This window comes from Sebastes fasciatus, chromosome 4 (genome assembly GCF_043250625.1).
Source record: "Sebastes fasciatus isolate fSebFas1 chromosome 4, fSebFas1.pri, whole genome shotgun sequence".
Classification (NCBI taxonomy): domain Eukaryota; kingdom Metazoa; phylum Chordata; class Actinopteri; order Perciformes; family Sebastidae; genus Sebastes; species Sebastes fasciatus.
The window spans coordinates 31,020,339-31,164,517 of NC_133798.1; the positions used below are offsets into that span (position 1 = coordinate 31,020,339).

Sequence of the window (144,179 nt, forward strand, 5' to 3'; positions counted from 1 at the left end):
GTTTCCCGTCATTCTTCTTCATAAAACTGCTCAAACTTTCAGCTTGAGAACATGTCCAGCCACAACGATTGAGATCTGGACTCCCGACTGAGCCTCTCCACGACATTAGCTTTGGCTTTCATGCCGGAAAACAAGGTTTCTTGCGGCAGACTGCATCAGGTTTTCTTCCAGGATGTTCCTGTTTTTTGAGGTATTCATTTGAACTTCACAGGCCTTCCAGAGTCTGCTGCAGAGCTGCCAGCACCAAGCTTTCACGCAGGAGATAGTATGTGTATGATGATGAACTTTAGCCAAGATGTAATGGGAGTTTTCCTTTAAGGGTGGCTTTCTCTTTGCTGGAACTGGTGAAAAGAAGCCCTCGTAACAGATGAGATCAGATATCCAGTTGAACCACTGCTCCTTCCAAGTTGAAGCAGATTAGCAGCTGATCCGCACTTCTCCTGGACGCCTCCCTTTAGAGATAAATCTACAGCTGTCGTGCAGTTTTATTTGTGTTGTTTTCTTCTTGTTTCCTCATTCTTCTTGTCTTTATAAATTCATTGGTTACCTGGTTGGCAGTGTGTTTTGTAAGGAGGAAGAGAAAGTGATTGTGTCAGGAGTACCACAGACAAGCCAATCATCAACAAGGAGCCGGCTGCAGACCACAATAGTGCATTTCCATCCACCTTTTTTTATGCACAATTTTCAATTTGCACATTAAAACATCGAAATAAAGTTTTTACGCTCCGCTGAGGTGTATAAAAGGAAAACACAACAAAGGGCAACGGGAACAGACTTAGAGAATTAATCATGACGTACATGAAGCATTCGACTTAAACGTCCACTGAAGAGCTGAAAACATCAGATCTGTGTGGAGCGATGAGGAGACTGTAACCTTCCTCACATACATGAAACAAACAGAAATGTCATATTGTCATTTACATCATGTTTTCCACCATTTGGCGTTTGACTACCGCTCGTTACACCTTTTGCTTCTCTCCAGTGTTTTAATGCCACCCGACTGGAGAAGTAGCTCCGCCAACTGAACCAACTCCTAATAATCCAGCCCGCTCTTATTCCCAGAGCGTCAAATACCGACGCTTTGTAACATCCGTTTGCGTTTGATACCGTCGCACAAGGCACCCTTTAAAGATTTAGAGGTGGATGGGTCCAACAAACACAAGTCTTTCATCCAGGAGACCGCTGTTTAGTCCTGTGCATCACATTACAATCAGCTGTTCATTCATGTCCCGTGTTCACAACGTTAAGTTTCATTTCCACTTTACAAACGTAGTAGTTTTAAGCCCAACCATGTTGTTCTTTCCTAAACCTAACTACGTGGAGTTGATACCAAAACATAAAGTGACGCCGAGTGGCAGTATGTGACGAGTTGGGATGACAACGTGTTGAATATTCACCCAACAGTTGTGGGTAGAAACGCACATTAATCTGCACTATATTTGGTATATTTTCTGGAATTTTTGTTAAAATTGACGCTAAATTTGACAGGCATGTCCTGTGACGAGCACACGTGTTTGAGGATCCCAGTGTAAGACAGTAGCTGGACCTGGACGAGCAGCAGGAACCGGATGGATGTGTGATTAAGTCTGTAGCTGCTGTTGGTGTTCCAGTATCCCTGCAGGTCCAGTTTTCTCAGACCTGTATCTTGTGAATACCTGTGAATATTTTGCTGATGACTCAACATTTTCCTCTAATTAGCAGCAGATATTTTGGGCGTCCTGAGCTCGTCGTCCGGCTCAGCCACACACACACACACACACACGCACGCACACACACACACACACACACAGACTCTCTGGGGGTTAAAATGTCTTTGAAGTTGGTTGATAATTATCCAAGCATGCAGGGGGTAATTATAACAGTGTCCAGCTCATAAATAAACACATTTCTTCTGCACACACACTATTTATGCAGCAGACGCCGCTGGAACAAAGTCTATCTTCTGCAAAAAAAAAATCTAAAAACCAGCTGGAGAAGACGGTAGTCGGCTCGGTTCAGATCAGTATAGTCAACAAGAATGTACAAACAATGAGAAATCCTACGTTGATTACAACGGCTGACAAAGCGGTTTCCCCCCTGAATGCACCCAGTAATGTTTGCATACAAGAAACCCGTCTATTTTGTCATGTTGCAAGCTTAACTGATACTGACATTATCAGTTAGTTAAATCCAAATAAACAGATTTTTAAAAAATTAAAATGAAAAATAAAATCACTTGACATACTCTTCACCACAGTTACTGCTGAAACCTGCAACCTGTGTGTGTGTGTGTGTGTGTGTGTGTGTGTGTGTTGCTCCTCTATTTAGTCAAGCCGTTATTTTAATTGCAGCCATAACGAGCTGGAAGAGAAGAAGTTTCAGGCTTCATTAGAAACACTCTCACCTTTTAACTGCTGTGAGAGCGAGCTGCTGGAGGGGGCTGATTGACAACACGCTAATTAACCAATCAAGGAGCGCGTGGCGAGCAGGCACCTGTGTGGTCACTCCGAGTGCAATTACCTTCTGCCTGCTCCCCTGCTTCCTGTTCAGCCAATCTGTCGGCCTCTGAGAGCCTAATGACCCGCTAATAAGACAAGCGCTACGGAGTCCATCTTAATGAAAATCAGCCGACCCCCTCCCTCTCCTCGCTCTCCTCTCGACGTCGCCGTGGATCATGAAGCCGGCCCTCGACCTTTCGTCACCTCGGCGCGCTGAGAAGCCACGCGGTGTTGGAGATTATTAAAAAGGAGAGATGATTTCCTGAAGAGGCCATTGGACTTAATTCTCGCCTCTGAAAGAGAAATGAGTCGTCGGCGGAGGACGGCGGCATCTCAGCACGAAATGAAAAACCTGCTCTTTTCCCCTCTCATCTCTCGATCCCCAGGTCATTATCGGACGTGATTGGATGAAGCTGCCGGGTCCACCTGTCTATCCCGCTGCCTGGAGACGGCTTCACACCGGGGGAAACCTCATCGCTCCAAAACGTCCAAATCTGGACCGTTCAGTTGGAAATTAGTGAAGATCTGGACTGTTTCAGCTTTCTATAAAACATCTGCTGTAAATTTTGAATGTGTTATCACTTCTGCTGGAGGATAAAAAAAAGCTCTAATACTGTTTGAGAAGTGTGGTAAAATTCAACATATTTCTGATCGTCAACAAGCCACATGCGTAGACGCAAACAACAAGTATTGTGTGTGTATAAAAGCCTGATATCTCTTCTTCCTCTGTGCCATAGAGCTCCATTAAAACACATCAGTGAGCCTCACTGTTGCACTGGGTAACATGTTCCTTCATTATCATAGACAAATACAGTTTATCTTTACTCAATCCTATATACTCCGTCCTGCTGCCACATATACTCACTGTAGAGCAAATGTGGATTAATCCGCCACTGAAAATAGTCCAACAAATTCACCATTTCCTCCTGTTTGTTTGACAAAAACTACAGTTAAACAGCTGGTTTAAGGAATTACGGACTTTTTTAAAAATGAAAGTTGACAAAAAGTTCATGCTCTACAATATTAGAGTATTAAACTGAAACAAATTCATTTTGACTAAATAGTCAGTTTTTAGAAAAAAAGTCTTATTACAAGAAAAATGAGAAAAAAATACATAATATTTCATACTTTTTAAAAAATAAGTTTACATGACAAGAAAAATATTTTTGAGAAAAAGTTATGCTACGAGAACAAAAGTCGTATAAGGAGAAAAAGGTTGCTTTATGTGATAAATGGGGTTCTGTCGTTGAGAACGGAACAGGAACCCTGAATTAACTTCTCACACTTCACAACTCTATTTAGCATGAGCTGTTTTTACTATTTATTCAACACGTTCTCATCCCAACCCGTCACATACCGCCGCTTTGTCACGCTCATGGTGTCATTTCAGGTTTAGGCAACAAAACCACTTACGTTTAGGAAAAAAACTAAATGATTGGGCTTAAAATTACAACGTTTGTAAAGTGAAAATGAAACTGAACGTTGTGAACACGGGACACGAACGAACAGCCGATTGTAATGTGAAAGTGAAACCACAGTCACTCTTGGCGCATTTTCCCTGAGCGTTTACTGCTGCCGCGGATAGGTTTACATTGTAGTTAATGGAAAGCCCGGTGCATCTCATACAGGCGCTAAAGCTAAACGGCCGTGATAAAGCCTCGGCTGGCTGAGGAAGACCATGTGATGTGATCGAAAGCTCCAGAACAGAAATCAAGAATGATATTTGAATCAAAATCCCTTTTTTTTTTTAATAAGGAATGCATATTTATAACATGAACCCTTCAAACTGCTGAGTTCAGAGGAACAATTTCAGAGACTTTTCTACCTGAAACACAAGAAAATAAAGATTGAACAACACCTGGAGCATCATGGGTAATGAATCGCCTTATTGCTGCAAGTCACACAGTGAGACGCTGCAGTGTTTTTAGGTGACAGTGATCAACGGGCAGTTACGGTCGTACAACCTGCTATTTTATCTAATGGGATATTGGACAATTGCGTGTGTGTGTGTGTGTGTGTGTGTGTGTGTGTGTGTGTGTGTGTGTGTGTGTGTGTGTGTGTTGCTGGGAAAGTGACAGTATATTTTGCAGAGGTATGAATATTTTATGGAGTGAACTCATTAGACGCTTGGCCTCTCGGGAGCTCAGAGGAGAGTTTGTTTTGTTCCAGATTATTTGCGTGATGAATTATACATCTCTGGGATTCAACAATATGAAAACAACACAGCTACAATTAGATGGAGGGTGGAGGGCTATATTTACACTCCACACATCAAAAATGTGCCTGGCCCACTTTACTGTCCGCCAGCTCGCTTCCTGTCTGTGAAGGACACTTCTAAATAATAGTAATTATTAGTATAATAAATAATATCTGGAATGAAAATCATTTGAGAACCATTTGTACAAAGTGATATATATTTAAGTGAATCATTTTTAGATGAAGTTTTCTGTTGGTTATTCACAGCAGATCCAATCTGTTAAATCCACGCTGACCGCTTTTAAAGGAATAGTTCAACCTTTTGGGAATACTCCTTTTGCGAGTGAGATGAGAAGATGAATAACAATCTTGTGTGTTAAAGTACAACTGAAATTATATCGTTTTTTGTCTGCTACAGCAGCTGGTGGGCCTCAGAGCGCCATGTAGTGGGCTGTGGAGGTACTGACAAATGGTTTGATTAAATTCAAAGAAATATTCTCTTGGTAATTTACAAAGCAAAGCTAGTTATTTTTATACCTACATGTGCTCAAGACGACAATCACCACATCAATCACCACACATCAACAGGTAGACAAACGTGTTTTGCCACTAGATAGCCAACGTTCTCAGATGCAATGACACAAAATGGATCGGTTTTTGAAACATGTGCTTAAAAGTGATGTGGGACACAACCGCCATTAAACGCTCCAAAGCGACCCTGAATACAATAAATTTGGATTCATAATGTCAGGAAGTGATGGTTGAGGGTAAGCAGACTATTTATTTTGGTCATTACAGCTTCCTTCTTATCTAACTTAAAAACATGAACACACGTCTGTCCTGCCCTTTAGCTTGTTGAACGAGCCACCAAACAAACATTCACTGCTAACATCAGATTGAAGGCTAGATAACAAATTAGCTGTTCAGCTGCAGCACATTAAACAGCATGTAAACATACCTGCAAATGTCACTTCAATCCTGTTAGATGCTGCTGTGGTCCTTACTCTTTAATGCCACCAACAACACGCCGTCTGTCCATGACTCATTTGTGTATTTGTCTCTCGTTCCCCTGCCGGAGCTCAGCCTGCCAGCTTCTATCAATCAAACACAGACAAACAAACACTCAGAGGCTGAAAAGGAACATTTCTGATATTTCGACTTTTTTTGTTTTAATGAGAAATAATATTAACAATAAATCTTAAAATCACTTTTCTGACTTACTTCTCAAAGGAGAAGTGATTTACAGAGCAGATGTTTATGCTGTAGGAGACAAAAATAATGTCATTTCAGTTCGACTTCATCAGATAAACACCTGAAGTAAAGCTTGAACACTGTAAGCAACACAAACTGTTCACTTTTCACTAGTTTTTCTGTCTTTATGGTTGACTGTACCTTTAACGCTGTGATGGGGGTGGGGAGGGGGGTTTGTCTCCAATCTCCGCCGGCTCCATTAGAGTGCTGACAGGGCTGTGAATGGGCTGGAGGCCTCGTGGCCTCGGAGCAATCACCACGGCCATTTCACACCCTGCTGATCCCCTCATCTGCTGCAGAGACGAGAGAGGGGCTCTGAGGGCCCCGGAGACCCCTGATGAAGTCCTGACCTCACTCTCCAGAACCCACGGGATTAAAAAAAATACTCCTCCTCCTCAAAGTGAAGACGGCTGCTCAAGTTAGTCGCCGGACAAATTGGAAAGTTTTATTGCAAGATGACAAAACTGACTCTGGAGTCACTGGACCTCACGAAATGAGTAGAAACTTATAATACATGCATTTATATCCTACATGCTTTATGTCATGGAAATACTCAAAGAAAAGAAAATTTTCTGTCAAGTTTTCTTCTCTACATGTTAACCTGGGAAGTTCACACATTAAGGTCCAAAATTTGATTCTTAAAGTGTACCAATAAACTTATAACGCTAAACATACACAGCCTCCGGCTTTAAATGTCCACTAGAAACGTTAAAGAGAGCGTCTTTTCTTCAGCAGACACATTTTAGAGCTGTTTTGCTGACATTTCTTTGTGTTTCACAAACATAAATAGACTTCCAAAGGAAGACTTTCAAATTAGTGAACAGTCTGGATTTAACTTGTTTCTGTCTCTCGTCAGGTCAGCATGATCAATGCTTGTCCTCATTGGTTATCTTGATTCAGTAACACTTGAAAAACTCCTCTAAAATGCCTCAATGTGTTCACCTGAGATAAAAAAATAAATAAATAAAACCCTCAAACTTTGTGCAAGTGGACGAGGAACAACCATCGCTCTGCAAAAGCAAAAGTGGTTAATAAATAATCACATTTTGAGATTTAACTATAAACATGAATCCTGCCTCAAACACTGATATTCATATATTAACGTGCACATAAGTAAATGGGTAAAAAAGGGATGTATGAGTTTGAACTTTTTTAGAAACCGATGATTTTTCAGGACACCTACTTCACGCGTCCATATCTCCTACCGATAGTTAACACCGGCTTGTTTTAATCATGAGCATGGCTTCTAGCTTGTTTGGTTTTGCCCACAAAGAATGATGGCTGGTTCAGACTACACAATATCAGCCCGATTATAGCCCGACACGGCTGTCGTAGGGTGTCGGCTCGGATCGGGAACGTCGCCCATGACCATTGATCGTTTTATCCTGTGTAGTGCGTCATAGTAGACGACAACCGATGCCATGTCTGGGAGGCCTCACGACGTCCCGATAGAAAGTCTAGCATGTTTGATATTTGTTTTTTTCCTTCCACGACGTGTTCCACACGACTGTAAACAAGCAAAAGAGGAACGATGTTGGTGCTGTGAGGTGGAATTGTGAAATGGAGGAACGATTTGTGGAGCTATGGCAACAACAGCCCAGCCTTTTTGATGTTTCAGAGTGGAAAAGTGGAGAGAGAGTGGCGCTTCAGCAACCCGGTGAGTATGCTACTGCCATTAGCATCAAGCTTCCTTCCTGATGACATCACGCATGTCGTGAAAGACGACCAGTGACGATTGGTCGGGGACCGACGTGTAGTCTGTCATGATGCTCGACCAAGTCACGACAACAATTTATAACTCTCAATCGCCTAATCTGACATAGTGACCATCGTAACAGACAAAAATACTGTGTATTCTGAACCAAGCATAAGAAGACCTTTTATCTGTGAGTGAAACTGTTTTAACCATGACTACCATTCTTCCATAACCATAACCAGTCTTTTAGCTTGTCGACAGTGAATTTCATCCTCGTGTCCTTGTGAAATATTTGATTTGGCAAGCTGATTTGGCTCTCCGTTCCCTCAAAGGTCAGCGCTGTCAAGGCGGTTTGTTATCGATCAGCAGCTCAAATTGGCAAGTCAGAGTTCACCGAAGTTGAACTTGATGTGTATAAATTCACAAATTTGCAGATGTATTTCGGCCCTGCAAGCGAATCCACTGATCACAGTGATGCCATAGAAGTTTTCCTGTTTTAAATGCTGGTGTGACCGGGCATTTATGTTGTTATTAACCTTAGTTTTTATCTTTATAGTCTCTTAGTTGTAGCTCTGTCTGGTTTCTTTGTATTCGTAGATCTTATTATATGATGCTAATAAAGTTAATTGATAAAATGTTCAGCCTGACAGATTTCTGTGGAAACTTTGGGAATTCACTAGAATTTGAGGTTCTGTGTGTTTTTCTAAAACAACATTGGCGTGTAAAGCCGGATCCAGCAGAGTCACGGTTTCATCATGTTCTGCAGGTTCAATAGGTAAGTTGATGAACAGCATTAACAGCAGCCTGAACATGCAGATGCAGACTTTAATGAATCTCTATCTGTGGCGTGGGTTCGAGATAACCAGCAGGCCTCTTTGCTGTGAGCAGAAACAGGGAAACAGCGGAGGAAAAACACGCAATCAGAGCAGTAAATGACAATCTGCTGCCCGACAAAACCAGAAATGAGCTGGAAGAAGAAAAAAAAAAGAAGAAATGCCACATTCAGGGGCCGACGCAGTCCCACTCATGTAATGATCTCGTATCAGAGGCCACTAAAAGGACAATTTTCCTCCCCAGGCTTTAATGTGTGATACTCATCAGCCTCTCTGCCTCAAATAGAAACTGATGTGCCGGGTCTCTGCCTGTTTCTGGGGAAAGTGAGAATTTCAATTACCTCGCCTCAGCGGCGGCCAATCTTAATAACTTCGTTCTTAATTCGTGTTCACGTCGGCGTCGAGGCGTTGCATCCAGGCGTTTCCCCTCACAACGGGCTGCCGAATACGAGACTGGCACCACTTAGCTCCATCAGGACCCCCCTCCCATCCCTGCTAACCGCTCAGCTCCTGTGGAATAAAGGTCAAGTAATCAGGCATCTGGAAGGACAGCTCATTTGTCATCCCTTGATAAATGCGTCAGCGGCTAATCTGTAGAGCAGGACCCCGCCGCGCCGCCCCGAACAGAAAGGTTAACTGATTCAAAACAGGAAGCGATGGAGGACGATGGCAAAAAAAAGAGAAAAGAATAAAACTTCATTTTGATTCAATTGTTTGGTGGCTATTTCTGGACCAGTGGATTGTGGGAAGGCTCCGACAATAACCTCCACCCCGCCGCTAAATGACAGCAGACTGCAGCGAACATTAACTGTGACAAGACATTAGCAGCGATGAGGCGATACGTTTCACTGCAGGAAGGAAAAGCTGCTGCCTCCATCTCCCCTCTCACATTCACTTCTTCTCATGCCTCCCAACAGATTCCCGTCTGCTGAAAGTCAACTTGACAACGCTGGAAAAAAGTGGTTTCACTGTTTTCACTGACGAGGAATCCAGCAGAGATTTGATTTGAAAAAAATAGTGGAAACACAAAAAGAATTTCGTACCAAAGACTGACAAGGTCAACCCGGTCCAACTCCCTACTCGTTAAATACCACTGATTGGGCCGCCCCTTTGGGATCGGAAACCGACGTAGGGAGGCACCCTTTAGCGACAGTAGGTGATGAACCGGGCTTTCAACTAACTCCAATGTAAACCCACCCGAGGCATTATTCGACGGTCGAGCAAGTGACGTAATGAGAGTCCGTTCAGGGCGGGCGGGCGGGCCGGAGGGGTGGTGGATGGGTCAAACAAACACAAGACTTTCAACCAGGAGACTGCTGTTCATGTCCCGTGTGAAACTAAAAGTAACGTTGACTTATTTTGTCACGTCAGTCGTTAGTCACGTGACTCATCGGCATCGTCAGTCCAGTGAGTCATGTGAGCCGCTAGTCAGTGAAGTTAACGTCAACCACGATCTTTTCCTAACCCTACCTAAGTGGTTGTGTGGCCTAAACCCAGCTTCCTGTGAAAACGGGAGTTTATTTTGAAAGGACACTATGCACGTAACAAGTGTATTGACACGCCGTCACTGACACATCCAAAAGTACCCCGTGTGTTGCTCTCCGATGCCGAGGGGTACTGACCAAGTGGCGACCCTGTGTTTGTTGTCAAACTGCGTTCACGTGGGTCAAGTGCAAGTTAACTTGTCACCGTCTTTGCTACGCTACGCCCAACGGAGAAAATTGAGAGTCACCGCAAAGTCCCAAGCTCTGCAGATTTAGGCGGAATATGATGGAAACTACCAGAAAGAAAAGGAAGAGCAACTGCAACAAAGACTCTGAAACTACTTATAAGTATTTATAAGCCGGTTGAGGTGATTCTCAAGAGTTTTTTGTGAAATTTGCCAGTTATTTTTTTATTTCACACAGGGGGAATACGTCATGAAGTCACGACACAGTTCCTGTGAGTCTCACAAGAAACAAAAAGAGTTGTGTGCCGATCTATGGATGTATTCAGGAAAAGCATAGAGATGTTGCAAGATAAGGGGCAGAATAGAAACGTTTATTATTTCATTTAGATAGACATTATATCTAAATAGCTCTCAGCCTTGGTAACGTGTCCCACATTGTCCCACAAAAACATACTCTTTGTCCCACATTTAGTTTGTTGGAATCTGGTCTAATGCTGCATTCCTCTGATTTCATGTACCATCTTAAATCCTTCATGTTTAATGTTTCTGTGTAAATTGAAATATGGCTGAACACGCCTGTGTTGTCCTCTTTGTTTACCTTTTTTTTTTTTTAACGCCTCCGGGCTTCCCCTGGTAACCGTGGTAACCCTGTGTTTAACATCACAACGCTATGAATTGTGGGTAATTACCTCAGGCAAAGTCTGCAGAAATGCAGACTTACAGAAAGTGTTCATAAAGGGCTCAAAATGTCTGCGAGAGAGCCCTCAAAGACTTGACGATATGACAGTGGGACAGCCCTTAACCCTCATGGACTTTGTGGGAACGCGCCTCAAAGTCTGTGAGTGTGGACGTTAGGATTGGGCCTTTAGCGAGCGACACAAATGTGAAAATTCTTCTTCTGCAGCTTTGATAAAGTGCATTTGCACGCAGTACATGAGACAGTCCTAAACTACGGTTTACTATCATGTAATCTGCACTGGCTGCTTTTTTAGTTTGAACTGAATTATATTTACTAATTGGAAATGTTTTTAAAGATATAGTGTGTAGGATTTGGTGGCATCTAGTGGTGTGGTTGCAGATTGCAACCAACTGAGTACCCCTCCGCTCACACCTCCCCTTCCAAGACGGCGAGTGCAAAACTGTGGTAACGCCGTTCGCCTCACTCAGAGGCCATCCTTAACACAATAACACTACTTTAGGAGCAACGGAAGTCCAACAGCGGCTGGCAGTACCACGGTTTTGCACTCTGCAGTTCACGTTACGGCAGTTTCACAAGCGTGTGGGAGAACTACGGTGGCCTTCAGATAACGTAAAAATGCTAAAGATTCTCTCTAGAGTCAGTGTTTGGTTGTCCGTTCTTGGCTACTGTAGAAACATGATGGTGCAACATGGCGGACTCCGTGAAGAGGACCCGCTACCTATGTAGGGCTCATTCTAAGGTAACGAAAACACAACTATTCTTAGTTTCAGGTGATTATACACTAAAGAAAACATTGTTATGAATATTATAATCCATTTATGCCACTAGATCCCCCTAAATGTTACACACTGGCCCTTTAAATTAACTTTTTGTTGTTGTTTGGTTGTTGCAAGTTGTACAGTCAATCTATCTCTTGTAGTTCTTCCCTCACCTGTAGAGGTGTTCAGGACACGTACGAGTTCAGTGATGCGTTCACACTACGGAAGTTCATTTGACCAGCGATCGCGTAGCTTAGAAAAAAAGTGAAGAAACGGCGCAGTCAGTGACATCTTTGAACTAAACAAAACCATAAATTGAATAAATTAACAAAATTCTCCACACCTGCAGTGATGGGAGAGACATCGTGATGGTGAATTTGGTGATGTCACCTCATGATGTCACGTCTGAACAGAGCATGCTCAGACTCTCGTTTGGCTTGCGAACTTTCTGAAGTGTTTCCAGACGAGCTGAGAGTCAGCGAGGGTATTTCTTTATTATCTGTTAACTGAATCACCTCGAAGCCCCTCACATCGATGATTTATGAGAGGAGATTTGCATCATCAGTGGGCACGCAGGGACATATTTCCTGGAGAAACACCAGCCGTATTATTATCCCCACAACAATCATCTCCCGGCTCATTTATGATGAGAAAAACACAGCGGCATAATTAAATTAGTCTTTATAAAATTTTGATTGGATGGAATTATTTTCTCCCGTCTGCGAAGTTCTTTTCCCCCAAAGAAGAGTGACTCAATGTGACAAATGTTCTCACCTCAAAAGGTCCACTTTTAGATTGATTTTTCTTATCTTTAAACTGCATTTCATGTCTTCCTCTCTTAAAAAAGAAGAATAAAATGAGCCCTGAAACTCTAAAAAAGTTAGTTAGTGGACCTTAAGTTAAGTCCACTTCCAAACTAAAGAATAAAACTAAAACTGAACACAAACTGAAGCCAAAGAGAAAACATTCACTCAAAGTTAAGAGTTCACTCAGTTAAAATAAGCACAATAAACATCTACAGCAGTAAAATGCAACATACACATTAATGCAGCAGTAATATTAATCCAGAAACATCAGATATAATAGTAAAACACTGACAGGAAACATTTTACTGCTCAATCAATACTTTTACTTTAAATACTCCATGTATATTTGGCTGTAAGTAAGTGTTTTGAATGCAGGACTTTTACTTGTAGTGGAGGAAATAAAGGATCAGGGGTCTCATTTATAACCGTTGCGTACGCACAAAACGGGGCCTGAAATGTGCGTACGCCACTTCCCACGCAACAGTTGTGATCTATAAAAACAAACTTGACGGGAGAATGTGCGCACCGGTACGGAAACTTTGACCCGTGCGTACGCACATTATGGAGGCACCGAGGTAGAGGAAACTGGAGACGCAGATGGTGAGGTGGTGAATTGAAGCCAGACTGTGGACATTAAATCTCATTATACGTATAATGATGCCTCACACATTTAACTTCACTTCATACTTATATCCACTTTATCATAAACATTTAAAACAGCAGTGTTCTTTGTGCTAATGAGCCATGACTAATCCATAAGCACCTTACAAATATAAAAGATCAACTCAAATCTCAAAGCAAATTCTGCTCAATATCTCATCAGCGCTGTCTCACCATCACAGTCCCTCCACCTCCGGAGCTCAGAGGAGAGGATCGGACTGCCGACACTCAGTCAGCTGTGGAGCAGCTGTTGAAATCCTCATCATCGGTTGTAGAAATCCAAGATTATATCAAATAGCATTAAAGAATGGCAGAACAGAGCGCCAATAGTTTTAATAAGATCTTCTAATAGTGTGCAGATATCACCAAGTACCATATTAGTTTTCATAAAGTTGTGTAAAATCGCTGCAGTGAACATGACGTGACTTATTAATTAATTTATGGTTTATTAGATAAGGACAGATACAGTATACATATAGACAAAATGCAAACAGCTATCCGATGCAACTATCAGACTGTCTCCAGTGCGCCACCGCGCTGCACCACTCTGCCTCCTCCAGTCACCTCCACCCGGCACATCTTCTCCAGTCACCTCCACCCGGCACATCTTCTCCAGTCACCTCCACCCGGCACATCTTCTCCAGTCACCTCCACCCGGCACATCTTCACCAGTATGGAGAGTGTAAATTAACAAAGTGTGTAAATGAAGCCAGTGACAGCTCTCACACAATCGTTACACTCCATATCGTCATTATCATTATCAGTCCTAATCATAATGCAGGACAAGTTCATCATAAAAACTTAAATAAATAAATAGTGTACACCTGTCAAACTTCCTTTTTCTAATTATATACAGGTGAGGGATATTACTGATTGTCTTGATCAATTTAAGTGAATGGATCAGTCTGATTGCTGTAAAGATATAAACACAGCGGTGAGACTCGGAACATGCTGCATGGTGCTGGTGGATATACCGTCACTGTGAGGACTACGTGACGTGAATGAGAGAATCAGGAGGGAACGAGTGTTCAGAGACCTCCTCACCTACAAACACCTCCATCTCTGTATCAGAAAACTCCTTTTCTCTGTCTTCCTCTCGGGAGTCGCCGTGATTCACCGTAAAGATCCACTGATCAACAGGCTCATTCACATGCAGAAACATTCATGAGGTGCTTTGAATTGACCATTTATGGTTGAATGTGGGCGTGTAATGGGCGGGATATGAGGCGGATCAACGTGCGCACATTTCCAGGTGGACTGGGATTTATAAAGGGAACATTGCGTGCAGGCGTGCGTACGCACAGTTTTATAAGTCAGATTTTTTTTAGGCGCACGCCATTTTCGGCTTTTGTGCGCACGCACATTTTTAGTATGGATCCTACGCACTGTTTTATAAATGAGACCCCAGGTCTGAATACTTCCTCCACCACTCCCTGTTGGCGACGGGCCACTGCGAGGTGGAGCAACACTGAAAGAGGAGAGCTTCAGCGTCACATTTCCTGGTATGAAAGTGAAAGTTTGTCTGAGCGACAGCAGAGCTTCAAATTTTTACACATTTAGCAAGTTTCAGGACTTTGTAGTTTGACACTGCCAGATGACAGAGTTTGGAAGACGGCCCGCACATTCTCACGACTGGTCTAGAGTTTGCGGCACGGTCCACACATTTTCACGTCACGTTGATTTTTATACATCCCGGCGTGAGCGTGAAACACAGCGTACGCAACATTTTAGTACGTACGCACCGTTTATACATGAGGCCCCAGGTCTGCATACTTCCTCCACCACTCCCTGTTGGCGACGGGCTACTGAGAGGTGGAGCAACACTGAAAGAGGAGAGCTTCAGCGTCACATTTCCTGGTATGAAATTGAAAGTTTGTCTGAGCGACAGCAGAGCTGCAGTCGAGACGAGTCTCTCTGTTTCTCTCTAAAGAAACATTCAACTGAATCCAGCAGGTTTTTATCAACAACACAGCAGAATCTCTGCCAAACAGTGGTGAGTACACTGACCTACAGAGACTAAATGCACTAACTAAATATAGTTCAAACCAGAATCTGACTGTTTTACATCTGTTTAAAGAATAGATCAAAAAAACCTGGAAATGTGGCCAGAAATACTAAACAGAGGTAAACCACAGTGACTGAACTCCGGTTAGTTAAGGTTAGACAGAATACAGTCACAGCTAGCATTAGCTTGAGCTAATTCACAGACCTGTTTCCTGTCTGAACTCCAAACCTCAGCTCTACTCAGACAGGAAGTTCCCCTCAGGGCACATGTTTCACTGAGGTCCATCGGTGGCCGTGGGGGTTGTGGAGAGAAATGATATTATATATATAATGTCCTGCAGTCCAGAGCAGTAGCTTCCATCTTTTCTTCTGCACATCGAATGTGTCCGATTCTCTGCTCTCTGTATCTTCATCCTCTCTCTGATCCTCCTCTTCCTCCTCTTTGTCCAAGCTGACTCTCTGACTCTAACGTTCTTTGGACAGAGAAGGAGATTTTTATTTTGCTCTGCTCCCTCAGACGCTTCAATAAAGTAAATTACTGGATAAATATATCACAGTAAATTGCAATAAATGTGCTAAGTTCAATATTCAAAATATATATTTTTAATATTTTCACTCAATAACAATATAAGATGCAGGGTAGCAGTAGTATTATATTATTTAATGTGTGATGTGTCACTAATGGAGGGATCACATTGTTTTTTTTGGGGTTTAAAATTAAATTTTATTCTGATTTTACAGGTTTAAATTATGATATTAACAAGAACCAAAAGGCTTGGGGCGTTATCACTGCAATGCTTAAGACATCAGATCAGTTTATTGTAGTTTTATTATTATATTTATTATTATTTGAATAACAAGCAGCTAATAGCCATGACCCTTCCTCCACATTAAATAATCACACTTTATTATATTCTCACTAAAGGTAGGTAGCATTGGAGAAAATAAAAAGTAAAAGTTGTCCTTTTCCAACCATTATATTTAAAAGCAAAGCTTGACTCTTAAACCTTGGCCCTCTAACCACCCTTCCCTCGTCGGGTAAAAAAAAGCCAACTACCAGCCCAACTTACTGTGTGTGTTTGATTTTATTAAAAAAATAAACAAAAGATATGTTATTACTTTTTTGTCCTCAGAGTGTAGATATGTCTGCTGCCAGCTGTCTGCTGACTGAACATCAGTTTCTGTGCTCCATCTGTCTGGATGTGTTCACTGATCCAGTCAGCACACCTTGTGGACACAACTTCTGTAAAACCTGCATCACTCAACACTGGGTTGCTAAGGTCCCGTTTCAGTGTCCCAACTGTAAAGAGCTTTTCTACACCAGACCTGAGTTGCAGGTCAATACTTTCATCTCTGAGATGGCTGCTCAGTTCAGACAGTCAGCTCAACAGAAAGCCAGCAGCAGCAGCTCAGAGCAACAAGCTGCCAAACCAGGAGAAGTTTCCTGTGACGACTGCACTGGAACCAAACTGAAGGCCCAGAAGTCCTGCCTGGTGTGTCTGGAATCCTACTGTGAGACTCACCTGGAGCCTCATCTGACAAGGTCAGCTCTGAAAAGACATCAGCTGATCGACCCTGTGGAGAACCTGGAAGGCAGGATGTGTACGAAGCACGATAAACTGCTGGAGCTGTTGTGCAAGACCGACCAGATGTGTGTCTGCATGCTCTGCACTGTTTTAGACCACAAGACACATGATTTTGTTCCTCTGAAAGAAGAATATGAAGGGAAGAAGGCCGAGCTGGGGAAGACAGAGGCTGAAATCCAACAGATGATCCAGAAGAGACGACTGAAAATTCAGGAGATGAAACATTCAGTGGGGCTCAGTAAGGAAGATGCAGACAGAGAGATAGCAGATGGTGTTCAGGTCTTCACCGCTCTGAAGGAGTCTGTTGAGAGAAGCCAGACCGAGCTCATCGACACGATCAAAGAGAAGCAGAGAAAGACAGAGAAACAGGCTGAAGGCTTCATCAAAGAGCTGGAACAGGAAATCTCTGAGCTGAAGAAGAGAAGCACTGAGGTGGTGCAGCTCTCACGCTCTGAAGACCACCTCCACGTCCTCCAAAGCTTCACGTCCCTGAACGCTGCTCCTCCCACCAAGGACTGGACAGAAGTCAGCATCCGTCCACCTTCATATGACGGGACTGTGGTGAGAGCTGTGAATCAGCTGGAGGAGACGCTCAGTAAACAGATGAAGAAGCTGTTTGAAGCCGAGCTGAAGAGGGTCCAACAGTCTGCAGTGGATGTGACACTTGATCCTGATACAGCACAGCCCAACCTCATCCTGTCTGATGATGGTAAGCAGGTTAAACATGGTGATGTAAAGAAGAATCTCCCAGACAACCCAGAGAGATTTGATAGAGGTGCTTGTGTCTTAGCAAAGCAGAATTTCTCTTCAGGAAGGTTTTACAACGAGGTTCAGGTTAAAGGGAAGACTAAGTGGGATTTAGGAGTGGTCAGAGAGTCGATCAACAGGAAGGGATTATTCACACTGACTCCTCAGAATGGTTACTGGACGATATGTTTGAGGAATGAAAATGAGTACTACGCTTTTGCAGGCCCTCCAGTCCGTCTCTCTCTGAAGTCTCAGCCTGAGAAGGTGGGGGTGTTTGTGGATTATGAGGAGGGTCTGGTCTCCTTTTATGATGTTGATGCTGCAGCTCTTATCTACTCCTTTACTGGCTGCTCCTTCACTGAGAAACTCTACCCATACTTTGGTCCCTGTCCTAACTTTGGTGGTAAAAACTCTGCCCCTCTGATCATCTCGCCTGTCAATCACACCGAGTAGAACAACCATTTGATTTTCCACAGAAATATTCTCTATCATTTAATGTAATGAATGTATATTAATGGTGATTTAGGGTGTATACATTGTTGAGTCATCAGATTCTGATAAATTAGTTTTTTGCTTTTATTCTATAGATGTTTTTCCCTGATGCTACTTACTACTACAACACAGATTTTACAGCACTGATTGATATTATCTAATGTAGTCTGATTTATTCTAATAACTGCAAAACTGTTAACTCATCAGAAAACAATGAGCCTCATTCACCAACCGTTCTTAAGAAGAATTCTTTAAGTAATTTATACTTATAATTTATAATTCCTTAATAAGGAATAAGCTTTAAAACAATATCTGTATACATGTAGACAGGGCCTAAGAACATGTTGTGAATCTGACGTAGACTTTTCTTAGGACCTTTGTTAAGAACAAATTTAAGAAAAAACTTAGATATTGGTGAATGAGGCCCAACTTTCCTCATATACAAGAAGCATTTACTCGATCCTTAAATGTCTGTGTGCCAAATTAGGAACTTTTTATATGTGTGATCATTGTATATATATATATATAAGGTGTTGCATATTGGCACAAATTACTGGTGAAGTCACGACACCTTATTATAATTTTTTATACAGAGTATTTTTTTTAAATAAGGTGTTTTAAGGGTTTTAGTTTTTACCATTTTCATTTCATATTGTCCACCTCTCTGCAGACTGTTTGTACAACCTGAACAAAGTGAACAAATCCTCAACGGAATAAAAACAGAGAAAGTTTCCACTGGATTTGTCTTTGTTTTTATCAACATTTACTCAAGTACTGAACTTAAGTAAAGTAAAAGTACCTCAAAATACTTGAGTATTTCCACTTCATGCTACTTCTACTCCGCTACATCTCAGAGGTAAATATTGTACTTTTTACTCCACTTCATTTGTCTGACAGCTTTAGTTACTTTTCAGATTACAGCTATTCATCCCCTTCCTGTCCAGTGAAAACCATGTATCTCCAGATGTGATAATGTTGAATGTTTGTGATAAACTGAAGGATGAATTGTTCCTTTATGTGTTGAGAAAATCCTTCTAAAGCTAAATAAAGTCTTTACAAAGCGTCTTGGAACAGATGGAAAATGCATTCTCAAAAAGCTGAAAACAGGCTGTTTTTTCTGACATTTTAGAGATACGTGGTTCTCACAGGACAGCGACGCTACAAACACATGATGATTTTATAGACCATGATGCATTGCTGTAGATTAAACTACACAACAGTATATAAAGGAGGTGAAATGCAACATACAGATTAATACAGCAGTAATATTAATCCAGAAACATCAGATATAATAGTAAAACACTGACAGGGAACATTTTACTGCTTAATCAATACTTTTACTTTAAGTACTTCAAGTACATTTGACTGATAATACTTAAATGCTTTTACTTCAGTAAGGGTTTTGAATGCAGGACTTTAGTAGAGTATTTTCACAGTGTGGTATTAGTACTTTTACTTCAGTAAAGGGTCTGAATACTTCCTCCACCACTCCCTGTTGGCGACGGGCCACCGAGAGGTGGAGCAACACTGAAAGAGGAGAGCTTCAGCGTCACATTTCCTGGTATGAAAGTGAAAGTTTGTCTGAGCGACAGCAGAGCTGCAGTCGAGACGAGTCTCTCTGTTTCTCTCTAAAGAAACATTCAACTGAATCCAGCAGCTTTTTATCAACAACACAGCAGAATCTCTGCCAAACACTGGTGAGTACACTGACCTACAGAGACTAAATGCACTAACTAAATATAGTTCAAACCAGAATCTGACTGTTTTACAACTGTTTAAAGAATAGATCAAAACAACCTGTAAATGTTGCCAGAAATACTAAACAGAGGTAAACCACAGTGACTGAACTCCGGCTAGTTAAGGTTAGACAGAATACAGTCACAGCTAGCATTAGTTTGAGCTAATTCACAGACCTGTTTCCTGTCTGAACTCCAAACCTCAGCTCTACTCAGACAGGAAGTTCCCCTCAGGGCAAATGTTTCACTGAGGTCCATCGGTGGCCGTGGGGGTTGTGGAGAGAAATTATATTATATATATAATGTCCTGCAGTCCAGAGCAGTAGCTTCCATCTTTTCTTCTGCACATTGAATGTGTCTGATTCTCTGCTCTCTGTATCTTCATCCTCTCTCTCTGATCCTCCTCTTCCTCCTCTTTGTCCAAGCTGACTCTCTGACTCTAACGCTCTTTAGACAGAGGTGATTTTTATTTTGCTCTGTCCCTCAGACGCTTCAATAAAACAATTAATAAAATAAATTTCTGAATAAATATGTCAGAGTAAATTGTAATAGATTTATTAATTTTGTTTTTATTTTGACTCAATAACAATATAAGCAGCAGGGTAGCAGTAGTACTATATTATTTAATGCGTTATGTGGCAGTATTGGAGGGATCACACTTTGTTTTTTGTGGTTTAAAATTTAATTCTATTATTATTTTACAGATTTAAATTATGATATTTACAAAACCAGAGGGCTTGGGATGTGATCACTGCAATGCTTAAGACATCAGATCAGTTTATTGTAGTTTTATTATTAAACTACCAGCCAATTTAATATGTGTGTTTTTTTTTATTAAACAAATAATCGAAAGATATGTAATTACAGTTTTGTTTTTTGTCCTCAGAGTGTAGATATGTCTGCTGCCAGCTGTCTGCTAACTGAAGATCAGTTTCTGTGCTCCATCTGTCTGAAAGTGTTCACTGATCCAGTCAGCACACCATGTGGACACAACTTCTGTAAAACCTGCATCACTCAACACTGGGATGTTAATGTCCTGTTTCAGTGTCCCAACTGTAAAGAGGTTTTCAACACTAAACCTGAGCTGCAGGTCAATACTTTCATCTCTGAGATGGCTGCTCAGTTCAGACAGTCGGCTCAACAGAAAGCCAGCAGCAGCAGCTCAGAGCAACAAGCTGCCAAACCAGGAGAAGTTCCCTGTGACGTCTGCACTGGAACCAAACTGAAGGCCCTGAAGTCCTGCCTGGTGTGTCTGGTCTCCTACTGTGAGACTCACCTGGAGCCTCATCTGACAAGGCCAGGCCTGAAAAGACATCAGCTGAACGACCCTGTGGAGAACCTGGAAGGCAGGATGTGTACGAATCACGATAAACTGCTGGAGCTGTTCTGTAAGACCGACCAGATGTGTGTTTGCATGCTCTGCACTGTTTTAGACCACAAGACACATGATGTTGTTCCTCTGAAAGAAGAATATGAAGGAAAAAAGGCCGAGCTGGGGAAGACAGAGGCTGAAATTCAGCAGATGATCCAGAAGAGACAACTGAAGATTCAGGAGATGAAACACTCAGTGGGGCTCAGTAAGGAAGATGCAGACAGAGAAATAGCAGATGGTGTTCAGGTCTTCACCGCTCTGAAGGAGTCTGTTGAGAGAAGCCAGGCCGAGCTCATCGACACGATCCAAGAGAAGCAGAGAAAGACAGAGAAACAGGCTGAAGGCTTCATCAAAGAGCTGGAACAGGAAATCTCTGAGCTGAAGAAGAGAAGCACTGAGGTGGTGCAGCTCTCACGCTCTGAAGACCACCTCCACCTCCTCCAAAGCTTCACGGCCCTGAATGCTGCTCCACCCACCAAGGACTGGACAGAAGTCAGCGTCCGTCCACCTTCATATGAGGGGATTGTGGTGAAAGCTGTGAATCAGCTGGAGGAGACGTTCAGTAAACAGATGAAGAAGCTGTTTGAGGCCGAGCTGAAGAGGGTCCAGCAGTCTGCAGTGGAAGTGACACTTGATCCTGATACAGCACAGCCCAACCTCATCCTGTCTGATGATGGAAAACAAGTTAAACATGGTGATGTAAAGAAGAATCTCCCAGACAACCCAGAGTGATTTGATCGTTGGGTTAATGTCTTAGCAAAGCAGAGTTTCTCTTCAGGAATGTTTTACTACGAGGTTCAGGTTAAAGGGAAGACTCGCTGGGATTTAGGAGTGGCCAGAGAGTTAATCAACAGGAAGGGAGAAATCACCCTGTCTCCTCAGAATGGTTGCTGGACGATAGGGTTGAGGAATGAAAATGAGTACTACGCTTTTGCTGACCCTAGAGTATGTCTCTCTCTGAAGTCTCAGCCTGAGAAGGTGGGGGTGTTTGTGGATTATGAGAAGGGTCTGTTCTCCTTTTATGATGTTGATGCTGCAGCTCTTATCTACTCCTTTACTGGCTGCTGCTTCACTGAGAAACTCTACCCATACTTTAGTCCCGGTTCTAACTATGGTGGTAAAAACTCTGCCCCTCTGATCATCTCTCCTGTCAATCACACTGAGTAGAACAACCATTTGATTTTCTACAGAAATATTTTCTATCATTTAATGTAATGAATGTATATTATTGGAGATTTAGGGTGTATACATTTTTGAGTCATCAGATTCTGATCAATGAGTTTTTTGCTTTTTTTCTATAATGTTTTTCCCTGAGGCTATTTACTACTACAACACACCAATTTTACAGCACTGATTGATATTATCTAATGTAGTTTGATTTATTCTAATAACTGCATTACTGCAAAACTGTTAAATCATCAGAAAACAATGAGCCTCATTCACCAACCGTTCTTAAGAAGAATCTTTTAAGTAATTTATATTTACAATTTATAATTCCTTGATAAGGAATAAGCTTTAAAACAATATCTGTATTCATGTAGATCGGGCCTAAGAACACGTCATGAATCTAACGTAGACTTTTTAGGACCTTTAAGAACAAATATATGAAAAAACGTAAAGATATTGGTGAGTGAGGCCCAACTTTTCTCATATGGAAGAAGCATTTGCTCAATCCTTAAATGTCTGAGTGCCAAATTAAGAACTTTTTATTTGTGTGATCACTGTATATATATATATAATAAGTGTTGCATATTGGCACAAATTACTGGGGAAAGTCACGACACCTTATTATTTTTTATTGAGAGTATTTTTTCAAATAAGGTGTTTTAAGGGTTTTAGTTTTTACCATTTCAAATTAATGTACACATAAGGGATCTCTGTCTGGTTCGTTTTCAGGGGTAAATTAAGGATTAACGCTTGATTCATATATTTACAAAATTAATCAATGAAATGTGATCATAAAACATTCAGCTGCAGTGGTTTTACACACCAGAGAAAAATAAATGTTTTGTCTCAACCGTCTGTTGCATTTTCATTTCATATTGTCCACCTCTCTGCAGACTGTTTGTATAACCTGATCAAAGTGAACAAATCCTCAACGGAATAAAAACAAAGAAGGTTTCCACTGGATTTGTCTTTTTTTATCAACATTTACTCAAGTACTGAACTTAAGTAAAGTAAAAGTACCTCAATTCTTGAGCATTTCCATACTACTTCATATTTATACTCTACTCCATCTCAGAGGTAAATACTGTACTTTTAACTTTGTCTGACAGCTTTAGTTACTTTTCAGATTACAGTTTTTCATCCCTTTCCTGTCCAGTGAAAACCACGTATCTCCAGATGTGTTGAATGTTTGTGATAAACTGAAGGAGGAAGTGTTCCTTTATGTGTTGAGAAAATCTTTCTAAAGCTAAATAAACTCTTTAGAAAAGCCTCTTGGATCAACTGGAAAATACATCGTCACAAAGCTGAAAACAGGCTGTTTTTCTGACTTTTTAGAGATACGTGGTTCTCACAGGACGGCGATGTTACAAACATATGATCTTATAGACCATGATGCATTGCTGTAGATTAAACTACCCAACAGTATATAAAGGATTTAAAATGCAACATACACATTAATGCAGCAGTAATATTAATCCAGAAACATCATATATGATAGTTAAACACTGACAGGGAACATTTTACTGCTTAATCAATACTCTTACTTTAAGTACTTCAAGTACATTTGACTGATAATACTTAAATGCTTTTACTTCAGTAAGGGTTTTGAATGCATGACTTTAGTGGAGTATCTTCACAGTGTGGTATTAGTACTTTTACTCCAGTAAAGGGTCTGAATACTTCCTCCACCACTCCCTGTTGGCGACGGGCCACTGAGAGGTGGAGCAACACTGGAAGAGGAGAGTTTCAGCGTCACATTTCCTGGTATGAAAGTGAACGTTTGTCTGAGCGATAGCAGAGCTGCAGTCGAGACGAGTCTCTCCATTTCTCTCTAAAGAAACATTCAACTGAATCCAGCAGCTTTTTATCAACAACACAGCAGAATCTCTGCCAAACTCTGGTGAGTACACTGACCTACAGAGACTAAATGCACTAACTAAATATAGTTCAAACCAGAATCTGACTGTTTTACATCTGTTTTATCATATAGAGAATATTCTACCATAGAAATGTGTAATTTTAGATGAACAAATTTGTAAATTCAGCCAGAAATACAAAACAGAGCTAAAAACCAAACCACAGTGACTGAACTCCAGCGAGTTTAGGTTCGATAGAATACAGTCACAGCTAGCATTAGCTTCAGCTAATTTACAATTTCTTTCCAACCCATTTCTTTTTATTGAAAAATCAACTTTGATGCTCCAATATTTTAATGATAATTATTTGACTACATACATATATGAAGAAGTAGCCAAATCTTAGATGATCTTTGGATTGTCCAAAGTACAGAGTAGAGCTTCTTTTATTGTCTATAAAGGCATAAAATCAACGCTTTACAACTTAACTGTTAAACACTTTGGTAAGTAGCCTTGAACTTTAAACCCTTTTTTCTCTACCTCACTGTTTCTGCAGTTTCATCTGTCCAATAAAGGCAAACACGCCAAAACAAGTAAGGCAGGGATTATTATTGTTTTTCTGGATCTAAAATTGAATTCTATTATGATTTTACAGATTTAAATTATGATATTAAAAAGCAGAGGACTCTGGATGTTAGCACTTCAATGCTTTAAGCCACAGACACACCAACCCGACAGAGAACTAGCGGCGACCAAGGCCGCCTTTTGCGTCGCCTCACGTCGCCTATGTTTCGGCCGACAAGTTATTCTCGAACACACCTCAAAGACTACAGCCGACGGCCAACTACCACATACATTTTGTGCCTGGATGAGATGAAATAACTCTCCACACCAGCAGGCGGCGGTAGTCTGTATTCATCATTCAAAAAGGGAAACCAGAAGACCAAGGAAGGTGGATATCAAAGCCTTTGTTATGATACGTACATGAAACAAAGCAGCTTTTACCGACCATTTTCACACCACTCTCCGTCACCACTCAGCTTCACTCCAGATGGCCATGTCGCTGTGAAAATATCCGTGTGTTGGAATGATCAGATGAGATGAAGATGAAAAATGAGAAGATCCTTCTGTGTTTTTCCTCTTGACTTTACTCTTTGGATTGCTTTCCTCCCTTCCGTTTCTCTTCTCGTGCACTGACTAGTTTATGCTGAACACACAACCAGAGTGATTTCTGGATGCCGCTGCTGATTCAACATGCTGAATCGGCAGAAAAACCTCCAACACGGGCAGACTAGAGCCGACGGTGCAGGACACACCGCAAAAACTAGGCCGACGGACGCTCACCGATGTCCCCAAACTGTCCGACGGCCGACTGTCGGCTTTGTGCGTCAGGGCTTTAAAACACCAGATTAGTTTATAAGTGTTTTGTTATTATTTTTACTATTATTTGAATATCTAACAAGCAACTAATTACCAAATTTTACAGTCGTATAAGTGACTAGCAGCAGGCAGCGATCAGCCAGAGGCAGCCTTCAGAAATTATGTAAAACCACAGAGAAAAAAAAGCAGACTGATCCACCTCCACTTGATAATCTCAATAATCCACCAATGCAACAAACTCAGTCTGATCTTTGGGAAAGAGTCTCAAACCATGGCACTCTGTTGTGAAGTAACATTTTATAATGAAGATCTACAGTACATGTTATCACTTATCTTCTGAGCTTGATGATCTCATAGAAATACCACTGAACTGCTCATCTGAGCTCTCCTACACTCGCAAAATTCAGGATGACCCTCCTTATATTCCATTAATCATAGTTTTTATTTATTTATTTATATGTAATGTTTTTTGTCCTCAGAGTGTAGATATGTCTGCTGCCAGCCGTTTGCTGACTGAAGATCAGCTTCTGTGCTCCATCTGTCTGGATGTGTTCACCGATCCAGTCAGCACACCATGTGGACACAACTTCTGTAAAACCTGCATCACTCAACACTGGGATATTAAGGTCCCGTTTCAGTGTCCCAACTGTAAAGAGCTTTTCTACACCAGACCTGAGCTGCGGGTCAATACTTTCATCTCTGAGATGGCTGCTCAGTTTAGACAGTCAGCTCAACAGAAAGCCAGCAGCAGCAGCTCAGAGCAACAAGCTGCCAAACCAGGAGAAGTTCCCTGTGACGTCTGCACTGGAACCAAACTGAAGGCCCTGAAGTCCTGCGTGGTGTGTCTGGACTCCTACTGTGAGACTCACCTGGAGCCTCATCTGACAAGGTCAGGCCTGAAAAGACATCAGCTGATTGACCCTGTGGAGAACCTGGAAGGCAGGATGTGTACGAAGCACGATAAACTGATGGAGCTGTTCTGTAAGATCGACCAGATCTGTGTCTGCATGCTCTGCACTGTTTTAGACCACAAGACACATGATGTTGTTCCTCTGAAAGAAGAATATGAAGGAAAGAAGGCCGAGCTGGGGAAGACAGAGGCTGAAATTCAGCAGATGATCCAGAAGAGACGACTGAAGATTCAGGAGATGAAACACTCAGTGGGGCTCAGTAAGGAAGATGCAGACAGAGAGATAGCAGATGGTGTTCAGGTCTTCACCGCTCTGAAGGAGTCTGTTGAGAGAAGCCAGGCCGAGCTCATCGACACGATCAAAGAGAAGCAGAGAAAGATAGAGAAGCAGGCTGAAGGCTTCATCAAAGAGCTGGAACAGGAAATCTCTGAGCTGAAGAAGAGAAGCACTGAGGTGGTGCAGCTCTCACGCTCTGAAGACCACCTCCACCTCCTCCAAAGCTTCACGTCCCTGACCGCTGCTCCACCCACCAAGGACTGGACAGAAGTCAGCGTACGTCCACCTTCATATGAGGGGACTGTGGTGAGAGCTGTGAATCAGCTGGAGGAGACGCTCAGCAAACTGATGAAGAAGCTGTTTGAAGCCGAGCTGAAGAGGGTCCAGCAGTCTGCAGTAGATGTGACACTTGATCCTGATACAGCACATCCTGAACTCATCATGTCTGATGATGGAAAACAAGTACATGATAGTGATGTAAAGAAGAATCTCCCAGACAACCCAGACAGATTTGATACTGGTGCTTGTGTCTTAGCAAAGCAGAGTTTCTCTTCAGGAAGGTTTTACTACGAGGTTCAGGTTAAAGGGAAGACTAAGTGGACTTTAGGAGTGGCCAGAGAGTCGATCAACAGGAAGAGACAAATCACACCGACTCCTCAGAATGGTTACTGGTTGATATGGTTGAGGAATGAAAATGAGTACAAAGCTCTTGCTGACCCTTCAGTCTATCTCTCTCTGAAGTCTCAGCCTGAGAAGGTGGGGGTGTTTGTGGATTATGAGGAGGGTCTGGTCTCCTTTTATAATGTTGATGCTGCAGCTCTTATCTACTCCTTTACTGGCTGCTGCTTCACTGAGAAACTCTACCCATACTTTAATCCCTGTCCTAATGTTGGTGGTAAAAACTCTGCCCCTCTGATCATCTCTCCTGTCAATCACACTGAGTAGAACAACCATTTGATTTTCTACAGAAATATTCTCTATCATTTAATAAAATGAAAGTATATTATTGGTGATTTAGGGTGTATACATTGTTAATTCATCAGATTCTGATCAATGAGTTTTTTTGCTTTTTTTTGTAACACCCACCACAAGTGCTGGCTAAGGAATGACACTCAGGGAGTATCTTAAAAGAGTAGAAGTTTTAATTACGGAAATATAACTTTACAATTCATATCCCACTGTAACATACTCACTGTTAAAACCCCAGCTACACTAACAGGGCAGGGCTGAATTACACACTGGTATATATTTTACGCTAAGTGAATTCACACATTTATAAGTCACACGTGATTGATTTCACTGCAAATGATTTGCCTGAGTGAGGTTATACACTGGGGAAGCAGGCAGATTGACGACCAAAACAAACAAAAAAAACAACAAAAATAAAGAAAAGAAACTAGTCTGCCCCAAGTGTAATACCCATATCTTTTTGCCCGCTGCTGGCTCACTTGCCAGGGCGGACTAGACAGCAAATAAACCCTAAAGCAAAACAAACGCAAACAAAAACAGTTCCACGGCAAGAGCAGCTAATGGCCGACTGATGCTCTGGTACGTCGATCTACTTTCCTACCGACTACCAGCCGCGTTCAAAGCAGCGGGGAAACAGGTCCGTTGTTCCTGCTCTCTCATTCCCTGCCTGCCACACGGAATGAGGTGTGCACCTGCCTCACTCCACCGGCCTGAACCAATGCCACAATCAACGATACTCCTGCAAGTAGCCCTATATCGGCAACCCTCCCTCATGGTTGCCCCTCCCCTTTCCCGGTCTGTGTCACCTGCCACATTTTCTTTAAATATTTTTCTCTGATGTGTCACATTGCTACTTACTACTACAACACACAGATTTTACAGCACTGATTGATATTATCTAATGAAGTTGAATTTATTCTAATAACTGCAAGACTCTTAAATCATCAGAAAACAATGAGCCTCATTCACCAACCGTTCTAAAGAAGAAATGTCTTCTTCAAACCCTCTTACGCAGTTTTCACTAAGTTTCTGACATTCACTGATGTTTTTCTTAATTTAGATTTGTTCTCGAGCAGAATCTAAGCAAAAAGGAGGCTCACGCACATTTGAGCGATGACATGTCTGTGCAAAATAGTTGGTTATTGCATTTTCTTCAATTTTACAGTTGCATAACAGGTTTCAAATTACAATAAAAATTTTTATAATTTTTAATTATTATTTTCATTATTTTACGAAGCATTATGGTCTTTTAAAATCAGCAAACCCTAAACTAACACTTCAACACTGAACAAATAATAGCATCAAATGCATATTTTTGCCGTTATTTTATATCCACGACTGACCTGATGCTACTAAATATGACCTATATTATATTCCTACAGAAGTACCTCCACTTCAGAACTATTGAAAAAACGTTGTCGGATGTGTTTAGTAGTAGTAGGAGAAGTCGTAGTAGAAGTAGTAGTAGTAGTAGTGGTCGTAATAGTAATTATTTATTTAGGTTCTTATTGACAATTTTCACAAAAAGAGTGCACATAAAAATAAACACATAACAATAAGACGTTAAATTAAGGGAAAACAAAACTACTAACTGAAAAGGTGAAAGATGAAGCTTATTATACCGACCTAGTCGGCCTTTACCCTTTCACTACTAGGTTTACAGAAACTAAAACAAAGTTTGAAACATTTCACATCGGCTCTCTAATTTCTAACAACCTCTGAATACAGTCAGGAAGCAGATTATGTTGTGCTTTGTACATTATCTCTTCAGTGTTAAGATCAACTATGTCACAAACCTTTAAAGCTTGTAAGTTAATGAATAGCGCGTTGGTTGGTTCGTTATAATCAGATCGATTTACAATTATTACAGCTCTCTTCTGTAGCGTGAACATTGGATTAGTGTTGGTTTTGTATGTGTTTCCACAAACCTCCACACATTAGGTAATATATGGAACTCTGGGAGAAAAATACATTATATATAGTGAGCTCTGACTCAACATACTGTATATTTAGTTTTATATAATATTGCAATGGTTTTAGATATGTATGTTTTTGAAATTGAAATGGGTTTCATAATTATAAGAATACAGGTACGAACAATTCTGCAGTTTAAGGTCCTGTCTACACGTACACAGATATTCCTAAAAACAGATATTGTCCTCTACGTTTTGGCCTCTCGTCCACACACAAACAGAGTTTTGGGACACAAAAATGGATATTTATGAAAATGTCTTCTTAGGTTTAGATTTGTAAAAACTCTGGTTTCTTTGTATCTGTGTGGACATGTAAAACGGAATATTTGTGAAACGATTACGTTTGTTTGCACTGCTCAGACTAATTACTACTTTACATTTGAAACATGTTCCAGTCACAGGAGGCCAAAGCAGAAACACATTAAACATGTGGAGGCTGAATGGTGATTGAATGAGCTTTTGGGCGATTGAAGGCGAGGTTTGGAGCACTCAGAAGGGCGATGGACATAAACCTGAATGACTCCCTTTCCTCATTGATTTATGTAAAGAGACAGTTGATGACAGCAGAGTGATGACAGGAAACCCAGCGACCCCCCACCAACAATAACTGTTATCCAATTGACTGTAATGAAGCCGAAGGAAAGAGAGAGAGAGAAGGGTGGTAACAGAATTACTTGACCCTTAACTTGTGATCTCACTTGTGGTGACATGTAAATATTACGGCCAGCGTTTGGAGTCGTTTTTTGCGTTCGAGTGTGAACGGAGATATTTTGTAAAACGAAGGTCGTGTGGACAGATTACGTTTTTTGAAACGGAGGGGAAAATATCAGTTTTTAAAAATATCTGTACACATTTAGACAGGACATTTCTTAAGATACAAATTTAAGGAAAAACTGAGGAAGAAAATGTCTGGGTGCCAAAGTATAACTTTTTATTTTCTGATCATTGTATATATAATAAGTGTTGCATATTGGCACAAATTACTGGGTAAAGTAAAGCAACCATTATTATTTTTTATTAAGAGTCTTTTCAAAATAAGTGGTTTTATGGGTTTTATTTTTTACCATTTCAAATTAATGTACACAAGGGATCTCTGTCTGGTATGTTTTCAGGGGTAAATTAAGGATTAATTCTTGATTAATATTTGTACAAAATGAATCAATGAAATGTGATCATTAAACATTCAGCTGCAGTGGTTTTACACACCAGAGAAAAATAAATGTTTTGTCTCAACCGTCTGTTGCATTGTCATTTCATATTGTCCACCTCTCTGCAGACTGTTTGTACAACCTGAACAAAGTGAACAAATCCTCAACGGAATAAAAACAAAGAAAGTTTCCACTGTATTTGTCTTTTTTTATCAACATTTACTCAAGTACTGAACTTAAGTAAAGTAAAAGTACCTCAATTCTTGAGCATTTCCATACTACTTCATATTTATACTCTACTCCATCTCAGAGGTAAATACTGTACTTTTAACTTTGTCTGACAGCTTTAGTTACTTTTCAGATTACAGTTTTTCATCCCTTTCCTGTCCAGTGAAAACCACGTATCTCCAGATGTGTTGAATGTTTGTGATAAACTGAAGGAGGAAGTGTTCCTTTATGTGTTGAGAAAATCTTTCTAAAGCTAAATAAACTCTTTAGAAAAGCCTCTTGGATCAGCTGGAAAATACATCGTCACAAAGCTGAAAACAGGCTGTTTTTCTGACTTTTTAGAGATACGTGGTTCTCACAGGACAGCGATGTTACAAACATATGATGATCTTATAGACCATGATGCATTGCTGTAGATTAAACTACCCAACAGTATATAAAAGATTTAAAATGCAACATACACATTAATGCAGCAGTAATATTAATCCAGAAACATCAGATATGATAGTTAAACACTGACAGGGAACATTTTACTGCTTAATCAATACTTTAACTTTAAGTACTTCAAGTACATTTGACTGATAATACTTAAATGCTTTTACTTCAGTGAGGGATTTGAATGCAGGACTTCAGTTGAGTATTTCCACAGTGTGGTATTAGTACTTTTACTCCAGTAAAGGGTCTGAATACTTCCTCCACCACTCCCTGTTGACGACGGGCCACTGAGAGGTGGAGCAACACTGGAAGAGAAGAGCTTCAGCGTCACATTTCCTGGTATGAAATTGAAAGTTTGTCTGAGCGACAGCAGAGCTGCAGTCGAGACGAGTCTCTCTGTTTCTCTCTAAAGAAACATTCAACTGAATCCAGCAGGTTTTTATCAACAACACAGCAGAATCTCTGCCAAACACTGGTGAGTACACTGACCTACAGAGACTAAATGCACTAACTAAATATAGTTCAAACCAGAATCTGACTGTTTTTTATCTGTTTAAAGAATAGATCAAAACAAGCTGTAAATGTTGCCAGAAATACTAAACAGAGGTAAACCACAGTGACTGAACTCCGGTTAGTTAAGGTTAGACAGAATACAGTCACAGCTAGCATTAGTTTGAGCTAAATCACAGACCTGTTTCCTGTCTGAACTCCAAACCTCAGCTCTACTCAGACAGGAAGTTCCCCTCAGGGCACATGTTTCACTGAGGTCCATCGGAGGCCGTGGGGGTTGTGGAGAGAAATGATATTATATATATAATGTCCTGCAGTCCAGAGCAGTAGCTTCCATCTCTACTTCTGCACATTGAATGTGTCTGATTCTCTGCTCTCTGTATCTTCATCCTCTCTCTCCGATCCTCCTCTTCCTCCTCTTTGTCCGAGCTGACTCTCTCTGACTCTAACGCTCTTTAGACAGAGAAGGAGATTTTTATTTTGCTCTGCTCTCTCAGATGTTTCAATAAAACAAATAATAAAGTAAATTCCTGGATAAATATATTACAGTAAATTGTAATAAATGTAGTAAGTTCAATATTAAAAAAATATTTTTTCACATTTTCACTCGATAACAATATAAGCAGCAGGGTAGCAGTAGTATTATATTATTTTATGTATTATGTGGCAGTAATGGAGGGATCACATCGTGTTTTTTTTGGTTTAAAATTGAATTTTGTTATGATTTTACAGATTTAAATTATGATATTAACAAGAACCAGAGGGCTTGGGATGTGATCACTGCAATGCTTAAGACATCAGATCAGTTTATTGTAGTGTTATTATTATATTGACTATTATTTGAATAACTTACAGGCAGCTAATAGCCATGACCCTACCTCCACATTAAATAATCATACTTTATTATATTCTCACTAAAGGTAGGTGGCATTGGAGAAAATAAAAAGCAAAGGCTGACCTTTTCCAACCATTACATTTAAAAGCAAACCGTGACTCTTAAACCTTGGCCCTCTGTCCCCCCCTCCCTCATCTAGAAAAAAAACCCAAAACTACCAGCCCAACTTACTGTGTGTGTTTGATTTTATAAAAAAAATAAACAAAAGATATGTAATTACAGTTTTGTTTTTTGTCCTCAGAGTGGAGATATGTCTGCTGCCAGCTGTCTGCTGACTGAAGATCAGTTTCTGTGCTCCATCTGTCTGGATGTGTTCACTGATCCAGTCAGCACACCATGTGGACACAACTTCTGTAAAACCTGCATCACTCAACACTGGGATATTAATGTCCCGTTTCAGTGTCCCAACTGTAAAAAGATTTTCTCCATAAGACCTGAGCTGCAGGTCAACACTTTCATCTCTGAGATGGCTGCTCAGTTCAGACAGTCAGCTCAACAGAAAGCCAGCAGCAGCAGCTCAGAGCAACAAGCTGCCAAATCAGGAGAAGTTCCCTGTGACGTCTGCACTGGAACCAAACTGAAGGCCCTGAAGTCCTGCCTGGTGTGTCTGGTCTCCTACTGTGAGACTCACCTGGAGCCTCATCTGACAACTTCAGGTCTAAAAAGACATCAGCTGATCGACCCTGTGGAGAACCTGGAAGGCAGGATGTGTATGAAGCACGATAAACTGCTGGAGCTGTTCTGTAAGACCGACCAGATGTGTGACTGCATGCTCTGCACTGTTTTAGACCACAAGACACATGATGTTGTTCCTCTGAAAGAAGAATATGAAGGAAAGAAGGCCGAGCTGGGGAAGACAGAGGCTGAAATTCAGCAGATGATCCAGAAGAGAGGACTGAAGATTCAGGAGATGAAACACTCAGTGGGGCTCAGTAAGGTAGATGCAGACAGAGAGATAGCAGATGGTGTTCAGGTCTTCACCGCTCTGAAGGAGTCTGTTGAGAGAAGCCAGGCCGAGCTCATCGATACGATCAAAGAGAAGCAGAGAAAGATAGAGAAACAGGCTGAAGGCTTCATCAAAGAGCTGGAACAGGAAATCTCTGAGCTGAAGAAGAGAAGCACTGAGGTGGTGAAGCTCTCACGCTCTGAAGACCACCTCCACCTCCTCCAAAGCTTCACGTCCCTGAACGCTGCTCCACCCACCAAGGATTGTACAAGAGTCAGCATCCGTCCACCTTCATATGAGGGGATTGTGGTGAGAGCTGTGAATCAGCTGGAGAAGACGCTCAGCAAACAGATGAAGAAGCTGTTTGAAGCCGAGCTGAAGAGGGTCCAGCAGTCTGCAGTCGATGTGACACTTGATCCTGATACAGCAAATCCCAAACTCATCCTGTCTGATGATGGAAAACAAGTTAAACATGGTGATGTAAAGAAGAATCTCCCAGACAACCCAGAGAGATTTGATTATTGTGTTTGTGTCTTAGCAAAGCAGAGTTTCTCTTCAGGAAGGTTTTACTACGAGGTTCAGGTTAAAGGGAAGACTCAGTGGGATTTAGGAGTGGTCAGAGAGTGGATCAACAGGAAGGGACAAATCACAGCGTCTCCTCAGAATGGTTACTGGTCGATATGGTTGAGGAATGAAAATGAGTACAAAGCTCTTGCTGACCCTAGAGTATGTCTCTCTCTGAAGTCTCAGCCTGAGAAGGTGGGGGTGTTTGTGGATTATGAGGAGGGTCTGGTCTCATTTTATGATGTTGATGCTGCAGCTCTTATCTACTCCTTTACTGGCTGCTCCTTCACTGAGAAACTCTACCCATTCTTTAGTACCAGTTCTAACTATGGAGGTAAAAACTCTGCCCCTCTGATCATCTCTCCTGTCAATCACACTGAGTAGAACAACCATTTGATTTTCTACAGAAATATTCTCTATCATTTAATATAATGGATGTATATTATTGGTGATTTAGGGTGTTGACATTGTTAATTCATCAGTTTCTGATCAATGAGTGTTTTTCTTTTTTTCTATAGATGTTTTTCCCTGAGGCTATTTACTACTACAACACACAGATTTCACAGCACTGATTGATATTATCTAATGTAGTCTGATTTATTCTAATAACTGCATTACTGCAAAACTGTTAAATCATCAGAAAACAATGAGCCTCATTCACCAACCGTTCTTAAGAAGTATTTTTTAAGTAATTTATATTTACAATTTATAATTCCTTGATAAGGAATAAGCTTTAAAACAATATCTGTATTCATGTAGATCGGGCCTAAGAACACATCGTGAATGTAACGTAGACTTTTTTAGGACCTTTAAGAACAAATTTATGAAAAAACTTAAATATATTGGTGAGTGAGGCCCAACTTTCCATACAAGAAGCACTTGCTGAATCCTTAAATGTCTGTGTGCCAAATTAAGAACTTTTTATTGTCTTATTGTATATATTTAATAAGTGTTGCATATTGGCACAAATTACTGGAGAAAGTCACGACACTTATGTTTTAAAATAAGGTGTTTTAAGGGTTATAGTTTTTACCATTTCAAATTAATGTACACATAAGGGATCTCTGTCTGGTTCGTTTTCAGGGGTAAATTAAGGATTAACTCTTGATTCATATTTGTACAAAATGAATCAATGAAATCTGATCATAAAACATTCAGCTGCAGTGGTTTTACACACCAGAGAAAAAAAAAAGTTTTGTCTCAACTGTCTGTTGCATTTTCATTTCATATTGTCCACCTCTCTGCAGACTGTTTGTATAACCTGAACAAAGTGAACAAATCCTCAACAGAATAAAAACAAATAAGGTTTCCACTGGATTTGTCTTTTTTTTGGTCAACATTTAATCAAGTACCGAACTTAAGGAAAGAAAAAGTACCTCAGAATACTTGAGCATTTCCACTTCATGCTTCTTTACATACTTTACTTTACTTCTCTACATCTCAGAGGTAAATATTGTACTTTTTACTCCACTACATTTGTCTGACAGCTTTAGTTACTTTTCAGATTACAGCTTTTCATCCCCTACCTTTCCAGTGAAAACCAGGTATCTCCAGATGTGTTGATGTTGAATGTTTGTGATAAACTGAAGGATGAAGTGTTCCTTTATGAGCTGAGAAAATCCTTCTAAAGCTAAATAAACTGCTTAAAAAGCCCCTTGGATCAGCTGGAAAATGCATCGTCACAAAGCTGGAAACAGGCTGTTTTTCTGACTTTTTAGAGATACGTGGTTCTCACAGGACAGCGACTCTACAAACACATGATGATCTTATAGACCATGATGCATTGCTGTAGATTTAACTAGCCAACAGTTCTTTAAAAGGAGTTAAAATGCAACATACACATTAATGCTGCAGTAATATTAATCCAGAAACATCAGATTTAATCGTAAAACACTGACAGGGAACATTTTACTGCTCAATCAATACTTTTACTATCAGTACTTCATGCATATTGGGCTCTAAGTAAGGGTTTTGAATGCAGGACTTTTACTTATAGTGAAGAAAATAAAGGATCAGGTCTGAATACTTCCTCCACCACTCCCTGTTGGCGACGGGCCACTGAGAGGTGGAGCAACTCTGAAAGAGGAGAGATTCAGCGTCACATTTCCTGTTAGTAAAGTGAAAGTTTGTCTGAGCGACAGCAGAGTTGCAGTCAAGACGAGTCTCTCCGTTTCTCTCTAAAGAAACATTCAACTGAATCCAGCAGGTTTTTATCAACAACACAGCAGAATCTCTGCCAAACACTGGTGAGTACACTGACCTACAGAGACTAAATGCACTAACTAAATACAGTTCAAACCAGAATCTGACTGTTTTACATCTTTTTAAAGAATAGATCAAAACAAGCTGGAAATGTTGCCAGAAATACTAAACAGAGGTAAACCACAGTGACTGAACTCCGGCTAGTTAAAGTTAGACAGAATACAGTCACAGCTAGCATTAGTTTGAGCTAATTCACAGACCTGTTTCCTGTCTGAACTCCAAACCTCAGCTCTACTCAGACAGGAAGTTCCCCTCAGGGCAAATGTTTCACTGAGGTCCATCGGTGGCCGTGGGGGTTGTGGAGAGAAATGATATTATATTTATAATGTCCTGCAGTCCAGAGCAGTAGCTTCCATCTTTTCTTCTGCACATCGAATGTGTCTGATTCTCTGCTCTCTGTATCTTCATCCTCTCTCTCTGATCCTCCTCTTCCTCCTCTTTGTCCAAGCTGACTCTCTGACTCTAACGCTCTTTAGACAAGAGAAGGTGATTTTTATTCTGCTCTGCTCCCTCAGACGCTTCAATAAAACAATTAATAAAGTAAATTACTGTATAACTGTCACAGTAAATTGTAATAAATATGTTAAGTACAATATTAAAAATATATTTGTTTTTATATTTTCACTCAATAACAATATAAGCAGCAGGGTAGTACTATTATTATATTATTTAATGTGTGATGTGGCAGTAATGGAGGGATCACATTGTATTTTTTGGGGTTTAAAGTTAAATTCTATTATTATTTTACTTATTTAAATTATGATATTAACAAGAACCAGAGGGCTTGGGATGTGATCACTGCAATGCTTAAGACATCAGATCAGTTTATTGTGGTATTATTATATTGACTATTATTTGAATAACTTACAAGCAGCTAATATCCATGACCCTCCCTTCATATAAAATAATCATACTTTATTATATTCTCACTAAAGGTAGGTAGCATTGGAGAAAATAAAAAGTAAAGGCTGACCTTTTCCAACCATTACTTTTAAAAGCAAAGCTTGTCACTTAAACCTTGGCCGTCTGACGCTCCTTCCCTCGTCGTGGAAAAAAAACAAACTACCAGCCCAACTTACTGTGTGTGTTTGATTTTATTAAACAAATATTCAAAAGATATGTAATTACTGTTTTATTTTTTGTCCTCAGAGTGTAGATATGTCTGCTGCCAGCTGTGTGCTGAATGAAGATCAGTTTCTTTGCTCTATCTGTCTGGATGTGTTCACTGATCCAGTCACCATACCATGTGGACACAACTTCTGCAAAACCTGCATCACTCAACACTGGGATATTAAAGTCCCGTTTCAGTGTCCCAACTGTCAGAAGGTTTTCTACTCCAGACCTGAGCTGCAGATCAATACTTTCATCTCTGAGATGGCTGCTCAGTCCAGACAGTCAGCTCTACAGAAAGACAGCAGCAGCAGCTCACAGCAACAAGCTGCCAAACCAGGAGAAGTTCCCTGTGACGTCTGCACTGGAACCAAACTGAAGGCACTGAAGTCCTGCCTGGTGTGTCTGGAATCCTACTGTGAGACTCACCTGGAGCCTCATCTGACAATGTCAGGCCTGAAAAGACATCAGCTGATCGACCCTGTGGAGAACCTGGAAGGCAGGATGTGTACAAAGCACGATAAACTGCTGGAGCTGTTCTGTAAGACCGACCAGATGTGTGTCTGCATGCTCTGCACTGTTTTAGACCACAAGACACATGATGTTGTTCCTCTGAAAGAAGAATATGAAGGAAAGAAGGCCGAGCTGGGGAAGACAGAGGCTGAAATTCAGCAGATGATCCAGAAAAGACGACTGAAGATTGAGGAGATGGAACACTCAGTGGGGCTCAGTAAGGAAGATGCAGACAGAGAGATAGCAGATGGTATTCAGGTCTTCACCGCTCTGAAGGAGTCTGTTGAGAGAAGCCAGGCCGAGCTCATCGACACGATCAAAGAGAAGCAGAGAAAGATAGAGAAACAGACTGAAGGCTTCATCAAAGAGCTGGAACAGGAAATCTCTGAGCTGAAGAAGAGAAGCACTGAGGTGGTGCAGCTCTCACGCTCTGAAGACCACCTCCACCTCCTCCAAAGCTTCACGTCCCTGAACGCTGTTCCACCCACCAAGGACTGGACAGGAGTCAGCGTCCGTCCACCTTCATATGAGGAGACTGTGGTGAGAGCTGTGAATCAGCTGGAGGAGACGCTCAGTAAACAGATGAAGAAGCTATTTGAAGCCGAGCTGAAGAGGGTCAAGCAGTCTGCAGTGGATGTGACACTTGATCCTGATACAGCACATCCCAAACTCATCCTGTCTGATGATGGAAAACAAGTTAAACATGGTGATGTAAAGAAGAATCTCCCAGACAACCCAGAGAGATTTGATACTAATGTTTGTGTTTTAGCAAAGCAGAGTTTCTCTTCAGGAAGGTTTTACTACGAGGTTCAGGTTAAAGGGAAGACTAAGTGGGATTTAGGAGTGGTCAGAGAGTCGATCAACAGGAAGGGAATAATCACACCGACTCCTCAGGATGGTTACTGGTCGATATGTTTGAGGAATGAAAATGAGTACAAAGCTTGTACTAACCCTTCAGTCCGTCTCTCTCTGAAGTCTCAGCCTGAGAAGGTGGGGGTCTTTGTGGATTATGAGGAGGGTCTGGTCTCCTTTTATGATGTTGATGTTGCTGCTCTTATCTACTCCTTTACTGACTGCTCCTTCACTGAGAAACTCTACCCATACTTGTGTCCTTGTAATAATGATGGAGGTAAAAACTCTGCCCCTCTGATCATCTCTCCTGTCAATCACACTTAGTAGAACAACTATTTGATTTTCTACAGAAATATTCTCTATCATTTAATGTAATGAATGTATATTATTGGTGATTTAGGGTGTATACATTGTTGAGTCATCAGATTCTGATTAATGAGTGTTTTTGCTTTTTTTGTGTAAATAGTTTTCTCTGATGTGTCACATTGCTACTTACTACTACAACACACAGATTTTACAGCACTGATTGATATTATCTAATGTAGTTGAATTTATTATAATAACTGCAGTACTGCAAAACTGTTAAATCATCAGAAAACAATGAGTCTCATTCACCAACTGTTCTTTAGAAGAATTTTTTTCTTAAAACCCTCTAACGCAGTTTTCATGAAGTTTCTGACATTCCCCGATGTTTTCTTATTTTGGATTTGTTCTCGAGCAGAATTTACTCAAAGAGCAAACTCATGCACATTTGACTGCTGACATATTTGTTCAAAATAGTTGATTATTAAATTTTCTTCAATTCTACAGTTGTATAACACAGGATTAAATTCAAAATATATTTTTTATAATTTTTAATAATTATTTCCATTATTTTACAAAGCATTATGGTCTTTTAAAATCAATTAACCCTAAACTAACACTGAACAAGTAACAGCATCAAATGCATATTTTTGCTGTTATTTTATGTCCACAACTGACCCAATTTTACTAAATATGACCTATATTATATTCCTACAGAAGTACCTCCACTTCAGAACTATTGAAAAAACTTTGTCTTAAGTTTGTAGTATTACTAGTAATCAATCCATCCATCCATCCATCTTCAACCGCTTATTCGGGATCGGGTTGCGGGGGCAACAGCTCCAGCAGGGGAACCCAAACTTCCCTTTCCCGGCCACATTAACCAGCTCTGACTGGGGGATCCCGAGGCGTTCCTAGGCCAGAGTAGAGATATAATCTCTCCACCTAGTCCTGGGTCTTCCCCGTGGTCTCCTCCCAGTTGGTCGTGCCTGGAACACCTCCCAAGAGAGGCGCCCAGGGGGCATCCGTGCTAGATGCCCGAACCACCTCAACTGGCTCCTTTCGACGCAAAGGAGCAGCGACTCTACTCCGAGTTCCTCACGGATGACTGAGCTTCTCACCCTATCTCTCAGGGAAACGCCAGCCACCCTCCTGAGGAAACCCATTTCGGCCGCTTGTACCCGCAATCTCGTTCTTTCGGTCATGACCCAACCCTCATGACCATAGGTGAGAGTAGGAACGAAGATTGACCGGTAGATTGAGAACTTTGCCTTCCGGCTCAGCTCTCTTTTCGTCACAACGGTGCGGTAAAGCGAATGCAATACCGCCCCCGCTGCTCCGATTCTCCGACCAATCTCACGCTCCATAGTCCCCTCACTCTCGAACAAGACCCCGAGGTACTTGAACTCCTTCACTTGGGGTACTAGTAATCATAGTAGTAATTATTTATTTTGGTTCTTATTGACATTTACCAAAAATAATTTCCATAAACATGAATAAACAAATAACAATAAGACGTTAAATTAAGGGAAAACAAAAAACTACTGCCTGAAAAGGTGTAGGATGAAGCTTATTATACCGACTGTTACGGTCTACGTTCGTTATTGTTTATATTGTTGTATGTTGCTGTGCTGCGCTCTCCCTGTGCTCTTTTCTGCTGTCCCTTCGCGCCAAGATGACGTCATGTCTAAGGGATCCCCTTCAGGGCCACGCCTCCGGACCGCCCTCAGGTGGATGCCCTTAGTCTCCCGCCGTTTGTGGTCCTGCCTCTGATACGTCACACGTGATTATCCAATCACCAGCCGGCTGTGCCGCGTGGGAAGATTTAAAGGCCAGCTGTGACTAAAACCAAGGCGGGCAGTGATTACTATTGATTTGTCCCCGTGCCTCTCGATTGTTGAAGAATTGTTAACCAGAATGTTGTGTATAAGTCCCACTGGAGTCAGTGGACTTTAGATTGATAGTGAATGTTAACTAGTTGAGGTACTCGTTTTTGTTTATATTTCATTGTGCATAGAGCAGTTGTGTAATTTGTCTGGTTGTTAGGATTATTCAGGGCTAGGGTGTGTGCCTTTGTTGTCTCCTTTTCGGCCACCCGAAACCCTCGTTCTTAGTTCTTATAATTCAAACTATTGTATGTTTTATTTTGCTTTAATTTCAATCACAACAAATAAACAAGTGATTGCCTGATAACATCGGCTATATGTTATTTCCTTTACCCTACACCAACTCCGGGTTGTAACACCGACCTAGTCGGCCTTAACCCTTTCACTACTAGGTTTACAGAAAGTAAAACAAAGTTTCAACCATTTCACATCGGCTCTCTCTAATTTCTAACAACCTCTGAATACAGTCAGGAAGCAGATTATTTTGTGCTTTGTACATTATCTCTGCAGTGTTAAGATCAACGAGGTCACAAACCTTTAAAGCTTGTAAGTTAATGAATAGTGCGTTGGTTGGTTTGTTATAATCTGATCAATTTACAATTATTACAGCTCTCTTCTGTAGCGTGAACATTGGATTAGTGTTGGTTTTGTATGTGTTTCCACAAACCTCCACACAGCAGGTAATATATGGAACTGTGAGAGAACAATACATTATATATAGTGATTTCTGATTTAACATGTCTTTAGTTTTATATAATACTGCAGTGTTTTTAGACATGTATGTTTTGGAAATTGAAATGGGATTCATCGTTATAAGAACACAGGTACGAACAATTCTGAAGTTTAAGGTCCTGTCTACACGTATACAGATATTCTTAAAAACAGATATTGTCCTCTACGTTTTGGCCTCTCGTCCACACACAAACAGAGTTTTGGTACACAAAAAAGGGATATTGATGAAAATGTCTTCTAAGGTGCAGATTTGTAAAAACTCTGGTTTCTTTGGATCTGTTTGGACGTGTATGGGAAACAATTTGGAACAATCACGTTTGTTAGCACTGCTCGGACTAATTACTACTTTACATTTGAAACATGTTCCAGTCACAGGAGGCCAAAGCAGGAACACATTAAACATGTGGAGGCTGAATGGTGATTGAATGAGCTTTTGGGCGATTGAAGGCGAGGTTGGGAGCACTCAGAAGGACGATGGACATAAACCTGAATGACCTCCCTTTCCTCATTGATGCATGTAAAGAGACAGTTGATGACAGGAATCCCAGCCCCCCCCCACCAAAAATAACTGTTATCCAACTGACTGTAATGAAGCCGGAGGAAAGAGAGAGAGAAGGCTGGTAACAGAATTACTTCACCCTTAACTTGTGATCTCACTTGTGGTGACATGTAAATATTACGGCCAGCGTTTGGAGTCGTTTTTGCACTCGAGTGTGGACGGAGATATTTTGTAAAACGAAGGTCGTCTGAAATGATTATTTTTTATGAAACAGAAAAGAAATATCAGTTTTTAAAATATCTGTACACATTTAGACAGGATATTTCTTCAGATACAAATTTAAGGAAAAACTGAGGAAGAAAATGTCTGGGTGCCAAATTAGAACTTTTTATTTTCTGATCATTGTATATATAATAAGTGTTGCATATTGGCACAAATTACTGGGGAAAGTAAAGCAACCCTTATTATTTTTTATTAAGAGTCTTTTCAAAATAAGGTGTTTTAAGGGTTTTTGTTTTTACATTTTAAAATTAATGTACACAAGGGATCTCTGTCTGGTTCGTTTTTTCGTAAATTAAGGATTAACTCTTGATTCATAGTTGTAGAAAATGAATCAATGAAATGTGATCATAAAACATTCAGCTGCAGTTGTTTTACACACCAGAGAAAAATAAATGTTTTGTCTCAACCGTATGTTGCATTTTCATTTCATATTGTCCACCTCTCTGCAGACTGTCTGTATAACCTGAACAAAGTGAAAAAATCCTCAACGGAATAAAAACAAAGAAAATTTCCACTGGATTTGTCTTTTTTTTGGTCAACATTTACTAAAGTAGTGAACTTAAGTAAAGTAAAAGTACCTCAAAATTCTTGAGCATTTCCATACTACTTTATATTTGTACTCCACTACATCTCAGATGTAAATATTGTACTTTTTACTCAACTACATTTGTCTGACAGCTTTCGTTACTTTTCAGATTACAGTTTTCATCCCCTTCCTGTCCAGTGAAAACCACTTATATACAGATGTGTTGATGTTGAATGTTTGTGATAAATTGAAGGATGAAGTGTTCCTTTATGTGTTGAGAAAATCCTTCTTTAAGATTAATAAAGTCTTTAAAAAGCCTCTTATATCAGCTGGAAAATGCATCCTCACAAAGCTGAAAACAGGCTGTTTTTCTGACTTTTTAGAGAAATGTGGTTCTCACAGGACAGCAACGCTACAAACACATGATGATCTTATAGACCATGATGCATTGCTGTAGATTTAACTAGCTAACAGTGTGTAAAAGAGTTAAAATGCAACATACATATTAATGCAGCAGTAATATTAATCCAGAAACATCAGATATAATAGTAAAACACACAGGGAATATTTTACTGCTCAATCAATACTTTTACTTTAAGTACTTCAAGTACATTTGACTGATAATACTTAAACGCTTTTACTTCAGTAAGGGTTTTGAATGCAGGACTTTAGTGGAGTATTTTCACAGTGTGGTATTAGTACTTTTACTTCAGTAAAGGGTCTGAATACTTCCTCCACCACTCCCTGTTGGCGACGGCCCACAGAGGTGAAGCAACACTGAAAGAGGAGAGATTCAGAGTCACATTTCCTGGTATGAAATTGAAAGTTTGTCTGAGTGACAGCAAAGCTGCAGTTGAGACGAGTCTCTCTGTTTCTCTCTAAAGAAACATTCAACTGAATCCAGCAGCTTTTTATCAACAACACAGCAGAATCTCTGCCAAACACTGGTGAGTACACTGACCTACAGAGACTAAATGCACTAACTAAATATAGTTCAAACCAGAATCTGACTGTTTTACATCTGTTTAAAGAATAGATCAAAACAACCTGGAAATGTTGCCAGAAATACTAAACAGAGGTAAACCACAGTGACTGAACTCCAGCTAGTTAAGGTTAGACAGAATACAGTCACAGCTAGCATTAGCTTGAGCTAATTCACAGACCTGTTTCCTGTCTGAACTCCAAACCTCAGCTCTACTCAGACAGGAAGTTCCCCTCAGGGCAAATGTTTCACTGAGGTCCATCGGTGGCCGTGGGGGTTGTGGAGAGAAATGATATTATATATATAATGTCCTGCAGTCCAGAGCAGTAGCTTCCATCTTTTCTTCTGCACATCGAATGTGTCTGATTCTCTGCTCTCTGTATCTTCATCCTCTCTCTCTGATCCTCCTCTTCCTCCTCTTTGTCCAAGCTGACTCTCTGACTCTAACGCTCTTTAGACAAGAGAAGGTGATCTTTATTTTGCTCTGTCCCTCAGACGCCCTCAGTAAATTGTAATAGATTTATTAATTTTGTTTTTATTTTGACTCAATAACAATATAAGCAGCAGGGTAACAGTAGTACCATATTATTTAATGCATTATGTGGCAGTATTGGAGGGATCACATTTTGTTTTTTGTGGTTTAGAATTGAATTCTATTATAATTTTACTCATTTAAATTATGATATTTACAAAACCAGAGGGCTCAGGTTCAGGTTCAGGTGACTTTATTTGTACCCGTAGGTAGATTTGTTTTGCAGCAAAAAAAAGATGACATCCGTATCGACAATGAGGTAGAGCACAGACAAGAGACAGACATACCAAAAACATGACAAGGGGTACTCAAGGGCTTACTGGAAACAGGACCCAGCAAAAAGAGAAGGCCACAACAACAGTATAAAACACTACTGAAATATCAGGACAGAAAAGACATAATAAAATGAGAAAAGGGATAAACTTCCATAAATAAGTATGTGCAAAAACTGCTATGACTTATTTAAGTGAACTATTGCAGCTGGAACAAAACTGTTCCTGTAGCGCTTTGTTCTGCACTTTGGGACCCTAAACCTCCGACCAGATGGGAGAAGCTGGAATTCACCCGACAGAGGATGGGAGTCATCTTGTGAAATGTAGCTGGCTATCCGCTGTAACTGTCTGGTATACAGAGACTCTAAACTCAGCTGTGACTCGCCAATCAGCCGACTGGACCATTTAATAATCTGACTCAGCTTATTTTTGTCCTTCAGAGGCAGAGTACCAAACCATGACACTAGTGTAAAGGATAAAACAGACTCAATAAAAGCACGATAAAATAGCGTCATTATGTTTTTTTCAATGTGAAAGTGGGACAGCTTCCTCAAGCAGAACAGGCGCTGGTGCCCCTTCTTGCATACGGCTTCACAATTTGCCTCAAAGTTCAGTTTAGTGTCAATGACGGTCCCAAGGTATTTGTATGACTGCACATGTTCGACAGTTTGACCCTTGATAATTGTGATTTCAGGTTTACAAGCATGTCTTCTGAAATCAATGACCATATCTTTGGTTTTAGAAGTGTTTAGTTGCAGATGTGATTCTTCACACCATTTGACGAAGTCATCAACTACAGGGCCATGGCTGCTCTCATTGCCCTGAAGAAGACTGACAATAACAGAGTCATCCGCATACTTTAAAATAGTTTGATTTTTAAAAGTGCTCTGACACATATTAGTGTAAAGAATAAAAAGCAAGGGTGAGAGCACACACCCTTGTGGGGATCCAGTTGAAGAGCCCACTTTGTTTGATAAAAACCCATTGACTCTGACTCTCTGTTCTGTTGGTTAAAAAGTCTAAAATCCAGCCCACAAGGTTGTTACTTAAGTTAAAATGTTCTAACAGCCTGTGGGTTAAAATGTGTGGTTGAATTGTGTTAAAAGCAGAGGAGAAGTCAATGAATAAAAGCCGGGCATGACACCCATTTCCCTCCAGGTGTTTAAAAAGCAGGTTAAGCAGAGTGAGTGTGGCGTCCTCCACTCCTCTGTTAGGCCGATATGCAAACTGCAGCGGATCAAGTGCGTGTGCGGTGATGTTTAAAATTTCTGACCTTACCAGTTTTTCAAGAGTTTTCATTACGATGGAGGTCAGGGCAATTGGTCTAAAATCATTTAAAATTTTGGGACATTTTGATTTAGGAACCGGGACAACAGCATCCTTCCAGACTTTGGGGACGTGCTGTGTTTCTAAAGATCGATTAAAAATATAATTAAAAACTGGGCTCAATTCTTTTGCACAAGACTTCAGTAAACGGCCGCAGATATTATCTGGTCCAGGGCTCTTGTTTACTTTTGTGCGGAAGAAAGCTTTTTCAACATCCTTTTGGTTTATAGGAAAGTGCTGATTGTCCTGTAGTCTGAGGCTCAGTTCCTGAATCTCTTTCCCAAAATCAAACACATCAAAACGATTATAAAAACAATTACGAGAATTAGCAAATTCAGTATCTGAATCAAAGCTATTTAAAGTGACGTTTGTGCTATTTTTGCTTGGGATGTGATCACTGCAATGCTTAAGACATCAGATCAGTTTATTGTAGTTTTATTATTAAACTACCAGCCAATTTAATATATGTGTTTGTTTTTATTAAACAAATAATCGAAAGACATGTAATTACAGTTTTGTTTTTTGTCCTCAGAGTGTAGATATGTCTGCTGCCAGCTGTCTGCCAACTGAAGATCAGTTTCAGAAGAGAAGCACTGAGGTGGTGAAGCTCTCACGCTCTGAAGACCACCTCCACCTCATCCAAAGCTTCACGGCCCTGAGCGCTGCTCCACCCACCAAGGACTGGACAGAAGTCAACATCCGTCCACCTTCATATGAGGGGACTGTGAGGAGAGCTGTGAATCAGCTGGAGGAGACGCTCACTAAACAGATGAAGAAGCTGTTTGAAGCCGAGCTGAAGAGAGTCCAGCAGTCTGCAGTGGATGTGACACTTGATCCTGATACAGCATATCCCAACCTCATCCTGTCTGATGATGGAAAACAAGTTAAACATGGTGATGTAAAGAAGAATCTCCCAGACAACCCAGAGAGATTCGATCAGTGTGCTTGTGTCTTAGCAAAGCAGTTTCTCTTCAGGAAGGTTTTACTACGAGGTTCAGGTTAAAGGGAAGACTGATTGGGATTTAGGAGTGGCCAGAGAGTCGATCAACAGGAAGGGACAAATCTCATCGACTCCTCAGAATGGTTACTGGTCGATATGGTTGAGGAATGAAAAGGAGTACAACGTTTGGACTAACTCTCCAGTCTGTCTCTCTCTGAAGTCTCAGCCTGAGAAGGTGGGGGTGTTTGTGGATTATGAGGAGGGTCTGGTCTCCTTTTATGATGTTGATGCTGCAGCTCTTATCTACTCCTTTACTGGCTGCTCCTTCACTGAGAAACTCTACCCCTACTTTAGTCCTTGTAATAATGATGGAGGTAAAAACTCTGCCCCTCTGATCATCTCTCCTGTCAATCACACTGAGTAGAACAACCATTTGATTTTCTACAGAAATATTCTCTATCATGTAATGTAAAGAATGTATATTATTGGTGATTTAGGGTGTATACATTGTTGATTCATCAGATTCTGATCATTACGTTTGTTTTTGCTTTTTTTCTGTAAATATTTTTCTCTGATGTGTCATATTGCTACTTACTACTACAACACACAGATTTTACAGCACTGATTGATATAATCTTATGTAGTCTGATTTATTCTAATATCTGCATCACTGCAAGACTGTTAAATCATCAGAAAACAATGAGCCTCATTCACCAACCGTCATTAAGGAGAAATTTCTTCTTAAGACCCTCTTACGCAGTTTTCAAAGTTTCTGACATTCACTGATGTTTTCTAATTTGGGATTTGTTCTCGAGCAGAATCTACACAAAGAGCACGCTCACGCACATCTGAGTGCTGCCATGTTTGTTCAAAATAGTTGCTAATTACGTTTTCTTCAATTCTACAGTTGTATAACACAGGATTCAAATTACATTAATATTTTTTTATACTTTAATAATTATTTTCATTTACAAAGCATTATATTGTTTTAAAATCAGTAAATCCTACACTCACACTTCAACACTGAACAAGTAACAGCATCTGAAGCGTCCTTTTGTGATATTTTATATCCACTACTGAACTGATGTTACTAAATATGAACTATATTATATTCCTACAGAAGTACCTCCACTTCAGAACTATTGAAAAAACGTTGTCTGAAGTTTGTAGTAGTAGTAGTAGTTATTGTAGTAGTTGTAGTAATAACTCATTTAGTTTTTTTATTGACAATTTTCCAAAAAGAATGCACATAAAAATAAACAAATAGCAATAAGATGTTAAATTAAGGGAAAACAAAAAACTACTAACTGAAAAGGTGAAGGATGAAGCTTATTATACCTACCTTGTCACCCTAACCCTTTCACTACTAGGTTTACAGAAACTAAAACAAAGTTTGAAACATTTCACATCGGCTCTCTAATTTCTAACAACCTCTGAATACAGTCAGGAAGCAGATTATTTTGTGCTTTGTACATTATCTCTGCAGTGTTAAGATCAACTATGTCACAAACTGTTAAAGCTTGTAAGTTATTGAATAGTGCGTTGGTTTGTTCGTTATAATCAGATCGATTTACAATTATTACAGCTCTCTTCTGTAGCGTGAACATTGGATTAGTGTTGGTTTTGTATGTGTTTCCACAAACCTCCACACAGCAGGTAATATATGGAACTGTGAGAGAACAATACATTATATGTAGTGAGCTCTGATTCAACATGTCTTTAGTTTTATATAATACTGCAGTGTTTTTAGACATGTATGTTTTGGAAATTGAAATGGGATTCACCTTTATAAGAACACATGTACGAACAATTCTGAAGTTTAAGGTCCTGTCTACACGTATACAGATATTCTTAAAAACAGATATTGTCCTCTACGTTTTGGCCTCTCGTCCACACACACAGAGTTTTGGAACACAAAAACGGATATTTATGAAAATGTCTTCTAAGGTGCAGATTCTTAAAAACTCTGGTTTCTTTGTGTCTGTGTGGACATGTAAAACGTAGTGTTTGGGAAACGATTACGTTTATTAGCGCTTCTCGGACTAATTACTACTTTACATTTGAAACATGTTCCAGTCACAGGAGGCCAAAGCAGGAACACATTAAACATGTGGAGGCTGAATGGTGATTGAATGAGCTTTTGGGCGATTGAAGGCGAGGTTTGGAGCACTCAGAAGGGCGATGGACTTAAACCTGAATGGTAAATGGTAAATGGACTTGGACTTATATAGCGCTTTTCTAGTCTTCCGACCACTCAAAGCGCTTTACACTACATGTCAGTATTCACCCATTCACACACACATTCATACACTGATGGCAGAGGCTACTAAGGTGCCAACTTTGCCCATCAGGATTTAATCTAAATACTCATTCACACACCGATGGCTATGCCTCCGGGAGCAATTTGGGGTTAAGTGTCTTGCTCAAGGACTCATCGACATGTGACCCGGAGCAGCCGGGGATCGAACCACCGACCTTCCGATTGGTGGACAACCTGCTCTACCCTCTGAGCCACAGACGCCCGAATGACTCCCTTTCCTCATTGATGCATGTAAAGAGACAGTTGATGACAACAGAGTGATGACAGGAATACCAGCCCCCCCACCCCCCAACAATAACTGTTATCCAACTGACTGTAATGAAGCCGAAGGAAAGAGAGAGAAGGGTGGTAACATAATTACTTAACCTGTAACTTGTGATCTCACTTGTGGTGACATGTAAATATGACGGCAAGCGTTTGGAGTCGTTTTTGCACTCGAGTGTGGACGGAGATATTTTGTAAAACGAAGGTCGTCTGAAATGATTATTTTTTATGAAACGGAGGGGAAAATATCAGTTTTTAAAAATATCTGTACACATGTAGACAGGGTTAGGATGGACTGGCGACCTGTCCAGGGTGTACCCTGCCTTCGCCCAATGTCGGCTGGGATCGGCTCCAGCCCCCCCGCGACCCCTAGCGGGATAAGCGGTTGCAGATGGATGGATGGATGGATGTAGACAGGGTATTTATTAAGAAACACATAAAGGAAAAACTGAGGAAGAAAATGTCGGGGTGCCAAATTAGAACTTTTTATTTTCTGGTCATTGTATATATAATAAATGTTGCATATTGGCACAAATTACTGGGTAAAGTAAAGCAAACCTTATTATTATTTATTAAGAGTTTTTTCAAAATTAGGTGTTTTAAGGGTTTTAGTTTTTACTGTTTCAAATTAATGTACACTTAAGGAATCCTTGTCTGGTTCGTTTTCAGGGGTAAATAAAGGATTAATTCTTGATTCATATTGGTAGAAAATTAATCAATGAAATCTGATCATAAAACATTCAGCTGCAGTGGTTTTACACACCAGAGAAAAATAAATGTTTTGTCTCAACCGTCTGTTGCATTTTCATTTCATATTGTCCACCTCTCTGCAGACTGTTTGTATAACCTGAACAAAGTGAACAAATCCTCAACGGAATAAAAACAAAGAAAGTTTCCACTGGATTTGTCTTTTTTTTGGTCAACATTTACTCAAGTACTGAACTTAAGTAAAGTAAAAGTACCTCAATTCTTGAGCATTTCCATATTACTTTATATTTATACTCTACTACATCTCAAAGGTAAATATAGCACTTTTTACTCCACTACATTTGTCTGACAGCTTTAGTTACTTTTCAGATTACAGTTTTCCATCTCCTTCCTGTCCAGTGAAAACCAGGTATCTCCAGATGTGTTGATGTTGAATGTTTGTGATAGAGCAGAGAAAATGCTTCTTTAAGCTAAATAAAGTCTTTAAAAAGCCTCTTGGATCAGCTGGAAAATGCATCCTCAAAAAGCTGAAAACAGGCTGTTTTTCTGAGTTTTTAGAGATACGTGGTTCTCACAGGACAGCGACGCTACAAACAAATGATGATCTTATAGACCATGATGCATTGCTGTAGATTAAACTACCCAACAGTATATAAAGGATTTAAAATGCAACATACACATTAATGCAGCAGTAATATTAATCCAGAAACATCAGATATAATAGTAAAACACTGACAGGGAACATTTTACTGTTCAATCAATACTTTTACTTTAAGTACTTGAAGTACATTTGACTGATAATACTTAAATGCTTTTACTTCAATAAGGGTTTTGAATGCAGGACTTTAGTGGAGTATTTTCACAGTGTGGTATTAGTACTTTTACTTCAGTAAAGGGTCTGAATACTTCCTCCACCACTCCCTGTTGGCGACGGGCCACTGAGAGGTGGAGCAACACTGAAAGAGGAGAGCTTCAGCGTCACATTTCCTGGTATGAAATTGAAAGTTTGTCTGAGCGACAGCAGAGCTGCAGTCGAGACGAGTCTCTCTGTTTCTCTCTAAAGAAACATTCAACTGAATCCAGCAGGTTTTTATCAACAACACAGCAGAATCTCTGCCAAACACTGGTGAGTACACTGACCTACAGAGACTAAATGCACTAACTAAATATAGTTCAAACCAGAATCTGTCTGTTTTACATCTGTTTAAAGAATAGATCAAAACAACCTGTAAATGTTGCCAGAAATACTAAACAGAGGTAAACCACAGTGACTGAACTCCGGCTAGTTAAGGTTAAACAGAATACAGTCACAGCTAGCATTAGTTTGAGCTAATTCACAGACCTGTTTCCTGTCTGAACTCCAAACCTCAGCTCTACTCAGACAGGAAGTTCCCCTCAGGGCAAATGTTTCACTGAGGTCCATCGGTGGCCGTGGGGGTTGTGGAGAGAAATGATATTATATATATAATGTCCTGCAGTCCAGAGCAGTAGCTTCCATCTTTTCTTCTGCACATCGAATGCGTCTGATTCTCTGCTCTCTGTATCTTCATCCTCTCTCTCTGATCCTCCTCTTCCTCCTCTTTGTCCAAGCTGACTCTCTGACTCTAACGCTCTTTAGACAGAGAAGGTGATTTTTATTTTGCTCTGTCCCTCAGACGCTTCAACAAAACAATTAATAAAATAAATTTCTGAATAAATATGTCAGAGTAAATTGTAATAGATTTATTAATTTTGTTTTTATTTTGACTCAATAACAATATAAGCAGCAGGGTAGCGGTAGTACTATATTATTTAATGCGTTATGTGGCAGTATTGGAGGGATCACATTGTTTTTTGTGGTTTAAAATTGAATTCTATTATTATTTTACAGATTTAAATTATGATATTTACAAAACCAGAGGGCTTGGGATGTGATCACTGCAATACTTAAGACATCAGATCAGTTTATCGTAGTTTTATTATTAAACTACCAGCCAATTTAATATGTGTGTTTTTTTTTATTAAACAAATAATCGAAAGATATGTAATTACAGTTTTGTTTTTTGTCCTCAGAGTGTAGATATGTCTGCTGCCAGCTGTCTGCTAACTGAAGATCAGTTTCTGTGCTCCATCTGTCTGGATGTGTTCACTGATCCAGTCAGCACACCATGTGGACACAACTTCTGTAAAACCTGCATCACTCAACACTGGGATGTTAATGTCCTGTTTCAGTGTCCCAACTGTCAGAAGATCTTCTACACTAAACCTGAGCTGCAGGTCAATACTTTCATCTCTGAGATGGCTGCTCAGTTCAGACAGTCGGCTCAACAGAAAGCCAGCAGCAGCAGCTCAGAGCAACAAGCTGCCAAACCAGGAGAAGTTCCCTGTGACGTCTGCACTGGAACCAAACTGAAGGCCCTGAAGTCCTGCCTGGTGTGTCTGGTCTCCTACTGTGAAACTCACCTGGAGCCTCATCTGACAAGGCCAGGCCTGAAAAGACATCAGCTGAACGACCCTGTGGAGAACCTGGAAGGCAGGATGTGTACGAATCACGATAAACTGCTGGAGCTGTTCTGTAAGACCGACCAGATGTGTGTCTGCATGCTCTGCACTGTTTTAGACCACAAGACACATGATGTTGTTCCTCTGAAAGAAGAATATGAAGGAAAGAAGGCCGAGCTGGGGAAGACAGAGGCTGAAATTCAGCAGATGATCCAGAAGAGACAACTGAAGATTCAGGAGATGAAACACTCAGTGGGGCTCAGTAAGGAAGATGCAGACAGAGAAATAGCAGATGGTGTTCAGGTCTTCACCGCTCTGAAGGAGTCTGTTGAGAGAAGCCAGGCCGAGCTCATCGACACGATCCAAGAGAAGCAGAGAAAGACAGAGAAACAGGCTGAAGGCTTCATCAAAGAGCTGGAACAGGAAATCTCTGAGCTGAAGAAGAGAAGCACTGAGGTGGTGCAGCTCTCACGCTCTGAAGACCACCTCCACCTCCTCCAAAGCTTCACGGCCCTGAGCGCTGCTCCACCCACCAAGGACTGGACAGAAGTCAGCGTCCGTCCACCTTCATATGAGGGGATTGTGGTGAGAGCTGTGAATCAGCTGGAGGAGACGTTCAGTAAACAGATGAAGAAGCTGTTTGAGGCCGAGCTGAAGAGGGTCCAGCAGTCTGCAGTAGAAGTGACACTTGATCCTGATACAGCACATCCTAACCTCATCCTGTCTGATGATGGTAAGCAGGTTAAACATGGTGATGTAAAGAAGAATCTCCCAGACAACCCAGAGAGATTTGATCATTGGGTTAATGTCTTAGCAAAGCAGAGTTTCTCTTCAGGAATGTTTTACTACGAGGTTCAGGTTAAAGGGAAGACTCGCTGGGATTTAGGAGTGGCCAGAGAGTTAATCAACAGGAAGGGAGAAATCACCCTGTCTCCTCAGAATGGTTACTGGATGATAGGGTTGAGGAATGAAAATGAGTACTACGCTTTTGCTGACCCTAGAGTATGTCTCTCTCTGAAGTCTCAGCCTGAGAAGGTGGGGGTGTTTGTGGATTATGAGGAGGGTCTGGTCTCCTTTTATGATGTTGATGCTGCAGCTCTTATCTACTCCTTTACTGGCTGCTGCTTCACCGAGAAACTCTACCCATACTTTAGTCCCGGTTCTAACTATGGTGGTAAAAACTCTGCCCCTCTGATCATCTCTCCTGTCAATCACACTGAGTAGAACAACCATTTGATTTTCTACAGAAATATTCTCTATCATTTAATGTAATGAATGTATATTATTGGAGATTTAGGGTGTATACATTGTTGAGTCATCAGATTCTGATCAATGAGTTTTTTGCTTTTTTTCTATAATGTTTTTCCCTGAGGCTATTTACTACTACAACACACAAATTTTACAGCACTGATTGATATTATCTAATCTAGTATGATTTATTCTAATAACTGCATTACTGCAAAACTGTTAAATCATCAGAAAACAATGAGCCTCATTCACCAACCGTTCTTAAGAAGAATCTTTTAAGTAATTTATATTTACAATTTATAATTCCTTGATAAGGAATAAGCTTTAAAACAATATCTGTATTCATGTAGATCGGGCCTAAGAACACGTAATGAATCTAACGTAGACTTTTTTAGGACCTTTAAGAACAAATATATGAAAAAACGTAAAGATATTGGTGAGTGAGGCCCAACTTTCCTCATATGCAAGAAGCATTTGCTCAATCCTTAAATGTCTGAGTGCCAAATTAAGAACTTCTTATTTGTGTGATCACTGTATATATATATATATATATATATATATATATATATATATATATATATATATATATATATATATATATATAATACTTGTTGCATATTGGCACAAATTACTGGGGAAAGTCACGACACCTTATTATTATTTTTTATTGAGAGTATTTTTTCAAATAAGGTGTTTTAAGGGTTTTAGTTTTTACCATTTCAAATTAATGTACACATAAGGGATCTCTGTCTGGTTCGTTTTCAGGGGTAAATAAAGGATTAACTCTTAATTAATATTTGTACAAAATTAATCAATGAAATGTGATCATAAATCAATCAGCTGCAGTGGTTTTACACACCAGAGAAAAATAAATGTTTTGTCTCAACTCTCTGTTGCATTTTCATTTCATATTGTCCACCTCTCTGCAGACTGTTTGTATAACCTGATCAAAGTGAACAAATCCTCAACGGAATAAAAACAAAGAAAGTTTCCACTGTATTTGTCTTTTTTTATCAACATTTACTCAAGTACTGAACTTAAGTAAAGTAAAAGTACCTCAATTCTTGAGCATTTCCATACTACTTCATATTTATACTCTACTACATCTCAGAGGTAAATACTGTACTTTTAACTTTGTCTGACAGCTTTAGTTACTTTTCAGATTAGTTTTTCATCCCTTTCCTGTCCAGTGAAAACCACGTATCTCCAGATGTGTTGAATGTTTGTGATAAACTGAAGGAGGAAGTGTTCCTTTATGTGTTGAGAAAATCTTTCTAAAGCTAAATAAACTCTTTAGAAAAGCCTCTTGGATCAGCTGGAAAATGCATCGTCACAAAGCTGAAAACAGGCTGTTTTTCTGACTTTTTAGAGATACGTGGTTCTCACAGGACAGCGATGTTACAAACATATGATGATCTTATAGACCATGATGCATTGCTGTAGATTAAACTACCCAACAGTATATAAAAGATTTAAAATGCAACATACACATTAATGCAGCAGTAATATTAATCCAGAAACATCATATATGATAGTTAAACACTGACAGGCAACATTTCACTGCTTAATCAATACTTTAACTTTAAGTACTTCAAGTACATTTGACTGATAATACTTAAATGCTTTTACGTCAGTAAGGGATTTGAATGCAGGACTTCAGTTGAGTATTTCCACAGTGTGGTATTAGTACTTTTACTTCAGTAAAGGGTCTGAATACTTCCTCCACCACTCCCTGTTGACGACGGGCCACTGAGAGGTGGAGCAACACTGAAAGAGGAGAGCTTCAGCGTCACATTTCCTGGTATGAAATTGAAAGTTTGTCTGAGCGACAGCAGAGTTACAGTCAAGACGAGTCTCTCTGTTTCTCTCTAAAGAAACATTCAACTGAATCCAGCAGTTTTTTATCAACAACACAGCAGAATCTCTGCCAAACACTGGTGAGTACACTGACCTACAGAGACTAAATGCACTAACTAAATATAGTTCAAACCAGAATCTGACTGTTTTACATCTGTTTAAAGAATGGATCAAAACAACCTGTAAATGTTGCCAGAAATACTAAACAGAGGTAAACCACAGTGACTGAACTCCGGCTAGTTAAGGTTAAACAGAATACAGTCATAGCTAACATTAGTTTGAGCTAATTCACAGACCTATTTCCTGTCTGAACTCCAAACCTCAGCTCTACTCAGACAGGAAGTTCCCCTCAGGGCAAATGTTTCACTGAGGTCCATCGGTGGCCGTGGGGGCTGTGGAGAGAAATGATATTATATATATATAATGTCCTGCAGTCCAGAGCAGTAGCTTCCATCTTTTCTTCTGCACATCGGATGCGTCTGATTCTCTGCTCTCTGCATCTTCATCCTCTCTCTGATCCTCCTCTTCCTCCTCTTTGTCCAAGCTGACTCTCTGACTCTAACGCTCTTTAGACAGAGAAGGTGATTTTTATTCTGCTCTGCTCTCAGATGTTTCAATAAAACAAATAAAGTAAATTACTGGATAAATATGTCACAGTAAATTGTAATAAATGTGTTAAGTTAAATATTAAAAATGTTTTTAAATATTTTCACTCTGATAACAAGCAGCAGGGTAGTAGTATTATATTATTTAATGTGTGATGTGGCAGTAATGGAGGGATCACATTGTGTTTTTTTGTGGTTTAAAATGTAATTATATCATGATTTGACAGGTTTAAATTATGATATTAACAAGAACCAAAAGGCTTATCACTGCAATACTTAAAACATCAGATCAGTTTATTGTAGTTTATTATTATTTTGACCATTATTTGAATAACTAACAAGCAGCTAATAGCCATGATGCTCCCTCCACCATAAATAATGATATTACATTATATTTTCACTAAAGGGAGGTAGCATTGGAGAAAATAAAAGTTAAAGGCTGACCTTTTCCAACCATTAAATTTAAAAGCAAAGCTTGACTCTTAAACCTTGGCCCTCCGACGCTCCTTCACTCGTCGAGGATAAAAGCAAACTACCAGCCCAAATGACTGTGTGTGTTTGTTTTTATTAAACAAATAATCGAAAGACATGTGATTACAGTTTTGTTTTTTGTCCTCAGAGTGTAGATATGTCTGCTGCCAGCTGTTTGCTGACTGAAGATCAGTTCCTGTGCTCCATCTGTCTGGATGTGTTCACTGATCCAGTCAGCACACCATGTGGACACAACTTCTGTAAAACCTGCATCACTCAACACTGGGATGTTAAGGTCCCGTTTCAGTGTCCCAACTGTCAGGAGATCTTCTACTCTAGACCTGAGCTGCAGGTCAATACTTTCATCTCTGAGATGGCTGCTCATTTCAGACAGTCAGCTCAACAGAAAGCCAGCAGCAGCAACAGCTCAGAGCAACAAGCTCCCAAACCAGGAGAAGTTCCCTGTGACGTCTGCACTGGAACCAAACTGAAGGCCCTGAAGTCCTGCCTGGTGTGTCTAGACTCCTACTGTGAGACTCACCTGGAGCCTCATCTGATAGTGTCAGGTCTGAAAAGACATCAGCTGATCGACCCTGTGGAGAACTTGGAAGGCAGGATGTGTACGAATCACGATAAACTGCTGGAGCTGTTCTGTAAGACCGACCAGATGTGTGTCTGCATGCTCTGCACTGTTTTAGACCACAAGACACATGATGTTGTTCCTCTGAAAGAAGAATATGAAGGAAAGAAGGCCGAGCTGGGGAAGACAGAGGCTGAAATTCAGCAGATGATCCAGAAGAGACAACTGAAGATTCAGGAGATGAAACACTCAGTGGGGCTCAGTAAGGAAGATGCAGACAGAGAGATAGCAGATGGTGTTCAGGTCTTCACCGCTCTGAAGGAGTATGTTGAGAGAAGCCAGGCCGAGCTCATCGACACGATCAAAGAGAAGCAGAGAAAGACAGAGAAACAGGCTGAAGGCTTCATTAAAGAGCTGGAACAGGAAATCTCTGAGCTGAAGAAGAGAAGCACTGAGGTGGTGCAGCTCTCGCGCTCTGAAGACCACCTCCACCTCCTCCAAAGCTTCACATCCCTGAATGCTGCTCCACCCACCAAGGACTGGACAGAAGTCAGCATCCATCGACCTTCATATGAGGGGACTGTGAGGAGAGTTGTGAATCAGCTGGAGGAGACACTCAGTAAACAGATGAAGAAGTTGCTCGCTGAGGCGAAGCTGAAGAGGGTCCAGCAGTCTGCAGTGGATGTGACACTTGATCCTGATACAGCACATCCCAAACTCATCCTGTCTGATGATGGAAAACAAGTAAACTGTGGTGATGTAAAGAAGAATCTCCCAGACAACCCAGAGAGATTTGATAGAGGTGCTTGTGTCTTAGCAAAGCAGAGTTTCTCTTCAGGAAGGTTTTACTACGAGGTTCAGGTTAAAGGGAAGACTAAGTGGGATTTAGGAGTGGCCAGAGAGTCGATCAACAGGAAGGGATTATTCACACTGACTCCTCAGGATGGTTACTGGACAATATGGTTGAGGAGTAAAAATGAGTACAAAGCTCTTACTGACCCTCTAGTCCGTCTCTCTCTGGAGTCTCAGCCTGAGAAGGTGGGGGTCTTTGTGGATTATGAGGAGGGTCTGGTCTCCTTTTATGATGTTGATGCTGCAGCTCTTATCTACTCCTTTACTGGCTGCTCCTTCACTGAGAAACTCCACCCATACTTTAGTCCCAGTCTTAACGATGGTGGTAAAAACTCTGCCCCTCTGATCATCTCTCCTGTCAATCACACTGAGTAGAACAACCATTTGATTTTCTACAGAAATATTCTCCATCATTTAATGTAATGAATGTATATTATTGGTGGTTTAGGGTGAATACATTGTTGATTCATCAGATTCTGATCAATGATTTTTTTTTGATGTGTCACATTGCTACTTACAACTACTACACACAGACTATACATCACTGATTGATATTATCTAATGTAGTTGAATTTATTTTAATAACTGCATTACTGCAAGACTTAAATCATCAGAAAACAATGAGCCTCTTTCCACAACCGTTGTTGAGAAGAAATTTCTTCTTAAAACCCTCATGCAGTTTTCACAAAGTTTCTGACATTCACCGATGTTTTCTTGTTTTGGATTTGTTGTAGAGCAGAATCTACGCAAAGAGCACGCTCACACACATTTGAGTGCTGACATGTTTGTGCAAAATAATTAGTTATTGCGTTTTCTTCAATTCTACAGTTGCATAACAGGTTTCAAATTACATTATTTGTTTTTATAATTTTTAATAATTATTTTCATTATTTTACAAAGCATTATGGTCTTTTAAAATCAGTAAATCCTAAACCAATAATTCAACACTGAACACGTAACTGCATAAAATGCATAATCTTGTTGATATTTTTTTATCCACATCTGACCTGATGCGACTAAATATGACCTATATTTTATTCCTACAGAAGTACCTCCACTTCAGAGCTATTGAAAAATATTTTTTAAAGTTTGTTTTAGTTGTCTTAATAGTAGTGGTCGTAGTAGTAATTATTTATTTTGGTTCTTATTGACAATTTTCCAAAAAAAGTGCACATAAAAATAAACGAATAGCAATAATACATTAAATTAAGGGAAAACAAAAAACTACTAACTGTCGGCCTTAACCCTTTCACTACTAGGTTTACAGAAACTAAAACAAAGTTTGAAACATTTCACATCGGCTCTCTCTAATTTCTAACAACCTCTGAATACAACCAGGAGGCAGATTATTTTGTGCTTTGTACATTATCTCTGCAGTGTTAAGATCAACGAGATCACAAACCTTTAAAGCTTGTAAGTTAATGAATAGTGCGTTGGTTGGTTCGTTATAATCAGATCGATTTACAATTATTACAGCTCTCTTCTGTAGCGTGAACATTGGATTAGTGTTGGTTTTGTATGTGTTTACACAAACCTCCACACAGCAGGTAATATATGGAACTGTTAGAGAACATACATTATATATAGTGAGTTCTGATTCAACATATCTTTAGTTTTATATAATACTGCAGTGTTTTTAGACATGTATGTTTTGGAAATTGAAATGGGATTCACCTTTATAAGAACACATGTACGAACAATTCTGAAGTTTAAGGTCCTGTCTACACGTATACAGATATTCTTAAAAACAGATATTGTCCTCTACGTTTTGGCCTCTCGTCCACACACACAGAGTTTTGGAACACAAAAACGGATATTTATGAAAATGTCTTCTAAGGTGCAGATTCTTAAAAACTCTGGTTTCTTTGTGTCTGTGTGGACATGTAAAACGTAGTGTTTGGGAAACGATTACGTTTATTAGCGCTTCTCGGACTAATTACTACTTTACATTTGAAACATGTTCCAGTCACAGGAGGCCAAAGCAGGAACACATTAAACATGTGGAGGCTGAATGGTGATTGGATGAGCTTTTGAAGGCGAGGTTTGGAGCACTCAGAAGGGCGATGGACTTAAACCTGAATTACTCCCTTTCCTCATTGATGCATGTAAAGAGACAGTTGATGACAGCAGAGTGATGACAGGAATCCCAGTCCCCCCACCCCCCAACAATAACTGTTATCCAACTGACTGTAATGAAGCCGAAGGAAAGAGAGAGAGAAGGGTGGTAACATAATTACTTAACCCGTAACTTGTGATCTCACTTGTGGTGACATGTAAATATGACGGCAAGCGTTTGGAGTCGTTTTTGCTCTCGAGTGTGGACGGAGATATTTTGTAAAACGAAGGTCGTCTGAAATGATTATTTTTTATGAAACGGAGGGGAAAATATCAGTTTTTAAAAATATCTGTACACATTTAGACAGGGTATTTATTAAGAAACACATTAAGGAAAAACTGAGGAAGAAAATGTCTGGGTGCCAAATGAAGAACTTTTTATTTTCTGATCATTGTATATATAATAAGTGTTGCATATTGGCACAAATTACTGGGTAAAGTAAAGCAAACCTTATTATTATTTATTAAGAGTTTTTTCAAAATAAGGTGTTTTAAGGGTTTTAGTTTTTACTGTTTCAAATTAATGTACACTTAAGGGATCCTTGTCTGGTTCGTTTTCAGGGGTAAATAAAGGATTAATTCTTGATTCATATTGGTAGAAAATTAATCAATGAAATCTGATCATAAAACATTCAGCTGCAGTGGTTTTACACACCAGAGAAAAAGAAATGTTTTGTCTCAACCGTCTGTTGCATTTTCATTTCATATTGTCCACCTCTCTGCAGACTGTTTGTATAACCTGAACAAAGTGAACAAATCCTCAACAGAATAAAAACAAAGAAAGTTTCCACTGGATTTGTCTTTTTTGTCAACATTTACTCAAGTACTGAATTTAAGTAAAGTATAAGTACCTCAAAATACTTGAGCATTTCCATACTACTTTATACTTCTACTCCGGTACATCTCAGAGGTAAATATTGTACTTTTTACTCCACTACATTTGTCTGACAGCTTTAGTTACTTTTCAGAATATAGTTTTCCATCTCCTTCCTGTCCAGTGAAAACCAGGTATCTCCGGATATGTTGATGTTGAAGGTTCGTGATAAACTGAAGAATGAATTGTTCCTTTATGTGTTGAGAAAATCCTCTTTAAGATAGATAGTCTTTAAAAAGCCCTTTGGATCAGCTGGAAAATGCATCGTCACAAAGCTGAAAACAGGCTGTTTTTTCTGACTTTTTAGAGATGCGTGGTTCTCACAGGACAGCAACGCTACAACCGTATGATGATCTTATTGACCATGATGCATTGCTGTAGATTAAACTAGCCAACAGTTCTTTAAAGGAGTTAAAATGCAACATACACATTAATGCAGCAGTAATATTAATCCAGAAACATCAGATATGATAGTTAAACACTGACAAGGAACATTTTACTGCTCAATCAATACTTTTACTATCAGTACTTCATGCATATTGGGCTCTAAGTAAGGGTTTTGAATGCAGGACTTTTACTTATAGTGGAGAAAATAAAGGATCAGGTCTGAATACTTCCTCCACCACTCCCTGTTGGCGACGGGCCACTGAGAGGTGGAGCAACACTGAAAGAGGAGAGCTTCAGCGTCACATTTCCTGGTAGGAAAGTGAAAGTTTGTCTGAGCGACAGCAGAGCTGCAGTCGAGACGAGTCTCTCCGTTTCTCTCTAAAGAAACATTCAACTGAATCCAGCAGCTTTTTATCAACAACACAGCAGAATCTCTGCCAAACACTGGTGAGTACACTGACCTACAGAGACTAAATGCACTAACTAAATATAGTTCAAACCAGAATCTGACTGTTTTACATCTGTTTAAAGAATAGATCAAAACAAGCTGGAAATGTTGCCAGAAATACTAAACAGAGGTAAACCACAGTGACTGAACTCTGGCTAGTTAAGGTTAGACAGAATACAGTCACAGCTAGCATTAGTTTGAGCTAATTCACAGACCTGTTTCCTGTCTGAACTCCAAACCTCAGCTCTACTCAGACAGGAAGTTCCCCTCAGGGCAAATGTTTCACTGAGGTCCATCGGTGGCCGTGGGGGTTGTGGAGAGAAATGATATTATATATATAATGTCCTGCAGTCCAGAGCAGTAGCTTCCATCTTTTCTTCTGCACATCGAATGTGTCTGATTCTCTGCTCTCTGTATCTTCCTCCTCTTTGTCAAAACTGACTCTCTGACTCTAACGCTCTTTGGACAGAGAAGGCGATTTTTATTCCGCTCTGCTCCGTCAGACGCTTCAATAAAACAAATAATAAAGTAAATTAATGTATAACTATGTCACAGTAAATTGTAATAAATATGTTAAGTTCAATATTAAAAATATATATGTTTTTATATTTTCACTCAGTAACAATATAAGCAGCACGGTAGCAGTAGTACTATATTATTTAATGTGTTATGTGGCAGTATTGGAGGGATCACATTTTATTTTTTGGGGTTTAAAATTGAATTATATATGATTTCACTCATTTAAATTATGATATTAACAAGAACCAGAGGGCTTAGGATGTGATCACTGCAATGCATAAGACATAAGATCAGTTTATTTTAGTTTTATCATTATTTTGACTATTATTTGAATAACTAACAAGCAGCTAATAGCCATGATGCTCCCTCCTCCATAAATAATGATATTACATTATATTTTCATTAAAGGTAGGTAGCATTGGAGAAAATAAAAAGTAAAGGCCGACCTTTTCCAACCATTAAATTTAAAAGCAAACTGTGACTCTTAAACCTTGGCCCTCTGACACCCCTTCACTCGTCGGGGGAAAAAAGCAAACTACCAGCCAATTTACTATGTGTGTTTGATTTTATTAAACAATAATCAATAGATATGTAATTACAGTTTTGTTTTTTGTCCTCAGATTGTAAATATGTCTGCTGCCAGCTGTCTGCTAACTGAAGATCAGTTTCTGTGCTCCATCTGTCTGGATGTGTTCACTGATCCAGTCACCATACCATGTGGACACAACTTCTGTAAAACCTGCATCACTCAACACTGGGATATTAAGGTCCCGTTTCAGTGTCCCAACTGTAAAGAGCTTTTCTACACCAGACCTGAGCTGCAGGTCAATACTTTCATCTCTGAGATGGCTGCTCAGTTCAGACAGTCAGCTCAACAGAAAGCCAGCAGCAGCAGCTCAGAGCAACAGGCTGCCAAACCACGAGAAGTTCCCTGTGATGTCTGCACTGGAAACAAACTGAAGGCCCTGAAGTCCTGCCTGGTATGTCTGGAATCCTACTGTGAGAATCATCTGGAGCCTCATCTGACGAGGTCAGGCCTGAAAAGACATCAGCTGATCGACCCTGTGGAGAACCTGGAAGGCAGGATGTGTACGAAGCACGATAAAGTGCTGGAGCTGTTCTGTAAGACAGACCAGATGTGTGTCTGCATGCTCTGCGTTTAGTCAGACCACAAGACACATGATGTTGTTCCTCTGAAAGAAGAATATGAAAGAAAGAAGGCCAATCTGGGTAAGACAGAGGCTGAAATTCAGCAGATGATCCAGAAGAGACGACTGAAGATTCAGGAGATGAAACGCTCAGTGGGGCTCAGTAAGGAAGATGCAGACAGAGAGATAGCAGATGGTGTTCAGGTCTTCACTGCTCTGAAGGAGTCTGTTGAGAAAAGCCAGGCCGAGCTCATCAACACGATCCAAGAGAAGCAGAGAAAGACAGAGAAACAGGCTGAAGGCTTCATCAAAGAGCTGGAACAGGAAATCTCTGAGCTGAAGAAGAGAAGCACTGAGGTGGTGCAGCTCTCACGCTCTGAAGACCACCTCCACCTCCTCCAAAGCTTCACGTCCCTGAACGCTGCTCCACCCACCGAGAACTGGACAGAAGTCAGCGTCTGTCCACCTTCATATGAGGGGACTGTGGTGAGAGCTGTGAATCAGCTGGAGGAGATGCTCAGTAAACAGATGAAGAAGCTGTTTGAGGCCAAGCTGAAGAGGGTCCAGCAGTCTGCAGTGGAAGTGACACTTGATCCTTTTACAGCACATCCTGCTCTCATCCTGTCTGATGATGGAAAACAGGTGAACTGTGGTGATGTAAAGAAGAATCTCCCAGACAATCCAGACAGATTTGATTATTATCCCTGTGTCTTAGCAAAGCAGAGTTTCTCTTCAGGAAGGTTTTGTTACGAGGTTCAGGTTAAAGGGAAGACTGACTGGGATTTAGGAGTGGTCAGAGAGTCGATCAACAGGAAGGGAATAATCACACTTACTCCTCAGGATGGTTACTGGAGGATATGTTTGAAGAATGAAAATGAGTACTACGCTTGTGCAGGCCCTTCAGTCCATCTCTATCTTGAGTCTCAGCCTGAGAAGGTGGGGGTGTTTGTGGATTATCAGGAGGGTATGGTCTCCTTTTATGATGTTGATGCTGCAGCTCTTATCTACTCCTTTACTGGCTGCTGCTTCACTGAGAAACTCTACCCATACTTTAGCCCCGGTCCTAACTATGGAGGTAAAAACTCTGCCCCTCTGATCATCTCTCCTGTCAATCACACTAAGTAGAACAACCATTTGATTTTCTACAGAAATATTCTCTATCATTTAATGTAATGAATGTATATTATTGGTGATTTAGGGTGTATACATTGTTGAGTCATCAGATTCTGATCAATGAGTTTTTTGCTTTTTTTGCTACTTACTACTACAACACACAGATTTTACAGCACTGATTGATATTATCTAATGTAGTCTGATTTATTCTAATAACTGCATTACTGCAAAACTGTTGAATCATCAGAATACAATGAGGATCATTCACCAACCGTTCTTAAGAATAATTTTTAAGTAATTTATATTCAGAATTTATAATTCCTTAATAAGGAATAAGCTTGTGATGTAGATCGGGCCTGAGAACACGTTGTGAATCTGACGTAGACTTTTCTTAGGACCTTTGTTAAGAACAAATTTAAGAAAAAACTTAAAGATATTGGTGAATGAGGCCCAACTTTCCTCATATACAAGAAGCACTTGCTCGTTCCTTAAATGTCTGTGTGCCAAATTAAGAACTTTTTATTGTCTGATCATTGTATATATTTAATAAGTGTTGCATATTGGCACAAATTACTGGGGAAAGTCACGACACCTTATTATTATTTTTTATTAAGAGTATTTTTTTAAATAAAGGTGTTTTAAGGGTTATAGTTTTTACCATTTCAAATTAATGTGCACATAAGGGATCTCTGTCTGGTATGTTTTTTGGGGTAAATTAAGGATTAACTCTTGATTCATATTTGTAGAAAATTAATCAATGAAATCTGATCATGAAACATTCAGCTGCAGTGGTTTTACACACCAGAGAAAATGAAATTTTTTGTCTCAACCGTCTGTTGCATTTTCATTTCATATTGTCCACCTCTCTGCAGACTGTTTGTATAACCTGAACAAAGTGAACAAATCCTCAACGGAATAAAAACAAAGAAAGTTTCCACTGGATTTGTTTTTTTTTTGGTCAACATTTACTCAAGTACCGAACTTAAGGAAAGAAAAAGTACCTCAAAATACGTGAGTATTTCCACTTCATGCTTCTTTACATACTTTACTTTACTTCTACTCCGCTACATCTCAGAGGTAAATACTGTACTTTTTACTTTGTTTGACAGCTTTAGTTACTTTTCAGATTACAGTTTTCCATCTCCTTCCTGTCCAGTGAAAACCACTTATCTCCAGATGTGTTGATGTTGAATGTTTGTGATAAACTGAAGGATGAAGTGTTCCTTTATGTGTTGAGAAAATCCTTCTAAAGCTAAATAAAGTCTTTAAAAAGCCTCTTGGATCAGCTGGAAAATGCATCGCCACAAAGCTGAAAACGGGCTGTTTTTCTGACTTTTTAGAGATACGTGGTTCTCACAGGACAGCGACGCTACAAACACATGATCTTATAGACCATGATGCATTGCTGTAGATTAAACAAGCCAATGGTATATAAAGGAGTTAAAATGCAACATACACATTAATGCAGCAGTAATATTAATCCAGAAACATCAGATATAATAGTAAAACACTGACAGGGAACATTTTACTGCTCAATCAATACTTTTACCTCAACTACATTTGACTGATAATACTTAAATCCTTTTACTTCAGTAAGGATTTTGAATGCAGGACTTTAGTGGAGTATTTTCACAGTGTGGTATTAGTACTTTTACTTCAGTAAAGGGTCTGAATACTTCCTCCACCACTCCGTCGGCGACGGGCCACTGAGAGGTGGAGCAACACTGAAAGAGGAAGTCTTCAGCGTCACATTTCCTGGTATGAAAGTGAAATTTTGTCTGAGCGACGGCAGAGCTGCAGTCGAGACGAGTCTCTCCGTTTCTCTCTAAAGAAACATTCAACTGAATCCAGCAGGTTTTTATCAACAACACAGCAGAATCTCTGCCAAACACTGGTGAGTACACTGACCTACAGAGACTAAATGCACTAACTAAATATAGTTCAAACCAGAATCTGACTGTTTTACATCTGTCTAAAGAATAGATCAAAACAAGCTGTAAATGTTGCCAGAAATACTAAACAGAGGTAAACCACAGTGACTGAACTCCAGCTAGTTAAGGTTAGACAGAATACAGTCACAGCTAGCATTAGTTTGAGCTAATTCACAGACCTGTTTCCTGTCTGAACTCCAAACCTCAGCTCTACTCAGACAGGAAGCTCCCCTCAGGGCAAATGTTTCACGGAGGTCCATCGGTGGCCGTGGGGGTTGTGGAGAGAAATGATATTATATATACAGTGGAGGAAATAAGTATTTGATCCCTTGCCAATTTTGTAAGTGTGCCCACTTACAAAGAAAGGAACGGTCTATAATTTTAATGGTAGGTTTATTTTAACAGTGAGAGACAGAATATATACAGAAAATCACATCATATAAAAGTTATAAATTAATTTGTATTTTATTGTGGGAAATAAGTATTTGATCCCCTAGCAACCAACAAGAATTCTGGCCCCCACAGACCGGTTAGATTAGTCCTCTCGCTTTAAGAAAGTACTCCGAATCTCAACTTGTGACCTGTATAAAAGACAACTGTCAACTCATTACTTGTATAAAAGACACCTGTCCACAATCAGATTCCAACCTCTCCACCATGGGCAAGACCAAAGGGCTGTCTAAGGACGTCAGGGACAAGATTGTAGACCTGCATAAGACTGGAATGGGCTACAAGACCATCAGCAAGTAGCTTTGTGAGAAGGAGACAACTGTTGGTGCCATTATTCGGAAATGGAAGAAACACAAAATGACCATCAATCGCCCTCGGTCTGGGGCTCCACGCAAGATCTCGTCTCGTGGGGTAGGTAGGGTGAGGGATCAGCCCAGAAATACACGGGAGGAACTTCTTAATGATCGCAAGACAGCTGGGACCACAATCACCAAGAAAACCATTGGTAACACACTACACCGTAATGGTTTAAAATCCTGCAGCGCCCGCAATGTCCCCCTCCTCAAGAAGGCACATGTACAGGCCTGTCTGTTTGCCAATGAACACCTGAATGATTCAGAGAAGGCTTGGGAGAAGGTGATGTGGTCAGATGAGACCAAAATCGAGCTCTTTGGCATCAACTCGACTCGCCGTGTTTGGAGGAAGAGAAATGCTGACTATAACCCCAAGAACACCATCCCCACCGTCAAGCATGGAGGTGGAAACATTACGTTTTGGGGGTGTTTCTCTGCTACGGGGACAGGACGACTTCACCGCATCGAAGGGAGGATGGACGGGACCATGTACCGTGAAATGTTGGGCGACAACCTCCTTCCCTCAGCCAGGACACTGAAAATGGGTCATGGATGGGTCTTTCAGCACGACAATGACCCAAAACATAGGGCCAAGGCAACAAAGGAGTGGCTCAAAAAGAAGCACATTAAGGTCATGGAGCGGCCTAGCCAGTCTCCGGACCTTAATTCCATAGAAAATCTGTGGAGGGAGCTGAAGCTTTGAGTTGCCAAGCGACAGCCTCGAAACCTTAAAGATTTGGAGATGATCTGCAAAGAAGAGTCGACCAAAATCCCCCGAGATGTACGCAAACCTGGTGACCATCTACAAGAAACGTCTGACCTCTGTGCTTGCCAACAACGTTTCTCCACCAAGTACTGAGTCATGTTTTGATAGGGGATCAAATACTTATTTCCCACAATAAAATACAAATTAATTTATAACTTTTATATGATGTGATTTTCTGTATATATTCTGTCTCTCACTGTTAAAATAAACCTACCATTAAAATTATAGACCGTTCCTTTCTTTGTAAGTGGGCAAACTTACAAAATCGGCAAGGGATCAAATACTTATTTCCTCCACTGTATAATGTCCTGCAGTCCAGAGCAGTAGCTTCCATCTTTTCTTCTGCACATCGAATGTGTCTGATTCTCTGCTCTCTGTATCTTCATCCTCTCTCTCTGATCCTCCTCTTCCTCCTCTTTGTCCAAGCTGACTCTCTGACTCTAACGCTCTTTAGACAGAGAAAGGGATTTTTATTTTGCTCTGCTCCCTCAGACGCTTCAATAAGACATTTAATAAAGTAAATTACTCTATAAATATATCAGAGTAAATTGTAATGAATGTGTTAAGTTCAATATTAAAAATATATATTTTAACTCAATAACAATATTAGCAGCACGGTAGCAGTAGTACCATATTATTTAATGCATTATGTGGAGGTGATGGAGGGATCGCATTTAGTTTTTTGTGTTTCAAATTGAATTCTATTATTATTTTACAGATTTAACTTATGATATTAACAAAAGCAGAGGGCTTGGGATGTGATCACTGCAATGCTTAAGAAATCAGATGAGTTTATTTTACTTTTATTATTATTATTTTGACCATTATTTGAATAACTAACAAGCAGCTAATAGCCATGATGCTCCCTCCACCATAAATAATTATATTATATAAAATTTTCACTAAAGGTAGGTAGCATTGGAGAAAATAAAAAGTAAAGGCTGACCTTTTCCAACCATTACATTTAAAAACAAACTGATTCTTAAACCTTGGCCCTCTGACACCCCTTCCCTCATTGGGGAAAAAAAGCCAACTACCAGCCCAACTTACTGTGTGTGTTTGATTTTATTAAACAAATAATCAAAAGATATGTAATACAGTTTTGTTTTTTGTCCTCAGAGTGTAGATATGTCTGCTGCCAGCTGTCTGCTGACTAAAGATCAGTTTCTGTGCTCCATCTGTCTGGATGTGTTCACTGATCCAGTCAGCACACCATGTGGACACAATTTCTGTAAAGCCTGCATTACTCAACACTGGGATATTAAGTTCCCGTTTCAGTGTCCCAACTGTCAGAAGGTTTTCTACACAAGACCTGAGCTGCAGGTCAATACTTTCATCTATGAGATGGCTGCTCAGTTCAGACAGTCAGCTCAACAGAAAGCCAGCAGCAGCAGCTCAGAGCAACAAGCTGCCAAACCACGAGAAGTTCCCTGTGACGTCTGCACTGGAACCAAACTGAAGGCCCTGAAGTTCTGCCTGGTGTGTCTGGAATCCTACTGTGAGACTCACCTGGAGCCTCATCTGACAAGGCCAGGTCTGAAAAGACATCAGCTGTTCGACCCTGTGGAGAACCTGGAAGGCAGGATGTGTACGAAGCACAATAAACTGCTGGAGCTGTTCTGTAAGACGGACCAGATGTGTGTCTGTATGCTCTGCACTGTTTTAGACCACAAGACACATGATGTTGTTCCTCTGAAAGAAGAATATGAAGGACAGAAGGCCGAGCTGGGGAAGACAGAGGCTGAAATTCAGCAGATGATCCAGAAGAGACGACTGAAGATTCAGGAGATGAAACACTCAGTGGGGCTCAGTAAGGAAGATGCAGACAGAGAGATAGCAGATGGTGTTCAGGTCTTCACCGCTCTGAAGGAGTCTGTTGAGAGAAGCCAGGCCGAGCTCATCGACACGATCAAAGAGAAGCAGACAAAGACAGAGAAACAGGCTGAAGGCTTCATCAAAGAGCTGGAACAGGAAATCTCTGAACTGAAGAAGAGAAGCACTGAGGTGGTGCAGCTCTCACGCTCTGAAGACCACCTCCACCTCCTCCAAAGCCTCACGTCCCTGAACGCTGCTCCACCTATCAAGGACTGGACAGAAGTCCGCGTCCGTCCACCTTCTTATAAGGGGACTGTGGGGAGAGCTGTGAATCAGCTTGAGGAGACGCTCACTAAACAGATGAAGAAGCTGTTTGAGGCTGACCTGAAGAGGGTCCATCAGTCTGCAGTTGATGTGACACTTGATCCTAATACAGCACATCCTTACCTTATCCTGTCTGATGATGGAAAACAAGTGAAGCATGGAGATGTAAAGAATAATGTCCCATACAATGCAGAGAGATTTGATACTAATGTTTGTGTCTTAGCAAAGCAGAGTTTCTCTTCAGGAAGGTTTTACTATGAGGTTCAGGTTAAAGGGAAGACTGATTGGTTTTTAGGAGTGGCCAGAGAGTCGATCAACAGGAAGGGACAAATCACACGGACTCCTCAGAATGGCTACTGGTCGATATGGTTGAGGAATGAAAATGAGTACAAAGCTCTTGCTGACCCTAGAGTCCGTCTCTCTCTGAAGTCTCAGCCTGAGAAGGTTGGGGTGTTTGTGGATTATGAGGAGGGTCTGGTCTCCTTCTATGATGTTGATGCTGCAGCTCTTATCTACTCCTTTACTGGCTGCTCCTTCACTGAGAAACTCTACCCATTCTTTGGTGCCTGTATTAACAATGATGGTAAAAACTCTGCCCCTCTGATCATCTCTCCTGTCAATCACACTGAGTAGAACAACCATTTGATTTTCTACAGAAATATTCTCCATCATTTAATGTAATGAATGTATATTATTGGGGATTTAGGGTGTATACATTGTTGAGTCATCAGATTCTGATCAATGAGTTGTTTTAACTTTTTTTCTGTAAATATTTTTCCCTGATGCTACCTACTACTACAACACACAGATTTTACAGCACTGATTGATATTATCTAATCTAGTATGATTTATTCTAATAACTGCATTACTGCAAGACTGTTAAATCATCAGAAAACAATGAGCCTCATTCACCAACCGTTCTTAAGAAGAACTTTTTAAGTAATTTATAATTCCTTAATAAGGAATAAGCTTTAAAACAATATCTGTATACATGTAGATCAGGCCTAAGAACACGTTGTGAATCTGACGTGGACTTTTCTTAGGACCTTTGTTAAGAACAAATAAAAAAAAAATTAAAGATATTGGTGAATGAGGCCCAACTTTCCTCATATACAAGAAGCATTTGCTCATTCCTAAAATGTCTGTGTGCAACCTTAAGAACTTTTTATTGTCTGATCATTGTATATATATATAATAAGTGTTGCATATTGGCAGAAATTACTGGGGAAAGTCATGACACCTTATTATTTTTTAAAATAAGGTGTTTTAAGGGTTATAGTTTTTACCATTCGTTTTCAGAGGTAAATTAAGGATTAAGTCTTGATTCATATATTTACAAAATTAATCAATGAAATGTGATCATGAAACATTCAGCTGCAGTGGTTTTACACACCAGAGAAAAATAAATGTTTTGTCTCAACCGTCTGTTGCATTGTCATTTCATATTGTCCACCTCTCTGCAGACTGTTTGTATGACCTGAACAAAGTGAACAAATCCACAACGGAATAAAAACAGAGAAAGTTTCCACTGGATTTGTCTTTGTTTTTATCAACATTTACTCAAGTACTGAACTTAAGTAAAGTAAAAGTACCTCAAAATACTTGAGTATTTCCACTTCATGCTACTTCTACTCCGCTACATCTCAGAGGTAAATATTGTACTTTTTACTCCACTTCATTTGTCTGACAGCTTTAGTTACTTTTCAGATTACAGCTATTCATCCCCTTCCTGTCCAGTGAAAACCAGGTATCTCCAGATGTGTTAATGTTGAATGTTTGTGATAAACTGAAGGATGAATTGTTCCTTTATGTGTTGAGAAAATCCTTCTAAAGCTAAATAAAGTCTTTACAAAGCCTCTTGGAACAGATGGAAAATGCATTCTCAAAAAGCTGAAAACAGGCTGTTTTTTCTGACATTTTAGAGATACGTGGTTCTCACAGGACAGCGACGCTACAAACACATGATGATCTTATAGACCATGATGCATTGCTGTAGATTAAACTACCCAACAGTATATAAAGGAGTTAAAATGCAACATACACATTAATGCAGCAGTAATATTAATCCAGGAACATCAGATATGATAGTTAAACACTGACAGGGAACATTTTACTGCTCAGTGAATACTTTTACTTTAAGTATTTATAGTACATTTGACTGATAATACTTAAATGTTTTTACTTCAGTAAGGGTTTTGAATGCAGGACTTTAGTGGAGTATTTTCACAGTGTGGTATTAGTACTTTTACTTCAGTAAAGGGTCTGAATACTTCCTCCACCACTCCCTGTTGGCGACGGGCCACTGAGAGGTGGAGCAACTCTGAAAGAGGAGAGTTTCAGCGTCACATTTCCTGGTATGAAAGTGAAAGTTTGTCTGAGCGACAGCACAGCTGCAGTCGAGACGAGTCTCTCTGTTTCTCTCTAAAGAAACATTCAACTGAATCCAGCAGGTTTTTATCAACAACACAGCAGAATCTCTGCCAAACACTGGTGAGTACACTGACCTACAGAGACTAAATGCACTAACTAAATATAGTTCAAACCAGAATCTGACTGTTTTACATCTGTTTAAGGAATAGATCAAAACAAGCTGGAAATGTTGCCAGAAATACTAAACAGAGGTAAACCACAGTGACTGAACTCCGGCTAGTTAAGGTTAGACAGAATACAGTCACAGCTAGCATTAGCTTGAGCTAATTCACAGACCTGTTTCCTGTCTGAACTCCAAACCTCAGCTCTACTCAGACAGGAAGTTCCCCTCAGGGCAAATGTTTCACTGAGGTCCATCGGTGGCCGTGGAGAGAAATTATATTATATATATAATGTCCTGCAGTCCAGAGCAGTAGCTTCCATCTTTTCTTCTGCACATCGAATGTGTCTGATTCTCTGCTCTCTGTATCTTCATCCTCTCTCTCTGATCCTCCTCTTCCTCCCTCTTTGTTCGAGCTGACTCTCTCTGACTCTAACGCTCTTTAGACAGAGAAGGAGATTTTTATTTTGCTCTGCTCCCTCAAACGCTTCAATAAAACAAATAATAAAGTAAATTGATGGATAAATATATTACAGTAAATTGTAATACATGTTGTAAATTCAATATTAAAAATTTATTTTTTCATATTTTCACTCAATAACAATATAAGCAGCAGGGTAGCAGTAGTATTATATTATTTAATGTGTGATGTGACAGTAATGGAGGGATCACATTGTGTTTTTCAATACTTAAGACACCAGATCAGTTTATTGTAGTTTTATTATTATTTTGACTATTATTTGAATAACTAACAAGCAGCTAATAGCCATGACCCCCCCTCCGCCATAAATAATGATATAATATTATATTCTCACTAAAGGTAGGTAGCATTGGAGAAAATAAAAAGCAAAGGCTGACCTTTTCCAACCATTACATTTAAAAGCAAACCGTGACTCTTAAACCTTAGCCCTCTGACCCCACCTCCCTCATCTAAAAAAAAAGAAGCAAACTACCAGCCCAACTGACTGTGTGTGTTTGATTTTATTAAACAAATAATCAAAAGATATGTAATTACAGTTTTGTTTTTTGTCCTCAGAGTGTAGATATGTCTGCTGCCAGCTGTCTGCTGACTGAAGATCAGTTTCTGTGCTCCATCTGTCTGGATGTGTTCACTGATCCAGTCAGCACACCATGTGGACACAACTTCTGTAAAACCTGCATCACTCAACACTGGGATGTTAATGTCCCGTTTCAGTGTCCCAACTGTAAAAAGCTTTTCTACACCAGACCTGAGCTGAAGGTCAATACTTTCATCTCCGAGATGGCTGCTCAGTTCAGACAGTCAGCTCAACAGAAAGCCAGCAGCAGCAGCTCAGAGCAACAAGCTGCCAAACCAGGAGAAGTTCCCTGTGACGTCTGCACAGGAACCAAACTGAAGGCCCTGAAGTCCTGCCTGGTGTGTCTGGACTCCTACTGTGAGACTCACCTGGAGCCTCATCTGACAAGGTCAGGCCTGAAAAGACATCAGCTGATCGACCCTGTGGAGAACCTGGAAGGCAGGATGTGTACGAAGCACGATAAACTGCTTGAGCTGTTCTGTAAGACCGACCAGATGTGTGTTTGCATGCTCTGCACTGTTTTAGACCACAAGTCACATGATGTCGTTCCTCTGAAAGAAGGATATGAAGGAAAGAAAGCCGAGCTAGGGAAGACAGAGGCTGAAATTCAGCAGATGATCCAGAAGAGACGACTGAAGATTCAGGAGATGAAACACTCAGTGGGGCTCAGTAAGGAAGATGCAGACAGAGAGATAGCAGATGGTGTTCAGGTCTTCACCGCTCTAAAGGAGTCTGTTGAGAGAAGCCAGGCCGAGCTCATCGACACGATCAAAGAGAAGCAGAGAAATACAGAGAAACAGGCTGAAGGCTTCATCAAAGAGCTGGAACAGGAAATCTCTGAGCTGAAGAAGAGAAGCACTGAGGTGGTGCAGCTCTCACACTCTGAAGACCACCTCAACCTCCTCCAAAGCTTCACGTCCCTGAACGCTGCTCCACCCGCCAAGGACTGGACAGGAGTCAGCGTCCGTCCACCTTCATATGAGGGGACTGTGGTGAGAGCTGTGAATCAGCTGGAGGAGACGCTCAATAAACAGATGAAGAAGCTGTTTGAAGTCGAGCTGAAGAAGGTCCAGCAGTATTCAGTGGATGTGACACTTGATCCTAATACAGCAAATTCTGACCTCATCCTGTCTGATGATGGAAAACAAGTTAAACATGGTGATGTAAAGAAGAATCTCCCAGACAACCCAGAGAGATTTGATACTGGTGCTTGTGTCTTAGCAAAGCAGAGTTTCTCTTCAGGAAGGTTTTACTACGAGGTTCAGGTTAAAGCAAAGACTGACTGGGATTTAGGAGTGGCCAGAGAGTCGATCAACAGGAAGGGAAACATCACAGCGGCTCCTCAGAATGGTTACTGGACGATGTGTTTGAGGAATGAAAAGGACTACTACGCTTTTGCTGGCCCTTCAGTCCGTCTCTCTCTGAAGTCTCAGCCTGAGAAGGTGGGGCTGTTTGTGGATTATAAGAAGGGTCTGGTCTCCTTTTATGATGTTGATGCTGCAGCTCTTATCTACTCCTTTACTGGCTGCTCCTTCACTGAGAAACTCTACCCATACTTTGGTCCCGGTCTTAACTATGGTGGTAAAAACTCTGCCCCCCTGATCATCTCTCCTGTCAATCACACTGAGTAGAACAACCATTTGATTTTACACTGAAATATTCTCTATCATTTAATGTAATGAATGCATATTATTGATGATTTAGGGTGTATACATTGTTGATTCATCAGATTCAGATCAATTAGTTTTTTTGCTTTTTTTCTGTAAATGTTTTTCTCTGATGCATCACATTGCTACTTACTACTACAACGCACAGATTTTACAGCAATGATTGATATTATCTAATGTAGTCAAATTTATTCTAATAACTGCAGTACTGCAAGATTGTTAAATCCTCTCTGTATCTCTCTGCAGACTGTTTGTATAACCTGAACAAAGTGAACAAATCCTCAACGGAATAAAAACAAAAAGTTTCCACTGGATTTGTCTTTTTTTAGGTCAACATTTACTCAAGTACTGAACTTAAGTAGTGTAAAATTACCTCAAAATACTTGAGTATTTCACCATGAAAAAAAGTTGACTTTTTAGAGATATGTGGTTCTCACAGGACAGCGATGCTACAAACACATGATGATCTTATAGTGCTTATACAGCAAATGTGCCAAAAGGCTAATTTCCTGTAGTAGTCCCTCTGCCAGATGTCACATTAAAGTAACAATAAAGCAAACAACATGTACAATCATTAAAGGAGAAGGATGGGGAAATGTGAAGCAGCCATTAAAAGCTTAAAAGACTAAAATTAGGGCTGTCAATCTATTAAAATATTTAATTGCAATTAATCACAAATTAACAGCACGTTTGTATCTGGTCAAAATGTACCTTAAAAAGGGAGATTATTCAAGTATTTAATACTCTTATCAACATAGCAGTGGGCAAATATGCTGCGTTATGCAAATATATTTATATATGTATTATTGTAATTCAATTAAAAACACAAAACAAATAACATATATTGTCCAGAAACCCTCACAGGTACTGCATTTAGCATAAACAATATGCTCAAATCACAACATGACAAACTGCAGCCCAACAGGCAACAACAGCTGTCAGTGTGTCAGTGTGTTGACTTGACTATGACTTGCTCCAAACTGCATGTGATTATCATAAAGTGGGTATGTCTGTAAAGGGGAGACTCGTGGGTACCCATAGAACCCATTTTCATTCACATATCTTAAGGTCAGAGGTCAAGGGACCCCTTTGAAAATGGCCATTCCGGTTTTTCCTTGCCAAAATGTAATGCAAGTTTGGCGCATTATTTATCCTCTTTCCTAACAAGCTAGTATGACATGGTTGGTACCGATGGATTCCTTAGGTTTTATAGTTTCATATGATACCAGTATCTTCACTCTAGCTTTAAAACCTAAAGATCGATTGCGATAATGCGTTAAAGAAATTAGTGGCGTTAAAACAGCGTTAAATTATCACGTTAACTTTGACAGCCTGCTAAAAGTGATGAACAGAGCAGGAAATGATGCAAGCAATTAATACAAAACAAACATCTTAAGAAGACAATCAGCAGTTATAGTAACACATAATCACATTACAGCTCAGAAGACAGAGGTAAAGACGATACTATGTAAAGGACAAAGGACAATGAGGAAAGATACTATAATTAATATAAAAGTCTTATCCTGATTCATCTCTGAACCAGAGAACCAAGACTGTGTTCTGCTCTGTCAAACTTCTGAGTGAACTTTCTTTAGGGACAAAACCGGTCGGGTTTCTCAGCTCAGACGCTCCGGTTTCGTTCCGCCTCTAAAGTGCAAATGAATCACTTGTTCAAACTTTTGATGCCCCATTCATCTTCCTCCAGCCAGTGGATGCTAGGGTCGATTGGTGCCAATATCACCGAATCACAGAGCCACACAAAACGTCTTAATAAGCACGGTCAGCGCTGGAGACAGTTGCGGCATCAATATAGATAAGACAGCTGAGAGTAAGAGCTGCAAGGCTTCTCTTAGCAGTGGTGGAATGTAACCAAGTACATTTACTCAAGTACTGAACTGAAGTGTAAACTTGAGGTACTTGTACTTTACTTGAATCTTTTCTTCTCATGCCACTTCCTACTTCTACTCCACTACATCTCAGAGGCACTTTTTTTCTGCACTACATTTATTTGACAACTTTAGTTACTTTGCAGATTCAGATTATTAATACAAAATATAATTAACAAATACTTGTGATTTGTGTTATGGATAAATATAAGACTTGACTGCTACCCAGCTGTATATATAGTGAGAAAACAATATTTACTAGCTTCAACTTTAAAGTGATGAACACATTAGTGCATCAATAATTATAATTCAATGATATAGATCATTCTGAAATGGGCCATTTTGCACAATGAGTACTTTTACTTTTGGTACTTTAAGGATATTTTGATGTTAATATTTTGAATGCATGACTTTTACTTGTGTATTTCTACACTGTGGTATTACTACTTTTACTTAAAGCTTCAGTAGGCAGAATTTTTTTTTGGCATCATTTGGCAACAATTCCATAATAACCTTTCAGTATATTGTAATTCAAGTGTTCTGAGATAAAACTAGACTTCTACACCTCCTCATGGCTCTGTTTTTAGACAGGAGACTTTGACCAATCACAGGTCATTTCAGAGAGAGAGAGCGTTCCTATTGGCTGTTCATTCAACGGAGGCAGCTGTCAATCACTCGCAAACGCCGATCAAATGGTCAATCTAGACTGTGATCAAATATGAATCAATAATGCCTATTTCTCTCCTAAATGTTTTTTAGAAACATCTTGTAGTACCACAGAATAAGACATGTACGGCAGCCTGGATGTACCAAACCATGGAGAGAGTTTGTCAACAGACATGTTTTCAGTGTTCTTAAGTATCTTCCAAAAAAGTTATTCCTCCTTTTTCATTCGTTTTCCTACAAATGTCCAGTAAAACGTGTAAATTTCCAAAATAAACTTCCATCTTCACAAGAAACAACTTCCTTAGGTTTAGGCAACAAAACTACTTAGTAGGGTTTAGGAAAAGATCGACTTAGTTATGTTTAGGTAACAAAACTACTTGGTGAGAATTAGGAAACAATCGTGGTTTGGCTTAAAATAACTCCGGAGGTGGCCTTACCTAAGTACGTAGGTTACGAGTTTACAAAAACATGTTCAATGTCCAAAAATGTGTGATCTTTTAAAAAAAAAAAAAAAAGGTATTCACTTTTAAAAACTGTCAATTTTTTTTAAAAAATACTTACAATAATGTCTTTACTTTGAAAAAAAAGTTGTTTTCCAAAAATATTCTTACTTTCTTCTTGGCGTTCGCCGCTCTTTATATTTCCTGGTTAACAATTATGTGAATTACACACAAATTGATTTCATGGGATAAACACGAATTACAGTGCATTACTTTTTGTAGATATAACTACAAACAGTGTATGAGACCAGCCTGTCAGTGTGCAGGTGGTACGTGGGCTTAAAGACCTGTCAATCAATCAAACAGCAGGATCCAATCAGGATTCAGTGCCTCTTTACCTGTACTGTAGGTAGGTCAGTTTTTGTTAAAGCCAAAGTCATCTGTTAACGGTACTGTCAATCACACACACACACACACACGCAGCATGGAGACAAATGACTTATCGATCAGCTGATTCATAAACACAGCAGGAAAATATTCAGCTGTTCCACATTTGCATGATGGAATGAACATTGAATATCTGTCAGCCTCCACACACTCATTAGCATATTTCACGCCTTCAATTAGCTCTGACACAATTGGCTACTGAGTTTGCAAAAAATAAATCTTTGTACAAGGTTACTGGCTGCGTGTGTGTGTGTGTGTGTGTGTGTTTACAAACTGCAGTCTAAGCAGGTAACATGCAAAGCAGCTGATTCAATGAGAAAATGACAAACAGCGAGTCAAGCCCAGTAGTGAAGGTGTTTTTTTTTCATCATTTTAAACTTTTTAATTAGATAAACTTTTAAGAGATGACAGGAAATGAGGAGAGAGAGAGAGAGAGACAGAGAGACAGAGAGAGAGAGAGAGAGAGAGAGAGAGAGAGAGAGAGATGAGGACTGACATGCAACAAAGGTCTCGAAAGGTTCACTCTTGACTTTGAAAATAGGAGTTTGCAGTGATGTCTGATTGTAATGACAAGATGTTTTTAAAAAGGCTCTTCTCACCTTGAGATGCAAGAGGCTGCATAATAAAATCTAATATGCACTATGATATGAACTTATAAGATGAACTGCTGTAATACTGTTAATACGCAAGTTTGAAGCTGTAAGACATGAGCAGCTTTGAGCAGTGCGTGTGAGGCTATGTCCATATTTCATATCGTCTATGGTTCAAACTAGACTATCACAGGGTTTTAATGTAGTAAATTAAAGTGGCAGTAGGAAGTATATTTTTGACATCATTAGGCAAAAATTCCATAATAACCTTTCAGCATATTGTAATTCAAGTGTTCTGAGAGATAACTAGACTTCTGCACCTCCTCATGGCTCCGTTTTCAGGCTTTAGAAAATCTAGCCTGTGACGGGAGACTTTGACCAATCATAGGTCATTTCAGAGAGAGAGCATTCCTATTGGCCGTGCTCCAGCTGGTGGGCGGTGCTTGGTATTTCCTCAACTGATCTCAACATGGCTCCAGTTGGCTCTGATTGGTTGCTTTTCTCCGGTCTGTGAAATCTTGCAGATGCCATTAGGAGCACCGGAGGACACAGAGGCACATGATTTTTTTCAGATTACTGGTCTCATGCAAAATCATATTTGCTCCATTTCTACCCACAACAGCTTTAAATCTGCATGCAACCTTCCCCGGTTCTGGGGGCGGCTTAAAGCGGGAAAAAGCGAAAACTGAGAGGACGAAGAATGAAAGAAAAGAAAACTAATTAAAAAAAAACAAACTAGACAAATAAATGGCTACAATAAGTGCAAAGCCTAGAGACCACTGCTCGTATCCCCGTGCATTACGTTTCACTTTCACTTTAAAATCAGCTGTTATTTCGTGTCCACAACGTCAAGTCACATTTGCACTGAAAAAACTTTGTAATTTTGTAACCATGTTGTTTTTGCTTAATTCACAACATTAAGCACATATTTACCGCGACTGAAAGTGACACCGAGGTGTTGTTAAGCACGTGTTTACTGCGACGGAAAAAGTGATGCTGAGTTGGGATGAAACTGTGTTAGTTTAAGAAAACAAACAACATCGTACACAACAACACCCGTCTGCGTGACGGACGGCTGTGTTGTGATTTAACAGCCGGCGCAGAGAAACTCATCCCAGCAGCCACAAATGGAGCTGTCGACAGCCTGATAACCACCCTCAACGGTCCGATAATATGACTTGACACCTATGGGTGACACATGCACTGCAAGGCTATAAGTGTAATAGCATCTCCACCTCGCCGACGGAGCTCTGAGGCGAGATGTTATGCTGTGGAGGCTGTTTATTGTTGACAGGTGAGTGACACAATCAGGATGAGGAGGAGGTGACGGACTGTATGGCAGGTAGTCAATAAAAACACCAATGGGTACGACTCAGATATAAACTTTACGTAACAGAATCGAGGTATGTAACATGTTCTAGTAGCAGCATGAGGTGTAATAACACGTTACTAGCCTACCATTACTTTAAAAGCATACGATATCCCCACTTAAACAAAATAATCCTATAAAGTAGTAAATATGAAATGTTATAACTGAATTTACTTACATGGCATCATTAAATGCACACAGAGGACTTCACCACACAAAACAGCACTTTCTAAACAGGCACAAACTGCTCTGAGGCTGGAGATTGATGCAGGTTTAAAGCACAATTAAGAGTAATGTCCAATCTGCCTTCGCCTTAAGCAACAAGGTCACTCTGCTTTTCCTTCCCATCACAGGGACAGATTCTGACCAGACTAGACTTGTGAGGACTCTCACCGACAATATACCCTCAGACAATTCAAACTTTAAGTTCTTCATTTAACCCTGAAACCAAGTTTTAACCCTCAAACTGCCTTTTGAAGAATTAAGAACTGCACAAAATGTCCCAACTTTCCAAAAATGTCCTCATAAATATCCTCGCTATCAAACAAAACCTCTCTTTCCAGAAAATGTCTGAAGAAAATGTCTAAAAATGTTTTCCTGTTCTTCAAAATGTTTCCATTTTGCACAACTGTTCAACATATTCTCATACTATGGTTCGCATGATATCTTACGAAAAAATGATTCTTCCTTTTTCGTTCAATAACCTACGAATGTCCAGTAACACGTGTCAAATTCCGCTCGTTACATGCATACAGTTTTTCAAAATAAACATCCGTCTTCACAGGAAACAACTTCTTGTTTGTCTCAAAACTATTTAGTTAAGTTTAGGCAAAAAAGCTACTTAGTTAGTTTAAGGAAAAGATTGTGGTTTGGCTTAAAAAAAACTCAGGAAGTGATGTGACTTAAGTACGGAAGTTACGGTACAAATAAATCAATGTTGACTTCTGGTTTCACACAGGACACGAACGTCGGTCTCCTTGGCGATAAGTCCGGTATTTTTGGACCCATCCATCCACCCGACCTCCTCCCTACGCGTTGTTCAACACTCTTTATATTTCCCGGTTCGTGATTACACACAAATTGATTTTGTTGGATATACACAAATTACAGTGCATTACTTTTTGTAGGTATAACTATGAACAGTGTATGAGACCAGCCTGGAAAGTTTGATGTTTTAAAAAAATATATTCACTTTCAAAAAATGTCTGACCCTTAAAAGAAGCAAATCATTCCCAAAATATTATAACTTTGCAAAAATGTCTTCATTTTCTATAAATGTCTAAAGTGTGAACATTTTCCCCAAAAAATTCAAATTTTCCCAAACATATATTCCCAAAAAAATCTTTGCAAAAAATTTCCAAAAATCTTAGAACTTTTCAAAAATGTCATTTCTTTCAAAAAAGTTATTGCTTTCCAAAAATAACACTTTCCACAAGTGTATAAATTTGCAAATTTGTAAGGAATTTGTAAAAAATATTCAGATTTCCCAAAAATATATACACTTATCCAAATGTCCAAATTTTACAAAAATGTTTTTATTTTCCAAAAGAGTTTGAATTTTCTAAAAAATATATGTTCTCTTTCCAAAGATGCCCTCACGGTCCAAATATGTCTGATCTTAAAAAAAAAGATTGATTTTTACATTTTTTTTTAACATTTTCCCAAAACTTCTAGACTTTCCAAAAATGTCAATTTTTCACAAATATGAGCTTTTCAAAAATTTCTTTACTTTCAAAAAATTTTGTTTTCCAGAAATGTCCATACTTTACTTGTACACTTTTTCAAAATTTCCCAATTTTTCAAACAATTCTGGAGCACATGCTCAATTCCCAAACGTTCAAGAAACACTGCATGGATGAACTACCTGCAGCAAAGCTGCTGCTCTGATCAGGATGGTCTCATTAAATTAATGCAGTGTTGTCATGAGGAGACTCTGAACTGTGAATCTCTTCATAACGTTCCTGTTAGACCACCTTCTCTCCCGTCTGTTATTGACTTGCTGACGTTGTGGCGATAAACTAATGATGTCGTGAAGGCGGAGAATTAGAGGAGAAACATTCGGAAACAGATCTCACAGCTGCTGGATTTCCTGCTGACGACTGCAGAATCAGAGCGTGGACGTGCAGATGAAAACGTTCACCACACACCAGGTGAAGAGTTATTAATATTTACGACAGGACTGATGTTACAGTGTGTGTATTTATATCATTAAAACTGAGGTTTATACATTTCTGTTTTGTGTATAAATTAGACATTCAATATATGAATTCTTGACCACCAGATGTAATATCTAAAACATATTGGTGTATTTCAATACAAATTGAAGGTTTCTGATTGTCCCTCAATCAAAATTCCCCACTTTACTTTCTCTCAAGCATTTATAAAAAAAAAAAAAAAAAACTCCCCCCCCGACCTCGAGGTCGCAATCTTCCAGCAAGGACGCCGCCCGTCACTGAATCGAGCGGCGGCTGCTGTCATCTTTTCGATATTCAATCGGTGACCTGCTCACTTTATCTGCTTTCATTTCCCCCCCCCGCCTGTAATGAAATGAAGAGCAAACAGGCCGCCTGTCCTCCGTGCATCAATGAGGGCGCTGACGAGAAGATAATCAAATTGTTCATTTTCAATTTTTCATTTCTTTCATTATTTGAAAAGTCGCTGTCAGCTGCTCGGCCTCAGACTGACCTTTACTGATTATTATTTGTGCAACACTTTCTCTGTCAATTCTCCACCTCCTCCACTCTTCATCATCTACTTTCAGCCGCCTGTCAAACCTTCATCTGGCCTCCTTAAACTGAAGAGTAAATAACCACCACCCCATAAATCGGTTCATTACTTTACATATCATAATATAAGTTGGCATCCCAGGTCTCCGTATCATTCATATTGTGCCTTCGTTTTTACGTTTTTATCGAAGCGACACTGGCTGAAAACAACGACTCAAACTTTGATTACTTAAGTTTAACGAAGAAATAACGAAAAGTCCCGACAATTTATTAAGAGTGCACATTTAAAAACAACAAATGTCAGATAAAAAGGGCGGGGAGATATATTAAATTCTTTCAATTCATTTGAATCTTTTCCAATTTAATTTTGTTTTCCTTTTTTTTAAAACTACTTCGCAAACACTGTTGAAAATGGGGATACTGGAAGGGAGCGTAAATGTATACATGAAGACCTTATGTATTGTACCGATTAACACATTCAACTCATCAAATCAGTGTCCCTAAATTTCAAACTATGATGCTCTAATGTTCCTCTCTAACGTCAGTTTTGGACGTGTCAAGGACAGCGCGTCAGTTTGTGCTTGTTACATGCATACGGTCTCTTTTCAAAATAGACTTCCAACGTAGGTTTACTTAGTTTTTAGGTTACTCAGTTTACAAAAGTACTTGGTTAGGTTTAGGTAAAGATCGTGATTGGGGTTAAAATAAATTATGTAACTGGTGTTTTTTGAACTACGGAAGTTACGCAACAAAACCATGGTAAAATAAGTCAACATTTACTTGGTTTCATACAGGACATTAACAGCGGTCTCCTGCGTGTTCGTTTGTGTCCCGTGTTCACAATGTTCAGCTTCATTTTCACTGTACAAACGTAGTCGTTTTCAGCCCAACCAAGTAGTTCTTTCCTAAACCTGACTGTAGTGGTTTTGTTGCCTAATCCTAAAGTGACGCCGAGGGGCGGTATGTGACGAGAACGTGTTGGTTTTAAAGATAATCATAAAGATAATCAATTTCATCCGAATGGGTTATTTGCAAGATTGATTTACAGCCTTGGTGTGTGTTAGTAATCTGTTCCAGTGATGAAGTGGGTGTCATTCCCCTTTAATATGAACTCAGTCTGCCGTCAGCGACGTTTCAGGAGGAATCATTCACATCTTATTTCAGATGTTAAAGCAGCAGGACAGTCGGTGTCTGCAGCCCCGAACACTGACTGACAGATAAATGCTTTTATAACCTCCACCCCATCCACCCCTCCCTCCACCCAGGGCTGGTGGTGATTGAGCGGGGCAGCTGCAGAGGTTAAAGGTCAAGTGAAGGAGGGATACAGTCCATCAGCTCCAACAGTCTGAGCAGAGAGGATGAAACCAGACATCAGAGTCAAACTCCCAACGGAGACAAATCTATCAGAGGAAGAGTCGAGGAGGAGGAGGAGGTTGTGGTACTTTTACTCTCCATCACGGTGGAAGCAAAGAAAGTTTATAATAGTTTAAATCTTATAACTAAATAGCTATAATTATAAACTTTAAACACTTCTGAATAAATTCATGGCATTGAAATATTTGTCTTGCATATGTCTGGATTTATGAAGTTTTAATTCTATTTAAAATGTCCACTAGGTAATTTCATGTTGTGCAATTAAAAAAAATAAAAAAATAAAAATAATCCAAATAAATAAATAAATAATCAGTGAAACTACAGTAATAAATATCTGTTCCACACCCCAACAACCAAACTCATCCTATATGCACCAAACAACCAAACGCACCCCGTCAACCAACTTTCATTGCGTGCATCCCGGGTTAACGGTATCAGCACAGTAACTCATCTCTGCCCTGCTAAAAGTACCTCTGCCGCTTCAACCTCTGGCTTAGCTGTAAGTGAAAAAGATTAACTGTCATTTCCATGCAATTGTGTGTGTGTGTGCGCGTGTGTGTGCGCGCACTGCCTAGGAACTAACAACAACCTTCTCTTTCACCTGAACACACAGTTATCAGGATCAGTGAAGCCAGACGACCCAAAGAGAGACGGACCAAGTTAAACTCCCGGATCTCTTCACGTCCTCCTCCCTCCACTTTTAAATTCTCCTCCATGTTTCCTCCTCTGCCGCCTAATAACTCACCGCAGTCATAAATATATGAATCAAAAGCTTATAAATTAATATCCAGCAGGCTTGTCGGAAACAGTTTGTGGCGTAATTCATCTTCTGAGCTCATGATCGGGTTATGTAACGAAATATGAGAGCAATCCATAACCGACGACCTTGTTAGTCACCCCCCCCCTCCGAGGTCATCGCTAATTGGTGGTGGGAACGAGCGAGTAAGCGAGCGGCGTCCGACTGCAGGCGTCAATAAAACGATTTCCTGCTCCCACGCAGTGCAGCGTTTACAAAAGGAAACCAATCACAGGGTTCAGAGGTCAAAGGTTGAGAAAAGATGAAGATTATCCATTAAGAATATTTATTTTCTCTTGTTCTTTAGCCATTTTTTTATTTCAGTTGTGTTTTATTTTTTGACTATTTTCACCAGTTAACTCCTTACCATTCCACCCTCTTTTTTAGAGGGGTAGGTTTGGGGGACACGTGGAGATAGCAGGTCAGCAGTAGATGTCACACAGAAGTGGTGTACATCATCTGAAAGCTGGGAACCTGAAGATAATGTGAGGTGCAGCTCAGAACTGTGTGTCAAGTTATTCTACTCATTAATAAGAACTATAAATGAAATAATGAATTAATTAAAATTGTGAAAGTGTATCAGGGCTTAGAACATGATAGAAGTTTGTGATGGTCATTCCCATGCTCTATTATGTCTCATAAATTGTTGCAGCAATTGTTGGGTTGATACCATTTGTTACACAGAGTTGGTGCTAAATTTAACCATTTTTTTTACCACTCGAGAATTGATAAACATTATCAATAATCCCTAAAAAAATAACACATTAAGACACCAAGACCTTGAGGAACACAATAGAAAAAGCCATGCTGTGATTTGGTTTCAAAAACTTCTGCAAGAATTGTATTTTTCAGCGATTGGGCGGCGAGTGCTTCTGTTCTGTAAACTGCTCAGAAACACCCTTATTGTCAATCTAGCTAGGAAAGCCATCCATCCTCTGAATGCTCTAGGTCTCTAGTTTGTGGCTGTAAAGTTTCATGAGGCTGTGATTATCCTAGAGGTCACCACAGGTCATTTTATACAGTGAGGTCAAGTTTTAAAAAATGGTCTAACTACAATGAAATGGCTACTATGGGGACTAACATCATCACACATGAATACAGTTGGGCTCATTGGATCCACAAGAGTCTCAGCTTTACAGTGATATGCAATTTATGACTGAAAAACTGAGACTCTTCATTGAGCCCAACACATTTCCACCATAACTTGATGCAGAAAAGGCAGAAATTGGTGCATAAAAATTCACAAATTAAATGTTTGTCGCTCAAAATTGACGGACCCCCCCGCTTAATATATGTCCCCCACAATGTTGAAACGAAACCTACGCCTTTGATTGTGCACATGTCACATTCTCATTGAGGGCTGAGCCCACCTAAATGTCTGATCCTAGAAACGCCCCCGCCCTGAAGACCAGAAGGACTTCATCACTTTCAAATAAAAGTCTCAAAATAACTAATACAAGTTTACAACTTTATTAATTAATATTACTTACCAGTAGGAGATTTCTGGGTTGGTAAAGGCATAATCTTAAAAGATGATCTGAACACCTCAATATTAATAATACTAATGTATATAAAGTTTGACTGACTGACATATTGAGCTGAATTTAGAATATAAAAGACAGTATATTTGTCTTTTCTTTTGAAAAGCAGTGAAGCCTAATGCATTCAGACTGGTGACAGTTTACTTTCCTGCAGGTGTGACACGCTGCCGTTATATTCAAAGACACACTTAGCATTCAAGAGTCCACCCACCCCCCCCACACACACACACACACACACCTCCACTGCAGGAGGGCGAGGTAATGGTTTATTCAATCACTCTCACAGACCGTCTGCCATGTTATGACAACCTATTAAACACTAAATTAAATGCATTGTTTGCCCCCCCCGGAGGACGGCGCACATTTTTGCCGAAAGTTCGGCGTTTCCATTCTGAGTAGCTGTTTGTTCACCTTCTCTTCCTGCTGTCAGAGCGCCGAAGGGGCTCTACGCCGCCGCTTCAAAACAGAGATAAATGACCCGTCAGCACGGATGTACACAGTGCGACTCGGGCAACCCAGAATGCCGCGGCGTCGGCATGTGAAGGGGCCGGCTGATTGGCTGTGAAAAATTAAATGTCACTTGACTGTAACCGAGTGTTCGCTGGTGATGGCATCACGCTCCGGCTGTCAGCGCCAGTCGTTTTCACGCAACCACATGACAGACAGAGTGAGGGTTGCTGCTCTGAATATTTATATCTACATATGAACGCTGTATTACTTTTATTGTGATTAAAGCAACAGCCAGACTACCTCAATCTTACAGAGGCTTTAAAATAACCATCTGATCTGCCGTCAAGCTTTTAACTAACTTTAACTCCACTGGTGATCAAACTGACCTGCTGTTTGTTTTGTTTGTCACTTTACATGTTATACTACTACTATACTTGTACTGTATATACACTATACTTACTGGTACTGATCATACAAATCGTACTGCACCTGTCTTCTTACCTTCTTACTTAAAGTTTGGACATTTTTGTAAAGTGAGGACATTTTTGGAAGGTGAGGACATTTTTGGAAGGTGAGAACATTTTTGAAAGGTGAGGACATTTTGGAAAGTGAAGACATTTTTGGAAGGTGAGGACATTTTTGAAAGGTGAGGACATTTTGGAAAGTGAAGACATTTTTGGAAGGTGAGGACATTTTTTGGGAAAATTAAGACATTTTTGGAAAGTGAAGACATTTCTAGAAGGTGAGGACATTTTTGGAAGATGAGAAAATCTTTGTTAAGTCACGACATTTGTGGGGGAATTAGGACATTTGTGGAAGGTGAGGACATTTTTGAAAGTGGGGACATTTGGGGGAAAATTATGACATCTTTGGAAAGTGAAGACATTTTTAGAGAAGTGGAAACATTTTTGTAAAGTGGGGAAATTATTGTAGATGTGGAAAATTTTTTATGAAGTGGGGATATTTTTGCAAAATGGAGACATTTTTGGAAGATGAGAACATTTTTGTTAAGGGAGGACATTTGTGGGGGAATAAGGACATTTGTGGAAGGTATGGGCATTTTTTTTAGACGTGGAAACATCATTGTAAAGTGGAAATATTTTTCTAAGGTGAAGACATTTTGTGGGGGGAATTAGGGCATTTTTGGAAAATGAAGACATTTTTAGAGAAGTGGAAACATTTTTGGAGAGTGAGGACCTTTTTTTTTTCAAAATTAGGACAATCTCGGAAAGTGGGGACATTTTTGGAAAATTAGGAAATTATTGCAGATGCGTAAACATTTTTATAAAGGGGATATTATTGCAAAATGGAGACATTTTTGGAATATCAGGATATTTTTGTAAAATGAGAAAAAAAAAATGTAGATTTGGGGGGACATTTTTGTAGCGTGAGGACGTTTTCGTAAAGTGGGGAAGATTTCGAGATTTGGGGGAAGTTTAAAAGCTCGAGGACTTTTCTGCAAGCTCAAACATTTTTGTGAAGTTGGGACATTTAGATTAGTGAAGATATTTTGGCAAAGTGAAGGTTGGTGGCTGGGGAATGCATGATGTCAATGAGTGTCCTCAAAAGTAGAGTGTACAATTGTGTGTTTGTCAGTTTAGTGTCTGTCCTCAGCAGGCGCCCCTTTGCTCTTCCTTATTAATCACAGATTACTGACCTTTCAATCCAGTTGGGGACATTGTCTTGGGACTGTCCTGGGCGGGGTTGGAGGAGGGCGGGGGGAATTCTTGTCAGCGAACCTGGACAGAGTACCAACCAATGTCCACCATGACCCCGTCCCCCTCTCCACCCCCGGTCTGCTGCACGCCGTGACACCAACATCCATCACCTCTGGATGCAGGTCGACATCCATCAGCGGTGGAGCTTCGGCGCCGCGGCGACAGGCATGCCCCGCCCCCCGGGTGTTAGGAACGTGTGTGTGTGTGTGTGTGTGTGACATATTGACCTGTCATCTGAATATGTAATGAGGACCCTGAGAGTGTGTTTCCATTACAGATTCTGTCGCACTTTGACATTTAAACTGGACAGAAAATGTGACCAAAGTTTTAGAAAGAATGGACTATTTCTTACCACGTAACAGTTTTTGAAAGTCACAATGCGTTCAGAAAGTGGGGACATTTTTGATTAAGTGGGGACATTTTTGGAAAGTGGGGACATTTTTGGAAAGTGGGGACATTTTAACATGTGAGAATATTTTTGGAACGTGAGAAGATTAGGACATTTATGGAAATTGAAGACATTTTTGGAAATTGTCTTCAATTTCATTTGAAGACAATTTCATTTATGGAAATTGAGGACATTTTTGGAAATTGAGGACATTTTTAGAAAGTGAGGACATCTTTGGAAAGTGGGGACATTTTTAAAAGATAAGAACATTTTTGGAAGGTTAGGACATTTATGGAAATTGAGGACATTTTTGGATAATTACGAGCTATTTGGTAGTTAAGGACTTTTTTCGAAATAGGACATTTTTGGAAAGTAAGGACATTTTTGAAAGTGAGAACATTTTTGGAAAATGATTAAATTTTTTGGAAGTTAAGGACATTTTTAGAAGGGGAGGACATTTTTGGAAAGTGAGGACATTTTTGTTATAAGCTCACAGGGCAACATCTGCAGGCAGATTTCCATTTCAATTTTAAAAACAATTGTCATGTTTGATCGTGACTACAAGGGGAATGTCCCACTCACCTTTTATAGTTTCAGGTTGATCTTTTGACTCAATAAGCTTTAACTAGCAGTTAAGTTGGTCAACTACATTCAGCCCCAAGAACATTTACCAATAAGGTGGGGCAACCTGTATGTAAAGATGAAACGACACACACATTCTTTGGATAAATCTATCAATTTGCAAATAAAATACAATAAACATGTTTTTTTTTTGGTTACTTCATTGTTGGGAAACCAAACTTGCACCCTTGCATGACTGTAATCTAATAGTTCAAGAACAGAAACAGAAGGACAAGTCTGATCATTACATTAAAGCTCTATTTTTAAACAGGAAGTGATTTCGCGCCGTAATTCAGAACTTTAATATAAAAGTGCCATAATTTGTTTTAATCTTAAAAAGGTGCTAACAGGAGTCCTTGGCTGACATTGTTACAGTGGCCCTCCATATTTTAGAAAGCTCAGACAGCCTCCCTCTGCTCCAGAACAAGTTTCCAGCGTTAAATCAAAGTGGGAAATTAATGACAGTGAACAAGCGTACCTGAGCTCCCCGTCCGCTACCTGCTGGATGTTTAAAGAAAGAAAAAAAAAGGAAAAAAAAAAAACTTTATTTAGGTCAGAGCGTCCCCTCTGGTAACAGAGGATCTTCTGGCTGCTGTTTCTGTAACAGATTGTGTGGGGATTTCAACGGGATGCCTCCATGGCAATAGAGATTAGGCAATTAACCTCGATGTCACTGTAATTATTAAGACACTTTAGCAAAGAATGAATTAATTTCCCAAAAGGTGCCAGAAGAAAAGGATGTACTGCTGCTCGGCCACAGAGAAACAGAGAGCGATGCCATGCCGACGGGTAATTAGAGGAAATAAAGAGTGCAAGATAAAACAGAGGATTCATCTCATCAACACGGAGAGCTGCATGAAGTCACATGAAGCTGCAGCGGTTTTCCTCTAAGGCCGAACGGAGACAATCCGGCAAAATATCACTTCCATGTTGGCGAAGGTCGACATGGAGATGATTTAAAAGGTGAGGCGGTACGGTACAGACTGTAAAGTGAACTCTGGGTTCACCTCAGTGTCACTCTCTGTTCATTAGATGTTTTTAAAACACATAAATCCTCTTTATCTGCTTCACATTCCTGTTGATTATTTTTAAATTCCACGTGAAACTTAATTGCATGTTTTTTTGTCTGCTACAGCATACATACAGTATCTGTTCTGTGAATCACTTCCTGTGCTCTTCGAGAAGAAATCTGCGACCAAAAAGGGAGAAATTCACATTTTCGATATTTTGGTCTTATCATGCTTGTTCATATTGTCTTCATTCTTCAAACAAACAACAAGACTTTCAACCAGGAGACCAGTGCTCGTGTCCCGTGTGAAACTGAAATAACGTTGACTTATTTTGAGTTGCTAGTCAGTGACGTTAACGTCCAAGTTGAGTGGTTGTATTGCCTAAACCTAACTTCCTGTGAGAATGGAAGTTTATTTTGAAAGGACACTATACATGTAACAAGTGTATATTGACACACCGTTCCTGGTCCGTCCAAAAGTAACGCAACAGGGGTACCCCGTGCGTTGGTCTCTGACGCCGAGGGACACTGACCAAGCGGCGGTATTTGATGAGTTGGGAGTGAGAATGTGTTGTGCAGAAAAAACTATTAAAACACACGTAAAAGATTAATAAAACATTTCTGATTAAGACATGTGGGATATGATATTATTCATGTTTTAGGAGCATTCTTGGTTTACTTGCCCTACTTTTCACCTTCTGAAAATGATGGTGGATCAAGGCCGTTGCAGGTTTCAGTTTTTCAGATAGTGGACATACAGTGGTATCATATGAATTTTGAAATTACGATGAATCCGTTGATACCAAACATGTCATGCTAACTTACTGGGAAAGAGGCTAAATGTTGCTCCAAAGTTGAGCTGTCTTTACCACAAGGTCTGCACCTCCACAGTGGCAAACAGACGTTTTATGGCCAGGCTGTTTGTGCTCCCTCCGGCACTTAGTGCTCTACGCTCAGCGCGTGATGCACATGCACCTATAGCGCTGAAGCTCAAATTTCTGGTCGGAAGGGAGAAACACACCTACTGTTAAACATTATGAAAGACGTGGATATCAACAGGGTTTTGGGATATTTTCGCAAATATCTCAACGCCGACCTTTTCAAGACAGTGGTTGAAGGAATGAAAGAGGGAGGCTGTATTCACACGGCCCAACAAGTCCATGACTGGTTACGTTAATCGGATGCAAGACTGCATGTTAACAGGAATATTAGTGGAATATTCATTTTAATTAGCCATGTAAACAGCTTAGAAGGAATATTTTTATATATTTTATATATTTTGTGCATGTAAACGCAGTCAGTGTCTGCACAGATTAAGTCACCAGGAGTCCATCCTGTGAGTTTGTGTCCTTGCTGTATCTACCTTTGGCATAGCCACAAAGCAGATCTCTTTACACCCATAAATTATGTAGTTAGCTCCTGACATAATAACATTTGCAGCTCACATTAAAGCAGATCAAAACACGGTTTAATCCATCACTTACACTTCTGCTTTTGTATTTTTGGTTTTGAAAAAAAGAAAAAGGCACCCCCTCAAAATCGTATCTCTACTACAGCTCCATGCACACTGCTTCAACATGTGGAGAAATCCAAAAACTAACAGACCTGCTGTGTCTAGCTATAGTGGCTAACGGGTAATGGTCAATCGAACTTTGGCCAATCGAAATAAACTCTAAATCATCGAGGAAAACAGAAACCGTTTTATTTTCCGTTTAATCCTGTAGCTTCTCCACCACATCCTTCCTTTTCTCTGCATGTTTTACTGTCAAACATAATTAGATTTTAGTCTTGTTTTCCCTGCTGTGAACACACTTTTCTGTCTTTTTACTCTCAATATTCACATTTTTACGTCACTGCTCATTTCAGCATCAGTGTCTGTTAAAAAATCATTAAATAAAATCCTTTTCACCTCTTCTGTCATCCTAAATGGATCAGTGGAGCTTCAGGAATAATTAAAGTTCACATCATAAAACAAGCTCAGATTGTGTTGACAGTCCGTCAGAGAGTCTGCGGTGGCGTTAGTATTAACATCCTGTGCTTCCGCTCTCCGCTTGATGGACGCGTCTGAACATGTGGGAGGACGGCGGAGCCGCCGCCGCCCACCTCGTCACCACTTCAGCGATTGATATTCATCTCCTGCCGCTCCGCCGGCTCGTTAATTACATCCGAGTGCACCGAGGATTAATGAAATCAGTGTCATCATGGCAGCACAGAGGGGTCAGAGGTCAGAGAAAGACCAGAGGGAGCCGTGTTAGTGAGTGGGAGGAGTGGGAGCATCTGTATGCTGTGGGATGTGATGGTATTTTAATTAGTATGCTAATGTTTTACTGTGTGAATGTTTCCAGCTCACACTGTTTCTATTAAATCTGATAAGTTATTTATGAAGATAATGGGTGAGATGACAAGGCGTGAAGTGAATGTTGTCATGAAGGTTTGAACATTTTAATCTTTTCTTTTTATACTGAAAAGTGTTTTATTAGATTTGAGAAATAAAAACATCTAAATCCAATAAGAAAATGTTTTTGTATGTATTTAAATTAGGGCTGAGAAATGAATGAAAATAATCGACCCGACTTTGAAGTTTTACGCAACAAAACAGGTCTGATTGCTGAACTTGGAGAAGGACTTTATATTTAAAATGGTTTATTGAGAATTACAAAACTAAGGTTTCTGTATTAACCAACCACTACAGATCAGACTGGTCTCATACGGTACACTGTTCATAGCTACACTTAAGAAAAGTAACGCACTGTTTTCTAATTCACGTAATCCTGAACCAGGAAGTATAAAGAGCAGTGAACGCTGCGTAGGGAGGAGGTCGGGATGGATGGGTGGGCCAAAAAATACCAAGTAGACCGGTGTTCGTGTCCTGTGTGAAGCCAGAATTCAAAGTTGATTTATTTGTTACGTAACTTCCGTACTTCTGGAGATATTTTAAGCCAAACCATGATCTTTTCCTAAACCTAACTAAGAAGTTTTATTGCCTAAATCTAAGAAAGTTGTTTCCTGTGAAAAGACTTGAAATACTGTATGCACGTAAGAAACGGAAATGACACGTGTTGCTGGACATTCGTAGGAAAACGAACAAAAAAGGAGGACTAACTTTTTTTGAAAGATATCATATAAACCGCTGTATGAGAATACGTTATTCATATCTGATACTCAACATACATATTTATATGCAACCCCACCTAGACTGACCCCTACTGTTTACCTGGCATTGTATGTATTGTATATATTTTGGATTCACTCCATATTTTATTTTCCCCCTTTGTATTGTAACTGCTGCACAGCAATTTCCCTAAGGATAAATAAAGTTTCATCTCATCTAATCTTAAATTAAAGTCCTCTGAAGACCTACAGTAGCAGGATATGAATGAAGGTCGGAGAATTGACTTAAAGCGTAAAACGTCAGGGATGCTATCAGGTACAAACAAATATTACATTTCCCTATAGAACAGGGGTGTCAAACTCATTTTAGCTCAGGGGCCACATGGAGAAAAATCTATTCTCAAGTGGGCCGGACCGGTAAAATCATGGCATAATAACTTAAAAATAACAACAACTTCAGATTATTTTCTTTGTTTTACTTTGGTCCAAAATAGTACAAGCACATTCTGAAAATGTACACATCACAAATAATCCTCTTGACAAAACACTTCAAGTTAGTTGAAAATTCTGAGGAAAAAATTGGTGCAATTTCAAGAACACAATGCCTCAGTGATTGGAACTTAAACTTCGTCTCAGTGTATCTACAAAGCCATTAAACTTTAAGTCACAGCCTATCTGGGATTGAACAAAATACGAAATAAATAATAAATAAATAAAACAACTCTTCTAGGTATCAAATACCTCATTTGTCATTTCCACATATTAATCCTGTGCTAACTCAACAAACCATACAAACTGAGGTAGAAACTATTCAAGAGGGTTGAGTTACTCCCTGCCTTGTAGGCTAAACTATTTATTGATAGAAAAATAAAAGCTGTACAATGCATGAACAATTTCAACAAACCAAACTTATGAATTGAAGTGACTGACATTATTACAGTAAATCACACACTGTTCACTTTCTTTAAATTTCCACAGAAGACAATCATTTTCACAGAACTATATCAGGGTGCAGTTTCTCATGCAGCATTTTAAGTGGGATTACCCATTGTTTATTTCACTCCTGAAACCTGGCATCTTTTAGCTTTCACAAGTGCATCAATATCAGGCGTCACATCCTGAGTGGCAGCCAATTTCAGGATGTTATTCAAGTGCTTGTTCGTGAGCCTTGAGCGCAGATTTGTTTTATTGATGCTCATTACAGAGAAAACTTGCTCACAAAGATATGTGGTTCCAAACATGCACAACACTTTTGCAGCAAGGGCTGTCAAGTTGGGGTAACGTGGCAAGAGATACTGATAAAATGTGTCCAAGCCAGCTGCAGCAAATTTGCCCTTCAAATCTGAGTCACACTGCAAGTCTATTATTTCAAGTTGGATGTTGACGGGCAGATCAGAGGCATTCGCGGTGAATGGCGAGCAAAACACTTTGAAGTCTTTCTCCAGTTCACCAAAAATCTGAAAACGTTGCTCAAACTCCCGCAATAGTCCCGTTATTTTATCTTTGAACCGCTTCATGTCTGCGGCATGTTGGGTCGCGCACACATCTTTCAGACAAGGAAAGTGAGCTGCATCACCACCTGCGAGTTGCGTCTCCCACAATGACAGCTTCAATTTGAACGCACATATGCTGTCATAATACTGCGTGACAACTTTGTTGTGCCCTTGCAGCATTTTGTTCAAGTTATTCAAGTGCTCTGTAACATCCACCATAAATGCAAGGTCCTGCATCCATTCTGTGGACTGAAATTCTAACACTGGTTTGCCCTTTTTTTTCCATGAACTGTTCAATTTCCTCTCGTAATTCAAAGAAACGCCTCAGCACAGCACCTCGGCTTAACCATCTTACCTCGGTGTGGTATGGCAGCCCATAGTTGTGGCCTTTCTCTCTGAGAAGGCTGTCAAACTGACGGTGATTCAGGCCTCAGGATCGGATGAAATTAACAGTTTGGACGACCACCTTCATGACGTTATCCATCTTTAATGACTTGCAACACAAAGCCTCCTGATGCAAAATACAGTGAAAAGTCCAAAAATCACGTTCTCCATTTGCAGTCTGCACTTTCTCTCTGAACTTTGTCACAACACCTGCTTTTTTCCCGATCATTGAGGGCGCACCATCTGTACCAAGGCTGACAGCGCGGGACCAGTCCACTCCGACCCTGTCCAGGGCGCCGACGAGTGCGGTGAAAATATCAGCTGCTGTTGTGGTATCCGTCATTGGCACCAACTCCACGAACTCCTCGGTGACGGTCAAAGTGTCATCAACTCCACGGATGAATATGGCCAGTTGCGCAACATCTGTAATGTCAGTGCTTTCGTCAATTGCAACTGAAAACGCAATAAATGACTTTACTTTGCGCTTCAATTGGCTGTCCAAATCCGCCGAAAGATCAGAAATCCTGTCTGCAATTGTGTTTCTTGTCAGGCTGATATTTGAAAAAGCCTGGCACTTTTCAGGGCACACAATCTCCGCAGCCTTCAGCATGCATGTTTTCACAAATTCCCCTCACTAAATGGCTTTGAAGCCATTGCAATTTCATTAGCAATAAGGTAGCTAGTTTTCACTGCAGCGTCACCGATTTCTCGGCTATGAGTAAACACAGACTGCTGTTTCTTCAGACCCGCCAACAATTCATTCACCTTCTCTCTTCTCTGTTGTCCTTGAAGGTTGTTGTATTTGTCGGCATGAAGAGTCTCATAGTGGCGACGAACGTTATATTCTTTCAGCACTGAAACTTGCTGTAAACACAACAAACACACAGCTTTCCCATTCACTTCCGTGAATAAATAGGAGGATGACCATTTTTCTTGGAACAGTCTGCACTCTGCGTCCACTTTTCTCTTTTTTGACAGAGACATTTTGGGGCAATGAGGGTGCCAAAGCACGTAATGTTCAAATCAGGCAGGCAGAATGACAAGCTAGCTCCGGACTAGCTGTAGCCTACTTGCTTAGCCCCGGTATAAACAGTTTGCTTGCTTAACAGAATTGGGATAAAATTGGTTATTTGTCCCCCATAAAAAATTAACAAAAATCTAAATTAAAAGCTGTATTTATTCTTAATCAACTGAATTAAATCATAAAATGCATTTTTTTAACTCTTTTTGAAATTAAATTCATCAATATATTCATCAACAAAATCGCTTATATTGGTTCCTCTACGCTTGATCCATTTTTCAAGACATTCCATGTGCTTTCAATACTTTGTGTATGTACTTCTGGGTTGTTTGGATCTACAAAGTTTTTAGAGTGATTTATTGTCCTGTGTATGTACCCCATTTTTCTTTATATTGAAGTAAGATTTCCAGCAATCAGAAATGATTATTGAACCAGGAGCAATATGTTTCTCAATTAAATCCAACAAAGTTTGTTCTTTTCTATCAGGTACATGGACTAAAAATCTCTTTTTTGTTTCCCTGCAAACCCCACCAAACATCCACTCCGTTTTTAGCATTTATCCTCTGTTATACTTTCTACGCGATATAACAGTTTCATCGATCTCGATCCTTGCTGCAGCGGCCCAGGGTTCGAATCTGACCTGTGGCCCTTTCTGCATTGTCATCCCCTCTATCCCCCCCTTTCACCACTATCACTGTCAAATAAAGGAAAAAGACCAACAAAAAAAAATTGCAGCTCCTTTTTATGCTTTGCAAAATCATCTCGCGGGCCGGATTAAACCCGTTCGCGGGCCTGATCCGGCCCGCGGGCCGTACGTTTGACACCCCTGCTATAGAAGATGGGTCATGGCTACTTGAATTGGTTATAATTATCAAGAACTAAAACTATTTATTTAATTTCTAAGACATCTGTATATCTCATCATCGGTGTTTGTTTTGATTTTAATTACCAAAAAGAAGAAATTTAAATGTTAATTACTTTTTTTAATGTTACGAGTTTCTCATAATATTATGATTTTGTTTTAGAAATCTATCTTTTTCTTCTCAGAAGCTCACTCTCTTTGAACAGTAACCCTAATACCCTGAACAAGGAAAGAAGAAAGACTGTGAGTCATGCGAAAGGAAAGAGAAAGCAGTGAATCAGTGTTTGGGTTTCTCCCTCTCATGCATCCGTCAGGCTGTAAACCATCACAGTCAGCACAGATGAGACATGTTTTTATTCAGCAATGATTATTCCTCCTCTCTTTTTTTTTTATATATCCCAGTGATTAGAGCTCTGTGATGGTGCTGCTCATTAAATGCTGCTATGCTAATAAGGACGCGCCTGCATTCGTCTCAACAAACACTAATTACAGCTACTCGTTAAGCTCTCAGCTCTCGTGACATTAAAATTCACAAAGACCTTTTGAAGCTCAGAGCCCGGAACAGAGGAGGAGCCCAACGCTGTCGTCTTCGCCCAGAGACGGTCTGACGAGGTCGGAAATAAGTTACATGTACAAACAACTTTGTAGGATGAACAAGACATTTTTTTTATTTTTATGGTTACTTCTGAAATGCTTCACATCAGTTTGTACTTCAACTATAACATGTCCTTTTATTGTCTTTTCCTCAACTAAAATGTGCTTGTAAACAACAAGTCCTTGCATGGACCATGTCCTCATAAACATGTCCTTACAACCAAAGTGTCCTATAGAAAAAAACTAAAACATTTCATGTTCACTGCACAAGCATCATGTCCTTGCAAGCAGTTTGTCCTCACAACCAAAATGTCCTTGTGAACAACATGTCCTCACAAACAGCACATTCTTAAAACTAACATATTATTACAAGCAACATGTCCAATAAACCAAAGATGTCCTCATAAACATCAAGTCCTCATAATCAACATATCACAACAGGGATGTCCTCGCAAACAACGTCCTGGCAACTGACGTCCTCACAACCACAAAGTCCGCAGAAACAACATGTTCTTGCATCTAACATATTATCTCAACAAACACATTTTCATCCCAGTTCATCACATAGCGACCCTAGGTGTCACTTTAACAAAACCACTATAATTAGGTTTAGGAAAGAACAGAAATACAGAACACAGAAAATACAGAAATAAATAAGTTTGGGGAAATAAATAAGGGGTGAAATGCAAAGGGAAAATCGTGCATAAATAAATAAATAATACATACGTTTAAAAATAAGTACAAAATAAATAAAAATAAGTGCATAAATAAATCAATGCAAAATAAAGGAATAAATAAAAAATAAAGAATTGAAAGATTAACAAAAATAAATGCATAAATAAATAAAAGGGATAATTAAATATATGAGTAGATAGATTAATAAAAAGATAAATAAAGAAGCAAATTAAAACAGAAATATCAATTTATGGCAGATTTTATCAATTAATTAATGGTTGCATTTATTATTTTATTATTATTGCTATATTTAAAGACATATTTATTTATTAATTTATTTTTTTTATTTTGGCATTTTCGGTCCTCCAAAGTGTGAAAGTGAAAGTGGAGAAAATGCTTTGATATTATGAAAATGTGAAATATTTGGTCCTCGCATGTATAGATAAATGCACCTGCGTATGTTCTCTAGAAATGAAATGTTCTCTTTAGTTCCCATCTGGATAAAAAAACTGCCTCAGTTGCACTTTTTCCTCTTTCTCTCTCTCTCACACAAGACATTTTTCACAGAATATACAAGAGATCTTTTAATACCCTGTGAGCCTGATCGTGGTCTTAGATTCTTTAAGTGGTCTGGATTCAGGCAGCTGTGAGGAGAAAAACCCTGACGGAGTAAAAACAGCCTCTATTAGTCTCATCATTACCTTTTAAGTAACATTGAGTATTCATTTAATCTGTCTGATAACGGACGGAGCAGCACAGCGGGGTGTGTGAGTCGAGGTAAGTATTCTATCTTTTACTTAATATATATATATATATATATATATATATATATATATATACACACACAAAAAATATTCCATTACAAGTTTAAGTCCTGAGTTCACACTAAATAAATATCAGTTTCATTGATACGCGTGTTTCATATATATTCTTTGATTTGAGAGAGGAGCTGTGTGCATTTTATACATGGATGACAGAGCAGCTGTAACTTAAAGTATTAAATTCTCCCAATATGGCCGCCAAAGTTGGCAGAATCTTAACAGTAATTTGTGTTTTCTACACACCAAACGAGTAAGCCAGCCCGGTCGCACTAAATGCCGTGTATATGTAAATCACAAGTCTATTCATGTGCATTAAGAATGCCGTTCTTGCTTTTACGGTGTCATTTGTACGCCATGTAGTCTGTACTGACCGCAATGTAAACGCATCCGCATGAATACGGTCAGAGCTGGTGATGTAGAATAAAAAGTGAGAAAGACTACCTGTGGTGGACGGGTGGTGAGGTGGATGGGTCGTCCAACAAACACAGGACAGGAAAGTGTTGTTGAGTTATTTTGAAGTTGCGTTAGTGACATTTATTACACGGCTTTGTTGAATACTCGATTCTGATTGGTCAATGACGGCGTTCTACGGTCTGTTATTTCTTTATAGCAAACCGTTGCTATGTATAACAGATCGTTGCTATGGGCGCAGTTCTGCTGTCGGACTTTGGCGGACCGTTTTTGTGTCAAATTATTGATTTCTTAAGTAAGTAGCCGTGCGTAATAAGCGGGATAATGTACAGCTAGCGAGTCATTTTTGTGAAATAAACCCGACAGAGCAATGTGGCGCTTCGTGTCGGGGTGCCGCATCGCCCTGTCAGGGTTTATTTTCACAACAATGACCGGCTCGCTGTACATTATCCCTTACTTGTGATGCGTTTTCCGTACTTCTGTTACATCTTTTACTTAGTTTACGCACTTATTTTTAACCTATGATATTTTTCCTAAACCTAAGTGTTTTTGTTGCCTAAGGCAAACTTCGGCCGCTACCACAGTTTTCTTACGTGTCGTACAAATGACACACGAAAAGGCGAAAATGCGCTATCATGACACGCAGAATGTCCTTGTACTGTCGTGCTATTCATACACCTTCCCATGAGATCGGGTTGGGTAAGCAGTTACACGTAGATCCCAAGTTTAACGCGGGTGTCCTCAGGATGAGTCCTGATCTCCATCAAAGCTGTCGGAACATTTTATTATAATTCCATACTTGGAGAACCCTATTATTCCATTATACCATTAGTAGTGTCCGTGGAGGGGATTATTACTGCAAATTTAATATTTTGCCTCCTGCAATCACATCCCAAAACTTTTACAGTAGTGACTATATTCTGTAATTGAAGGTAAACTCTTTACTTGCTTGAGCAACAAGCTGCACCTGGTTGGTGCTGTTGGCTGCAAATATTTGTTAGGAAAAAAGTGCCTTTCACGCCAAAATTGCTGCCAGCAAGCTTCCTGCAGAAACACTTGACCTTCTTATTTATAAAGTTGTTTTATTTTCTGTTGTTATTCCACGCTGTCTGGCTGTGAACAGATTAATATTTCCCCGTCAGGACAAATCTTTACTTCATCATTTGTTCCTGTTAGCAGACTCTGCTTCCAGCCACTCATTTACACTCTCATGTCTTTTTTTCCCCGTGAATTATGATCAGAGATGGCTGCATTTATTATAACGGGGAGTTATGTTTCCTGGAAGCCATTTCTAGGGGAGTGGTTAGTTCCCGTTGATGAATGTTAGCTAATCGCAGGCGTCAGACGCAGTGCTCTCGATCATTTATCACATCTTTAAAGGACGTCCCTCTGGGAATATTAACCAGACCGCTGCCACCGCTCCACTCTTTAAGAAAGTCTTTAGTAATATTAGAGCAGCTCTGTGCTGACATCACATCAGGTGATGGAGGGAGAGGACGAGACAAAGTTCTCCAAATTATTTGGCTTGACAAACAGATGATGTTGTACAGACATAACTTATGAGAAAGATACGTTTTTCTTATTAGTCAAAAGATGTGCCACTGCTGTTGATGTTTGATGTACTAAGACTAAGGGCTCTGTCTTACACCCGGCGCACAGCGCAGCACAACTGTCATTGCTAGTTTCAGACCGACACAGTTGTCAATAAACCATTGACAATATGCCACGGCAACATTAATTCTGCACCCCCCCTCTGTCAATGGACAGTGACAAATAGTAAAAGGAGTGCCCTCCTAATCAGTAAACACAATATGAAACTCATCAGTAAGACAATTCTAGTAATGTATTTAATAGTTTTCAAGCTTCATTCATAATGTTAACATTCAAATTCAATTCAACATTTGAATGCTACGCAGCTATTTTTTCTGTATGTCTATTCAATGTGTTCAGAAGAAACAAATCACCAGCACTCACAGATAAAGTGTCTTTTTCAGTTTATTCTGGGCAAGCAAACGAACCGTCATCAGCGAATGCTTATAGCTGAAACGCATTCTTATCTGGCGCCCGATTCTATTCAAGATTGGGAGACGTGCTCACTGCTATTTTCTATTCAATGTGTTTAAACCTGGTATTTCTGTACTGTTGCAGATAAAGAGCAGGCGCCACTAATATTATACTATTTGTAGAATTACATTCCGTAGGATTGTTTCCGACTCGTGTGATCCAAACATTTCCAACAATTCCAGACCATTTTAAAATCAAAAATGTATGGAAAAAAGCTAGATGTAATCATCTCCAAAATTCACAACATGTTTTTATTTAATGAAATGTTCTGCTTCAATCCATATTTGTTGGCATTTAGCCTTTCAAAAACATAATTTTCCCTGCAGAAAACCACTTCTCCAATTTGCCTAATCCACCATTTAAATGGCAATGCGCCAGGTATAGGTGCACCTGGCTTTTAAAGCAGCAGTAGGTAGAATTGGAGCAAATATGATTAAAAAAGTTATTTTTATAAAACAGTCACAATATCCTGACAGTAGTGCATGAGACAGGTAATCTGAAAAAATCATGTTCGTCTGTGCAGGATTTCACAGACCGGAGAAAAACAACCCATCAGAGCTGATCTGGAGCCTCGCTGTTCGAGGCTGTTAATCACTCGCGAACTCCGATAAAACGGTTAAACTAGGCAGCAGAAAGTTTGTGATCCGGCAGCCATTTTGAGATCAGTTGAGGAAATACCAAGCACTGCCCACCAGCCGGAGCACACTTTCTCATTTTACAGCTAAACAGTACACTACAAGATGTTTCTGAAAACATTTGAGGAGAGAAATAGGCATTACAGTAACAGAATATTGATTCATATTTGATCAGTGCTGCCTAGTTTGACTGTTTGATCGGAGTTTGTGAGTGATTGACAGCTGCCTTTGTTGAATGAACAGCCAATAAGAAAAACCTGAAAAGAGAGCCATGAGGAGGTGCAGAAGTCTAGTTTTCTCTCAGAACACTTGAATTACAATATGCTGAAAGGTTATTATGGACGTTTTGCCAAATGATGCCAACAAATATACTGCCTACTGCAGGTTTAAATGACATTGCTTTGTGTTGTTAATTGATTTTCAATAATCAGCACATATACGTACATTTGTGTAAAGCAGTATATTTGCCCATGCACTCCCATGTTGATAAGAGTATTAAATACTTGACAAATCTCCCTTTAAGGTACATTTTTTTAACAGATAAAAAAGTGTAATTAATTTGCAATTAATCGCAATTAACTAGCAGCCCTAGTTTTGAAGCTGCGTTTCTAGAAATTACGACTTTATTCTAATAAAATCCAAACTTTTTTCTAACAATAGAACAACTTGTTCCTAATATTGTGTCACAAAAATAGAGATAATTGGGAATGAAGAAAAGAGAAACAGAGATCGATCTGTTCTGGAATAATTCAGACATACTGAACTGTGCAGCAGCAGCAGCTTCATCAATCTCTGATCTCTGAGGAGAAACCTCTCCATTTTTTTGTATCTCTGTGTTCTGCAGCTGTCCTGAAGAAATTTCCAACCTGGTTACATCAGAACTGCTGCTTCTCCAACATCTGCACATTAAAGTTTTTAACGCTTTTAAAGCTCTTGCTGTTCAAAGTTTTTATTGTCTTTTAACACAGTGAAACCATTTTAGCAACATTTAAATTTTCCAGTCTGCTCGTCAGAAAGTTTTTTTTTACGTTCACTACATCTGTTAACTACCAGACGAAGAGAAGTAAAAGGTTTTGGGTAATTAAGTGAAGTTTAGCAGGCTGCGATTAGCAAGCTGCTGAGGTCGTTCAGCAGGCAGAATCCTGAACAGACTTTTTTTCAAGCCCAGATCAGACAGAGCAGAAGAATCTCTCCTCTTTAAAACCTGCAAGCTCCCTGTCCTGTCCTGTCCCGGCCCGGCCCGGCCCGGCTCGGCTCTCCTTGTCAGCTCATGATTTGTGGGTCTCACAGGAGAGGAGCGGGAGGAACTCCTCTAGGTTAAAATCTGCAAACAATGAGTCTTCTGTGGGTGTGATGGATGGTGCACATCCCGGCCCATTTGTCTGTGCTTTGCGCTCGCCGGTATCAATTGTTAAAGAAACTTTGCTTAACATGCAGTCCTGAATGTTGGCCGGTCACAGCAGAGCAGAGAGAAAGAAGAAGGTAAAGAAAGAAGGGAGATAAGATGGATGTTCGCTCGGGCCGGGGAGATATTAAAAAGGCTGGTTTCTACTACTTTTAATTCAAAGTCTCTTATTTTTTCTGTGACTGAGTTCAGTATCAGACCACTATTTTCTTAAGAGAGTGCAAGATAACAATGACATGACTACACATCCAGCCTGCATAGTCTCATCCAATGGCCTATGAATGACACGACAATTTGTAAGTCAGCTTGCGTGCGATCACAACGGCGTTCTTGCTTTTGTCATTTCACGCCATGTCTGTGTTGACTGCAATGTGTAAAACGCATCTGCATGAATATCCTGCGCTCAGAGCTAGTGACGTAGAATAACAGGCAAGGCTCTGAATAAGGTGAGGTAGTAAATAGTGAGAAATACTGCTCATGTTGATTGGGCGGGAGGGGAGATGGACGAGTCAATCAAACACAGGACTTTCAACCTGGAGACCGGTGTTTTTGTGTCCCAAAGTGTTGTTGATTTATTTTAAAAAGTTATGTTATGTTGCTTACGTATGTATTTTACGTTCTTATTTCAAGCCAAAACATGATGGTTTTCCTAAACCTAACTAAGTTGTTTTGTTGTCTGAAAAAAAAAAGTTTCACGGTAACAACGTGGCGTTAATGCTGGAGCAAATATGATTAAAAAAAGTTAGTTTTATAAAACGGTCACTATATCCTGACAGTAGTGAATGAGACAGGTAATCTGAAAAAAATCATGTTCCTCTGTCCTCCAGTGCTCCTAACGGCATCTGCAAGATTTCACAGACCGGAGGACAACAACCAGTTAGAACTGATCTGGAGTCTGCCGTCTATGAACAGCTGTCAATCACTCACAAACTCAGATCAAACTAGGCAGCGCTGATCATATTCTGTTACTGTAATGCCTATTTCTCGCCTCAAATGTTTTCAGAAACATCTTGTAGTGTACTGTTTAGCTGTAAAACGAGAAAGTTTGTGACCCGGCAGCCATGTTGAGATCAGTTGAGGAAATACCAAGCACCGCCCACCAGCCGGAGCACAGCCAATAGGAACGCTCTCTCTGAAATGACCTGTGATTGGCCAAAGTCTCCCTTCACAGTCTACATTTTCTAAAGCCTGAAAACAGAGCCATGAGGAGGAGCAGAAGTCTCTCAGAATACTTGGATTACAATATGCTGAAAGGTTATTATGGAATTTTTGCCCAATGATGCCAAAAACGTTCTGCCTACTGAAGCTTTAAATGACTTGAAGAGCCATTTCACAAGGTTAAATCTGTGGCGTGAAATGACACGCGAAAAGCTTAAAATGCGTTATCGTGACATGTAAAATGTGGTTAAAATGAGATGTTATTTATACGCCTTCCCCTGAGATCAAGTTGACACATCGTAGCTGGATTTTGTCTTGATTAAAAATAATAGAGAAATCTGTCCAATCAAATACATTTGAAGAGCTTTTGTTGTTTTTTTTGGCTGTAAAAGCTCCACTTATCAAAATAACTGGTGACATGCACTAAAGGTTTTGATTTAAAAGCGGCTGTAAGCGATATTTTATAATAATGCATCAAATGATAATTTGAGAACATTGTGAAAGGTGTCTCTGGTAGTGATGAACCTACAGAGAATTACCACCTGAATCTGTAGCTGGCTCTACAGAGCTTTATAGTGAGTTTCAGCTCATTGTTTATCTGTCCGGTCCACAACTTTACTGTTCTGGTTCACTCTCAGCGCTCTCATAGCCTTAATTTCAGAGAAAAAGCTGAAAAACCCACTACCTGCTCAGCAGCAAACAGCAGACAGACCCAGTTAGAGACTAGCTGGTGAACATAGAGGAGCATTTAGCAGCTAAAAACACATATTTCCCTCAGGAGTTGGTGGAGACCAAAAACAGAGGTAAAAGAGAGAGAATAATAGACTTATATTCCTCAACAAAAACACAAAGACTCCTAATGAGCCATCATGTTGCTCTGTAACTGCTAGATGTGGAAACAAGCAACTGTTTTCTAACAAGTTCATCAAAAGCTGATGAAATGTTCATGTCTTCACAACTTGTGTTGCTAATAATGCGTTGTTGTTTTTACTTTTTTTAGTTGTTGTTTTGGCATAACAGAAATAGAGAAGAAGGAAATTAATAAATACATAGATGAAATACAAAAAATATATGGGACCACTTTGTGTGACCTACCCTCTCAGTCATGGGGGTACGCAAACCCCTCCACCACGTTAAAGAGCAACTTAACAGGCTGAACGACAGCGTTTCACTGCCCTCTCTGGTTGAAAGTTTCAAATCGTTTTCACCTGCCAACAGTGATGTCACAGTGTACCGAGTACACTTGAGAAGGTAAACTACACTAGAGGTCAGCGAAAACAAAACATGATGTTAAATATTCTTTACTCTCATCTTCACGGATGTAGCGAAGTATCAAAGATGGTTTCCCCATCGTTAATCATCACAGCAACAAAGCGCTAACGGTCAGGCGGATGTGGAGAGACTACATAAAAAACAATAAATGCGTGTTTTAGTGCACATTGTATGCTGCCAGTGCTTGTCAGTTTTTTTTCTTCTTTACCCCATTTTATTAACATCTGAGCACTGAATACGAACCGAGCCAGCCGCTTTACAGTCATTTAGATTGATAATTTCATTTTTGTCTTTGCTTCAGTTGCTTTACTTTTTATTTTTTGTTAGAAACTTTCCGTTAGCTTACATTCACAATATGAGGTTTGACTCTTGTGTTACATAACCATATTAATCTGTATTAGGAATGATCTGGCATGTGTTTGTTGTTCGGCCGTCTGTCTGAAATGACAGAACTGCATTCAGTCGTTTGCTAAAACAACAGACGCTGAGTTGTCCTTTAGCATGTTGTTCCATTTTTTTGTCCCTTAAAAGAATCGTCACATCCGTTTGCCACCAGCATAACAATTAAAAGTTTACCGAGAGAAAATGAAAAGTTTTACTCTTGATTTAACCATACAATTGGCTCTGAATTTGCATGAGGAATATAAAGCAGTGTATTTTTAGCATCTTTTGTACCCACTACAGACAGCCAATCCATCGGCTCCTTGCTGGACCAGCGATTTGCTTCATGTCCAGCCACCGTCGGGCTAATTGGACCTCTAGAGGAGTAATTAGGTGACTCGATGAAAGCGACGGGGCTTTTTTGGCTTCACCAACAAACGTCACTTATTTCCTTTTTGTACTTCAGATCATGGCGCTTTGCCGTCGCCGCAGGAGAAACCGCCTGCACAGTGAACGGCTGACGAAACTCCACTCTTTGGTGACACCAAAATTGCACAAATCACTTTTTGTTTTTAAACTTTTTTCATACAAAGTTAAGCATTAACATACAGTTGCATTCACCACAAAAGCAAATGAAGGCCAAAACAGTTTAACAGTTTCTCACGAAACCATAAAAACCAAGACTTTCCAGCTCAGTTTGCTTCTCTGAGGTTTGGATCATAAAACAAAATTACTCCTGTACTCATTTTAATTCAGGTTAGCTAATAGTTCAGTTAGCAGATGAAGCAGTTAGCAGCGGAAACAGGCAGCTGAGCAAAATCAAAAAGCTACGTGAATCCGTTTTGAAGTTATGTGCCTTTTTGTGATAGGCCACTCCCACTGCCACGCCCCCTTTTTGCCAATTGTCATGAACACAAACACACACACACTTGACCTCCACACCAAATTTCAGCCTACTAGGGCGAAAACCGTGGCTGCCAAAGGGCGGTCAACCAACCGACAGAGTGAGCTAAAGCTGCTGGTCACAGCTAAAAAGTATACAAATACGTTCACGAAAAAATAATTGTTATATCCACAAGATTAGTCCAACTCAAAACAGTCCTCCTCATAGAGCCTGAAGAGTCCAACCAAAATGTCCAAGAAACAAAAATATCCTTCAACATGCAAAAGAGCAACTCAGCAACTTCAATAAAAGAATCGAACTCACCAGACGTAGATCTGGAAACAGGTAGTCCGGCCTAGAGTTGGTCTCCAGTCCTCTGCTCAGGTCCTTAAAATGTCCCAGAATTCCTTTTTTTCTTCACATGGACGATGTACACCACAAACAACAGCTCAATTCCCTTTTCCATCTCCTTTGTAGGCAATCAGGATTTTACAGAACTCCTCTGTCGACATCCAAAAGCATGTTTCCTTCTCCCCACCACAAACAATTCTCTCCCCTTTGTTCTCCAGGCCGCGCCCCCCTCACACCTGAGATCCTGCAGCAGGTGATCAGTGTCAGCTAAGGGAAACTATACATGGCACACAAATAAAAGCATGGCTGACAGGCAGTGGTGGAATGTAATTAAATACATATACTCAAGTACAAATCTGACGTATGTGCTTTACTTCAGTATTTTCTTCTTATTCCACTTTCTGCTTCAACTCCACTACAGTTCAGAGAGAAATATTGTACTTTTTACTCCACTATCTGACAGCTTTAGTAATATTACAAATTAAGAGTTTTGCACACAAAACATATGAAAATGTACAGCTGAAACAATTTGTTGATCAATCAAAAAATAAATTGGCACATTTTTTGATTGTTTAAGTCATTTTTGATGCAAAAACAAATGTGAAGATTTGCAGCTTTTCCTTTTATTTTTACAACTACTTTTTGAGTTGTTTTTTTCAATTCAGAGAAATATTGTACCTATTACTCCACTACATTTATCTGACAGCTGTAGTAACTTTGCAGATTAAGATTTTTGCACACAAAACTGAAAATTTACAGCTGAAACAATTTGTTGATTAATCAAAAATAAATTGGCAAATATTTCAATTGTATAAGTAATTCTTTAATGCAAAAACATTTCATAGTTCCAGCTTCTCAAATGTGAAGATTTGCTACTTTTCAAGATTCATTTTTTTTTGTCTTTATTGTAATACAGCTGAAAATAGAGAGAATTGGGGGGAGGGGGGGGACAACTTGCAGTGTAAGTAAAGGGCATCACGTTAGATTTGAACCTATATGCAACTGCTGAGGACTCGGCCTACATGAACACCTGCTCTACCAGGTGAGCTACCAGAGAACACAGTGCTTTCCCTTTTAAATATTTTAATAATTCAGGTATATTAGTAATAATGTTGAGGTTTGGACCGTTGGTTGGACAAAACAAACATTGTGAATGTGTCACTCTGGGATCTGGGTAATTGTGACAGCATTTCTAACTATCTTCACTATTTTATAGACCAAACAATCAATCGATTAATGGAGAAAATAGGCAGCAGTTTAATCCATAATAAAAACAATCATTAGTTAATAGTTCAAAATGAGCTCCACCTCAACCAACAGCCCGTTATCATTCCCAGGGCGTTAAATACCGAGGCTTTGTCACGGCCGTCGGCGTTCGGTACCGCTGCACACGACACCATTTAACCAGGGGTTCCATTAACCCATCTCCGGCAACAGTAAACGCAGCGAGGAAGTGCGGACGTAGATTAAAGAGCAAAAGAGGGCGGGAGGGGAGATGTATTGGTCCAACAATCACAAGGCTTTAATCCAGGAGACCGCTGTTGGTGTCTCGTGCGTCACGTTACAATCAGCTCTTCGTTAGTGTCCTGTGTTCACAACGTTTAGTGTCATTTTCACTGCACAAACGTTGTAGATTTAAGCCCAACCATGTAGTTCTTTCCTAAACCAAACTGTTTTGTTGCCTAAACCTAAATTGTCAAAGCGGCGGTATGGATAGAGTTGGGATGAGAAGGTGTTACAACCAACTACAACAGTTAAATCCTGCTTTTACATTAATCATATATAATAGTGGGCTGCACGGTGGCGCAGTGGTTAGCACTTCCAATCCGGCTTGGGTCCCTTCTGTGTGGAGTTTGCATGTTCTCCCCGTGTTAGCGTGGGTTTTCTCCGGGTTCTCCGGCTTCCTCCCACAGTCCAAAGACATTCAGGTTAGGTTCATTGTTGACTCTAAATGTCCTGTAGGTGTGAATGTGAGCGTGAATGATTGTCTGTCTCTATGTGTCAGTGCTGTGATAGTCTGGCGACCTGTCCAGGGTGTAACCCCGCCTTCTCCCAATGTCAGCTGGGATCGGCTCCAGCACCCCTGCGACCCCCGAATGGGATAAGCGGTTACGGATAATGGATTGATATATAATAACAGTCACAGGGGACATTTTTATACTTTTAATACTTTAAGTACATTTTCCTGATTTCAATGCAGGACTTTCACTTGTAACAGAGTATTTTTACAGTGTGGTGTTAGTACTTTTATTTAAGTAAAGGATCTGAATACTTCCTCCAACACTGGTTTATGCTCTCAGTTTATTTCACTTAATGTCAGAAACCTGGACTGTTTGAATCTGTCTCTGCAGCCTGATAACTAGACTTTAGATACGACTGCCTGTTACGACTGTTAATACAGTATATATCTATATATTTGTGTGTGTGTCTGTGTGTGCATGTGTGTGTGTGTGTGTGTGTGTGTGTGTCGGCCCCCGCTGATGATCTACTAATGACAAATGGATGGAACGAGCCGGAGGAGCCCTCGATGGGGAGCCAGCCGTGTGAAGTCAAGTGCAAAATTGATATTTGAGGACAGCTGATGCATTGTGGGAGCCAGGTCTGCTCAGTGTCATTGGCTCAGTGTCACCGCGATGCTACACTGACTCTATTTCTACCACAGCTTCATCCAGAGAGGTTCACCCCCCCCCCCCCCACCCCCAAGCCTCCTCCTCCTCCTCACTACGAGAGGAAGGTGTCTTTAGAAAATACTCCCACAGCCGCAGGGAGGATGTCCACAGCATGGCAGAGAGTTTTTACTTGTGTAAAATTACTCTGAATTACTGAAGCGACTCAAATTAATGTTTGCATATAGATGACCTGCAGAAGTGGTGTTAAAGAAGCTTTTTCATCCAGAAGATGAGTGCGGAGAAAGCAAACAGGAAACATGTGCAGGATTTTAGTTTAAAAATACCAGTTCAAGAAACATATTCTTGAATCTTGTTGTTTTTATCAGATGATTTTCAGGATCATTTGAGTGTTTTTGTGTTTTTTTAAGCTGCGCCATTTACATCATATGGAAATATTCTGGATGTCTGCTGCATCATTTTACACACACATCTGCCCGACATGTTTTTAATATCTGGAAACTTTGGGATCTCCACTAGAATTTAAAATAAAGTTAGGTTGGTTAAATTCTGATATTTTTACCAACATGAAGCAACATTATGCGACACATTTCGGTTCTTAAATTCTTCAGCAGTTAGCTTTCATGTCCTACCTAATGTCCCTGTCACTATCAGTGAGTTAAAATTACTTTCTATGTCATAATGTTGACTTCAATTTAATTAAATTAAACTTTAATGTCATTATACGTGTTATGTCTTGTTATTTCAGGTTTCTAACCTGATAAAAATATTTAAAAAGTACAGAATAAATAACAGATTGGCTTTATCGAAACAAGGTTTCCATCTGCGTAATTATAATATTAATTTCTCCCTTTTGGTTTCTGACTTTTTATCTCAAAATAGAACACAGGAAGTGATTTACAGAGCATGAATACTGTAGCAGACAAAAAAAACAACAATTTAATTTCAGTTGGTCTACAGAAACGCATGTTTGTTTCACTAGTTAAATCAAAATAAACACATAAGTGGTCTTCAAACTTATGTCATAATTATGAGAACCGTTTCATGTTGATGTAATAAGTCGTAAAAAATATGACTGACTATTTTTTACATGACAACATGAAATATACATACTAGGCTCAGGATTTTATTAAAACTTGGACATACAACACAAACTGATGACATGACTCATAATCAGTAGAGTCAGGGATATATTGGATACAAAAAATAGATAATGTTTTGTGAATGTTTCCATGTATTTGTGGTCCCGTGTGTGAATAAATCTAAATAAAAAATAAGTAAGCGTGATCTGTTTCTTCTCTGAGGTGATTGATGGCACTAAATTAAACCTGGTTTTGGTGTTTTTCCAGCTGATAGAATAAGAACGCGTTCGCCGTCTGGATCCTTCGTGTTCCTGCGACACTGAACGATGAAACACAAAACGTTTTATTTATCGCAGGAACTCACGACGTCCTGCTGCTCCGTGTGGATTTAAACCAGAAACCTGCAGCGCCGGAAGCTTTCCTCTCGGGACCAAACAACAACCTGCTGTCTCCCTCGGGCGGCCATGATGGATGGCGCGGGAGGGGAGCGGGACACGTCTCCCAGGAGGCCGAGCGTCTCACTGCAGGTTAAACAGCGCTCAATACAGAGCTGCTCCACAGACATCATGTCTGACAGCGTAGAGCAAAGTCGGAAACAGTTCGGACAATATCAATAACACAGCAACAAATGTTGAAATGTAAGACTTTAAGAAGTATAAAGTATTGTAATAATAACGCTTATTTATAAAGAGCACTTATATAGAGCCACAAGATGTCGTACCTTGTCAGAAGTGGGAACCAAAACATTAAATATCTTCCACAGAGATAAACAAAACATTCATTTTGTATCCGCCAAAATGTTTAAAATGATTAATTCACAATCTTAATACTTTTTTTTTTAAAGAAAAAGCAATATTTTATTTCATTATGCACCTTTTTAAAAGCTCTGGGGATGTATTATTTATTTTTATTATCTTTCATTAAAACAATTTTATCAATAAGACCTTTAATTCACAAAATGACTGAAAAACATTTCAATAAGATCAAATTATGATGGTTGAGGAACATGTTGGTCAAAAAAATTTGACAAATACAAAAACACTTAATGACAATTAATGTGAAATACAGACGGGAGAAAGTTAATATATTTAAATATCTGGATATGTGATGATAGTGAAGTATTCAAAATAAAATGTTAAACTCTGTGAAGTCAAAATGTTGAGTGTTTTACTACCACAAATGTATCTGTTGTCTGTGACCCAAACCGTGTCCTGAGCAGTGAATACAAATCGGAGATACGGTGTTCCACGATTTAATAATTTTAGAGTGAGTCTTGAGTATATTGTCTTAGGTGACTATTGAATTAGAGCTGTCAATCGATCAAAATATTTAATCACGATTAATCGCATGATTGTCCATAGTTAATTGCAATTAATCGCTAATTAATCACACATTTTTTATCTGTTGAAAATTAAATTTGACACTTATTTAATACTCTTATCAACATGGGAGTGGACAAATAGTCTGTTTTATGCAAATGTACATATATATTTATTATTGAATATCAATTAACACACAAAACAATGACAAATATTGTCCAGAAACCCTCACAGGTACTGCATTTAGCATAAAAGAATATGCTCAAATCATAACATGGCAAACTGCAGCCCAACAGACAACAACAGCTGAATGTGTGTCAGTGTGCTGACTTGACTATGACTTGCCCCAAACTGCATGTGATTATCATAAAGTGGGTATGTCTGTAAAGGGGAGACTCGTGGGTACCCATAGAACCCATTTACATTCACATATCTTGAGGTCAGAGGTCAAGGGACCCCTTTGAAAATGGCCAGTTTTTCCTCACCAAAATGTAGCGCAAATTTTGAGTCCCTATATAAATCCCTAAGTAAAATAAAACGAAGTTGAAAATGAAATACTTAATCGCACTTTTCCACTTAAGAAATCAAGAGCAGAAATAAATGCAGAATCTACTGGGATTAACTCGATAGAGCAGAGCTGATGTGTTTTGATCTTAAGCAGCTTTTGAATAAAAATACAAAACATTAACCCACCAGATGCAGTTTGACTTCATCATGTCTTGATCGTGATTGGATGACCAGCAGCTCAACCACGCTTTATTTATTGATGTGGATTTATTTCCATATGTGAAGTGACATCAGTTCACATCAGTTCACATCAGTTCACATCACCGTACGGTCCAATGAAACAAACACATTTTCCCTTTTAAAGCCGACCGCTCGCACGCTGGTGGACGGACGGCCGCTGAGCTCGGCTCCTCGCTGAGCTCGGCTCCTCGCTGACCTCGGCTCCTTGCTGACCTCGGCTCCTCGCTGACCTCGGCTCCTCGCTGACCTCCTGTGAAGACGAGCAGTGAATCATTTATGTTTCTTTCAGGTCCATTTGCACATTCTCACCACCGCGATCCTGAGAGGGATCAACATGAAGCGAGGAAGAGGGGAGGGGGGAGAGAAAACAGCTTTTAAAGGACGGAAACATCACAGATCTAAATATTGTATCATTTATTTAGTTTTCTCTTCCTTCCTCTCTTTCATTTCTTCCCCTTTTCCCATCTTGGCCCTCTTTCTTTCTGCCCTCCTTCCTTACAATCCTTCCTTTCTTCATTCCCCCTTTCCTACTTATCTTGCAGTCCATCCTACTTTCCTTCCCTCCTTCCTCTCTTCCATTCCTTGCATTTCTATTAAATTTCTTCGCTTTTACTTCCTGCCTTTGTTTCCTCCAGTCTTGCAGTCCTTCCTCCCTCTTCATTTCTTCCTTTCTTCCTTCCTTTTCCTCCTCCTTTCCTCCCATTTGTTCCTCCCTCATTTCCTTCCTTCATCTTTTCCATTTCTTTGTCTTCCTTTCTTTCTCTTATTTAATTTCCTCCCTCTTTCCATTCTTTGTTTTCTTTCCTTCCTCTTCCTTTCGTCCATTATTGATTTTATCTCTTTCGTCCTTGTTCCTTCCTTCCTGTCCTTCTCCCCTCTCTTCCATTCCTTTTATTCTTTTCTGTCTTCCTTTATTTAATTTCCTTCTGCACACCTTCATTCCAAAACTGGCTTTCTTCAATTCTTGCATTTATTTATTTCCTCCTTTTTCCTTGTTTCTTCTTTCCTTCCTTTCCTGTTCCTTGACCTCATTCCTTTTTATTTTACTTCATTTCATCTTTCCTTTAATTTGACGCTTTTTACATTTGTTGCATTAATTTCTCTCCCTTTTACTTTCCTTCGTCTAATTTATCCCTCCATCCCTTCCTCTCATCCATTTCTTGCATTGCTTCCTTCCTTCATTTCCTCCTTCACTGTCCTTTTGTCTTTTCGTCCACACGTTCCTATTTCTTCTCCTTCTTTTTCTCCTCAGAAATAACAGGTATTTCTTTTAGTTTTGAGTGATTTCAGTTGTCATGAAGTCGTTAATTTGCAGCTGAGTAAAGATCTAGAAGAAAAGAGGGAAGCAGACAACAAAGTGAAGAAGAGAAGAGAATCTTATTTTCACTGTGTTGTTTTGCCGTTTGACGAGTCGTTGTCTGACATGAAAATAAAAGATTCATACCTTCATCATATATTTATAGCAGTTATAGAGAATATACGTGTCGTGGAAACAGAAGAAATGCAGTTACAACAATCTGAAATGGTCTTGTTTTTAGATTATCTATCCCTTCGGTATTTATTAAATATTTAGTCAGACTGTTCAGATCTGTACGCAGCTTTGTGAAAGGCAGTTAAGTGGAAGGAGCGAAAGAGCTGCAAACAGAATATGTTTCATTTCATCCTCTTCAGGATAAAAAAAACAGACAGATAGATTTAAGATAAGATATTTCTTTATTAGAAAATTTGATTTCAGTGACATTGTGAAATAGTCCACAGAACCCCACATAAAACTGAAAATAGTTTTTTGTTCTTCAACTTTTTATGAATTAAACAAACAAGATATAACATGTTGATTGCTGAGTTTTAATTAGGAACACTTGTAAACACATCCGTATATATAAATGCTCGAGTTAGTGATGTAGTATAAAAAGATCACTGATGGTGGGCGGGTGGGGAGATAAATGGGTCCAACAAACACCGGACTTTTAACCAGCAGACCCGTTTTGTTTTGTAAGTTACATTAGTGACGTTTGTGAAGATTTTTCCGTATCTGTTTCCGTACTTATTTTACTTCATTTACGTACCTATTTTAAGCCCAACTATGATGTTTTTCCTTAACCTAAATAAGTGTTTTTTTTCCCTGAACCTAAGTTAGGTGTTTTCTTGTCTGAACCTAACTGCAGACATTTGTGTGGTGTACAAATGACATGCGAATGCCACTATGTGGCAGAGAAGGTCAGTCCAAACAGAGCAGACAAATCCAGACAGGGAGTCAGCAAAGTCCAAAAACCATAGAAGACTTACACTGGAGGATTGGTGGAAAGCGGTGAGCACTTAAAGACAACCTGGCAAGGGAAAAGGGAAAACAAGGGAGTATAAACAGGGTAAACTAATGGCAAAATCAGGGGCAGGTCAGTAATAGACGGCAGGTGTGGATAATCAAAGATGCGGGAAACACACAAGTGCAGGTTGAAGACAACAGGAGAGGTTAGTTTATCAAAATAAAACGGGAAACGATGAAAGAATTATCCGAAATGAAAAACATAACCTAAGGGCAGGGCCGAAAATTTAAGAAGTGCGTTGCTTCTGTTTGCTGTTTGGTTTTGTCAGCTTGAATTCTTCCACTGTTAATAAAAAGTCACTGCAGCAGCTCAACATTCGTCTCATTTTCATCATTTGTGATGTCGTTGGAGTCTTTCAGCGGGAAATAATCTGAATTAAATCTGAAGCGTTCATCCAGCAGCAGATAAATGCAGTGGTGCAATATAACAAAGTACTAATCTTCGAATTTTAGGAGAGTATCTTTACTTGAGCTTTTATATTTCTGTCAACTTTCACTTGTATTCCACTAAATTTCCTAAATAAAATGTGTACTTTTACTCCGATACATCTCCCCTAAGCATCTTCATTGCTTATTACTATTATAAGCAAGCAAGTTTAGTGAATCAGTGGTCCTAGCGCGCCAGTTACATCATTCACATGATGATGCAAACAAAGTGCTCTTAAAACCGTAGTTAAGTTTCGATTTCAGGCTGCATGTCAGAACGCGCTATGCTGCTACGAGGGAAGGAAAAAATGGATTTTGTTCTTTAAATCCTTTAAGTTGTGAAGACCTCGTTTTTCCTCAAGTGTAACTTAGTCTCCATTTTAAGGTGGTGTTCATGTTAAGAGGAATAAACTTCATAAAGCTCAAAAATTTGACTTGCTTGCTTTTTTTAATAACAGCATTTACTTGTACTTTTACTTTCAATACTTAGGTACATTTAATATCAGAAAATGACTCACGTAATAATTAAGTACTATGAGATACTTTAAGACTTTTACTCACGTAATATTCTAATAGGTGACTTTAACTTCTACTAAAGTCATTTTCTGGTTAGATATCTACTCATGTGTGGCTTTCAGGTACTTCATCCACCGCTAGTAAAATGGTTCACAGTCTGTTCACACCGTCACATCTGAGACGAGGAAATCAAAGAATCATTATTTATCACCGCAGGGCGCCGCACTCGTCTTCAAACTGACCGCGGGAGAAATTCATCGTGACGTCAAAGGAGGTTTAATTAAGGAAACGAGGCATTTTAAAGTTTCAGATGATAAATGTCTCTGGGATGTATTCTAGCATGTGGAGGAAAAACTGAGGCAGGGGAAGCTCAGGGGAGACGAGTGCAGCTTCATCTGCACTCTGAACGCCTGCTGGGAGTTCTTCGGGCCAATCGCTGCTGCGTACCTGTCCGCAAGGTGTCATGGCGGCGAGCTGGGACCGCCGCCTCAGTCATCACCCGCCTCATCTAACCTTCAACAAACCGCTCTGACCCCGACATTAATCATCTGCAGGCAGCATCGTCTCTCTGGTCCCCCGCCGTGTCTCAGAGGGACCAACGCGTCGTACCCGTCTTCCCTGTCGTGGTACCTGTCGTACTTCGTCCCGGGTACTCGCCTCATTTGCCCGTTAACATTGACCCTCCTCGTCCTTCAGGACTCCTTGATGTCCCCCCTGTCCTCGTGACCTCACCTGTCCTGTCCCTTTAAGGTTGTCACATGACCAGTTTGCAACGCCCTCACGCATATTAACGCGAGTGGTAGAGGACGCTTCTGTTGTGTTTGTGTTTTTATTGATCGATGAACTTTTAGTTTCTTTGTCATGAAAGGTCAGCTGTGACGCCTTAAAGGCTAAATGATGAATAATAAAACTCTCTGAACTCTGATTGGTTGGCTCTCAATCGATTAAAATATTTCATCACGATCAATCACACGATTGTCCATAGTTCATCGCGATTAATCGCAAATTAATCACACTTTATTTATCTGTTCGAAATGTACCTTAAAGGGAGATTTGTCAAGTATTTAATACTCTTATCAACATGGATTTTCTTTCAGAGTTTTGTGAATGTATCTTTAAATTACAAATATTAAAATACACTTAATTTGATCTGGTTCTTTGTTTTATGATACATATTTGCCTCATTTATTATGCAAGTACATTTAAGGTAACATTTTCTGGTGACCTCATTTTTTACCATTTTTTTTTCCCACTTCAAGCACTGATTTTCACAGTGTGGTATATTAGTACTTTTACTTTTATACTTCTTCCACCACTGACAAACACACGAGAAGAAGAAATAAAGTGTGTTTCGACAAATTCTGAAGCTAAATGAGATGTAGAAGCATGAGCAGAACAACCGTCAGATAGTTGATCTTGTTAATATGAAGCTGTAGTCAGAGACTCCTGATCAGCTGACGCCTCACTCCCTGTCAAATAATACAAAACCAGGTTTTTTTCTAGACGTCTATATGACCTTCCTTCCCCCCCTGCCTCCAGGTGATGGAGGGACGGGTGCAGCGGAGGTGTAGTAACAGGATTACAGGGGGCAGGAAGCGGAGGTCTTTTGTTGTGAACCTGCTGGTTGTTTCAGAGCGCCGGAGACCAAAACTGATGGATTCACAACCCGAGTGGAGACTCCTGAATGTCACCTTCCCGCCTGCTTCACTGGACGTCAGAGAGAATGAGATGGAGAAGATATTTACATTTTAAAATGTCCAGACTTCATAAAAACACAACATTTATTCCAGATCAGATGACCTACAAAACCTATATATATGTACCGTGTATATATATATACATATATATATATATGTACTGTATATGTATCATATGTCAAGCTACCGTGTGTGTGTACGAACATGTGGAAATATACATGCATCAAATCCATCTAACATGAAGCTCCTGAGCTTCAATTATTCAAACTGAAAACCCTCCGACACATACTATATATGTACTGTGTGTCGTATGTAACATAATTCAAGTTAATGGAAAATGGCATTACTCTGCTGTGAGAGGCGCGTGCGTGTTTGATAGTATGTGTATGTGTGTTTGTGTGTGTGTTTGTGTTTGTGTGTATCCCCTCATGATAATGTTACATGTAGGATGAGAGTTTTAAGGGGAATCTGCTGCATTTTTCATGCCTCCTGCATCCATTACAGCTCCCCACTCTGAGGCCGATATGACGGCTGTTTATTATCAGAGGCTGATGTTTTTTCTCTGTCAGCCTGCTCTCCTAAAAATTCCATTCCCATATTATGAAACTAGGGAACGTATTTTCTCCCGGATTACGTTTGTTTTTGACGTATCACAAATACGTTCCTAATGAAAGTCCGCCTATAGGAGGTTGTCGGGTGGATGAATGATAAATAAAGAGGTGAAGTCCTGCTCCTTCCGGTGGACCTCCATGCTACTTTACTTCTGAAAAAATATGAACGGTAGTCAACAAGAGACAAATATTATTTGATCCTGTTTGAAATGCGACATGAATCACACATAGATGTTTGTCAATTTAAACATAATCTTATATTTTGCAAATCAAGAAAGTCTCAGTTTGTCACTGTATCAGATTAGTTGATCATAGAGTCATAAATTCCTGCTGTGACTCGGCCGAGAGATATGACAGACTTCAGGTTGGGTTAATCGATCGACTATAACACACAACACAGGATAGAAAGCAGCACGGTTAGGCTCAGTCTAATGTTTGACTGTTACACTTCAGTTTCAACTTCGGTCCTCAAACTTTCTTCAGCTCTCCATGATTCCTTTTATCAAGGACGTTTTCAAGGACACAAAGTTACTGCAAACTACATGTTTGTTTGTGTTCAGATCAATGATATGTGCGTGAATATGAATATGTATATGACATTTACATATGAAAAGATGTTTGTTTGCTGAACATTTCAAGGTAAACTTCATCTGCACAGAATTCATCAGCTGCTGATGGTTTCCAAAACGCAAAGAGTCGTTCCTGAATAACTCAGAGAAAAAACATATTAACATTTCACTTACTTTTCACGCTGATGATGGATTTGGAAGTCACTCTGACCTTCCAAGTTTTCTCTTTGGTTTGTCACATTTCTCTCTGAGCTCTCCTAATGTTTTACATGTAAATATAACACATACCGTATAATTAATTTATTCTGTAAATGTGCATGACAGTTTTTACTCGCCAAAATTTAGTGCAAGTTTGGAACGTTGTTTAACCTCCTTCACGACAAGCTAGAAAAAAGACAGGTTTTCTAGTTTCATATGATACCAGTTTCTTCACTGCTTTAAAACTGAACCTGCTACAACCTAAAACTTCAAATTGCGTTAAAGAAATTAGTGGCGTTAAAACAAATTTGCGTTAACGTGTTATTATTCTGTTAACTTTGACAGCCCTACTTAATAGTCAGAGAAGTTATTTCAAATGATCCTGAGGGCGACATGAATGTGTGAACCAAATTTCATAACAATCCATCCAATACTTGTCGATATTTTGCATAAAACCCCAAAAATAAACCACATGGTGACACCAGAGGAAAAGTCAGAGGATCACCAAAGTCATTGGGACCCATCCTCTGGGGAACATGAATGTCTGTACCAAATTTAGCGTCAATCCATCCAAGAGTTGTCGAGATATTTCAGTCTTAACCAAAGTGGAGGAGCCGTACTCGGCCATCTAGTACATCAGATTTTCAGAATAAGACTCATTACTTTGTGTTTTTCTGAGCGGCTCTGAGCTTCTCTAAACAAAACTGGTCCAGTTTCCCACACTGAGAAACACTGCACGAATATCAAATGTGAGGACACACATACACACACACCAACCCTCACAACGCGGGTCACATTTTAATGGCATCATGTCAGTGAGGCTGGCAGGGTTTAATAGAGCTCTGCTGAGCTTCGCCAGGTCTGGTTTAACATTCACAGAGTTTTACATCAGGACCGCGAGGCTCCACATGAAAACAACTCTAATGTGTTTTCGTGAGATCTTGTTCTATAAAATCAAAGTATAAAGTGACAGCACAGAGCTATCTTTATTTATTACTGCGGAAAGGATGATTCTGGTTTATTACAACTCGGGTTTTATTGATGTTCCACTACTTCTATTATTCATAATAACACCAAGTGAAAGGCGGTCACACCAGCATTTTAAAAAGGTAAAAACTATTGTGATAAAATCAATTCATTTTCATGGGATTTGCCTGCTTATATTTCGACAGTGGCACATAATGTTAAAGGTGCTTAATACGGGACTGGGAGCATTTGTATTGCCTCTCAACCATGGATGTACAGTTGTTCAGAGTTGCTCAGTGGTGCATGAAGCCAAAATGGCTTGACTGCCGAGTGATAAAGCCGTCCCAGCTATGTCAACAAAGCGAGGAGAAGCTTAGATTACAACAAACACAGAGGGAGAAAGACTTCATTCTCTGCTCAGGTAGACATTACTCCTCTATATCTTTACATAGTCAGTGGCTGTTTGATGCTACATTAATGCTCTGGATATCGAATAGAGCACCTTTAATAAACCTGACTGCTCCAGTTCTAACACAACTAAAACTAGAGATCATCTTACGATGACACCAGCCGCGATGCCAAATTGGACCAGGAGCAAAAAGTGGGACGGGGGCAATCGCCCGTTCCCCACTTCCGTCCCCCTACTTTTGATGCCCTCACTCAGACCACACCCATCTTTTAACTCAGCCTTCATTTTGATCTCAACTCCACATCTTTAAAGTTTCGTGACAGCATCTTGCTCGGTTGTGATGCCATCACAGTAACACAATCTGTCCAAAGACAGACAAACACTAATATAAACCCCTGGCAAAGTACTCAAAACCACTTCTGTGCATGTCCACTTCAGGTGTTATTTTAACCCAAACTGCGATCTTTTCCTAAACCTAACTAAGTAGTTTTATTTTGAAAAGACTGAAGTGGAAATTGACACGTGCATCACATGTTGCTGGACATCCGTAGAAAAACGCACGAAAATTACGTTGTTGAAAGTCGTGCTGAGCATCACGAAAAAAAAGGGAAATGTGTGTCTATGTACACAAATCAAATAGAAAAAAATGTCGGGACTATTTCACAAACTGCCGTGACACTGTGTTGTTATACTACATCATCATTTAACATATTATACTACATTATGTTAATATCTTTTTTTTACATCGTATTCTGTATTATATATATATTAAATATCCAATACAGACAAACACTGAGTACCATTATTCAATCACGTCATCAGTCTGGTGTACCGTAACATAGACCTGCTGACTCTGCTGCTGTTAATCACACCACTGTCACTTTAGTATAGTTTTTCTATTTTTATTCTATTCTTATTTCGGTTTTATAATGTTCTTATTATTTATTTATTTTATTTTCATTTATCTGTATTTCTGTCCTACAACCACATTTCCGCTCTGGGGATCAATAAGGTTTATCTTATCTTATCTATCTATTTAACCATGTAGAGGCCAACTAATTTTCTAGCATGTAGGGCATCAAAGAGAGCTCTTCATTATGTTTTATCTCCCATAGGAGGGCATCCAAGAGGGCTTTTTGCAGCTTTTTTTTCGAACATGGGGGCGAACATGAGCCCACCAGTGCCATTATGTTTATTATGACTGAGCAATCATGTTTTTTTTCCCCAGCTGGCTAGTATGTTAGTGATTGTTTTGCCAGCTACAATAGTCACCAACCAGTCCTGCGACTAGTCACTACATTACCAAGCTTCTAAAACCACATATCGCGCAAAGACGCACAGTAGAGTTTGGCTGTGACGACGCTGTAAGAAGTGAGAACACGACGACATTGCTGAAAAAAGGAGTTTGATGGGTACAGAAACACGAGCGGTCAGACGGTCAGACAAGTGCAGCTCACAGTTATTGTCATTATCAATTCATCTGCTAAGCATTTCCTCAGTTAAACACACACACACAGCAGGTGTTAATGTATTCAGGCTGTTAGTGATGTTAAATGGAGCCTGACGACTGGCTGACATCAGCTCAACTCCCTGCAGCCGTGACGACAGAGGGGGAGGGAGGGATCACAGACTGTTACTCTTACATTTCAGCAGATATTGTGATTAACACTGTGTATTGACTTAAAGCTATAGGGTGGGGGATGTATTTTAGAAACTTTTTTTGTTATATTAGTTGATATTCTCTTTACATCACGACAGCAATCAATAAATTAAATACCAATCTGGTATCTGTGTCTGTTGCAGGACTGGAATAAACTGCGAACTTGACAGCATTAGTACTAACAATCAACACATTCTCACTCCCAACTCGTCAAATACCGCCGCTTGGTCAAAGCCCTTCGGCATTAGAGACCAACGCACGGTGTACCCATCATGCGTTTTGGACGGACCGGGGATGGTGCGTCATTTCAAAATAAACTTCCGTTGTCACAGGAAGTTGGATTTAGACAACACAATCACATAGTTAGGGTTAGGAAACTATAGTTAACTTCACTGACTAGCGACTAATGGGGCATCTTCTTCCCCCATCTTCCTGTGTCTGCCCTGTGAAATGCCTCATACAGTATTAGGCAACCAATCAATGACAAATGACACCTTGTGACCGCGAGACAATGTAACATCTTAACCGTTAAATTAAACCCGATAGACTGATTGATAACTGATTGTTATTGTGATCATGATCTTGATTATTATTCTTTTTTTTTTTTTTAATAATGTCACATCCACAAGCCCGTTCTCATTCCCAGATGCTTTGTCACGGCTGTCAGCGTGTGACACCGCCGCACTCTGCACCCTTTAGCGTCGGTATGAGATGTGCTGTGCTTTTCCATTAACTACAATGTAAACCCATCCGCGACAACAGTAAACGCTCAGAGAAAGTGCTTTGGTGACGTAGTTTAAAGAGTGAAAGAGACACAGAGGGTGGGAGGGGAGGTGGATGGGTGCAACAAACACAAGGAGACCACTGTTCATGTCCCGTGCGTTAAGTTTCACTTTCACTTTACAATCAGCTGTTCGTTCGTGTCCCGCGTTCCCACCGTCAAGTCACATTTGCACTTTAAAAATGTAGTAGTTTTAAGCCCAACTATGTTATTTTTTTACTAAACCTCATGGTTTTGTTGCCTAAACCTAAGTAAGTGTTTTTATTTAATTCACAACATTAAGCACGTGTTTACTGCAACCGAAAAGTGATGCAAAAGCCTCAGTATGTGACGATTTGGGATGAGAATGTGTTGCAATATTGCAGAGGTGCAGTTTGAACTTCGAGGTTAGGAGTTCACAAAAAGAAATCTATAGAGGAAATATAATGAGTGCAACAGAGGCTTCGTTTACACGAAAATTTGGCTAATAATCAGGATACCAGCAGGTGCTATTTCATATGACGCATTTCATATGACGTGTCCATAAAGCGTTTATTTTCTGAGCACAAGCGTCTTTTTTCAATTATTCCCAATGAGGAGAGAGCGTATGCGGTCGCCTAGAGAAAAGCGTTTTTTTTATTTTCAGGACGCTCAAAGCACCTTTCTGCCAGAAAGAAAACAAACAAACAAAAAAACACTATATGGACAATGAGGGAATATTGCGAGAATTACCATAGAAACCGAACTCGAACAAACTGCAAAACCCGTCAGTAAACCAGATACAGATCCCAGTAATATAAGACAGAGAAGTCTGTGGTGTATTTGGGATCTCCACCAGGTAAAATAAAAATACCACAAAAAGTTATCTTGTTGGTTTTATTATAAAAAACAAATTACAGCCTAGATAATATTTAATTCCCTACATGCATCTTTGGCTACGGCCACCAGGGGCGTCAGTGAGCCCCCTGAACCAACGCAAACTGCGCCTGTGCCATACTACTACAATTTAGAGTGAAGTCTGGTGAAGTCTGCAACCTAACTAACTCTCTGGAAGTCTGCAGAAAGTGTTTTTGAGGCCCCTTGTGGAGTCTGCAGGTGCAGGGATGTCCTGACACATGAATCATATAAAAGACACGACACAGTTCATTGATAAAGCATCATTCAGCTGCTGCTCGAGGTGAACTTTAAAGCCACAGACTTCCTGTCAGCCCTCACTGATCCCGAGGAGCAGATTTCTGGTGATTTCCTGTTCTGTGTGTAAAAAGTGGGCTAATAGTGCTGAGAGGGAGAAGTAGGCCAGGATATAAAGTTAATAAATAAGGAAAGGATAATGTAAGAGCAGTGAAGCCTCAGAGAGCTCAGCCTACATTCGGCTCAGTATTTTTAGTTCATCTGAAGCTTGAAAAGTGACACATTCAGCCTGTGAATTCAGCAGGAAAACGTCTGAAGGCTTCTGTTTGACAGGGAGACGACTGAGTCTGTAACACCTGTCAGTCTGACGATTTAAATCACCTGTTTGCAGACATCTACGTGAGTGTGTTTATGTGCATTCGCAGTAAATCACTCCTGCACTGCAAAAAACAGGAGTAGTAATTATTTTTTGTGTTTATCTGAAGGTTTTGTGTTAATTGATTTCCAATAATAAATATATACATACATTTGCATAAAGCGTTATATTTGCCCACTTCCATGTTGATAAGAGTGTTAAATACTTGACAAATCTCCCTTTAAGGTACATTTTGAACAGATAAAAAATGAAAGAAGAATTTAAATTTCAATTGCCCAATTGAAACAAATTCCTGAAGACCTCTCTCCATTTTTTTCATGTAGATGATTAAATGGCCAAAGTGGCTTGTTTTGTTTCTGGTTCACAACCTCCATCTCTTCTATACTCTGTTTACTGGTGGATTACAGTCATGCGTAGCCTATAGCGCCAACTTCTGACCAAACTACGGTGTAGCTGAGTTTATTCGCTCCAAAACCAGTTGATGGAAACATTTCTTTTTTTGCGACATTTAAAAACACGACTAATGAAGAATCAACACTAAAGTTGTTCTGTATACCTCAAGTGTTGTTGGAGTTTCACCTCTCCAATAATAGTAAAATTACATTGTGAATTTGTGAACTCTCGATTACCACACTAATGTGTTGTTCTCATGAACACTGTAAAAACTACCGTACCTGAAGGCACCTTGATATTTTAGACTTCTTACCTCCTTTTTGTCGTCCGCACACAAACTCTTTAATCGGTCATGAGAAGAAAACCTTTGAGATGAAACACAGATGAACTCGTGTTTTCTGTTTAATGAAAAATATGGTTCATACTGGCAGAGAAAACAGAGAGGGTGAGTTAATCTCCTCCAGCTGATGGAGACGGAGATGAAATAAGGCAATGACCTACAGACACACTGCATTCTGGGATTTGGTGTACATAACCTACAATAACTGACGGAAAACTCAACGCCACTTTCTCATAAAAACAATATGTATAAGTTGTAACTAATGACTTTATTGTTAATTAATTAATAATGCTAATCCTTCCTCTTATGACACTTGATGTGTCTTCATAGCTCTTTAACTCTCTGACATTATGTTTATTAATAATATTTACAGCTGTAGACTTGATGGAATATTGTAAGACACCTTTACTATTATTTATAACTGCATACATAACCAGTCAAGCAAACCAAAAGTTTAGGTATTAATAGTTCATTATTCATTAACAATTAATAAAACCATTAGTTACAACTTATAAATGCTTTATAAAGAATGACTAATCAGAAAAAATCTCTTCCTCCGTCCCTGCTGTGAAACAGTTTGACTGTCGGAAACCAAAAGTGAGCTTTGAACAGCAGCGATGTGTTAAATAAAGGTTTTCTACAAAGATACGACATATACAATTGTTAAATATAGAACTTTAGGCTTTTGAAAATACATTTAATGCTTCTCTCTCCCCTCCCAAACAGACATGACAGCTTGGCCTCTAGTGTGAAATGGTTTGCTTGTTGTTTCATTACAACCTACCGTGCTGCATGTTGGAGAATGTACAATCTGATTGAATGCATAATGTAGTCTGGTGGAGGAGAGCCAGAAATCATTTAGAGCTCCGCAGTTTTTATAATGAAAAAGTGGAAACTTTGCACACTGATATCAAACACCTTGGAGAATACATCTCATTCCCAGAGCATCAAATACCAACACTTTGTCTGATATCGACACACAAGGCACCCTTTAGCGTCTATACGAGATGCACCGGGCTTTCAAGTAACTACAATCTAATATCATCATCTCATCATCTCATATCTTTGGGGTATAACACATGCGCAGTAAAACCTGGTATGTACTCGCCGAAATGAGCCAATCGCAATGCATGGCCGTAGCTCCAGTTACACGGCGCATGTGTCATACCCCGTACCCCGTGTCCGCCCGTGTCTCAGCCCCTTTCAATAGGCCTTACGTATGTCCAGCGTCAATTTCCGCTTCAGTCTTGTCAAAATAAACTTCCATTTTACAGGAAACAACTTCGTTAGGGTTCGGCAAGAAAACCACCTAGGTTTAGGAAAGATCGTAGTTAACACCGGAAGTGTGGCGTAACTTAGTCTAAGTAAATATGTCTTCAGGTTTCTGATAAAAGTGCACAAAGTTTTATGTTCTCATCATAAAAATGGCGAATGTGATTTTTCACCTTCTCCACCCGACTGATGTTCAGCACATGAATATCCCAGTCGTCCCAACAGAAACATCGACAGCTCTCCTCATACAGATACACGTTTTTATCATGAACTCATATACAATTTTACTTTGCTCAGTTAAGTCACTTACTGTATAATATCACAATGTGTTTGTTTCTTTACATAGATGTGGTGGTGCATGGTGTCTAAAAACGTCTCATTGTCGGCTCTGTTCATCTTTGGTCTGTAAAACGAAACAGAGTTTTGTTCCAAACAAAAAGAAATCCAGCAGCCCGTCGTAATAATCCGCTTATTTTTCCAAATCTCCTGGAAAATAAACATTGTCTTCCCAGAAAGAAGAAGAACGTCAGGCTGCAGTTTCCACAGGTCGCCCAAGCATGAGGAAGTGGCGATGCCCCGCCCCTCGGCTCTGATAGCAGCTGATGATTGGTTTGTCAGTAGCATTAGCCACGGCGGCGGATGGTCCGCTTGGCGATGATGGGCGATGGACGATGGGAACCAGTCTCTCTCTGGGGAGCGTCTGTCCTCGCCGCCGCTGTCAGGAGACCTGGAGGACACAAATAATAATACGTCACAACCAATCAGAGCGTCGGCTGGTTCAGCTACATGAGTCTGATGAGGTCATGTTTCATAATGTTTTATAAAATGCATTATTTTATATATTAATATTATATATATATATATTGTACAGTTTTAAAGGGCTCGTATATCTATATATAAAACACAAAACAACAACAACAACAACAAAAGTACTATTAGTTTTAAAGCTAGAGTGAAGATACTGATATCATACGAAACTCGAAGGAGGCTAAATAACGCTCCAAACTTGCGCTAAATTTTGGCGAGACAAAACTGGCAGGCCATTTTCAAAGGGGTCCCTTGACCTCTGACCTGAAGATATGTGAATGAAAATGGGTTCTATGTCTGTAGTCTGTATTCATCTTTCAAAAATGAGAAACCAGAAGATTGAGGACGGCGGATATACAAGCCGTTGTTTTGATACGTACATGAAACAAAGCGGTGTTTGCCGACCATTTTCACACCACTCTCACTCACCACTTAGCTTCATTCCAGATGGCCATGTCGCTGTGAAAATATCCATGTATTGGAATGATCAGATGAGATGAAGATGAAAAATGAGAAGAGCCTTCTGTGTTTTTCCTCTTATCTTTACTCGTTTGCTTGCTTTCCACACTTTTCACTTCCGTTTCTCTTCTCGTGCACTAATTCGTTTCTCTCACCGACGAGCTCCGCCGCCGATTCAGCATCAACATGCTGAATGGGCCGCAAAAACTCATTACACTCGGCTTGGTGTGTCAGGACCTTAAAGCATCAGTAGGCGAGATTGGAGCAAATATGATTAAAAAAAGTTATTTTTTAACTTTAAGGTTCACTATATCCTGACAGTAGTGCATGAGATAGGTAATCTGAAAAAAATCATGCGCCTCTGTGTCTGAAAAGCCTGAAAACAGAGCCTTGAGGAGGTGAATAAGTCTAGTTTTCTCTCAGAACACTTGAATTACAATATGTTATAATAAGGTTATTATTGAATTTTTGCCCAATGATGCCAACAATATTCTGCCTATCCTCGCTTTAAGTAAGTAGCTGTGTAATAAGCGGGATAATGTACAGCTAGTGGGTCATTGTTGTGAAATAAACCCCTTCAGGGCGATGCAAGACCTGGCGGAGTTTATTTCACAACAATAACCGACTCGCAGTACATTATCCGTTACTTAATTTCCTGAATAAACCATGAGCTTTGGTGTTTTTGATACTGAACTACACACACACACTTTCATTTATACAGAAACATGTAGAGTCTGCATCTCATAGAGAGTGTACGTGTCCTCCTGAAGGCTCTGATTAAAAACATGAAGCTCTGGGGACGAGCTGGGACGCTACATGTCGGTCCTCTCTGTGGAGGCTGAGCTCTAGCTGTAATTGCTTCCAGGTGAGGACTCACAAGAAGAAAAAGAAGAAGAAGAAGCAGCACCTCTGAGCCGCTCACCCCTGAATTATTCATGTCCATCCTGTTTGACTCCAGCTGGAATCCTAAAAGAGCCGGAGGAGTCAGACAAGGACGAGCTGGATTACACTGAGAACCATACATCACTCTGAAAACAGCATCAACATGCAGACTGGCCCTAAACGCTCCGCTCAAAGCTGATTAAACATGGAGGTGAAGGTGTGTTTGGATCATTCCCGCAGTCGGAGCACACATGAAACGTCTTTGTAGCAAAAGGAGGTAACACTGCTGCTGTGATACACTGAGCTGCAGGTCATCCTCTGAGCAGAGTGAACACTGAAAACAACATGAAAACTGTGACCTTTTCAGTCCTGTTCTGGAGGACACAACAGGTAGACTCTTCAGTCCGCAGTATCCCACAATCCATCATGTTTGTCACTTTTTTGCAGATGCATTTCTGTGATATAACGTAAGGAAAACATCATACATAACTAGCACAACTTCATCTTTCCAGTAATAAACGCCTCTGATGTCCACTGAGGATGAACGGAGGTGAATCAGCTTGGAAATCATAAAATCGGCGGCCCTTATTAACCATAAATGTTGCCTCATTATCATCATGTTTCAGTACCAAAAGCAATCCAGGGATTGTTGTCTGTTTAGCAGCTAATGCAGCACAAATTTTCATAGTGCAGATTCAACAGAAAATATATAAAAAATAAGGGCTGTCAAAGTCAACACCATATTAATGCTTTGACGCTTTATAGCATTACTAATAATTAGTAAACATTATTAATGATGATTTCATTGTTTGTTAACAGTAAAATAATGATTAACTAAGTTTAATTATTACACGGTTTTGTTGAATACTTGATTCTGATTGGACAATCACGGCTTTCTACGGTCTGTTATTTCTTTATAGCAGACCGTTGCTATGTATAACAGACCGTTGCTATGTATAACCGACCGTTGCTATGAACGCAGTTCTGATGTCGGACTCTGGTGGACCGTTTCTGTGTCAAATGATTGATTTCTTAAGTGAGTAGCCGTGTAATAAGATGGATAATGTACAGCTAGCGGGTCATTGTTTTGAAATAAACCCCTTCAGGGCGATGCAAGACCGGGGTTTATTTCACGACAATGACCGGCTCGCTGTACATTATCCCTTACTTAACCATCAATTTACTATTTATCAATGATTTTTATTTTATTATAGTAAGTGATACCGACAGATAAGTCAGACAAATGTTGTGGAGTAAAAAGTATAATATTTGCCTATGAGATGTAGAGGAGTAGTTGTAGCATAAAATGGAAAGTAAAGCACCTTAAATTTGTACTTCAGTTCAGCACTTGAGTAAATACGCTGGTGTAAAACATCAAACTACATCTGACTGTTTACAGGTTTCAGTCAAACAGAGCAGAATCCAAGGTGAATATAAGCAGCTGCAATCGTTCTCGTTCTAAAAAAACCCATTTACAGGATATTCAGTCTCTGTTTTCACATTCAAAGTAAATAGTCGTCCTTCTCTCCAAGGAGAATTGGATTTCTGTCTGATTGAGCAGACTGTGATTTGTCCCTCTGTCTTTTCTCTCCCGGTGTGACCGAAAATAAATTCAAAGTACCTCTGCAGGTTTCAACCAGAGGGGAGGCTTCAACGTACAGAAACATGCAGACAGGTAAAGTCACACACTTTGTTCAAGGACAGTTATGCTGTGAAGAAAAAAAGAAAAAAAGAAAAAAACGATGCAGCGAGACACAAATGAGTTCTGCTTTCTGCTGCGACGCCTGATTACACCTTTGCAACAGCAAATTACACCCTCGCTCCACGGACTGTAATGATCATGTACGAATGTTTGAAATGAAATGTTCAACGCTTTCGGCTGAAAAGCTAAAAGACACGAAGAGTAGTGTGCAGGTTTAACCCCTTCAACCACCACGTGAAAGCACCTCCATCGTTACCGACTCGTGGTTCAAACCCAAAGTGGCAGACTGTCAGTTCAGCCCGTTCTCATTCCCAGGACGTTAAATACCAACTCTTTGTCACGGCCGTCGGCGTTCGATACCGACACACAAGGCACCCTTTAGCCGCGGTGAGACGGCGTTCCATTAACTTCAGTGCAAACCCATCAGTGGTTTCATTTTCACTGTAAAAGCGTAGTAGTATTAAGCCCAAACATGTTGTTTTTTTCTAAACCTAACTAAGTGGTTTTGCTGCCTAATCCTAAGTGTTTTTGTTTAATTCGCAACATTAAGCATTTGTTTACTGCGACCAAAAAGTTTGACGAATTGGGAGCGAGAACGGGTTGGGTTGCAGATCTTGTTACCGTTTGACAGAGCCAGGCTGATAAAACGTAAACACCACAAATCTGCAGCCAGAGGCAGAAGGTGAAAGGAGGATAAAACATGAAACGCCAGAGAGGAGGCTATGATGGCCAGGATTAATGAGTCCCAATGTCTCCCCCATCTATGCACCAAACAACAAAACACCAAGAAAATGGAAAAAATATGAACAAAATACATATCAGAAAAACAATACAAGGATTAGAGATAGGGCTAAATCAATACACAATCACAAAAAAATGGTCAAAAATGTATACGGATGTGTTCTTCTGTTAATGTAAGATATAAAAAAAGGATTGTTTTAGTGTTGGTACAGATCAGAACCAAAAACCCTGAAGCCCTACTCAGGGATGGAGCAACATACATAATATTACAGCTTTCTCAATTCCTACATATTATTATGTATTTGTTTCCATGAAAAACTAAGAAAGAAAAAAGCAGTAAAGTTCAGGGCTGTCAAAGTTAATGTGATAACGCGTTAACGCAAATTCACTGATTTCTTAATGCATTAATGCAATCAATTTTTTGGAGGCTGTAGCAGGCTCAGTTTTAGAGCGAGAGTTTAGATACCGTTATCATATGAAATGACATTGGTACCAACCATGTCATACTAGCTTGTCGCGAAGGAGGCTTAATAACATTCCAAAGTTATGCTACATTTTGGCGAGGAAAAACTGTAAGGCCCAATTCAAAGGGGTCCCTTGACCTCTGACCTCAAAATATGTGAATGAAAATGGGTTCTATGGGTACCCACGAGTCTCCCCTTTACAGACATGCCCACTTTATGATAATCACGAAATTGAATGTATTGATTCGTGTACATAGACACGAATTTCACCCAGGAGACCGGTGTTCTTGTGCCGTGTGAAACAAGACGTCAGCATTGATTTATTGGTCATATAACTTTCGTACTTAAGTTACAGCACTTCAGGTGTTATTTAAACCCAAATCGCAATCTTTTTTCTTCAACATAACTAAGTAGTTTTATTTTGAAAAGACTGGAGCGGAAATTGACACATGCTTCACGTGTTGCTAGACATTCAGCATGAAAAATACGTTGCTGAAAATCGTGCTGAGCGTCACAAAAAAATGGAAATAGATACAATTTTGTGATTACTTCAGGAACTGCCATGAGACTGTGTTATGATTTGAGCATACTTTTTAATGCGAAATGCAGTACATGTGAGGGTTTCTAGACAACATTTGTCATTGTTTTGTGTTGTTAATTGATTCCAATAATAAATATATACATACATTTGCATAAAGCAGCATATTTGCCCATTCCCATGTTGATAAGAGTATTAAATACTTGACAAATCTCCCTTTAAGGTACATTTGGAACAGATAAAAAAGTTTGCGATTCATCGTGATTAACTATGGACAATCACGCGATTAATCAAGATTCAATATTTGAATTGATTGACAGCCCTAATCAGAAGTTGCCAGATTCCACATCAAGCTGACTATAAACATACTTCATCATCCAAAGCAAACACAAAAACATGATGATAATTAGAATAATAATAACACATTTTTTTTTAAACATTGGTGCATAAATACAGTATACTTAGTAAATGTACTTAGTTAACTTTCACAACTACAGCTAAAACAAAGAAGACGTGTCAGACGGTGATAAAATGTGCCGCTCAGTCAGTGAATATCAAACTCACTGTTTTTCATGTTTGATAACGATGATGATTTTGTGTAAACACAAGTAATATCTTTTTTTTTTTTTTAATCAAAGACACAAAGTGCGGAAAAATAGAAGCATCAAAACCAACGTTAACAGAAGAACATTACTGTCTGAAGGAGAACAACTATTACAAAGAAATAAAACCAGAGACGACAGAAATGAGCTTCATCTTCTTGTTAGTTACACATCAATGTGTGTGTGTGTGTGTTTCTGTGTGTATTATCTGTGTTTCCATGATAAACACTGCAGCTGGGAGTAAACTGAAAAGCAGGCGGCCTTGTTTCCAACATAATTGCTTTATGATGAATTGCGGCTGGTGAAGAGAAACAATGAGCTGCGTTACTATTTATTTCACTTCCAAAGCAAAAACAACCCAGAAAACGTGTCATTAATATTCCAAAGCGGCGGCTTCTTAAAATATTAAAATCGAGCTATAAACCCATTTTTAATATTCTTGGAGCCGATAGATGTTTAAAAATCCTCCTGAGAAATTAAAGTCAGGCTCTGAAACACACAGGTGAGTCTTCAGGTGAAGAGGCGTCAGCTTCTCTATACAGATACAATATGTTGAGATCAGCTGAACGTAGCGGAGCAGCGTAAAACACTTCATTCAAACTGGACAGAAAGAAAATAAAACTCACCTAAACCGTCGTCGTTACTCTTTCCAACAATCAGTGTGCTTTGGTCGAACTCAACTGTAATTTCACAGAGTTTAATGTGAATAAACGCCAAATCTAAAGTCCCCCCCGATTTCTCTCTGTCTCTCTCTCTGAAGGAAGAAGGCGGGGTCATGCATCATCAACGCGTCATCAGTTACACTGAGCATGTGTTATACCCAGAGGTCTTAATGTTCTGGCTGATCGGAATATCCGGATCATGGTCCGGATCGCCACCAAAATGTATGGATTATTCATTGTGCCACGCCCCACACCTCCAAAAAATGTCATTAAAATCCATCACGGACTTTTGGAGTAATCCTGCAAACGGACAAACAAACCAACAAACCAACGCCGGTGAAAACATAACCTCCTTCGTAGGCCTTCGGCCTTGGCGGAGGTGATAAATTCTAAAAGACACTGAGCCAGTGCAGGTTGGCTAAAACTGGGCTGATATGCTCTCTCTTTCTTGTTCTAGTTAAAAGTCTGGCAGCAGAGCTCTGAATTCATTGTAATTTGTCAATGGATTGTTTTGGAGGACCGGAGAAGCATTACATTGTTAGCCTGAGTCTGAGTTAAGGATGAAAAATGTGTCCCAGTGTTAAAAAGCTGCTTCCCTTTGAGAGGAAGGTGGGAGCACCATCTTTAATCAGACCATAAAGGTTACATAACAACATTTGTATATCCTTTACAAAGCCTCTCCATCAGGCTGTGTGAAGGAGCATCATCCAGACTCATTATATATCACTAATTAAATCCTCTACACTTTCTGTACGTCCCTGTAAGCCTGTAAAACCTCCTCGGGGCCAATTCAACGTCATTTGTTCCTCTGATCCTGCTTTCTGAGCTTTAATGAACACTCGCTCCTCTCTTCGTGTAAACACAGTAGAGTTTCGTGTCGGTCCGCCCACTCAGCGCTGCGTCTCTGTAATTTAATTTGCCTCACAGCAAAGCAATCAGATCGGCTGTCCTTCATTAGCAGAGGAGCTCGTTTGTGTGAAGCTCCCTTTTTAAAAAAAAATAAATAAAAAAAGATTTTCTGGAGGCGGCAGATGCAACAACGCGCCGCCATCTTTCAGCCAAATGAAGACGAGAGATGAGAGAGAGAGTTGTTGTTGTTGTGTGTCGGAGACGTTCATCAGCTGGAGCTCAGAGAGGATGAAGCATCTTCTCCCAGCATCCTCTGCTTCCAGTTAAGAGTCGGGATCACGGTCCAGGATGTAGACAGAATCACCACCCACTCATGTTATCCTGCCGTTCTTTAGCTGATTATTTAAGCCTGAAATGGTTTTAAGGCACGACAGGCAAAAACATTGTTGTTCGTGCACTGCTCAGATTAGAGATTTGGGGCTATTTTGCATCCATAACACGTTTTCTTTCAGACTAGCGGAAAGAAAACATCCAAAATACACATTTAGGTGTTTATTTTACTACTTTGTCTGTTTGCGTCTGTAGATTTCTCCTAAATTCACCAAAAGTTACCATTCAATAATGCCTCCACTAATCTTCAGTAGCACTTACATCCACTAGACGCTCCAGTTTCATTCCTATCTATAATCTGAAGGTTTGTACAGAGGGGTTTGTTCATATATCATTCATAGCCTGATTTATAAAACATTTTATTCCTAAAAACAAGGCGAAAATTGACTTTTTTATGTCTGTTGACGGTATTTTCAGATTTATGGAGTGATAAAAAGAGACATCCCTCTCTAAAAACTTTTAACTCCAATACGTCGACAAAATGAAACATGAATTTTGAACCTGGCTTTATCCTATTATGTTCTGGAAATGTATGCAAATTAGTGCATATTTAATAAGATAAAGACTCATTTTGCATACTTAAACATTATATTTCAGAAAACTTGTAATACAAAAAAATATTGTTTTAATGTTAGTAATCAACTGGGGAAGTTTCATGGTGATATCTGTTAGTTACATTTTTAACCCTATTCACCTGTAGTGTCTTAATGTATTTCATTTTACAATCCATGTCTTTAAAAGCCGTTTCTTCTCAGACTCTGATCCAGAAATCTCCACTTCAGTAGCTCTTACATCCACCGAACTTTCCAGTTCCATTCCTATCTATAATCTGAGGGTTTGTACAGAGGGGTTTGTTCATATATCATTCATAGCCTGATTTATACAACATTATATTCATAAAAACATGACAGAAATTGATTTTTTTGAATAGCTGTTGACAGTATTTTCTTCTGATTACTGATGTTTCTGAGTGATAAAAAGAGAAATCCCAAACCAAAATGGTCAACAAAATGAAACAATAATTTTGAACCTGGCTTTATCCAATGGTCAGATTTATGTTCTGGAAATGTATAAATATTAACACATAGTTAATAAGATAATGTCTAATTTGCATATTCAAACATAACATTTCAGAAAACGTAATAATAATTGTGTTAATGTAACGAATCAACTGGGGAAGTTTCATGGTGATATCTAAACATTATTCACCTGTAGTGTCTCCCCTTAATAGACATTAAAGTAAAGATTCATAATTTATTATTTATTTACTATGATTTACTTCTCATACATATCTATGATCCTTACTGTTAACCTGTTTATAATTTTGGCATTGTGTATATTTCGAATTTGCACCTTATTAATATTTATATTTTATTTGCACTCCTCCTATGTTGCACTGCAACTGCTGCACAGCTGTTTCCCTCGAGATAAATGAAGCTCCATCTTATCTTAAAAAATTGATTTATTCACGGGTGCATGGAGGCTCTGTTATTTAAGGGATTTGTATTAATGCCTTTTGTGTCTATTACAGATTTATCAAAAAAGTGAAAATGCACATTGGATTTATCCAAAGTCCATCATATAACCCCCAACTGATTACCTTTAATTGTTCCCTTTAATGTTACTAAACATCTGGATATTACTGTCGGCCCACATTAAATCATTGATTCAATGTTGTAAACTGATTAAATGTGAAAACTTCCTCGGTTTTAAACACCTTTTGTAGGCTGCAATATAGGAATTTTAAATCAAATGATTTTATTATGCAGTCTGGGAGCCAAAGACAGACAAAGTCCCCAACATGTATCTGACTTCAGATGCCCTGCAGTGTTGCAGCAGTGTCTGTGTTTCCTCAGGAGGCTGAGAGGCGACGCTCCAATGATCTGACTCTAAATTTCATGACGGCGAGGTCGGAGCTCCTCGCTCTGCTGTCCATCTTTAAAACAACAACTTCCCACCGGGGGAGCAGCTCTTCAGACAGGGCAGAGAGGGCAGAGAGGGTTTGTGAAAGTCAGCGGCGGTTTGACAGACTTCAGTATTCAGAGAGCGGACCGACTCGTCTCAAACCGACCGACCAGAACGCAGCAAAGAAGGAGTGAGCGGGCGGGTTTGGTGTGTTGATGCAGGACGCTGCCCGTCATCTTTCAGAGGAAACTCTCAGCTCTGACATGCAGACAGCGAGTAACAGTTGTCTTTTCTGCAGTAATCTGATTCTGTAGGAAGACGACTGCTAATCTGACAAACTAAACACGGGCTCCAGAGAGAGACTTTAGCGTTTTTACATCACCTGAAGGCCACGTAGTTCTCCGACACGCTTGTGAAACTGCGGTAACGTGAGCCGCAGAGTGCAAAACCCCGGTACCGCTAGCTGCCGTCTGACTTACGTTGTTCCTAAAGTAAGGATGACCTCTGAGCTAGGCGATTTGCGTTACCACGGTTTTGCACTCGGTGGCTCACGTTACCTCAGTCTTGGAAAAGGGAGGAGTGAGCGGAGGGGTACTCAGTTGGTTGCAATCTGCAACTACACCACCAGATGCCACCAAATCCTACACACTCTGTCCCTTCAGATATTGAGAGTAAAAGCGCAAGTAAACGCTGTTAATAAAAAATGCAAGCAAGTCCGAATTTTGAGATCTATGTTTATGGTGGGTCACACGTGCAAAATTAATATTCGCCTCCCGTTGACTTCCATTCTACGCGAGCGGATAAACATTTGCCTCCGTTTATGAAGCAAATTTGCATCTTTGCTTTCGAAATGGAGTTCGCTTTGGTGAACTCTCAGTTCGAAAATCAGCTCAGCAGGTGACGGTCACTCACTTGCATTCGTGCATGTGTGATCGTGTCCTCATTATTCCTCTCAACATGTACGCCAACTTAAAAATGAATGCTACGTTACACTTGAAGAAAAACAAAAACTTCACGACTTAAAGGATTTAAAGAACAAAATCCAGTTTTTCCTTCCCTCGTAGCGGCATTGTAGCACGATCTGACATGCAGCCTGCCGAAATCAAAACTCAACTACGGCTTTAAGAGCACTTTTTGTTTGCATTTGCCGATCACGTGAATGATGTAACTTGCAAGCTAGAACCACTGATTCACCGAACCGGCTCGCGAGTAACGAAGATGCTGAGGGGAAATGTATCGGAGTAAAAGCACACATTTCATTCAGGAAAAGTGAGGAAACTCGACTGTGATGAATGAACACAGTGTGATACACCCAGAAAAAGCTGCTGTATTAAGTGGACCTGTAGGTAGAAATAGATTTTTCAACCGCTATGTCGAAGGTAAGAGATGAACTTTGAGGTCCGAGTTACAATGTTTAAGCAGGTTAAATAACCACAGTTCACAAGTGAACAGACAGAAACACCAACAAAAACTCTCACAGCTGAAGCTTCCTGAAGCTTTTCAATAGACAGTAATCAGCCTCATCAAGACAAACAGTCTTCAGCTAAACAGAGAATGACAGAGAACTAAAGGAAGATGAAGAGCTGTGCTTTAAAAATCAACATATCTTGAATGAGGTTTGGTTGGTGGTGTGATGATGAAGAGGCTTTTGAAACTACTCCAGTTAATCAGCCGCTGTGAAGAGTGACAGACGGAGAGGAGAGTGCTCATGGCTAGCAATTATTCAATCAACACACAGGAACACGCACACAGGCTGTGATTTTGATGAGGGCCAGCAGCGTCCTCGTTAGAAGATGGTATCATGTTATTAGAGGCTCTTAAAATTAGATCTTTGATTGAAATTAAACACACAGAGGGAGGAAGGGCTCTAACACTAAAGAACATCAACAAGTTTCTTCTAATTAACATTTTTCTTTTATAACTGTGTGAACTATAAAAAGAAACTGTGTGTCCTTTACGCCCACTGTTTTAATGACCATGCACCAATTTTACTCTGCCTGATAATCTTTATCTTTTTACATTTAATGTTTAATATTTATTATTATATGTTTGTGCTCATTTAATATTATTAATCTAAACATAATTCTATTACAGGTCTTTCTGTCTATCCTCCTGAAATTTCTCTTAAGTTCCTCTAAACCCTCTGAGACCCACAATATACCTGTTTTTGTCTTTTTTAGGGGGTTACATGGGGTCTTTAGTGGGGGATACCAGGTCAACAGTAGATGTCACATAGAAGTGGTGTACATCATCTGAAAGCTGGGAACCTAAAGATTAATTTGAGATGCAGCTCAGTACTGTGTGCAAGTTGTTCTAGTCATAAATCAGAAATAAACATTAATTCATTAATTAATTAAAATACATTTTGAAAGTGTATAAGGGCTTATAACATTATGATGGAAGTATATGATGACCATCTCCATGCTCTATTATGTCTCATAAGTTGTTGCAGAAATTTCTGAGTTGATACCATTTGTTATACAGATTTGGTGCTAAATTTAACCATTTTTTACCACTGGAGAATTGATAAAAAATGACCAATAATCCCTCCAAAATACCACATTAAGACACCAAGACCTTGAGGAACACCATAAAAAAGCCATGCTGGGATTTGGTTTCAAAAACTTTTTGACATTTGTAGATTTCTGCAAAAATTGCATTTTTCGGCGATTGGATGGCGAGCACTTCTGTTCTAGAAACTGCTCTGAAACTCCCTTATTGTCAATCTAGCTAGGAAAGCCATCCATCCTCTGAATGCTCTAGGTCTCTAGTTTACGGCTGTAAAGTTTCATGAGGCTGTGATTATCCTAGAGGTCACCACAGGTCATTTTATACAGTGATGTCATGGTCTCACTACAATGAAATGGCTCCTATGGGGACTAACATCATCACACATGAATACAGTTGGGCTCATTGGATCCACAAGAGTCTCAGCTTTACAGTGATGATCAATTTATGTAATTCAAGACTGTTTAGGGACCCCAGTATGCAGAAATATTCAAACACACCATTTTAGAATAGATGGAAAAAATGTGTACTGCATTAAAAAAACTGCATGTGATTATCATAGAGTGGGCATGTCTGTAAAGGGGAGACTCGTGGGTACCCATAGAACCCATTTTCATTCACATATCTTGAGGTCAGAGGTCAAGGGACCCCTTTGAAAATGGCCATGACAGTTTTTCCTCGCCAAAATTTAGCCTAACTTTGGCATTTCATACGATATCTGTACCTTCACTTTACCACTAAAACTGAACCTGCTACAGCCCCTGAAAGAGGTTAAAGTCGGTCGGGATTGCCTGTAATCCCGTGGGTCTCAAGAGGGTTTAAAAAGGATAGGTTTGCATTTTTCAAGTCTGTCTTAAAACAATAATCAGGTGCCAGTACATCGTACATTAAAACAGGTTTTTCTTGCTGTAATCATTCCTCCTGTGATGAGTTACAGTAGATACTGTGGCATGTGAACATATGATCAGGTTTCTGAATATTTCTTGTTGGTACATAAGAAATGGTGAGAAATCAAGACCCAAATGATCGGAAAAACCTGGATACTGTTATAATTATGGTACACAGAGAGGAGAACAACCAGCATTATGTGTAGCATTAGTTCCTTAATGTGATGTGATGTATACAGGACATCATCACATGCTCTGTTCTCACCGTGGTGGTCTTGACTCGGCCTCCCGGTTGCGTGCAGGTCCAGCCCGACTGATTGACCAGGAGATCACAACCTTCATCGTCCAAACACGGAGACATCTCGCACCACTGTCGAGTCCACACGATACGAACTGAGGAGGAGGAGGAAGAGGAAGAGGAAGAGGAAGAGGAAGAGGAAGAGGAAGAGGAAGAGGAAGAGGAAGAGGAAGAGGAAGAGGAGAGACAGGTGAGTATATTCGTTTCAGTTTATTTGTTTACATCCCTCAATGACTCACTGCTGTGTGACCCAGTTCCTCCTGAGTGTCCTCAAACTTTCACTTAATCATGAATAAATTATGATTTTATTTTAATGCCACTGTTTTAAAATTGTAAACATAGAAGTAATAAACAAGCACTTCTCAGATAAATTACTCTCTTTTCAACGACAGAGTAGTTAATTTCTTGAGCGATGTGTTTTTACGCGTTGTTCTCCTCCTCGTCGTCGAACATGTGAGTATTGTTTTCAGATAGATGTTTTAAAAGGCCAAGCTCATCCATCAGCAGACAATCCTCTCTCCACTGATCTCTTACTGTCTTATTATAATCCATTATTTATACAACTGTTTAAACATAATCATTGCATCTTTATAATAATTAATGTTCTGTAGGATGTGAAGTCATTAATACATAAACGTCATGATGATTAACTTCAGGGAAGAGAAAGAAAGTATCACAAACTAAATGTAGGGCCACTGTTTGGAAATATTTTGAGTATAATCTAATAAAAAAATTTTTATATTATGATGAGAGGACATAATCATTTTCACTATATTCCTTTTTTTCCCCTGGTAAACATCCTACAGAAGTATTCTTGAAAAAGTACAACAGAAGTGTGACTTTTTCTTGTAACAGGCGAGACTTCAGAGACCAGATCCAAAGTATCGGCTGGAAAAAATAATGATAATATAATATAATAATAATCATATATAGCAAAAAATAAATAAAAAAGAGATAAGTAAAAGTAAATGTATAAATTGCTTTTTGCGACTTTTCATCAGTGACTACGTCCATAAACATGTATCCAAAAATATTTGTAAGAATAATAAATAACATGTATAACAACAATATAGGTAAATTCATCCAACATCTAAATATCATAAACACCTTGAATTTCTTAAATACCACTCCTTAATGAGAAGCATCAGCCTACAGTGGGAGAATAAATCTATATTATCAATAGATAAAAAAGAAGATTAAAAAGACAGAAAAGCGAGGGGAAAAAAAGACAAAAAAAAAAGACATAAATAAGGGGATAGATAACATCCCGAACACAGACAATGATGATACATCCTATTGGATCAATAACAATAGTAAATAGCCTGTGTCAAGCAATATGGCTGAGTGACAAGTAAGGCTTCGTTTGGGCTATAAAATAA

General features: G+C 39.7%; 7 protein-coding genes, 2 long non-coding RNA genes and 4 pseudogenes across 13 annotated transcripts in view; 11 read left to right on the forward strand and 2 right to left on the reverse strand.

The window, feature by feature from the left end:
• The first annotated feature begins 14,596 nt into the window (after window positions 1-14,596).
• On the forward strand, window positions 14,597-18,405 carry LOC141767113 (E3 ubiquitin-protein ligase TRIM21-like). Its single transcript, XM_074634353.1, has 2 exons — window positions 14,597-15,039; window positions 16,184-18,405. The coding sequence occupies exons 1-2, from the start codon at window positions 14,641-14,643 to the stop codon at window positions 17,834-17,836; spliced, it is 2,052 nt and encodes a 683-aa protein (XP_074490454.1). The 5' UTR covers window positions 14,597-14,640; the 3' UTR covers window positions 17,837-18,405.
• Window positions 18,406-19,438: 1,033 nt separating this feature from the next.
• On the forward strand, window positions 19,439-23,001 carry LOC141766609 (E3 ubiquitin-protein ligase TRIM21-like; annotated as a pseudogene).
• Window positions 19,604-35,546, forward strand: LOC141766604 (E3 ubiquitin-protein ligase TRIM21-like). 2 transcript variants are annotated; one of them, XM_074633574.1, is made up of 2 exons: window positions 19,604-20,070; window positions 32,302-35,546. In XM_074633574.1, exon 2 carries the CDS (start codon window positions 32,982-32,984, stop codon window positions 34,623-34,625), a length of 1,644 nt encoding a protein of 547 aa, XP_074489675.1. In that variant the 5' UTR covers window positions 19,604-20,070; window positions 32,302-32,981; the 3' UTR covers window positions 34,626-35,546. The 2 variants fall into 2 exon arrangements, with proteins under 2 accessions (XP_074489675.1, XP_074489676.1); XM_074633575.1 differs by lacking the exon at window positions 19,604-20,070 and adding an exon at window positions 31,681-31,801 and having other exon boundaries at window positions 32,973-35,546.
• LOC141766606 (E3 ubiquitin-protein ligase TRIM21-like) lies at window positions 25,875-27,645 on the forward strand. The gene has a single exon (XM_074633577.1). It carries the CDS (start codon window positions 25,875-25,877, stop codon window positions 27,516-27,518), a length of 1,644 nt encoding a protein of 547 aa, XP_074489678.1. The 3' UTR covers window positions 27,519-27,645.
• Window positions 28,357-34,917, reverse strand: LOC141766610 (uncharacterized). Its single transcript, XR_012593658.1, has 2 exons — window positions 34,795-34,917; window positions 28,357-28,399 (listed from the first exon to the last, which is right to left on the reverse strand). It is a non-coding gene; the product is annotated as an uncharacterized LOC141766610 (long non-coding RNA).
• Window positions 35,547-37,661: 2,115 nt separating the features above from the next.
• LOC141766608 (E3 ubiquitin-protein ligase TRIM39-like) lies at window positions 37,662-48,018 on the forward strand. 2 transcript variants are annotated; one of them, XR_012593657.1, is made up of 2 exons: window positions 37,662-39,381; window positions 39,419-40,055. XR_012593657.1 is itself a non-coding variant. In XM_074633579.1 (2 exons), the coding sequence occupies exons 1-2, from the start codon at window positions 37,662-37,664 to the stop codon at window positions 47,680-47,682; spliced, it is 1,644 nt and encodes a 547-aa protein (XP_074489680.1). In that variant the 3' UTR covers window positions 47,683-48,018. The 2 variants fall into 2 exon arrangements, 1 of the variants encoding a protein (XP_074489680.1); XM_074633579.1 differs by lacking the exon at window positions 39,419-40,055 and adding an exon at window positions 47,494-48,018 and having other exon boundaries at window positions 37,662-39,116.
• A 303-nt stretch (window positions 48,019-48,321) lies between these two features.
• LOC141766611 (uncharacterized) lies at window positions 48,322-61,547 on the forward strand. Its single transcript, XR_012593659.1, has 2 exons — window positions 48,322-48,439; window positions 59,733-61,547. It is a non-coding gene; the product is annotated as an uncharacterized LOC141766611 (long non-coding RNA).
• Window positions 52,612-66,308, forward strand: LOC141766605 (E3 ubiquitin-protein ligase TRIM21-like). Its single transcript, XM_074633576.1, has 2 exons — window positions 52,612-54,617; window positions 65,586-66,308. Exon 1 carries the CDS (start codon window positions 52,612-52,614, stop codon window positions 54,253-54,255), a length of 1,644 nt encoding a protein of 547 aa, XP_074489677.1. The 3' UTR covers window positions 54,256-54,617; window positions 65,586-66,308.
• On the forward strand, window positions 56,083-61,547 carry LOC141766603 (E3 ubiquitin-protein ligase TRIM21-like; annotated as a pseudogene).
• On the forward strand, window positions 63,617-65,565 carry LOC141766607 (E3 ubiquitin-protein ligase TRIM21-like; annotated as a pseudogene).
• A 3,283-nt stretch (window positions 66,309-69,591) lies between the features above and the next one.
• LOC141766612 (E3 ubiquitin-protein ligase TRIM21-like) lies at window positions 69,592-76,495 on the forward strand. The gene is made up of 2 exons (XM_074633580.1): window positions 69,592-71,635; window positions 76,220-76,495. Exon 1 carries the CDS (start codon window positions 69,877-69,879, stop codon window positions 71,518-71,520), a length of 1,644 nt encoding a protein of 547 aa, XP_074489681.1. The 5' UTR covers window positions 69,592-69,876; the 3' UTR covers window positions 71,521-71,635; window positions 76,220-76,495.
• Window positions 73,244-76,220, forward strand: LOC141766613 (E3 ubiquitin-protein ligase TRIM21-like; annotated as a pseudogene).
• Window positions 76,496-129,154: 52,659 nt separating the features above from the next.
• The window catches only part of LOC141766614 (chemokine-like protein TAFA-5), a 49,631-nt gene continuing 34,606 nt past the window's right edge, over window positions 129,155-144,179 (reverse strand). Inside the window, exons 3-4 of one of the 3 annotated variants that reach the window (XM_074633583.1) lie at window positions 142,768-142,895; window positions 129,155-129,833 (exon numbers count right to left, since the gene is read on the reverse strand). In XM_074633583.1, coding sequence (XP_074489684.1) covers window positions 129,825-129,833; window positions 142,768-142,895 — 137 coding nt within the window. In that variant the 3' untranslated portion in view covers window positions 129,155-129,824. Of the gene's footprint in view, window positions 129,834-134,779; window positions 135,600-138,969; window positions 139,174-142,767; window positions 142,896-144,179 lie in introns of those variants that run through there. The other 2 variants (XM_074633581.1, XM_074633582.1) reach the window with 2 other exon arrangements.

Bases quoted from the DNA above. Each gene is read 5' to 3' on its own strand.
- LOC141766604 (XM_074633574.1), top strand. From the start codon at position 32,982: ATGTCTGCTGCCAGCTGTCTGCTGACTGAAGATCAGTTTCTGTGCTCC.
- LOC141767113 (XM_074634353.1), top strand. From the start codon at position 14,641: ATGACAGAGTTTGGAAGACGGCCCGCACATTCTCACGACTGGTCTAGA. The intron at 15,040-16,183 runs GTGAGTACACTG...TTTTGTCCTCAG, and splicing joins AGAATCTCTGCCAAACAGTG to AGTGTAGATATGTCTGCTGC.
- LOC141766606 (XM_074633577.1), top strand. From the start codon at position 25,875: ATGTCTGCTGCCAGCCGTTTGCTGACTGAAGATCAGCTTCTGTGCTCC.
- LOC141766612 (XM_074633580.1), top strand. From the start codon at position 69,877: ATGTCTGCTGCCAGCTGTCTGCTGACTAAAGATCAGTTTCTGTGCTCC.
- LOC141766608 (XM_074633579.1), top strand. From the start codon at position 37,662: ATGTCTGCTGCCAGCTGTGTGCTGAATGAAGATCAGTTTCTTTGCTCT. The intron at 39,117-47,493 runs GTGGGGGTCTTT...CAGCCTGAGAAG, and splicing joins TGAAGTCTCAGCCTGAGAAG to GTGGGGGTGTTTGTGGATTA.
- LOC141766605 (XM_074633576.1), top strand. From the start codon at position 52,612: ATGTCTGCTGCCAGCTGTCTGCTAACTGAAGATCAGTTTCTGTGCTCC.